We start from the raw sequence: 113481 nt of genomic DNA on the forward strand, positions 1-113481 counted from the left end.
TCTCTCCTCTCCTCTCCTCTCCTCGTGCGTGCTAGCACCATCAACACACTGGGCCACAGAAACCCCAGAATGCTGAATTATCAACAGCCCACTGAGCAGATTTCACACACTGCCTTGAAGAGAGGCCAAATCCATCTAGAGAAATGAGAGGGAGAGAGAGAGAGAGAGAGAGAGAGAGAGGGAGAGAGAGGGAGGGAAAAAGAAAGAGGTTTTAGGACACTATTGTAGCTGATTGCATCATCTCGATTCCGGTTCTTGCGGGTGGGTTTATTGTTTTTGAAATGCTTGGCAGCAGCAGGTTAGTGTGTTGTCCTGAGAGGGTTTGCCCCCGGTTGAGTTGTGTGTATAATTTCAAATTAATTCAGCTCCTCTCACACTGTTCTCCCCTTCGATTCGTTGTAGAATACATTGAGTGGTTGGCGGTGTATTCTTCTGGATCCTGGATGGATCCGCTCAGAGTCAGACACAGGTAGATGACTCTCTGGGTTTCAGGAGTGGATGCAGATCCACATCGTATAAACACACTGATATGAACGTTTTCCACTGGCTGCAGTTTTACTGCTGTGTGTGTGTGGTGTGTGTGGAGGATCAGCAGCCACTGTACCAGTCTCTAATGCAATTGTGACGTTGAAACAACTAACCACAACTGGCACCAGTGATACATACTGTCATGCCCCAAAGATGTGTGTGTGTGTCTGTGTCTGTGTCTGTGATGTGTGTGTGTGTCTGTGTCTGTGTCTGTGTCTGTGTCTGTGGTGTGTGTATGGTGTGTGTGTGTGTGTGCGTGTGTGTGTCTGTGTCTGTGTGTGTGTGTGTGTGTTTAAACCCCCCCCCCTCCTACAGTATAACATTCATTCTCGGTAGGTCACAGCGCACAATGGCATTCTCAAAGCACACAGTACAATACACCACACCACTCTGCATGTCTCTTGTCCCATATCGAGCTTCACATGTGTTAGGGGCAGGGAGGGGGGGTGGTGGGGGGGGGGTGGGGGGGGTGGAACCGCTCCGATTACATGTTAATGCTCATCCAGTGCACAGAGACTGGGTGGAACTGCAGAGGGAAAGAGGGAAAGAGAAAGAAAGAGAGAGAGAGAGAGGGAGAGGGAGAGAGGGGAGCTTTAGCTCCGAGGGGATGCATAATTCATACGAGTCATCCTGCGAGAAATAGAACTCAGCTGGCTGGATTGCACCAGCCTTGCCGGCGCGTTGCATCAGCTGCCTCTCTCTCTCCCTCTCTCTCTCTCTCTCTCTCTCTCTCTCTCCCTCTCTCTCTCTCTCTCTCTCTGCCTCTCATTAACACTCCCCTCCCCAGCTGGGGGGGCTTTGATCTTTTTTTAGCATCCGATAAGAAAGAATTGGTTATGGATGAGATGAGGAGAGGCGGAGAAAAAGAGGAGGAGGAGGAGGAGGAGAGAAGAGGAATGTTAAGGATTTGTGTTTTGTGCTGCGGATGTGTTATGGTAGTGGCGCAGTGAATTTTTTCGGGAGGTATGAGTTTGTGTTTGTGTGTGTGTGTGTGTGTGTGTGTGTGGCTATGGCCTGGTGACTCTTGGGCGGGAAGCGTTGTGTTGTAGCGGGGAGAGGAGCAGCACCTACCGTGCCACTGTGACTGGCTGGCTGTGACTGGCTGGCTGGCGGGCATAGCAGGCTGGCACACTGGCACAGCGCTAGGCTGGCACGCTGAATGACAAAGTCAAAGCGAAAGCCTTTGTTTCACTGCCAGGGCTCTTTTTAAACGTTCCCCCGACTCCCTTCTCCTCTTCTCTCTCTCTCTCTTATGCCCCATCCCTCCCTTCCTCCCTCCCTCCCTCCCTCCCTCTCCCTCTCTCAGATTTTTTTTTTTTTACAGCACTCTGCATGCTCACTAGGCCCCCACCACCACCACCACCACCCCCTACACCCACTCATCCTCATCCCCCCCCCCCCCCCCCCTCCCCATCACACAAAGCAGTAATGCCTGCCTGCCTGCCTGCTTTGCCGGGGAGACACACACTATGGTGCGCTCATGGTGCGTCTGACCTATTTTCTGGTAAAGAAGGGCTGTGCGCCCCGATGGAGGAGGAGGAGGAGGAGGAGGAGGAGAGTGCCGGCTGCTCCGCTGTGCCGTGCACCGTGGGGGAGGCTAGCTTGATTAGCATTTTTGCAAAGTCACTGGCAGATGGCACCAGAGGTTGAGAGGAGATAGTAGCAGACCCCCCCCCCCCCCCCCTCGTAACCCCCATCCATCCCCTACCCCCCCCCCCCCCCCCCCCCTACAACACCCCCTCCCTCCACCTTTTGAGGGCCACAAGGCCAGGATTCAGGTCAGAGGCGTGTCATGTGACTGACTCCTCTTTAAGGGGTGGAGGACACCCCCAGAGAGAGAGAGAGAGGGGGGGGGGGGACGGGCGGGGGATAAAAAGCCTCTGAGCGCTCTGTTCTTCCTCTCTACTCCCAACTGGGGAAAGGGAGGAGGAGGAGGGCCCGTGGGGGGGGGGGGGGGGGGGGGGGGGTTGGGGGTAGTCTGGGGGTATCACACGTTTGATACCATTCCTCATTCCATTACAATGATTACAACGAGCCCGTCAACAGATTCTACCTCCACTGGTTCCCGATCCAAGAGCATTCTGAGGAGTAATAGGGCTTGGGTTTTGGGATAAATGAGTCCGCTCTGTGGCCCCCTTGTGTGTGTGTGTGTGCGTGTGTGTGTGTGTGTGTGTGTGTGTGTGTGTGTGCGTCTGCGTCTGCGTCTGCGTGCGCCTGTATACACTTGCGCATGTGTTAACGTCTGTGTGTGTATGTCTCTGTGAACACACACACACACACACACACACACACACACACACACAGCCAGACAGGAGATAGACTCTTTAGACTCTTCCTCTGGATCCCCCAGAGAGCCTGGGCTGGGTTAACGAGCGAGGCGGAGCTGAGGCTCCTGGGAGATGACGTCACCGTTGGTCTCTCTGTGGCAGACAAGCAGGCAGGCAGAGAGACAGGCAGAGAGACAGAGAGGCAGGCAGGCAGAGAGACAGGCAGGCAGACAGAGAGACAGGCAGAGAGACAGAGAGGCAGAGAGGCAGGCAGGCAGAGAGACAAGCAGGCAGGCAGAGAGACAGAGAGGCAGGCAGGCAGAGAGACAGGCAGAGAGACAGACAGAGAGGCAGACAGAGAGACAGACAGGCAGGCAAGCAGATAGACAGGCAGAGAGGCAGGCAGACAGGAAGGCAGGGAGAGAGGAAGGTGGGCACAACCCTCAGAGCAGAGCTGATCACCTAAGAGCTCACTATTGTTCTGGGACTGACAGTCAGTCAGGCCCGCCCACACACACACACATACACACAGACACACACACACACACACACACACACACACACACAGACAGACAGGCTGGCAGTCATGTTCTTTTAAAGAGCTCCAAATCACTGCCTGAACACCCTCACTCTACATCTCCAACAGTCACATGACCTCTCTTAGGCCTTCATGTCCACTCCTCCGCAGCAGCGAGGGGTACGGCATCAACCCCCTGAACCTCTCCAGTGGTCTATTGTTGGGCGTGGGACCCTTTCAGTCTGGCCCTGTTCTCCCCTGTGTCCTGGACCCTGTGTTTAAGACACGAATGACCCTACCAGCCTAAGACCCCCCCCCCCCCCCCCACCTCCACCCCCCCACCCCTCTTATCAGTCACTTCCCCAGGGCCTGAGGCTTTCTAATCACTGTCCTCCCATCTCTCCACCACTTACACAATCTGCACAAAGAAAGACCCCCCCCCCCCCCCAGTTCTCCCAGCTGAGTTTGGGTGGCTACACACACACACACACACAGGCGCGCATGTACACGCACGCACATACATACACACATGTGCGCGCACATTGACACACACACACACTCACACACACACCACACACACACAGTATCCCTGGGAACACACTGTAGTGTGGCACCATGTCACTGGAAGCGGTTGGCACATGAGTCACGCTGTGATGACGTCACCCCCCAGCCAGGAGACAGACAGACAGACAGACAGACAGACAGACAGACAGACAGACAGACAGACAGGGCTGTCATTAACCTGGAGCCTGTCTGGCACTCAACACCATTCCTGACGAGGCCCACACTGGTCCGACTCGTCTGGCCTGACTTTACCTCAGCTGACTTGATTCACCGCAGTGACAGCCGTGGTTCTCGGTGACACAGGGGAGGGGAGGGGAGGAAATCGTAATCAACCAAGCATTCGGTGCAACCGAGATCGGGTCGGTTCCACGACCCTTTAGTCAGATCCGGAAGGACATTGAAAACCCTTTTTGATCATGTTTAAAAAATCCTCATTGAGAATTGATTATAAAATCTGGAAATGATTGTCTCCCAAGACATACTGAGAGAGAGAGAGAGAGAGAGAGACAGAGAGAGAGAGAGAGAGAGACAGACATAGATGAGTGTGGGAGTAACACACAACAGCACCACACCCACTATGCACGGTAAAGGAAGTGTGCACGTTCAAGCAGCTGTCAGGGGAGCATAACACACACACACACACACACACATTTACAGTGTATACGTCATGTTATATAGGTGGCAGTTGTAGTTATTTTATTTCGACTTCATACATTCTTCGATATTTTCTTGTATATGTTATCCATTTTTCGGACCGCTCCTACGCTGCTGTGTCGAGCCTTTCAGATCAGACCTAGTTGTTCCACTCTCTCTCTCTCTCTCTCTCTCTCTCTCTCTCTCTCTCTCTCTCTCTCTCTCCGGCCGCAATTCGGGAGGAAATGCTCTTAGCCCTGCCGCCATTGTTATTGGATCTCCCCTTAGCTTGTGCCAATAGAGCGGGTCAGATAATTAATCAGTCTGTGATAGGAGGACAGCTTCCCACACACTGGCCCAGTCGGTCGCTAGCTAGCTAGCTAGCTACCATGGCGGGGGCTAGGCTAGGCTGGTGTGATACTAAGCCTTTCAGCACAGATTAAACATGCACGGCGTATTATACAACCCACAACAGCCTTCCCCGTGTTGTACATCTGCAACAGCTTTTGGACTTTAGACTTTTGGAGGGGAGGGGGGGGGGGGGGGGGGGGACAAAATCTGTGAAAAGCTGCCCTGCATTGATATTAAATCAGAGAGGGGGAGGGGGAGAGTGGAGTGGAATGGAGCAGATATACAGTAGAGACGGCCTAGTCACAGTGACCAAGATGTTTGGTTTGGGGTAATGTGTCATGACATTTTTTTTTTGGGGGGTTGCAGCACAAAATGTTCCCTTGATTTATTGGTTTGTCCTCATTCCATCATGATCTTTCAATAGTTCATACATTGATACAGAATCAACCACACACACCCGCTCACGGATTCACATGCGCACACACTCACACGCACACGCACACACACACACATTCTCTCTCGCTTGCTCATCACCTTCCCACAGAGACAGGAAGCTCTTTCTGTGTCATCAGGCAAGATCTCGTTTGACCACAATCTGTGTTTGAGGTGAGAAGATAAGAGGCCAACCCATGAATAGATTAACCGTAAATGGCATGAAACAGCTAGCAGTACAGATTTCTGACACTCCAAGTGACTCTCTCTGCAAACCTCACAACTTAACTGTGTAACCCTACCAAACACACTTGACACTTACTGACATTGACACTTACTGCAAAGTAGACCTATAGTCATGCAAATAATACATTCTGTGCCTTAAAGGGACGGCACGGCACTGCTTTGAAAAACACATTCACACGCGAAAGATACAAAGTTGTCTGTACGTGAGACGTGGAGTTTCATAGAGCTTTGCCAATGCAACCAACCCCCCCCCCCCCTCTCTCTCTCTCTCTCTCTTCCTCTTCCTCCCTCCCTCCCTCCCTCCCTCCCTCCTTTCTTACTCTTGTCTTTTTTCTCTGTATTTCTCTCTCCGCAACAAATGGCAAGAACAAGAACAACAAGCTTCATTTTCGCGTGCCGTAGAGCATCTGACTTCTCCTTGGCTGGTCACGAGTGTTCTGTGGTGAGATGATGTAGCAGCAGCAGCAGCAGCAGCAGCAGCAGAAGCAGCAGCAGCACAAGCACAATGTGAGCTGGGGCTCTAATACGGGTCTGTAACAGTGGGCTGCTCGCTCAGCCTGTATGCGCGCTTACTTCCAGGAATGACACTCAGACACCCAGATCCCAGCACCTGACGATAGACAACCAGGTTACTCTGGTGAACTGAAAACCGGCGTGACCTATGTTATCACGGTGATGTGGCATGAGTTCATGCTGTGTGGTGGTGTGTGTGCGTGTGTGTGTGTGTGTGTGGGGGGGGGGGGGGGGGGGGGTGTACTTCTTGCGGTGGCGCTAGGCACAATGTTGTTTTTTGGGGGTTTTGGTCGTGGTGGAGCTGAAGAAAGAGAGAAAGAGGGAGGTGTAGCAGGAAAACAAGGGGGAGAAGGAGTGTGTGTGTGTGTGTGTGTATGTGAGAGAGAGGAAAAAAGAGAGCACAAGAGAGAGATAATAGCTCTATAGAGAGAGAGACAGGGAGGAGAGAACAAATACTGTACAAGAGAGACAGAAATGGAAAGAGAGAGAGAGAGAGAGAGAAGGGGGAGTGATTGATACAGAGAGAGAGACACACACACAGATAGAAGAACGCCAGAGAGAGAGAGAGAGAGAGAGCATTCTCTCTGCCCACCACCGTGGCCCTCTCTGGCCTTCAGAATCTGGAGGTTTTTTATGGCTGTGGGAAAGGCCAGGAGGTCAGCCCAGATTTCGTCAGAGCAGTTTTTCTAAAACAGATTTCAGCATATCATTTTTTTTTTTTTGTCAACCAGGCTCGTTTACGGCTAACTTCCTCCTACTGCGCTCCTCTGTGGTTTTCTGGGGAAATATACAGTCTCCAACCTTACTTATTGTCTCAGATACTGTACATCTATCTCCCACGTCATCTCAGTGATATCTCTTGTCAAGAGCAGCGGTTGTGTGTGTAGGCTTCACAATCAATGATCAACACCTCAAACCCTAGCTACCTCTGTACGTTATACAAGACACAAGCTACGAGTTCCTTTTAACACAACACAAACAAGGTTGGCGTGAGGGGGTTGGTTTCCAGCATGGTGGGGATCTCCATAGTCAACGACGTATATACAACAATGAGACAACACAGAGGATAACACACTGTACAGCATGTTCGTATGGGGGCCGCCGAGATCATACATATTTCATACATGAGAAAAGACCATTTCTTCCTTCTCAACGCTCAGTGTGGGGGCGTAGCAGTAACGGGATCGGGGAGATCTCTGGACTCTTGGCCACCACTTGAGGATCACACTTCCTTCTTTCGGAAAAGAGAGGGAAAAAGGTGTTAGGTTTCATAAGAGAGAACAAGAAAAACACTGGATTTTTTTGGGGATATCCAGACTGGAAATCTCATTAGCAATAGGGACAACTCGGGAATAACAATGTGGTTGCTGGACTGTAACACGGAGGAGGGGAGAGAAAATCAAAGAGCGGTGCCTTTTCCCCTTCGCTCCATGTGGCGGGCGCTTTCTTGTCATCATGGAGTATCGGTTTTGATGTGAAAAAAAAAGTCCTCGTCGGCCCTTTCATATTACAACACACCGCTCTCTCCTTAGTATTAATACCCAGCAAAGTCATTATCCTTTTCGGAGAATCTAATACTCTCAACTTTCCTTCCTCCTCTCTAAGAAATCGAGGGGCGGGGGCGGGGGCGGGGGTGGGGGTTGGGGGATCATTATTGACATAACTGAAATGAAAGTCGTTTGAAAATAACTTTTTTTTTTTTTTTGGTACAAATGTGGGGGCTTATTGAGGAGGACTTAGATCAAACACCAGACCTCCAGGCTGACTTCCTCTTTGTGCTCCCTTGTCCCCCAGTGTTTGGGGCTGCCCCCCCCCCCCCCGCTTTAGACAAACACCGGCCATGGAATGAGAGAGAGAGGGAGAAAGAGAAGAGAAGAGAAGAGAAAAGGGATGGGAGATGAACTGTGCCTGGCCTTGTTCTGTTTCGTGGAGGGGCTCATGAGAAAATGAGTAAAGCATCTTCTCTATCTGTTCAGCAGATGTTCTCCATCCCCGTAGCCCAACCACTCTCTCTCTCTCTCTCTCTCTCTCGTCCCAACAGCTCAGTGCCCCCCCCCACCCCCCCATACCTCCAACACCTGGCAGGGAGTGAGTGCGAGAGGAACCTGAAGAGTGATTTTTTTTAGGCTGTACTTTTTTGGGGGGGGGTGGGGTGGAGTGGAGTGGTGGTGGTGGGGGGGGGGTGATGCAGACATGGATTAGGGAAGCTAAGCTGCAGAACCATGTTTTTTTTTTTGGGGGGGGGGTGGAAGGCAGTAGCGATGGGGTGTCTGTAAAAAGTGGGTTAACCCTTAAGAGGCCCCCTCAGCTGCAGTCATCCTCCTACACACACTTGCATACAAAACGAACATGCACGCACACACACACCCACACCCACACACACACACAAACACACACACACACCCACAGACACTCTTCAATCTTCCATGATGATACCAATATTTCCTTCCAACAACAATATTTGGGGGGGGGGGGGGGTAATTTTTTATTGAAAATACTTGAATTTTGAGATTGACAATGATCTCCATATTTAGCTTCCCAGTTCCAAGTCATACTCTGCCAGCAGTGGAAAGAGCAGCGCTTGGACTCCTCTCTCAGACTCTGTCACCACATTTCACATGACTCCACCCCCTGTACCACCACACCCCCAAACCCCTCCCCTCCTTCCATTCTCCTGGGGTCGAAGCAGGGAGGGGAGAGTACAGGCTGTCAGCTAAGGCCCCCGTCAGCCAGGCAGTCCACTCTACATCAGTGATGTTGTTTTCCACCATTTCTCTATAGTGTCACCAGCAGTGTATGTAGCCTCCTCTATCCTCCCAATGCCCACGCCACTCCACATCAGAAAGAAGAGTGTGTGTAGGACATACTAGAGCAATGAGGAGGAGGCAGAGGCAGAGGACTAAATACGCACATTGTTCCCCTCTCCTTCCCCGTCTGAGAGAGCTATCTGTTCACTGGCCTTCGTATAGTCACAGAGTGGACGCCGGGACTCAATCTGACTGACAACTCCCCTCTGTGTGACCATATAAAGACATCATCTTCCCCTTAGTGACTCCATTATCGATGGTATGCTTTAACATAACACAGAGACTTCAGGGGGGTGTGGGTGGGGGGTGGGGTGGGGGTGGGGGATTTCGAGAAATGTCAAGTTTGGAGTATCCGTCTCAGAAAGCTATGCCCGAAGGACGCTCTGTTTCACGTGACCGTTGACCACAGTGTGTGAACTACAACACATTAGGATCTCTTGGTCATCGTGAAATGACACGGTCGCTTCCTGCGGTCAACCGCGGTCAACCTCGGCCGACCGCGGTCAACAGGAGACCAGATGGCATTTAATAGGCTGGTTGTAAAGATACTTATTACTCTGTTGTTGGGCTAAAACGCTCTATCTGGGCGGCTGTTAATGTGGGTTATCTGATCTCAATCCGGTTTATTGTGCTAAAGGCTGTTTAAGCCGGCGGTTTGGCATATCGCCCCTATGAAAGCCTTTTAACGCGTTCATGCTTAGGCCAAACTATCTCATTAACCCAACAGGACTTTTTAATGTGATTTGGATGGCTCGGACCTCATCGTCATGTGATTGTTGCGTGTGTGTGTGTGTGTGTGTGTGTGTGTGTATGTATGTGTGTGCGTGTGCGTGCGTGCGTGTGTGTGTGCGCGCGTGTGTGTCGATGAGAGAACGAGAAAGAGAGAGAGAGCGTAAGCGCAGCCGTACATTTTTGGGGATGTTTATTTCTGCAATATCTTCTTTATGTATTACTCAAACTGATGCCAAAATCCATGGCACGCAGATATCAGTCAGGACATTTTATCCCCTAAGTTTGTCCTAATGCATTCCATTCAGCACTCATAAACTCATCCTTGGCTTGGCCATAACCCCATCCATATTTACATACGGTATTTGTGTAGGCATGTGAGAGATTAAACGAGATATGTAGTACCGTACACTCTGCGGTATGTCAGGGAAATTGGAACAGATTGAATGGAGATTCTAGAGCAGAAAGACAAATGTAATACGGTCCCTGGCTGTAACATATATGGCTCTGTCAGAGGAGAATAGGGGGACAACATATAGCAGGCCCTGTGGCATGACTGTGACCTTGTGGTGAGATAATGGCTGTTTAATAATGACTGGAGGTCAGTCAGTCAGTCAGTCAGTCAGCCGGGCAGTATTGATGGAATGGGGGACTTAAGTGTGGGGAGGAGAAGAGAGGGGGGACACTAGACCGAGATTATTCTGGCCTCTTACACAGATGTTCATTGTTAAGATGGATAACCCGACTTCATACGTCTGGATTGTGAATAACCCCTTGTATCTGTTATTTGATTGGATTTTTTTCGAGAGGTAAAGTGCTTCTTTTTTTTTCAAAACATACTGTCGGCACAGAGAGTGACTAAGGGACGCAGGGCGTATTGATGATGATGCTGGAACGCTGTCTCGTCTGCTCAGGTGGGTGGAGCAGCGCTAAGAGAGGCGAATTCATGACAACGAGCAGGCCGAGTGCCATCAGTTGCGTTGAAAAATGTTGGCCTTGAAAGTAGCAATAATATTTCAGATACACTGCCGGCACCGCCGCCGCCAGCTCCCGCGATTGCGCTAAGATTGGTTTTTACGCTGTTAAAATATCGCCCCTTCAACATAAAAGCAAGGCAATCGTTGAGCATAATGCAGAACTGTACGGTGAACGTATTGCTAAGGAAAAGGACACTGTGGCCTACAGTGTAGCGACATCTTTGTGTGGGCCCGTACTGCTGCTCAGCGACGTCTGGTTTCACCAGTTGACCAGGAGTGAGCGGCGATCCGACTGTGCGCTCTTCTGAGCGGATGGCTCTCACGTATCTCTACGTTGGAGCCTGAGTGGACAATTGGACAGTGTCATGTCGGATGTCTGTTATTGAGGTGCGCTGAGTGAGATGAGGGTGACCGAGAGAGATAGAGGTGCACAGCCCTTTTTCAGCCCATTTTCATTTGGAGTGTGGTTAACCTTGAAATTCCTGGAATGTGAAATAGGAATACTTGAAAAAAAATAAAATGCATAATCTCTTGACCTCTTGACTACAATGTGATGGTTCTCCGTGGTCAAGTGTGTCATGGGGTGGTTCCACTCCGCTCTGAGGACAGCTATAGATCTTCATCCATTTTTACTACATTTTTCTCTTATTTTCAGTACTCACAATACAACAATGAAAATAGCCCTTGTTGCTTTTTGTGCCGTCTCTGTAAGAATCCAGTTGATCTTGTTTTGTGAATGGTCTGTCTTGCACATTCTCTCTGAATGTGTTGCAAACACACGCAGGCATGCATGCATGCAAGCGTGCACACACAATCGCAAACACACACGCACAACACACACGCGCACACACACACACACACACACACACACACACACACACACTGTGCACTTGCAGTGAACTTTGAGCCCCACATCTGGAGGAGGGAGATGGGTGGTATTCCCGACGGGGTGCTGGGTTGAAAGTTCACTGGGTTTTGGAGTTCACTCAGTTCAGCCCTGGCTGAGACAGAAAGGGCATCTAGTGTTACTGGGGTCTGTGGGCCAAAAAACAGCCAATTGTTTGAGTTGTAGTGGTTCACCCCCAGGCTTGTGCCCTATCAATCTCCAACTGCCACTCTGCCTTTCATACCCAATACCCAGCAGTTACAAGGGTCACAGGTAGTATTTCAATATTACTGCTTAACAGGCCCGGCGCCAGAGGAAAGTAACTAAGGGGGCACATGAATTTTCTGAGGGGGAACTATAGTGCCCTCCATAAGTATTGGAAAGAAGAAAGCATTTTGTCTTCTTTCAGCTCTATACTCCAACAGTTTGGATTTGAAATCAAACAATTACTATGAGGTTAAAGCTTTTATTGTTTTCTTTTTTCAGATTGGTTTCAGCATTTAGAAATTACAACCCTTTTTATACATAGTCCCCCTATTTCAGGACACCAAAAGTATTGGAAAATTGGCTTGACAGGTGTTTCTGGTTAGTCAGGTGTGTTCCGTCACATAATTTGTGCAGGCATAAGAGAGCTGTTAATGTCTGGTCTTGATTCTAGGCTTTGCATTTGCCTTTGGAGTCTGCTATTGGTGTCTATCAACATGAGGACCGAAAGAGACGTCAATGAAAGTCAGGAAAGTTGAGGCTTCTGAATATCAGAAAAAAATATCAGAAACATAGTCACAATCTTAGACTTACCAAAATCAACAGTTTGTAACATTATTAAAAAAAGAAAGAAAGCACTGGTGAGCTCAGCAATCGTAAACAGGCTGGTAGGCCAAGGAAGACTTCTACAGTGGATGGCCAAAGAATGCTCACCGTAATTGGTATCTACAGAATACCTCATCAGCCGAACTACAGAGGCTTCACTGCAAGGTGCAAACCACCAGTTATCCCCAAAAACTAATGGTCAGGTTACAGTTTGCTAAAAAGTACCTAAAAAGCCTGCAGAGGTCTGGAAAATGATCTTGTGGACAGATAAGACGAATGTTAGCATGTGCCAGAGTGATTGCAAGAGGAAAGTTTGGAGAAAAAAGGATCTGCCCAAGAGTTACAGCATACCACCTCATCTGTGAAACATGATGGAGGGGGTGCTATGATTTTGGCATGTATAGCTGCCACAAGAACTGGCTAACTTGTCTTAATTGATGATGTTACTGCTGACACAGCAGCAGAATGTATTCTGAAGTGTACAGAAACATCTTATCTGCTTGAGTACAAGCAATGTCTCCACATTAATTGGATGGTGCTTCATCATCAGCTGCATCTGGTGGGGTCAATGGATCGCAGACTTCAGGCAGTTGTTGCATGCATTTGATTGCCAACCAAATACTAAACATGAGTACTTTATTTGGACATTATATGATTTTTCCATTACATTTGGAGCCCTGAAATAGGGAGAGTAAGTAAAAGAAAAGAAGACAAAATGCTCCCTCTTTCCAATACTTATTGACAGCACTGTATTTGAGCAAAACAAAAGCTTGGTCATAGCACAGGTTGGATAATTGATCATACAACGACATACAGCATCTTGCCAGTGGAGAGCAGGCTACTGTGCCTCTTTACAAAGAGAGAGAGCATTTCAACAACTTTGCAAATAACGATTCAAACCATTATACTCAAACATATACAACAATATATAGGTTATAGTTAGCTGGCTAGTTCTTTAGGTAGGTAGGTTGGTAGGTTTATTTACTCAAACTATGTTGCTGACAACCTGACAATACCTTCAGCCCAGGCACCTGGCTTTCATTCAGTCAGCGCCTTGCTCACACTCATATCAGAATGCCCGACAAGCAGCTACTTCGGATGAGTGTCTTTCCAGAGTCCAGCTTAAGCCAATCAAATTAGTGTTATTTATGGAGACAGGAGGAGCAACGTGGGGATCTTGAGACAGTTAACTCTTTATGGAGCGGATAAAATTACTTTAAGACGTTTCAAATGTATCAAAAAGATTGGGACACAAAACTGTAGGGGCACAAAATTCAAATTGAAATGCTTGGCCCCCTCAAGCCCCCTCGTGGGCCCACTGCTTAAAGATGGCCAGATAGATCTTCTACTTTATCTTAGTGAGGAGTGAAGCCTATAGTGACCTTAACCTGGAAAAGCCTATAGCACAACAGTGCAGGTTCCTGTGTTGCTGTCACTGCAATTGAATGTGCATGCTTTCTATTAGCTGTCAAATTCTAAACACACTGACACATGCACCATTCCTGTCCATATTTATACTTGCATCATTGGTCGCAAAGAGAGGGTCAGTGGCAACAGTGCCCTTCAAACATCCTCCATATGTTTCGCTAGTTGACCCTAAAAGAAGAAAACACTGATTCACATTTCTAACTGGAGTAAGAGTAGACAAAACATTCATGAAAACAAGATTGACTTAAAGCCACCGCTGAAATAGACAGCCTCTCCTGCAATTGACACTCTGCCAAAGCCAATGACTGAAGTAAATAAGATCGTTTGGTAAAGAATAACGCACTGTGTACAGAGTCTTGTAAGAAAGGCCAGAGGATATATGGAATCACAAAGAGAAACAGTGGTCATCTTATTCCATGCTTGAGGATAATATAATGTCATTATCTCATAAGTGAAGACCTCCTCTACAGGGTAATCTGTTTATCTGCTTAATTAGGTTTGGCCTGTGTGCATTCATGCTATATAACATATATGAAGGATATATAAATCACTGTCATGTGTTTCATAATGCTTTCTTAAATGTTAAGTGAGATCAAGTCAAAGCGTTTGACATTGTTCATGCAAAGAAGGAGAGAGTTCTCTGATTCTCTGTTACGGTAATAACGACTCTTTGACTCTTGAGGGGTGTAGCCTCCACCAAAATCGAGCTTGTACTGATGAAAGGCACATTTTGTCCGATTTAAATGTTCAAGTTGGAGTTTGTGTGGCTGCCATCTTCCAGCGGAGCAGAACAACATGTCCTCACTCCCACATTATGTCAACCCCACAGAGCAGCCCTAATCCCAAATAACTCATTTGGCAGCTCGACATCGGTTCAGTCTTCCACCGTCCATCCTATAGGATTAAAGTCAAAGTGCTTAACCATGTACAGTATTGGAGTAAGTAACTACATAAACAGGACACAAAGAAGAGCTATGCATGCAGGAGCTGGAAGCAGCTTAAGGGGGTTTTAGCATTTAGCATCGTTTAGGGCACTATAATATTCACATTTGCATCCTAACCCCTCCTTTCATCTCTTTTCCACACTATACCTCAGCTCTGGGTTTTCCTTACCTTGTGACTTTTCCTTGACCTTGTTTGAAAACGTCACTAAGTTCAAGGTAAGGATGGGAAGAAAAGTCGCAAGGAAAGAGCAGCGCTGAAATTGATCTGACTATACTTACACTACACTCTGATGTTATGTGAAGCAACATTTTTATAGATTTATTCATGCTCCACACTTACTCATAACAACACAGTGATGTTACAGTGAACATATAATTGGATTAATAAATGTGTCAGAGAACATAACAAAAGCATTTTATCCTGTCAAAATATTTCCTTTTCAGAGCAATGCATTGTGGGGTGTGATTTCCCTGAACGCTTCCGCAAAAGTTACATCCATGTAGCCTTGGTCAAAGGTGGTAAGAATTGACGACTGAAGCTGCTTTTCTTCTTGCCTTTTACAATCCTTATTGAGGCTACCGCTCAGAATCTTCCGGGTCAACTAGCAAGGGTTAGAACATGAAGCAGCTGTGGCCATTTTGTGTCAACCTAAGACCCAGGGTTAAACAATGAGACAGACTTGGCCCAAAGACCTGCACTCTCAACCAATGAACAGACTATTGAGATGAAGGTAATGCCTAGAGGAACAGGGGCTAGTAATATCTGACAGCTGCTGCTAGGCTGTAATTGTTCTTTAATCTGCTCCGTTATGATGCATAGATCTCTCTGGGCTTTAAACAAATAACAGGGCTGCTTCCAGGCTACATACAATCATCCTGGACCACTCCCCCCAGATAAATAAATAATGGAAAATGAATGTACACCAGTGCAGGCTGAAGACTGATCGCTCCTTCTCTGTATTTTCATTTTTTGGATTGAGTGTTTTGGCCCCCATGAAAATAGGCTTTTCCACTGAGCTGTCAGAGACAGGTTCCTACATCTTTGATAACTTACAGGACTAGGTTTTTCAGCCTCCCCCCCCTTGTTTAATTTCCACTTCCTGCTTTATTCTTTGCTGAATCCAAACGCAAGACAGCTGTGCAGGGAGGCGGCAGGGGTGGATGGGGGGATGGAGGAGAAGGTGGGATGATGGGGGGAGGAGAGGGCCGTCATGGGGGACTGAGGGGCCAGTAAGGAGCACGCTTCAACTGTTTTAACAGATTGTGGGAACCGGAGAGACGTATGTAGCGAGCGGAGCAGCACTCACAGTACTAGCACTGGGGAATCAGGGAAGGCTACATGGGTACAGGTCACACAAAAAACACTCCCCAGTTAGAGACCAGGGCCAGTAGTTATCAAGCTTCTCAGAGTAGGAAACAACTCATAAGTGCTTGAATATTCAGAGAGTGACAGTCATTTGGTCATACGTTTATGCATATGGATAAAAGAAAGTTATCAAGATTCTTTAGATAAAAAAGTTATCATAACTCTGTGAGTCCTCAAGAGGTGTCCTAACTCGTTATGAGTAGCCACGCACATTTCAGGATAGAATATAAATATCTGACAACACAGAGCTTCTTTGAAGATACCGGATGGATAGGAGGGATGGCATCATCTTTGTCACTTTCCCATGTTTGGGAAAGTTTTCTGCGCTCTCTGGAGAAATTAAAATAATCCTTGCAGTTTTTGGCAAGAGGGAAACATCAGAAGTGTAATAGCGACAATTTGGGTCTATCACAGGCAACCATTAGCAGTGCAATAACTCCAACATTAATTAATTATGGCACCACACATCATCCGAAAGATTTATTAAATTCCCTACCACTCAACATCAAATTATCCACAAATAATCTGTCTTCATGCATATCAGTGTAATGTTAACCCCCTTAACTGCTATGAAAAATCATGATAGGGTATTGTGGTAGGCTACTATTATATTGTGATTATTAGGCCTTTTTTATTTAACCTTTATTTAGGCAGGGACTCACATTGAGACCAAGGTCTCTTACAGCTCTGCACACACATAATTTACAACCATACAACTATCATACAAAACAACATTATAAAACACAATCAAGAAAAACAACCACATTTTTCTTCAAAGAGGTCCTCAATCGATATTTCTAATTGCCCAAGCGGCACCAGAACAAACAACCATCTGTAACATACTTTGTAGATTTTTCCAGCAGTGAGGTGCACCAAAACTAAAAGCAGAAAAAGCGTTAACCAAGAGTTAACCAACCCTGAGAACGAGTATGCTAACTTATGTTCTTATACTTCATTAACAAGGTTAGGTAAACTGGGAGACATCCAAAGGTTTTTAGAGTAATGGCTGCTATATTCTGGTAGATGATATCACCATAATCAAGCACTGGCATTAAGGTTGATTGCACAATCCACTTTCTTCTGTTCAGGGAAAGGCAAGATCTATTCCTATAAAAGAAGCCCACCTTAAATCTTAGCTTTTTAACAAGCTCCTCCATATGTTTTCTAAACGTCAACTCTTTGTCAAACCAAATGCCTAGGTATTTAGAATCAGGGACACACTCAATGTACACAATGGGGGCACCACCCAATGTAGATATGCCTTAATAATGCGATTTATCACCAATTTCAGTACAACTAATGCTTTCTGTAGGACAATAAATGCAGACTGTCAATCGTGAGGGCAATAGCATACACAACAGTCTCATCGGCATACAAGTGCAGGTTACAATTACTTACAGATAACCCAATAATGTTAATGTAAATACAGTAGTAAAAAGAACCGGACCAAGAATCGATCCTTGTGGGACACCCTTTGTTATGTCCAGAAAACCTGATTTAACACCATCAGGATATACACACTGCATTCTGTCTGTTAATTGTCAAACCAGCTACAGTACATAAAGCCTGATCCAGGCCTATTTCAGACAACCTCTGAATGAGTAGGTAATGGTCGACCGTATCGAATACGAGAGGTCTATAAATAAGGCAGCACAATGTTTTTTTTCGATCACATTATCTAAGACAAGCATAGCAGCTGAGACTGTGCTATGTCCAGTTCTAAAGCCAGATTGGTGGACATATAGAATAGAATGAGAAGATAAAAAGATTCTTAGCTGAGAGTTGACCAGGGACTCTTTGTAAAGGTAAGGTAGCTTGGATATTGGACGATAGTTATCTAGGTCAGAGGGGTTACCGCCTTACCCATGGGCTGCCTTCCAAATCATGGGCATATAGTAGCACCCAAGATAATAGTCAGATACAAATATATGTCAATGACTCCGCAATCAGGGGGGCGGAAAGCTGCAATAGGCCTGGTCAAGCAGATCAGCCCGAATGGATTTCTTTTTTCATTTTAAGCAGGGCATCGAGTCATCACAAGTAGAAAACTGTTGAAATTAAAACAAAGATTCACTAGCAGTTGATTGTTCTCTCATCAAGCCAACTGGAGGCGGGTTTTTCACATTTTATGAGTACGCTTATATTGTTGTATGGAATATGTGGCAAATTTCATGTGCATTTGAAGGAAGATTATCAGTGTTGAGATAGATTAAAAAATACTCTTCATATATTGTGGATGTTTTCTTGACAATGTCCTAATGTTCTGGCATGGCATTCTCAGCCAATAATGCCACAGAAATCAGTAGAGGGTGGAAAGCATAGTACTGTAGACATAAATAACATTCTGAAATGGGATCATGTCTTTAAGGCAGAGAGAACAATTGACTCATTGAGAGTTCAGCAAGTAACACATTTATGCTTGAAATATGAGCCTCCTGTCTGTTCCTCTCTGCTCCGCTCTCTCACTGAGAGCTTCTGAACCACGGCGCTGCCAAGGTCATACCCATGTACAACAAAAAAAGAAAGATCGAGAAGAAAAAAGGAAGAAAAAAAACACCCACTGCCTCACAAGTTTTCTCCGTCTTTTTTTTTGTCTATTCATGTTTTCTATTCATAGCGTGCCTTTATAAAAACAAAGCTCCAGAGATGGGACTCTTGCGGAGAAGTTAAAAGGGTTGTAGTAGTAGGACTCCCCGGGGGGGTGGGGGGGGGGTGAAGCTTCTGCATCGAGTCTGGGATTCTCGTGGCCTCTGTGGAGCTGCGGGGCTGCAGTCGAGAGGCCTGCGGGGTGGCAGATGTACCCGTTACCGTCTCTGCTACCTTGGGAAGGAAGGTCACTGGGTTCAAGGCCCAGGCAGGGTCTGCTGGAGGTTTTTTCGCCAGACAGAACATCTATCTATCTATATCTCTGAGCACAGGGGGGAGCACTCAGCAGGCTCCTCGGCCAGACCAACCCCAACCCCCACCAGGCTGGGGGCCTTCAGGGTCCCATCACACTGATAGATAGCCTTCAGAGGCATCCAGCTCCGCTGGGCCCTGCAGCAGATGTTCTTGGCCTGGCTGTGGCTAGGGACTCTAAACCCCAGAGCCTCTAGACCACTAAGGGCCTTGTAAGCATGGTCCGTATGGTCCTCCTGGTTCCTCTGGTCACTCAGTGGTATTAGCTAGCCAAGTGAGTAGCTGCATGGGCAGGGTCTGCAGAGGAACTTGTTTGTGTAATGTATGGAACATGTGGCGCTATCCTAGCATTTCAGTGTTGTGAGCTGCATTCTGTAACTGAAGTATTTCACAGGGTGTTTGAAAACATGACAGCTATAGCCAATTGATTTCTTAATGTGAAACTATTGCAGGATTCGTAGTAAACCTACAGTACATTCTGCACAGGCACCCAGGATGAGGACAAAAGGAAAGCTGGTGTGAATGTCTAAGAATCAATCTGCAATAACCATGGCTATTGTATTTCTTGACGTTTAGTGGATTAGTTAAGTAGACATGCAGCTCTTGTTTTCAGCAGTGTGTCACATTGGCCCTGCCAGCACGCTGCGCTCTTATTGTGCGACAAATGAGATTCAGCGAGGCTGAGTTCTGATCAGAATTGATTTTGACGTTCCTCGTCTGTCAATTTAGCCCATCGAACTCTCCTCTGCTCATGAGTCGCAACGATTGGGCCAGTCGGGCCGATCGATAGACAGAGCCCTGGGCCACACGCCTCCCACAATCCATACACTAGCACGGGCAGCCATCTCCTCAACACAGCTGCCATCCATGATTGATCCTACTTCATGTGCGGGCAGATGGACAGGGGCGTTGTGGTCTTAGGCTGATCAGTGAACTCGTGATCTCATCCCAACTCATTATTTCAGCAGTTCAGATTCAGCATCAACAGTAATCCAATTCAATATTTCACTCGCATAGGGGATCGAAATACATAGAGAGACGTGTTGTTTTCATCTGCTGTATTTTTGTAAATAAAGAATGGAGAGTGTCTCTCCAAAGGCTAGCAGTAGCACCAGAGGCCCTGCTCTAGTTTAATACCCAACCTGTGTGAGCTGTTCTGTGTGAGTTGCCAAGGCTCCTGCGAGCAGAGAGTGTGTGTGTGTGTGTGTGTGTGTGTGTGTGTGTGTGTGTGTGTGTGTGTGTGTGTGTGTGTATACTGTAGGTGTGTGTTTATGTGTATGTGTGTGTGCGCGTATTTGTGTGTGTGCGTGTGTGTGTGTGTATGTGTGTGTGTCGAGCCGCACAGACGCCAGGCTCCCTCCCAGACTTCCGCCATGCTGGCAGCAGGGACACTGATGACTCTGCAATGTTCCGCGGGCCGCGGGAGAGGAACGGTGACCTACCTGTGTGTGGCCTGGCACCTCTCTCTCGGCCAGGTTCATCCACTGTGCCATAACACACACCATTAAACCTGCGCCGGGCACCACAATCCTGTCCAGCCATGCTAGGAGAAGCAGGGTTGTTTACAAAAACACAAAGGTGCAGGTAAAATAGTTGACTGTAAATACATGGGTTAAGGATGAGGACACGTTGTCTGAAGAACAGACGCAGGCACACAGACAACAGACACACAGACAACAGACACACACACAGAGACACACACACACACTTGTAATAATCCTCTTTTCCTAGTCAAAATCCCATGTTTGTTTACTTGCACCAGAGATGCACCCTCCGGCCACTGAAGGGGTATTGAATTTGTTAAAGGTCCTCGCTGTCAGTAGGAAGGTGAAGTCGAGCATGAATAAATCTTTGCACAGATTCCATACATATGGAATACTTATACATGGCTTTAGCAGGCTTTAGGTCTGGACAGCTCCATGTCCTCCCCCACTCTTCTCTTTCTCTCTCTCTCTCTTTCTGTCTCTCTCCTCTTTTTCTATAGGGTTTTTTTTTTTCTGTATATTCCTCACTCTATCTCTCCCTCTTTCTTTCATATCCTCTTAGTATCTCTCTCTTTCTCTCTCTCTCTCTCTCTCTCTCTTTCCTCCTCTCTACATCCCTCCCTCTCTGCCTGTGGAGGGGAAGGCTGGTTCACAGCGTGTGGGAGTCAGTTATGTCACAGCTCTCTCTGGGAGTTTCCCTGGTGCTCCTGCTGCTGCTATAGCTGTGTGTGTGTGTGTATGTGTGTGTGTGTGTGTGTGTGTGTGTGTGTGTGTGTGTTAGGTAACTGCCTGAGCTCTCTTTCTCTCTTTCTCACACACACACACACACACACACACACACACACACACACACACACACAATCCAAACCTGCCTGACTGCACCAGCCAGCCAGGTTTTATTCCATCAGATTAATCTGACCATGACTGCAGAGATGCAGAGCACCAGAGCAGACACTTCCCCGTATAGGACAAACTCATTTCCACCATTCACATACAGACACACATGGCTCTGACGTGTCCTGGGAAGGCAGGCTTTACCAGCCAGATTCCACAGAGGGTTCATTGAAAGCTAATGTGCCGTGAACTGGGGAACATTGGGCATGTGTACCGCTCTAGACGTTCTGATGTGTCTCGTGCCTTCCATTGTGATCCAAGTAGCCAAGGAGGTCAAAGAGGATCCTTTTATCCTCCTCAGACAAATGACGGGTATCAAAGGGCAACATGAGGGTGACCAGGGCAGTTAGTTGCTGCCATTCAAACAACGTCTATTCCAGACCATGTCTGTTCCATCCGCTGACACCAGTTAGATGTTGCGCAAACGTTGCACAGACAGAACCCACATGGATGAAGGGTGAGGGATTGAAGGACATGTCTGACTGTTTGTCACAGGTACCAATTTCCATTTCCAGTCTGGTTGTCTGTCTCAATCAAGCTGAGTTTACTGGGCCCATAATACTGCACAGCTTCTTGGTCTGCTCGTTGTCATTACCGCTACTCCACCCACCTGAGTGCAGGCGAGATGGCGCTCCGGCACCGTGGTAATTTCACCTGTTACCACTGACACAAATTACCAATAGGCCTGCGTTTGGACCTGCGTCTGGCAGAAAATAGAATCTTAATAGGTTAAGCGGTTAGACAGGAGTGACTGTCTTCAGAATCAATGTCATTTTGATATCGTGTGTAGGCTATTCAAGTACTGTATCATAAGGGAAAGAAGACAAGAAATGTATTTTAAAGAGCTCATACTCATAATGTGTCTCATTAGAAGATCTACTAAACTCATTACATGGGGAGGTTATGAAGGATATCATTATTGTTCGATAAAGAGGCCAATGTTTTCAAAACAGTGGTCATTTGAAATTCACAAGGCCTTGCATTCAGTGTATACAGCTACTTAATTGCCCCACTCATAGCTTTGCTTAGCAGGAACCTCAAAATTATTTCTCACAACCTTCTGGAATCCTAAAAGTAAGCTATTTACACACACACCAGTAAACATACAGCAGCCTTGTTGAGAGAATCAGAGGCTATTGACCGTCTCTGTCCAGACAGTTTGGCTCCTCACCGGTGTGTCTTGCTCACTGTAGCTGTACGTCTGGCCAAGATAGACAACCTAGTGTTCTGGGGGGACTGGGGCGACCAAGGTTTCACCACTGTTCTGGGACTGGGGCGACCAAGGTTTCACCACTGTTCTGGGACTGGTGGACCGAGGCTTCATCACTGTTCTGGGACTGGGGGGACTGAGGCTTCACCACTGTTCTGGAGGGAGGGGGTCGAGGCTTCACCACTGTTCTGGGACTGGGGGGACAGACGTTTCACCACTGTTCTGAGACTGGGGGGACTGAGGCTTCATCACTGTTTTGGGACTTGGGGGACTGAGGCTTCACCACTGTTCTGGGGGGAGGGGGTCGAGGCTTCACCACTGTTCTGGGACTGGGGTGACCAAGGCTCCACCACTGTTCTAGGACAGGGTGGGACCAAAGCTTCACCACTGTTCTAGGACTGGGGGGACAGAGGCTTCACCACTGTTCTGGGACTGGGGGGACAGAGGCTTCACCACTGTTCTGGGACTGGGGGGGGTCGAGGCTTCACCACTGTTCTGGGACTGGGGGGACAGAGGTTTCACCACTGTTCTGAGATTGGGGGGTCGAGGCTTCACCACTGTTCTGGGACTGGGGGGGGTCGAGGCTTCACCACTGTTCTGAGACTGGAGGAACCAAGGCTCCACCACTGTTCTAGGACTGGGGGGTCGAGGCTTCACCACTGTTCTGGGACTGGGGGGACAGAGGCTTCACCACTGTTCTGGGACTGGGGGGACAGAGGCTTCACCACTGTTCTGGGACTGGGGGGTCGAGGCTTCACCACTGTTCTGGGACAGGGTGGGACCAAAGCTTCACCACTGTTCTGGGACTGGGGGGACAGAGGCTTCACCACTGTTCTGGGACTGGGGGAACCAAGGCTTCACCACTGCTCAGAGATTCACTCTTAGGAATCCCTTGACTAGTCTCTTCATAGCAGAGTATCTAATCTATTCAACTTGAAACAGAATGCATCACCATTCATTAGTCTTTCTCTTACAAGGCTTTCCTTTTAAATATCCTATAGGATGGAGATGAAATTATTCTTATCTTCTGGTCAGCAAACATCCCCACCTCCCCCCTCTGTAAGTCAATCGCAATGGTTAGAAAAACCCAGTATCCAAAGAGACAAAGAGACAAGAGTGAGACGTGATTGGATTTATGTGAAGTTTATAACACTAAGATAAAGGGCAGTTTACACATACAATAACAAACAGACATCTGATTTGTATGAGCATAATTATAACCTGTACAAGTTTTCATACATCGTTGGTTGTGTATTCTCAGTGCATAGCATTACACACAGAGCAACTGCTGCACAGCACAATAGGATCTGAACAGGCTGAAATGGAATAAGGCTGTTTTTTTCTTCTTTTTTTTTTTTAAAGACTGAAAATATGAGTTAACATACCGCTGCACAAAATTAAACCCAGGGAGAAAAATAAAAAAACCCAAAACAAGAACTACGGAGAGCGGCAGGAGCCAGTGTCGAGCTCCGCCCACATCTGCAGGTAAAGCCCGTTTGATTTAGTGCACAGTCCCTCCCCTTCCATCTGCATGCATGACATGATGGTCTAGAACAGTATTGAACAAGCACTTCTTTTTTTTTAATCTTTTTTTTTCAACAGTAAACGAGAGGCACTTTGTGGCAACCACAGGCATCATTATAACATATTGCACAAATCAGCTAAAAACTAGTGACATGAAACTTACACACTGGCACCTTTAAGATGATTTTTTATTATTTTTTTTAATTTTATTTTTTATTCATTTTTTTTACTTCTTTAAAGCTGAAACTTAATTTTGATGCTGCCTGTGAACTCCACACAAGTTTTTTAGCCCCTGCCACAGAAAAGGTTCACATAGGTTTCTCCGGGAACAACAGCACGCCCCCCCCCCCCCCACACACTCACTATTTGTACTTTATGTTAAGGTACTGTGGCAGAAATGTTGTCAGAAGTGGGGCTTTAGATGTCTATAGGGACGGCCTGATGCCTTAAAGTCAGCTCCTTAACAGTGATGCCCTTGAATAGATTCATACATTTAAGCTGCTGAACATCCAGAATAGTAAGCATATGATCCAGATAGACTATAGGGCTAAAACGAAAGACTACCTGCAGAGTGTCTTTACCAGAATACATATGAATACTGTCATAAATAGTTTATTCATTTTTTCTGTGTTTTTTTTTTCTGTGTTTTTTTTTTTTTTTTTTTTTTTAATTTTCTTAAAAAAACAAAAAGAGCAACAAAAGAAAAAAAAAAAGAAAAAAAAAGAAAAAAGGGTCAGGACATTTTCAGTCAAAGTAACACATTTGTCTCTATGGGGATGCACAAATACAAGATTAGGGTACACCTAGCTCTTCTACTTCACCTCCACATCTTTCACTGATTGCAAGGCGTTTACTGAGGGGGAACAATGAAAAAATAAAAAATACTGTGGACCACTGACTGAAACCCTGCAAAAACCTGTAACAGTGCAAAAGTCTAGTACAATATGTTGCTCTATTAATAGTAGCTTTAAATAAGTACTTGAACTATCAAGTCAGTGCTTGGGCAGAATGGTAGATTTTCAAAGCAGTAGCAGAGTAAGCATTGTCAACTTCAAGTAAGGCAAAGAATACCTCCCATAGGCCCTGCCTCCACCTCCAAGAACAAAGAAAACAAAAAAAAAGAGATCAAGCTTACTTTTGGCAGGTTCAGTGATGTAATAAAATGTAAACAGAGGAAAAAAAAAAGAAAAAAAGAAAGAAATAATTCTAGATTAAGTGTTCCTGGGTTGGCTAGTGTACATTTGCAATGAAGAAAACAAATAAAAACAAAGGGTCTCCTTGTTGGTACCTAGTGTACCTATTCTTTCTAACCAAGGCGAGACAAGCGCATGGGATGGTGTGTTGCTGAGAAGAGCAGAGTGAAGCCTTAATGTCAACAGTATGATAAGAGGCAGCTTACATCACTACCCTTAAGGAGGACTCCTGCCCAAGAGAGACTGAGAAGAGAGTTTTTGGTTAGGCCCACGGCATCCCATAGGCCAGGTGGTAGAAAATAATTTGGCATGCTTAAAAAGGAAAAATGATACACATTTAAATATTCTCATATATAGGGCTTTTTATATTTCTGAAGCAAGCACAAGACTTTGTGTCAAATCTGTAGCTGCACTATTCTCATTCCCAAACAGAATGAAACCTGTTTTTACAAAAAGGAAAAGCAAAACAACTAAGAACATGGAGAGATGAGAACCCCAGCCAATTAGGGACAGGGACAGCAACCGCAAAAGACTACAGAAATATGCACCTTGCTGTAATTTCAACAGTTCTCTCACACAGAACTAGTGAACGCCACTGAAGCTACTTGCACCATTAAGATAGGCCCAGATTCTTGGCTCCGCTGTTATTATTGTACATTTGAAGTATGTAGTTTGGCAGTTTGTAAGCACCTTTTGTTGGATATACCGGTGATCCAGATTCCACTAGAGTCTAGACCAAGCAGGATAAGGCTGCTAACATGCTGAGGAGCCAAAGATGCCAATGGTCTCAGGAAAATAACCTAAAGTGCTCCAAGGTTCACAGATTATCCTCTCCTGGGGTTGATCAAAACCTGCATCAACGCTCCTAGATGGGTTTCAGAGGCGAAGTGTTACATTCAATACCTCTCTCTGCCTCCCCAGTCTCTGACCAGGCATCGGCTGGAAACCTATGGGCCTTACTGAGAGCTCATAAAGACTGCAGAACCACTACATCTGGTGTGTGTTTGTGTGTGTGTGTGTGTGTGTGTGTGTGTGTGTACACTACAAGAAGAGCAGTTGGTCTAGAATTATATCGAGGGGACTGAGGGGGGAGGAAAACCAACACAGAAACCCGAATGCAAGTTTTGATGCGTGTTATACAGCGTGATAAGGTCCACATCTGGAGCGGGCCTCGCCCCTCTATAAGCACAAGATTGACTGAAGTCACCAATCCAACACATGAACCGTTAACTAAGCCTCTAAAATATTGTCCCACTTGGTGTGTCCGTTCACCTTTAAAACAGGGGGAAGTTCCATCTATCATAAAATGCAAGGCCATTCTTAATGGCTTGCCATAGGACTAAAATCATACCTGCAGAGACCATGAGAATGAAGGATGCCATTTTTGACCTCCCGGCTAAATACAATCGGATCTTGAGTGACATTAGAAATCTCTTTTTAGAAAAAACATTGTATACAATTTATTAAACAAGATGGACATTGATTCAGATAACATGCACACTTATTGTCGTTTAACTATAGTGTTAACATTATTGCAACACTGGCTTCCCTGCTGTTTTGAGTTATATTATTCATCTCAACATCAAAAACATTGACAACATGTGGGATACTGCTTTTCTGCATACCTTGAACAGAAACGGTAGAAGGAATGGACATTGGTTAGATGTCATGTAGCTTAATAATTATAATAATAATTTTGACAGGAGAGTTCTAATCTATCTGATGTGACACAGCCTGCAGAAAGCACAAGAAGCATTCACAGTAGGTAGGATGGCTGGGGGGTGGGAGGGGGGTCGGGGGGCCGGGGTGGATGTCGATGGATTGGGGTGGGGGGAGGGGGGGAGGGGGGAGAAGGTGACAGAAGCACTGGCCTTGGTTTTTATTTCCACAGGAGATGGAGCAGCACATTTAGATCTCCAATGAGCTTCTCCCAGACCGGGTGTACCATCTCCTGGGTGTGTAGCTCCTCTGTAGTCTTTAGACATTACCGCTACTGAACATCTTTCCACTCAACAATGGTGTCAATACTTTCCGGATGAAAGGGGGGGGGTGGGGGGGGGGGCGGGGGGAGGAGGCAAATTAGAAAAGAAAAACAAAATTGGTCAGCATTATTGTTCCTAAAATCGGTGGCATATTTCTGCGACACAAATGTCCTTGCTGCCGTTGGGAGAAAAAAGGTTCTTGCTTCTCAGTTTATATTCAAGTTCTCCTTTTTTTTTTTTTTCCCCCCGTTGTCTTTTTCTGCCCATAAAAATATCTCAGACTTTCGTTATCTGTGTGTGATGCTCCTCATCGAAGGGTTCGTTTTCGGGGTCAGAGTCTGTTGTGTCCGAGTATCGGTAATGGTCCGGTTCGTTGTCACTAGCGTCCGGCGTTACAGATGTGGAAGTGCTGGCCTCAGAGTTGGCGGGCTCCTCCACCGTCTTTGTGAAGTACAGCTTCACCTGACCAAGAGGAAACAAAACAGTCAGTAAGTTATAGTCTTCATAGACAGAACATGTCAATTATCTCCGATATCCAATGACATCGTAAAACAGCCCAAACCTGGTGAACCTTTGAAAAGGTTGACATCAGCGTTATTCAAATGCATGTCAAGAGCTCTCACCAAACAATGAATGACAGTCCCCAGACCCCCCCCCATGTGTGACTGACCTTGAAGTTTGGAGAGAAGAATCTGTTAGCTTTATCCTTGTTAGCTTTGTCCAGGTCTTTCTTGGTTAACGCCAGGATCAGGTAATCCTTGTCGTTGTCTCCTGTGCCTGTGGTCTGGATTCCCTCCTGTTCCTTCAGTAAACTCCCGTTCTCCACCTTGTCAGAATTCTCCTCTGGTCCAGGGATGAAGTAGGTGTTCACCCAGAAATGAAACATCTTGTCCTGGTGGGAACATAAGCAATGTGGAAAATGTAAACCATTAACACCCAAGATGGTGGTTTCAATCACAGACACAAAATGTGTCCTCCGATCCAAAACCTCTCTCATACACCCGTTGTTCAGTTTGAAACCATACAATGTGTCACACAGACCTTGAACAAGCTGCAATACTTAACTTAATATCAATGAACATTATGGCTGTACAGAATTAACAATTTATCAGATTTCTATATCTCAGACCAAGGATAAGTTACAGCTAGAGTGAATGACATGTCGCCACGTAAACAAGCATGTTTCACCAAGGAAACTCGATGAATGCAATTAGCACCCTTTTGTTTTAATCTATGGGAATTCACACCTTAGATCGAGGCCATTATGTTGTTAACTTGTAAAATACCCTATTACTCCCCTGCTCATTGTTTACGCACTAGTTTAAATTGCTTGTCTAGAAATATTTCAAAAACCTCTGACCACCTCAATTGCAAGGCGAAAGACTTGACACGTTTCCACTAAATCGGTGGATAATCAACTAATCGCTTTGACTGACAAGCCTTAACGAACGTAATATTCGTAGTCATTTTTAAAAACGCACGCCCCTTACCTTTTTCATCATCTTGTTCTGCTTGTGGAAGAACTCCACCTTGATGTCCCCGCACACGGGCAGCGGCTGGGGGAACTCAAAGAACATGAACTTCTCCTCCCTCCGCGTGTGGGCCGGGTTGGACGTGTGGATCTTCACCTTGAGCTGGTACACCACAAACTGGGGATCTGGGGACGGACGCAGCACAACCACACTCTTAACACACCGGCTCACTCTCCTCCGGTGGTGTTGGGACAGACAACATCGCAAACAACTGCAACCTGACGTTTTAACATCTACACCGGGTTAACAAGGTGAGGACTGACAAGAAAGAGTGAGAGGAGAGAATACAGAGTACCACTGCCAGGAATATTAATACAGAAAAAAAAAAAGACAGTTAACAGTGTCATGCTAAGGGCCCTACTCTGACGGTCCTGTCATTTGGCTAGTATCAGTCCACTGAGGGGTACGGTGCAGAGCTACAGTGATAATCATACCGAGGTAAGACTACCCTGCGGCATTTCATCATTCACAAAACCTCCAAGGGTAACATGCATACATGGGATGAAAAGCTGATTTTTACCCCAGTGCCAATTCCCTTTTCTGAACCCATGTGGAATCTGCTCACTCTTGGTTTTAACTGAAGTATCCCCTTAAGAGAGAAAAAAGGAGATTAACACAGAACGTCCCGCAACCCTGCTTGGGTTTGGGATGGGGGGGAGGTTATTGTCAGAGCCATGTACAAACATACACACAGCTTACTACCATTCATAAACACATCCTTACCCAGTATGTCAACATGCGGACAGCAACTTCCCTTTGTAAAGCCATTACGAACATTACCAGTTTAATAATCATGTGACAATCCTTTGAGTTCATCTTAATAGTCATAGTAGTAATGCACCAAGTAACAAACATACACTCTTAAATTGATTAAAAAAATGTATATATATATATATCTAGGCTGGATCAATCACAATTATCAGCTCTACACATTATCATCTAAACCACAAGGGGGGACTGGGTGGTGTTCAAACCAGAGCCATTTCAATATGCTGTATGTGTGCCATGTGGACTGACCCCCAGGACGGGGGTTGGGGGGCAGCGCGTGTATATTCAGAATAGGGCCCTCAAAGGGACAGAGGGTAGGAAAGACAGACTGTGCGTATAGAACAGGGAAGAGGTGAGAAGACCAGCCACTGGAGACACCAGACAGTCACAGCGCCAAACAAAGACAGTTCTAGCTCCATATACATTTGTCTTTTGGCAGTCCAGTGAGGGATGAAACCATCTTCTCTGATGGTACGGCCAAGTCAAACGGCCAGTGAGCCAAGCAAATAAATGGCAGTGAAAATATACAGTTTTGACTCGTGTTTGGGCCATCTTTGCAAAACTGTACATTCCACTGTGGTTTATGTCAGCTTGGCATGGAGCAAGAACAAAAACATGCAACATCTATAGACGCAAAGCTGTGCAGAGCAGAGCAGAGCAGAGAGGGCAGGACAGTCAAGTGAAGGTTTAACTGCCAAGTTATTAGGATAGGCCGGCTTCGTGTGCAAGCCATTTACACAAAGCCCAAGGAGGATCAAGGAGAGAAACATGGTTGAGAGACAAAGAAAAGAAAAAAGAAAAAAACGTTCACTGACAAAAGGAGAGCACTTACTACACGTTCCTCCACTGAACATGGGAACAGTCTCAAAGACCATCTTGTGAAACAGCAGCGCCACTGGCCTGTACTCCAGCTGGTTCTTGAGAAGGTAGCTGTAGTAGTAGACATACCGCCTCTGACTGGGGATTGTCACTCCCTGAGGACCACCAGGCAGAATAAGAAACATTATCTCATGTCAAAACAAAACCTTCGCTTTCCGTAGATCAATATTGTTCAGCGTTTAAAAAAAAAAAAAATCAATCACGATAAGCCTTTTGATCCTAAGACATTTTTTGCAAGTCAGTTTGATCAGAGCTGGTGAATCGTTACCTTCTTGTCTCTGGTCCTGACTTCCCCGTAGAAGTCTAAAGCTTCTTGTGCTCTGAGGAACTTGCCCCGGTGTAACAAGTAAGCACAGATCATGACACCCGTACGTCCCTTTCCAGCTTTGCAATGGATCGCCGCCACATGATTGTCGTCCTCGCTTAACCACTGGTCGAGATCTTCACAGAACGGTTTGATGAGCTCTAACTGGGGGGGATTATGATCCTCAAAAGGGTATTGTGCAACTGGAGAGGAAGAGAGGGAAGGCTGCGTCAGTGAGACATTGGTCACCTGCCCGTGCTTCCGCACTGACAGACGTATTCCCGTGATACGTTGTTGTGACGGTGGTCGTGAGACTTACCTCTGCAGTTGAATTTCGCGGTGTCGTAATGTCGCTCGGCGCAACTAGAAAAAGAAAGGAAAAAACGTTAGTGAGGAAGAACGCAAACAGCTTTCATCTGTTCATTTGTATAATCGGCTCGTCGACGTTCAAAACGTGGTGTCCCACACAGATTGACGTTGAAGTCATTTAGCAAACACTTATCCAAAGCTTACAAATAAGTACATTTGTCTAAGTAAAGTGAATCAACTATTCATCAGAGGTAAAACCTTCCATAAGAACAAATGCCGTCGGCAGTCACGGTGCTTTTTTTTCTTTTCTTCCTATTTTCTTTACTTAGGGTGTAATGTAGGGTGTTAGGGGGTGGAGAGATCTGAGGAGGAAGTGGCCAGGTGGACCCTAAATAGATGGGTCTTTAGTCTACAGCGGAAGATGGGTAGTGACATCCTGGCAGCGGTGGGAAGTTCATTCCACCACTGGAGGCGCCAGGACTGAGACGAGCCTTGACTGAGCAGAGCTCAGATCACTACGTCGCTCAGATGCATGCAACTAGGTTTCTAACAGATCATCTAGTCAACAACCCTTTCTAATAGCGACAATTGTGATCTTTAGGGTCTTTGAACCTCACGGTGGGTCAGGCAGCTAATGCCATCTACTAATGCCTTTCTAATGCCTGGATAAGGAAGGTTCAATCTACACATCGAGCTGTAAATACAGCAACCTTGGTAGAACTAGCCCAAGCATATTAGCCTACTCTGGTCAATTCTGCCATCTCACAGTGCTTATCCATTAAGAACATTTGATGACTAAAGGCAAATATTTGGCTTCCATGGTTAGCATTTTCTAAAACATGAGGGCTTTCACTTTTTCATAGTCACAGAAATTTTCTGCATGCATCAGACATAACTTCGCAGTAGAGCAACCACTGCTGACCAAACTGCATAGGCACAAGCAAAATAGTCAAGACACCAAAGCCACTTACAGATTATATATCTTGTAATGATTTTTGTGTTTTGAGTCCAGAAACCTAAGGAGAGAGAAGAGGATAATTACTTTTCCAGAAAACATTTATTGCTTGGTTTTGGTCTATCTGAACCTTTCAACACAAACTAAATTACCCCTAAATCAATACCTAATGTGAGTGTAATGACTGATTGTCATAGGGACAAGCTGCAGGGTTCTCAGACGAGCTCAATAATAAAGCATTAATAACACAAACTCACTCAGGAGAAAGAATTGATCAGATTCACACTTCCAGGGCTTCCAGGGTTCCCTGTACAGAAACAACCACTAGCCTCTAAGAGTCTAGGGCATAGGGCTCCTTTCTGGACAGCACCTACTGCTCTTGTGTTCCCCATTTCATTTGTCAGTAACGCTTAACTTAGTGTACAATGACACTAATAACTCAGTTTTGTATTAGCATGTTCTTACATTGGCTGTCATTTAGAAGTGGCTTTATCAGTATAGTCATGGAGTTGAGCGGTTTTTCGTTTTAACTCATTAAAATAAGGGGGAGTCTCTATTCTGTTTGTTCACTAGCAAAACCCACTTAAAGTTAGTGTAACATGTCATTACAATGTTAACAATTAATTAGTATTATAACACAGGTTTAAGTGCAACTGTAAAAGTTTTCCCTATTGGTCAAACACAAGCAGAGACTGCACCTTTCTGTGGCTGCTGTATAACCTGCCTAAACTGAAGGAAATTGTTAGGACAATACAACATAGGGGTCGGGTGAAGTTCACAGGTGGCCTGCAGGTCAGCCTTTGGTTTCAGTTAACACATGGGGAAAGCCTCTGAAGCTGGCATGACAGCAGCACACCCATCTGACCTAACCACTGTAAGCCCAGGATAACCTGGAACAGTGAGCCAGGACTAAAAGCATTCAAAAAAAGGACATGGTGCTGCAACTAAACTGTGCAAAATAGGGATGGCGGGTGTTTTGTTGTGTGTGGAGATCTTCGCTACTGCTCTCTCACTATTGACATGCGTGTCACTCCTCTGGAGTCAAGAGGCCACTCCACAGTCGTCGTTAACAGGGGCATGCATCTTTGGAAGGGAGGTGGGCCTACTTACCGTACTACGTCGTCTATGTTGTTTCTGTAGACACCCTCAAGTCTTTCTGCAGGAAAGCCCATAGCAATTATATTGGGATAAATATCTGAGTGCAGGAGTCAAGGAAACCGGGAGGTTGTTCTGTTGAGCGATTAGTGACGGCGGGGAGAAATCACACACCTATTTTATACTGCACTTCCTGTTTCGTGTGGGTCACACCTCAACGTGTGCTGCTATTACTGACAGATGTATCTTCGAAAAAGAGATTATAAATCTCAATGGAGACAAACCCGGTATGATAACAGTCAAATAAAACTGAACAAAGTACGACAACATCAAATCATTCACCATTACCAAACACATTATGATGAAGTCAGCCTATAGGCTATGCGAGGTAGGCCCTCTAAAGTAGGCCTATTCCTCAAGCATGTATTATGCATTAAGGGAGAAGACAGCATTATTTAGCAGATGAAACAGAAAACACGAGTCTAACTTTTATATTAGGCTACATCAACATATGAGAAGTCTAACGAACACACACACACACACACACACACACACACACACACACACACACACACACACACACACACACACACACAACAAACATGAATCTTTCACAGTTGAATCACAGCGGATCAATGGAAATGGGAACCTCAAGAGAGTGAAAGCCCTTGCACTCTCCCAATATATGATGGTATGGAGATCCAGGAGGGGCTTGGGTAATATGGAGCAGATGGTGCTCTCTGTACGAGACCCGCGAACGGACATCTAACCTAGCAGGCCACACAAGGGCACTAAATAAATCACATTGTCCCACAGCCAACCCCACCTCCCCATCTCTTCGAAAGAAAAACCATTACATCACCAATTCAATAGTAGGCCTAGTTGTCTGTGTATAAGAAACGACACGCTGCTCTAATTTCACGCGGGAAATGTACACAAACAAAACCATTTAAGTCATACGTACTGACCTAATTCACCAAATGATGCCAGTTTTTCAGAAATACTACGTACGGGAATACCAAACATGAAGCCCCGAGGCCTCTGTTTGCAGTTCATTTTCATAAAACCGAAAAACAAAAAACAGCCAGATTCTCTTTTACCCTGACAAAGTACCTTTACAGCTGAACTCGCATCAAGGCACAATGACATTCAATATCTCAGTCACTGTAATGACAAATTCACTTGTTAGTATTTGGCTAAACATGGGGCTAATCATTGATCTGTATGGATCATTACATTGCTAACCACCTCTGTGTTTACTGCAATTCATTTGCCCAATCCTCCCACAACAGCTAGTATCACTTCATGACAGCACACAGGCCTACAAATACAAAACCTACGGTTTCAAATGGCACTTTCTTTCAGTCTACGTCTAGGCTAATCTTTAAACCTTTGGTCCTAGTGGAACTGTGGAAGCACAAAGCATTACTGCTGATGTGAAATCTCATCATCATTTTCAGGCCAATTTCTAGAACTGGAATCATTACATAACACCAATAGGCTAACGCTGCTGCACTCACTGCATTCACACACTGTCAACATGAAGGGCACATCATACCATGTTTTAGGGAACATGGTAATTCCTCATCTTAGCTGGTGTCTGGCCATTATCATGCAAAGATATTACATCTAGTTTGGAATTTTGCACTGAGGTGCCTTAGTCTAATCAGGCTCAGAGGCTGTATCAGGGAGCCAAAACCCACAGTAGTACAGGGTTTAACCATTGCAAGTGCAAGGTAAGACATCGTCCCTACAACAAGGCCGCCCTCAACGTTAATACTACAATTTACCCTCAAGTTGCTGCTGATGCAATGCCAATTACGTAGCTAGTTGGCTGGCTTTGTGGCTTGCAGCAGCACTGGTTGGAAATATATCTGGTTAGCCAGGTAAAGTTAGCAAACTTTAATTAAACATGACACCGCTCCCACTGAACACATGGGGATTAATGGATTGCAGCTAGCTAGCAACAGTATTCTGTGCGCCAACCTGTCAAGCCAAAGGATGATATAGCTAGCAAGCATTTACCATTTTTGCATGAAAAAAAACATTAGCTTACGGTAGCCTTCATAAATTGCACAACCAAGGGACCCACACTAGAAATAGCTACCTGTGTTTTGATACCATTCTACGTTCTATTTCATTCCAGCAGTTAGACTTCCCCCCCCCCATGACGACCATTGCATTGATTGAACAAAAAAAAGGATACAGGTCAAGTCCAAGTCAAACCCATCTTCCTGGTATCTCCTTTTGTTTCGGCTGACAATTTCCTTTATTATTGCAGCCATATCGGTGACAGGAGTCCTTAAGGTATTGAGCTTAAGAGAGAGTATATTGTTGCCTTTGTACGAAACGCTGCCAATTTGTTTCTCCCTCGCAATCCCGCTGGTGTCACCACTAGCTAATGCTAGCTAGCCGGAGAGCTGTCGTTGACAGCTAGCTAGTAAAGTAGCTAGCTAGAATGGCTGCTGCTGCTGCTGGGTCATAAAGGAGGGCCTTACTCCGTTCCACCACAGGCCCGGCTTCACAGATCCCGCGATTTGACACAAAATCCTCCAGACGAATAGATACAGAATTATCCAGCTCTCGAACCGTTGTATTTCAAGACAGTGCCAAGTCTCTGATTTGACCAAAGCCGCCGTGATTGAGCCAAAAAAGCGGAGAGAAATCTCTCCGACGTTCCTTGCCCAAGAATAGTGACTGACACACTCGATCTCTGCACACACGTAGATAGGGGCTAGCGCATCTAGCTAGCTAGCATTTCGATCCTTCTCATAAAAGCAAAGTCCTCCGACACAACGATCCACATCATCGGGACTCAAAATAGAGAGAAATTGACAGCCTCCACCTTGAAATAAATTACAAATCGGAGTGGGTTAAGAATTTAAAATGACTCCGTCATTCTTCCTTGACACGTCCCTTTCCCTACTGACTCGTTTGGCTACACTCGCGAACTTCCATCATGGCTTCCGTTCCAATTGAAAAAAAGGCTACGGCTACACAAGATATTATGCCGCAGTGTAGAATAGTTCTTCAAACTACAACGGATCGTAAGAACAGTCCGAAGACAATCGAGTAAAACAGCACCCACTCGTTGGACGAAGGAAACGAGGATACCATTAAACGTCCGATTTCCGTGATGTGATTCGAATTTTATTGTGAGAGATTCATCGATGGCGGAAGGACATGAACACTGTACAGGAATCTATTTTATCTATCAGAGTCACGTGTTTCTGTAATTGGGGAAGTTTCCAATATCTCTTTTTGGATACATGAGTGACATGTCTTTGAGATCCACACATGTGTGTCTATGCAACTAACCATGGTACTTTCTATTTATTTCGTATGCAGTATTTTATACAAACATGTTCAATGATCTCATAACATTATTGCCTGTACCATAAAATACTCGGATCCCCTATAATAGTGATTTGCTGGAAGCAAATTGCAGGTGTATTCATTTGCCTCTGGCCTGTGTTATGGGAACCATGAAAGAAACTAGCATCAGCAATGCCAATTTGCGGTTTTACAACATGTCAATGTCATGATACGTGACACATGATCATGCCATAGTTGTTGCACAGTGCATTGGGCAATGTGGAGTGCCTGTACTCTGATTTCTCTCATCTTGTGCGGGAAATGCTAGTGCGACCCTGCGCACAGGACGGGCCAACTAGTTGTGTTAGGGCGCCACCTGCCAGATTTATGTGGAACTGAATTGTAATGAAGCCTGTATGTGGAACTGAAGGCGACTGTGGGAACGAGACGACATGTATAGTGATAGTAGTAGTAGTAGCTAGCATTGTGATTGCCTATGGCCCCTGGTCCGAGCATTGATTACTTTATCTTATGATGACTGATGGATAGATGATCCACTTACTAAAACAAACGTATTTGTTGTAAGTCGCTTTGGATAAAGGCGTCTGCTAAATGCCATACATGTACATGTAATGTAAATGTAGCTAGCTTTACCATTGTCATTGTGTCGGTTGCCCTGGGTGTACTTAAATTAAAAAAAACTCGTGTATATTGAGATGGAGCTGCTTGATCATTTTGCTGCATGTGGATATCTGCCCCCTCATCAAGCATTTTGCTCAATAAGAAATGTTGTAACTGTACAATATATTATTATTATTATTATTATTATTATTATTATTATTATTATTATTATTATTATTATTATTATTATTATTATTATATATTGTAACTGTGTTACAGTTCGTATTCCAAAACGGTAGGGGGCGCTAGCTACGTGTCAAGCACATTGCGGGAAGCCGGGTGCTTCACTGGAGGACAAGCCAGGAAGCAGCATTCTGAAGTGCCGAGGTAAGTCTCACCAGACCTTAGTCGACTAGCTAGCTCGCTAATTGTGACAGTTTAACATGTTTTTTTTGTATCATTCTTATTACAAGTAGAAAGACAAATTCAACACATTTCCCAGCTCGTAGCGAAGGGTTATCACTGCAAAGTAAACACCGGGAATTGAGATCCGCGAAGGTGCATGCTAACTGGAAGGTCAAAGCTACAAAATCAAGCGTTCAGTTTTGTAACACGCTTCAACGTGAAAGTAGGCGACAGTTGTGATCACGAACATTGTTGTCAACATTGTAGAGTCAGTTCACATATTGACTATAGTAATGATTACACTTAATTGAATGACGAGACGGAACGGTATATACATTTAGCTCACGCTTTTATCCAAAGCGACTTACATTGCAGTGAGTGCATACATTTCAGTATATATGGTCCCAGCGGGAATCAAACCCACAACCTAAGCGTTGTTAGCGCCATGCTCTACCAACTGAGCCACAGAGGACCATATGAATATATGTCCTTATATACAGTGGGGGAAATAATTATTTGATCCCCTGCTGATTTTGTTAGTTTGCCCGATTACAAAGAAATGAGCGGTCTATAATTTCTATGGTACTTTTATTTCAACAAATAGAGACAGAATATCAACAAAGAAGTCCAGAAAAAACACATTATATAAAGTTATAAATTCATTTGCATTTGATCGAAGGAAATAAGTATTTGATCCCCAAGCAAAACATGACTTAGTACTTGGTGGAGAAACCCTTGCTGGCAAGCACAGAAGTCAGACGTTTCTTATAGTTGGTCACCAGGTTTGCACACATCTCAGGAGGGATTTTGGTCCACTCCTCTTTACAGATCCTCTCCAAATCCTGAAGGTTTCAAGGCTTTTGCTTGGCAACTCGAAGCTTCAGCTCCCTCCACAGATTTTCTATAGGATTAAGGTCTGGAGACTAGCTAGGCCACTCCATGACCTTAGTGTGCTTCTTCTTGAGCCACTCCTTTGTTGCCTTGGCTGTATGTTTTGGGTCATTGTCATGCTGGAAGACCCATCCACGACCCATCCTCAGTGCTCTGGCTGAGGGAAGGAGGTTCTCGTCCAAGATCTTATGGTACATGGCCCCGTCCATTGGCCCCTCAATGCAGTGAAGTCGTCCTGTACCCTTAGCAGAGAAACAACCCCAAAGCATAATGTTTCCACCTCCGTGTTTGACGGTGGGGATGGTGTTCTTGGGATTGTAGCATTCAGCATTTCTCTCCCTCCAAACACGAATAGTCGAATTTATGCCAAAGAGTTAAATTTTGGTCTCATCTGACCACATCACCTTCTCCCAAGCCTTCTCTGAATCATTTAGGTGTTCATTGGCAAACTTCAGATGGGCCTGTACATGTGCCTTCTTGAGCAGGGGGACCTTGCGGGCACTGCAGGATTTCAATCCGTTACGGTGTAGTGTGTTACCAATGGTTTTCTTGGTGACTGTGGTCCCAGCTGCCTTGAGATCATTACCAAGCTCCTCCCGTGTAGTTCTGGGCTGATCCCTCACCCTTCTCATGATCGTCCTTACCCCACGAGGCAAGATCTTGCATGGAGCTCCAGGCAGAGGGCGATTGATGGTTATTTTGTATTTCTTCCATTTTCTAATAATTGCACCAACAGTTGTCTCCTTCTCACCAAGCTTCTTGCTGATGGTCTTGTAGCCCATTCCAGCCTTGTGCAGGTCTACAACTCTTACCCTGATGTCCTTTGAATGTTCTTTGGTCTTGCCCATGGTGGTGGAGAGGTTGGAATGGAAGAGATTGATTCTATTGACAGGTGTCTTTTATACCCATAACAAGCAGAGATTAGGAGTACTTTTCCTAAAGTGACAGGACTAATCTGTGTGCCTCATGGGCATATAACCGGTCTGTATGAGCCAGAATTCTTGTTGGTTTGTAGGGGATCAAATACTTATTTCCTTCGATCAAATGCAAATGAATTTATAACTTTATATAACGTGTTTTTTCTGCACTTCTTTGTTGATATTCTGTCTCTATTTGTTAAACTAAAAGTACCATAAAAATGATAGACCGCTCATTTCTTTGTAATCGGGCAAACTAACAAAATCAGCAGGGGATCAAATAATTATTTCCCCCACTGTATATATGTATATGAATCACAGATCTTTGTCACGTATCATGTTCAGCTAGCCGATCTCCGTTCATGCCTCACAAACCACTGACAGTGACAGCGTGTTAATGTTGTGGAACAGCCGAGCCATCTAACGTTAGATTCACTGGCATGCAATCGTCTTGGGATCATGTACAACAATGTCACGTTTTCCAGGCTGAATAGGATTTTGGAATCAACCATGAGCTACTGTTTAGTCACTTCAAAAGATGAATCTATTTCCATTTTAAGAGTTGTGGAGTGCCATTTATTTTCAATGAAGTTTTGTCCAGTCATGAATTGGAATTTCAGTTCACTTCTTTAAATGGAATTGGGAGTTTACCCATACTAGCACATTGCTAAGTGGTGTAGGATTCTATTCATCTCATGTACAATAGACGTTTTGAAAATACCATTTTTTTTTTTTTCATTGAACAGACCTCAGAGAAGATGGTGTTGAAGGAGATCCCAGCTGATAGCATTGCTCGGCCCTTGGGCCGTAATGAAGTCATTGGCTTACTTTTCCGGCTGACCATCTTTGGAGCAGTAACCTACTTCACCCTAAAGTGGATGGTTGATGCTATTGATCCCACGAGGAAACAGAAAATGGAAGCACAGAAACAGGTGAAGTGTTATAAGTATATAATACAGTAAAACAAATCTTTCGATATTCCTATGTGATTCGTCGATGGTACGGATGCAGGTGGCAAGTGAGTGACTGTTGGGTTTACTTCAGGCAGAGAAGCTCATGAGGCAGATTGGAGTTCAGAACGTCAAGCTTTCAGAGTATGAGATGAGCATCGCAGCCCACTTAGTGGATCCATTAACCATGCAGGTAATGAACCTTTGTCAATTTAAACCTATAAGGTTTCTCCACTAAATGTTCTTTCATGTTGTATTCACAGCAACATTATCCTGTCAGAATAATAATAAAAAAAAAAGAAAGTGTCTCCCTGGGCCTCACTTGACATGCTGCTCTTTCTGCAGATCACATGGAGTGATGTAGCTGGCCTAGATGAAGTCATCACTGAGCTGAAAGACACAGTCATACTTCCTGTCCAGAAGAGATACTTGTTTGAGGGATCTCGACTGCTTCAGCCCCCAAAAGGTGAGGAGTAAAGCCTCGTTTTCATAGTTACTTGGTTATTTTAAAGAGACAGCTACAGTATACCTCTTAAAGAGAGCAAAGATTCATCTTTGAAGGTTCGGAAGACACCCTTGAGTATATAGTTCTCTTGTCTCGAACTTTGCACTTCACCACAGAGAATGCATGTGTGCTCTTAGACTGCTTCGGGGGAGGTTCATGCTACTTTTTCCTCCATGATTATGATGACAGGTGTACTGTTGTACGGGCCACCTGGCTGCGGGAAGACGTTGATCGCCAAAGCGACTGCCAAGGAAGCTGGCTTCCGTTTCATCAACCTGCAGCCTTCCACCCTCACAGACAAGTGGTACGGAGAGTCCCAGAAACTGGCTGCTGCTGTCTTCTCCCTAGCCATGAAACTCCAGCCTTCAATTATCTTCATAGACGAGATCGGTAATTGCTTGTTTTTGCTCCGTAAGCTGTTAAGCCAGTTGAGCTGGGTACCTCAGCTGTCAAGCCAGTAATGTTGGATGTCATACCACCCGATGATGTCATACCACCCGATGATCTCCTAAGTGAGGTGTCATGTTCTGTGTTCCAGACTCGTTCCTCAGAAGCCGCTCTAGTTCTGACCACGAAGCCACGGCCATGATGAAGGCTCAGTTCATGAGCTTGTGGGACGGGCTGGACACAGACTACAACTGCCAGGTGAGTTTATCGTCCTGGAAACGTATGTCATAACCACTAAACAGTGCCCCCCCCCAAGTGCACTCCTGGGAGAGGCTAGGGGTTGCATTCCGATTCTCTACCCTTCTCCATAGGTGTTCACTAGTACACTTGAATCCCTACCATGGATTCAAAAGGAATGGACTGGTGTAAGAAGTATGGTGTGAATTCCCCAGCCTGAGGGGAAGTGCACACGTCTGAGTGAGGGCTGGAGAATGGGAACACAACCAAGGAGTTTACACCTATCTGGTTGAGGGTGGGGAAAATAGTCAATATTGAAGCTCTCTTTCTTCTCCTCTAGGTCATCATTATGGGTGCCACTAACCGTCCACAGGATCTTGACTCTGCCATTCTGAGGAGAATGCCCACACGGTTTCACATAAACCAGCCTGTGAGTAGATGCATTAGGCAGTATCCACTTAGCATGTTTGGATGAAGCTATAAAGTGTTTGGGTGCGACAGTTTTCCATCATGAGAGGATGGAATATGTTTTGATTATGAATACATTCTTTTTTTGTTATTACAGAATCTCAGGCAGAGGGAAGAGATCTTGAAACTCATCCTGGAGAATGAGAGCGTGAGTTTTATTTAAAAAAAATAAAAATAATAATCATGATTAAGGCCCCCGGCCACACCAAACTATGCTGTGTGTTGATTACGGATTGAGTCAATGGTTTCTCTATGGGAGTCATCTGTTGACGCACAACGGAAATAACAAGGTTCTGCCTGTGTCCGTTTTTTACGGACAAAAAAAGGTTAGGAGTTGAACTTTCCACAGTCCGTTCGTCCGTTTAGCCAATTAGACGCAAGTTTCTCATGTGGTTTGGTAGGTTTCATTGTTCAGTTGCTAGGTTGTTTCAAAAGTCACATCCGAATTCCACGGATCAAATCGGATTGTGATTAGCGATTTCGTACGTATATGTTTTTTTTCTTCTCAGTTTTCTGATAGTTTGGTGTGGCCCGAGCCTAATGGTTGATGCTGTCTTGCTTTACAATATGTGTCTTAACTAATATTCACACGGTTGTCCAGGTGGAGTCCACTGTTGACTTGTGTGGCGTCGCCAAGGAGACTGACGGGTTCTCAGGAAGTGACCTCAGAGAGATGTGTCGGGATGCCGCGCTGCTCTGCGTGCGAGACTTCGTCCACAACAGCCGTGCCGATGACAGGTACCGTCCCCTTAATAAAACACCTCAAAGTGTGTTGCATTATGTGATTAGATAGGTCATGAGTGATTTACATGTACTCTCTACTGTATTATGCTCTTGTAAAAGGGAGTAACATCTTAAGTTACCAGAATAATGCCTCTGCTTCCCCCCCCCACACGCACACACACACACACACACACCCACCCCTCTGCAGTGTGGAAGACTACATCCGGCCCATTCAGCAGCAGGACATGCAGAGGGCCATCCAGAAGATGAGGAAGTCCAAGTCTGCAGCAGGGCCCAGTGTGCTGATGCATGCTGCTCTGGACTAAGTCTCATGAACACCTCAGTTATTTAGTCCCTGGGTTTTGTCTATTTTCTTCAGTTTTTTTTTCTTTTTCTTTCTGTTAAGAGTATTGGGCGAGACCTTGAGGAGCTGTGCATAGGGGTTTTTTGCCGCTCACCATGATATCACTCGGTTAAATCTGAAATAATCATAAACTAGTATTTATGGTGAACATTTGATTTGTATCATAGTGATGTGGAATGCATTAATTAAAAAAAAAAAAATGTTGTACTTTTATTTTCATTTTTCCATTTCAACTGTTCCTACATTGTTGTTTAAATCCGGTATGATGTGATGCATTAGAGTGTTGTGCGTACTTCCTCTTTTAAGGTCTCAACCAGACATGTGGTCACTGCAGAATTTGGGCACAGATATCAACCTCAAGGGTTTGATAGTTCAGTTGCTCTTCCTCACATCCACCCACAGCAAATATCAACTTGCCATCCATCCACTCATCTTCCAAAAATCAAAAGCTGATCCTTTTGGTACAGTATTGCTAGGGCTATGTGCATTCGGTAGAATGTTTTTTTTTTATTTATTTTTTTAAGTATGCTGTATATGTCAACAAATGTACATACAATAGATAAAATAAAACTTGCCTAGTTTTAAAGTTGATATGAACTGTCGGGTGTGATGCAATGAGGGAGGAGCTCATGTTCTCATTTGGTGGTCAGAACTACTTTGTCAGATGCCATGGAGAGGTTTTGAATTTTGGTAATATGTTACATCATGCATGGAAACATTTTTTTTTCTTCTTCTAAATTATAAAGAGCAATTCAGTTTTTCATCAGAAGCGAGTTATTGCTGTCTATGTTATGAACAGAATATAATGCAAGACGTAAAGATGCTTGAAAAGTTTACAGTGATATGGCCTTCCATTTCTTTATAGTTATTCTGTACTAGAATAGCACGGTAATCATGAGCTGCTACCTGACTTGAGGTAATATGTTATGGTATTTATTATTCATGAAGTGTACTTTTGTTTTTTTTAAAACTGAAGATGGTGAAACCTGTGTAACAGGTTGTGTCATGCTTTCGGGTGTAGGTCCTTTTGATGAACTCGTGTTCAGTTCAGGGTTCAGCGACAGTAATCTAACAACTAATCTGCTTGCAAATGCTTCACATGCTGATTCTCATCTCATCTCCTATAGTTTCTGTTGATCCATTATGATAATCAAGATGCTTGATCATGAGTGATTGATTTGTTTTTTATATCGAGATGATGAACTTTTAATATCTCACAAGCAAGAAGCATTTGAACACAGGCAGGAAGGTTCTTCCAGATCGCTCTCCTCAGATGAAAATCTGTTTATTGAAAATGTATAATTGCCAATGAGTGCATAGTTAACTTAATTAGTAAGTTTTATATGGACATTTTGCTTGTCTTTTGGGGGGTGGGTGTTTGTTTGTGTATGTGATTGTCATTTTGTTTGTTTATTATCTAACGGCTGTTTCAATAAAACAAGTCAAAATCCACTTTTTATTTTCTATTGACTTGGATGTGAATGTATGAATAATGGTAATGGTGAACCGTTCCTAATTGACTAATATATTGGAATTGTGTATTTTGACTTTACATTAACATTCAGCTGATGCGCTTTGTTTTACCCTGGATTCTGGTGTCTTCTGAAATAAACTACACCAATACATAATGTGTCATCATTTCATCATTTATTTCCTATACTTTAAATATAATGTTTATTTTTCATTGCAACACATGGGTAGTCAGCCCTTTTCACTCATACTTAATCCATACTTCTCTCTTTCTCACAGCTACCTTGGGGGAAATAAGTATTCAACACACCAAAACAAATTTAATTCAACATATTTCCATTGCAGCTATTCAGAGACATTGGTATTAACTCAATAAAACTACACAGCTAAAGAAATTATAACATTTCAATCCATAAAAAAAGCTATGTGCAATAACGTGGAATAACACAGGAAAAAAGTATTGAACACAGTAAGAAAAAGCACTGAACCAGCTTATGCCACTAATGAGTTCTTGTACCTGTGCTAACTAGAATCAGCTGGGTTAGTGCATGTTGGTGCGTAAGTTTCCACTCTTTGAAAAAGGGTTTCCCACCTCTGAATGCAAGTAAACAAATCATTTGTCATCACGCTTTCCTGCAAACATATCATGATGGGTAGAGGCAAAGAGCTCTCCCAAGACCTTCGCAACAACATTGTTCAGCAGCATAGTGATGGCACTGGTTAACGACGGATTCCTCAACTCCTAAATGTTCCTATCAGCACCATTGGGGCCATTATCAAGTGGAAGGAACATCACTCGACCTTCAACCGGCCACGCACAGGAGCTCCTCGCAAGTTTTCTGACTGGGCAGTCAAAAAGTTAGTCAGAAGAGTAGCAGTAGCTGGAAGCAGCGGGTACAGTTGTCACAAAGAAAACAATAGGCAATGCACTCCACCGCCTGAAGAATGTTGAAGCTTGTTTGAAGTTTGCTACAGAACATTTGGAGAAACCTGTAGATTACTGGGAGAATGTAGTCTGGTCAGACAACACAAAAATGGAACTTTTCGGCAACAATACGATGCACCATGTTTGGAGGAGAATGGCTCTGCATATGATCCTAAAAATACCATACCTACAGTGAAGTTCAGAGGTGGAAGCTGAAGTTCATGGTATGGGGCTGTTTCATTTCACATGGTACTGGTGGAATCAAAATTATCGAAAGGAAGATGAATGGAGCCAAATTCTTGAAAAGAATCTGTTGCCACCCACCAGGATGATGAGGATGAGATGCGGGTGGATCTTCCAGCAGGACAATGATCCAAAACATACTGCAAAGGAGACTCAATTGGTTCAAGAGGAAGAAAATAAAGGTGTTGGACTGGCCTAGTCAATCGCCAGACTTAAATCCAATAGAAATTTGTGGAAGGAACTGAAGATCAAGATTCACCAGCAGACGCCCCGGAATCTTCAAGATTTAAAAACTGTCTGTTGAAGAATAGGCCAAAATCCCACCTGATCACTGTGAGAGATTAGTTTTTTCATACAGGAAGCGTCTTGAAGCTGTCATTGGAAACAAAGGCTTCTCCACAGAGTATTAAATACATTTCAGTTAGCGTGTTGAATACTTCTTTCCTGTGTCATTCCCCTTTATTGCACATCACTTTTTTTTATGAATTGGAGTGTTACAATTTCTTTAGCTGTGTAGTTTTATTGAGTTAATACCAATGGCTGGTCTAAATTTCATGTGAATAGCTGCAATGGAAATATGTTGACTTTGTTGAAAATTGTTGATTGTTGAATACTTATTTCCTCCACTGAATGTACTGTAACATCATTCATTTGGACATGTCTTCACAGCTTAAAAACAGAAGGTACATTAATGTATCTGAAGTTACGTTCTAGGAAATTAGGATAAAGTGAATTTGCATGTATAGAGAGAATAGGGAAATTGACACTCAATTATCGCTATATTTTAGAGGCCTTATTTTCGGCTTAAACTAGTTGATTTACAGTTAAAATGATTTATTCTTTTACAGGCAGTATAAAACTAAGCTCTCGGGCATGTATTCCATTATGCCTACATGTCTACAGTACTTTTTGGATATTTGATATGATAATATAAAATAGGAATGCCTTTTTTAGTTTTTCAGAGCACAGCCGTTTGTTCATTCGTCCTTCTTCAGAGAGCTGTAATACTCTGTGAGCACCTTCCATGCCTTCAAGGCCATGAAACCATCCGGAGGGTTCTCTCCACTGCGAGCCATCTTCCTCATCTTGGTTCCAGAGATGAACTCAAACTCCTGGTGTCTGAAAAAAGATAACAAAACGTTAGCAGCCAGATTAAGAAGATTGTTCCCTATGATTTTCTGACACCGTTGGATGAGAAATGAGCTACAGACCTAAATTGACTTGCCAGCCTTCGAAACTATTTTTGTCATATGGCGGTTGAAAAAGACCACAGACCAACCTGTCTTTATCATAGAAGTCCATAGCGCTTTTGGTCTTGTTGTAGGCAGCCACTCTGAAGGGGATGATCTCTACGGAGGTGAGGCCTGGTGCCATGGTTAGGACCTTGCCCCCGTGGGTGGCCTCATAAAGGTCCTGCTTGGTCTCTGGGTGGGGCATGCCCGCAGGGTCCCGCCCCACGATGTAGAAATTGGCACCGGCAATCATCCGTGCACGGCAGTGCCACTGTACCTGAGGGGTGAAAACACAAACAAACACCTCATTACTGTGAGGTTGATTCCACCGAATACAACAGATGCTCTGGAGATATAGACAGTCTTTACTGCTGAGACAGTCATTAGCGCTTTGAAGGTAATGCATGAAGACTGCTTCACCTTCACAATGAAGTCATTATTAATACAATGAAGTTATTATTAATACTGTACCTCAGTGGGCCCTGCGTACATCATAGGCGAAGGGAAGATGGCCACGATAGTGCTGGCTGGGTCCAGGACCCCCTCCTCCAATACGGCGGCATGCTGCTTCATGCGCCAGTCCAGGGGGACGTCATCGTCCTTAGTCCAGCCCCCCAGAGGGTGGAGCAGCAGAACGGGGTTCCTGTAGCCTCGCTCCAACAGACGCCGCTTTGTGTCCTGCATCAGGAGGGCGTGGCCGTTGTGGACCGGGTTACGCAGCTGGAAGGCAAAGATGGCATCTGGGGAACGCAAAAGAGAGGAGGTCCCTCTTAGTGATGGCTGAATGACTGAATGTTCTTGTCAATCATGTTTTTCAAAATGTGTTGTACATTCATATACACATGATCCGCTTTAGACTATTCTAAACTGGGAAAGTGTACGGGGAATACCAATGGGCGAAACAATGTGATGGGCATGACACATTACTCTTAAAATACAATACAGGATACGGCAGGTGAGAAGAAAACAAGCATTAATATCCACCTGCTTTCATGTCCTTGAACTTCTGCTTCAGTTCTTTTGGAGAGAGACGGTATTGATCCAGACCATCATTCCATTTGATTCGTTCTAGCACCTCTAAATCTCCACCAGCTAGCCAATCGCCACTCTCCATAACCATCTGTGGAACATTTTTTTAAAACAAACAAATGAAATCACCAGTGTTTTATACAGGTACTAGATCTTATTATTACAAATAAAAATGGAAAACACACAAACAAACGTGGTTTTCATTGGTCAATCAAACCTTGATGTAAGGATGCTGAGGACACGTGGTCCCCCACTGTCTGGCACAACGCTCCTCCTTCCGGTGCTCATAAAACTCTGGGTTGCGGAGAATGGCCACTCTGCGACCTTTGAACTCCAGTGCAAATGCAGCACAGCCGTCCAGCTTCTCTTTGTCGTCTTTGGACACAGGCAGGACTATCGGCACGGAGAGGTTGATGGTCATACCTGTTAATCACACATAATTCTGTGTCAATCAAAGAACGCCAATAAAGTGACGCATCGTTCTGTCTCCATCAGGGAATGCCTAGTCGAGGTACTGTTAAATACATTGTCAATACACCAGAGGAGAAAAGGTGGTTACATTAGGACAATCCATTCAATGGACAGGAGATGTGTTAATTCAATTACACTAGTCAAAGGTGTTGACAGAGATCCAGAGAACATACCATCCAGCAGGGTGTCGAAGTGAAGCACCTGCAGAAGCTCCCTCTCTCTCATGAAGCCTTTGAGGGGGCTGGCCCAGCCCTCAGCCAGGACCTGCACCCACTGGAGATCCAGCTGCACCGCAGGAACAAACAATCATGGGTCACACTGGGGGATTTCAACTACAATATCAAAGGTCAAGTTAATGGGACAAGACTGTGTTAGTCCAGCGAGCTAAAGACTAGACTTCAGCTTGGGGAACCAAAGCGAATCTTCAAGGTGCATTATGTGACCCTTTTGTTACCTTGGTGATGCTGACAGTGGGCAGTGTCTTGGCGTCGCTCAGTGCCAGGTCCAGCTTGTTTTCTGACACAAAGAGCTCAGTCACTTCCTCGGTCACGCCAGTGGGCACGATGCTCTGCGAACAAAGAGGTCAATTTAATGTAGAGTTGTGTTTGTGTTAATTTCTTGCCTAGAACTTGTTTATAAATGTTCTGCCATGTGTGTGCCATGCCATGTGTGTTTATGTTATGTATGTTATGTGTGGACCCCAGAAATAGTAGCTGCTGCATGAGCAACAGCTAATTGGGATCCTGTTAAACTAAACTAAATATGTACCTAGTTCACACACAGCCCTAAGGAGTCTAAAAATACCCCTTTCAGTAATTTAGTCCACTGAGAGAGAAACAAAGACAAGGGGATAGGAAGGACACTTTTAATTTTGACGTTACAAGTCCTATTTCTACTCTTTTTTATAGTCTTTTGGAGTGATATGGCAGTAATGGATGACTATTGATATGCTACAACATAGCAGTGACTACAGGGATCTCAGACTCACCTGCTCCTTCAGCAGGTCCACCACCTGTTGAATGCACTCGTTCGCTGAGATCTCTCCCGTCTTCAGCACCAGCTCAGGGGCCTCCGGCTTCTCATAGTCTGAGTCAATCCCTGTAAAGCCTGAAACAAGAGGGAGCAACACCTTCTTAGGATCTGATCAATCATTTATGACCAAGCTAATATTGTCATTCAAAATGGTGTATTAATCATTCTCTGACTCACTCTCTCTTTGTGTTATGACACAGGGCATTTGCAGCCATATGATCTTTATATAGGCCTACTATAGAATTGAGACAGGATCTGAGAGTAATGTTATAGTGCACGAGAACAGTAGAGGGTAGAGTCAGATAAGTAAAATACCTTTAATCTCTCCGGCGCGGGCCTTCTTGTAGAGCCCTTTGACGTCCCGGCTCTCACACACTTCCAGGGGAGCATCCACAAACACCTCGAAGAACGGCAGCCCCGACGCCTCATGGATCTTCCTGGCATTGTTACGGTCCTACACGGCCCAGGTCACAGCCCAGTCACAAAGCATGACCCAGACTGTCTCCTGGGATGCATTCCTATCCAATTCTCCCATGTCAAGACAAATACTCAAGGAGTATTGTTTTTCTCATGGAGTGATATGGCAGTAATTGACTCCAGACTCACCTGCTCTTTTAGCAGCCTTTGTCAAGACATGTACAATATTCAGGGGGGAAAGCTTCTTGGCACTTAAACTATGGACAAAAGATGATCTTAGATGATCTGAAAAGATGAACAAGCTGTAAGGGGCAATCTGGGATTCAAACAACAACAAAGCAGTCACCCTGACAATTATTTTGGTAAACAGCTGAGGGACGGGGCTAGAGAAATGTTGCCATTCTCAAATTCATAGACGGAGATATGGATGCAAGGACTGACCATCCATGAGATTAAAATGTGAGTTTTAACCACATTATATAGTGTTTGTTTACAATAAGAAGCTTATATTTTGGGTTATAATGGGGCATGGCAGTTGAACTAAGCTCATGAGGCAAGTTATATTCTTCAATAATCAATGGCCATATATAATTTATATTATATATTAGTAAAACAAAATGGATATACCAATCCCAGATTGCCCCTTTAAAGGAAACTCACCCCACCCCTAGTATCCGCTAACTGTGTGCCTACTCACCTTAGTGAATGGGGATATGAAGCTGGTGATGCAGACCAATCCTGCGTCTGCAAATAGCTTGGCCACCTCAGCGATACGGCGGATGTTCTCCTCCCTGTCCACGGAGGTGAAGCCCAGGTTCCTGTTCAGTCCTTGACGAATGTTATCACCATCCAGGGAGTAACAAGGAATTCCATGGGACACCAAGTACTCTTCCAAGGTAAAACCGACAGTTGTCTTTCCAGCACCTGACAAACCTACACAGTGACATAACATTCCTGGGTCATTCCATGTTAAATCAACAAGCCATGACACCAACCATCTCAGATTGTTTTGAAATGGTTTATGTAGTTATAAACAGATAAGATAAGTGCTCCTGCATCATGATTTTGGAGAAAATAGTTTCATCCCTGAGAAATAAACTAATTGATTGTAGCCAAATTGGCCATTTTCATTTTTGAGGGATTCATATAATATTCAATAGAATTCAAACACCAAATCCGATTTGGACCAAAGTCATACCTGATAATGGTTAAGACATGAGCAATCCAAAACAATGGTTAAAAGTCACCCATAAACCCCCCAAATCCCTCCTTTAGAAGATTGTATCGGCCACTATATTCTCTATGTCTGACAAGTAATATGAAGTTTTGTTTTTCTTCATACTGTGTAATGTATGTCTGGTGAATCTGGTGACTGGGATGTTGCCTACCATATTCTGTTCACTAGATTGTGCTGTCCCTTCTATTAGGTGAATAAATGTTTGTTTGTTTATTGTTCTCAGTGTTAATTCACAACTTTACCTTCAAACTCGAAAAATAAGTTCCAGACGAAACTTTGTGGGTTTTCAAAGTCTTATTTTGGTAGTGGAAAAGGTTTAAAGATGTTTAAATAGATATATTTGCTGGGTAGTGGATAAAGTTAGAGATGGTTTGGTTGGTTGGTGGGTTGGATGGATAGAATGTTAGATAGATTGATAGATAAATAGGATGAGCAAGGGGTACTTCAGTGGAGTGGGAGGTAGAGAGTTGGTTGGTTGAGTGTTCGAGAGTGGTATAAGCAAGCCCACTAATAAGTATGAGAAATAACAATAGTTGGACTTGCTGAAGCAAGCCCACTAATAATAATAATAATAATAATAATAATAATAAGAAGAAGAAGTATGAGCAATAACAATGTTTAGACATGCTGAAGCAAGCCCACTAATAAGTATAATTAAGTATATAAGTAAGCATAATTACAGTATAATGATTTATACATTATAGTGAAGAGTTAAAGTGAGAACAGTTTATTTATGTCACTCTTCAATACAATTGTTTTGGATTTCAATGTCTTAGTCATTACCAGGTAAAATATTCGATCCAAATCGGATTTGGGGTTTGAATTCTATTGAATAATATATGAATCCTACGAAATGAAAATAGCCAATTCGGGAACAATTCGCTTATTTCTGAGAAACTAAATAAAGAATTATATTTCTACAAAAGAACGTTGCAGGAATATGTATCATATCTGTTTCGAACTACAGAAACAATTTAAAAACAATCTGAGATGGTGGGTGTCGAAATTCTCTTTTGTCAGTTTATTTGACACGTAATGACCCTCCTTTCATACGTGCATCAACCATTTGATTTGATTGAGACTCAGTGGTCCTCTATTGGAGAGAGCCATAGAAATAGAGTTTATAGAACAGACAAAGCCACTCTGACCCATAGAATTGGATTCCATTCTGGTTTTCTATTCTCTGCTCACCTGTCAGCCAGACAGTGCAGCCTCGGAAGCCTCCTGTGGTGCCCACAACCTGGCCTCGTTTGCTCCTGCTCACATGGTGAGCCTGGTAGACCACATTGGTTGCCCTCTGAAGACCCTGAAACCACAGGAGACCGTACAATGACAAACATGTAGACTTTGCAATCACAGTAAAAGGGAGAGAAGTTGCTGCGTTGCCACGTTCATTTCCCCACACTGAGTCAGTTAAGAATTGCTCACCAGTTGATATGCCTCAGCACACTGTGATCGTTTTAATGAGTTTCTAAGTAATGTGCTTGAATACCAGGCAAAACAAAGTCCATCAGGGTTGCCAAGTCTGCGATTTTCACGGCAAATTGGGCTACTTTGAAAACAAGGTTGCGGGTGAAAATGTATCGGTGGCGGGTGGCGGGGTGCGGGTTTTTGGGCTACTACTAATTTGCACCGCGGCCGCCAGGGCATTTCTCTTTTTCACTGTGACCTGCTGCTGCTGACTATGAAGCAGTCTGTTGCTGAGTGAGTGGAGCCGGAGTCGGAGCTAGATCCGGAGCCAGACCCGGAGCCAGAACCGGAGTCAGAACCGATGTGTGTTGGTAGAGAGTGCGCTGGAAGCTCACAAGTAACGTGAGAACAACGAACTAACAGCACTACCTACAAACGTCTCCCTCACGATCGACTCCTTCGTTCTATCCTGACCGCCACCAGTCCCTGAATTCTTTTTAATGAACTAAAAAAAAAAGCATAAGGTTTTGATGACATGATGCTAGGCATAAAGTGGTGGTGAAAAATGTGGTCAGTGGCAAGCCATGTGATCCCTGAAATAGGCTTAGGTGAAATGAGCTGAAGGGTATGTTGAGACTAGTGAGACTAGCTCGTCCCACAGTTGCCTGCACGAACACACCCAGGCTGGATTCCGAACCATGTCAAAGGATCACAACGTACTGATCAAGCAGTCTTCTTAACCATTACCCTAACCTAGAGGTTGGTTGAGTGAGAGCGGCACTACTTCACTGTCTCAGGTCGGCGACGTCACTTGGGATTGGACCATTACTAGAATTACCGGTACTAAAAAAACCGGTATACCTTCTCTCCAAAATACCCCAGTATACGGTAACACCTTTTAGCAGACTTTCAACACGACTCGAACTTGTAGCAAATGTACGGCAAGTAGTTTCTCTTTTTCTCTCTCTCTCTCGCCGTCATTACATACCAAACAATCTGATTTATGCCCTCAGATAAGAGTGTTTGATCATGCCTTGTGATACTTGTGTGCAAGTTTCATTTGGACGATGTTTATTAAACAAACGTTGGTGGGTATAATAATTGCAAAGTACAGGCGGAGACGGTATTGAGAAAAATAAACCGGTATAAGCTTAAATGTTCACCCGGTAATACCTTATATTAACCCTACTGCGCGATGCTGATTAACCTAATTCCTTTGCAATGTGAATATGATGTTAATAATGCCATTTACCTCCTCTCAGATCTGCTCAATAGGATGGATCAGGTTAAAAGTAAACCAACAGACACACTACTGACAATAGAAACACCAAGAGACAATAGTGAAAACAATCCGGGCAGGTTATGGATACTAGGAGGTGGATAAACACGATCCGGGATATAACAAGTTGTCCTAACAGCCAGTGAGCTGTGAGTTCCATGACTCCATCCAGCCTAGCCCTTCCCTGTGGTTCCCCAGACTGTGCAGTCAAGCCAGGTTGGGGTTGGGGTTGGTGGGGGCTCCAGAGGGACAGGGAAAACAAACAGGCCTATTCATCCAGTCCAACAGTGTAGCAATCAGGCAGGCCACTGCTGGCTGGAGCCCCTCACAGGGCTGTGCCTCTCCCTGGGCTGCTCAGAGCCACGTGATATCTGAGCTTCATTCATTTGGACCAGACTCAGTGAGTGACATAGGTAACACAGCGTCTCACTGTTACCGTTCAACCTAACTCGTCAATGAGCCCTTGTTGGGGAAAGAGATGGTTTTCATATTAGAACTGATCCAGCAGGGTTCTACGTGGCTGAGCAATTGGGAAAGCTACAAGATAGTCCACAATCCATGATCTGAACTAGGTGTGCATGTACTGTATATTTCTGGAAAGTTCAATATAATTGTTGTAATAAAGGACCTAATTTAAATCCATAACATAGCTGTCATAATAACAACACATAACTATTTGAAATAAAGTTAAATCAATTAGAATATAACAAATTGAACTAGATAAATACAATAGAAACATCTGTAGATTTTGTAGATATCTTATTCACCAATATACTTATTCACCAAGATACATTAGTGAAGTATGACACGTCTGTGTGCTGTGTGAACAACCAGTTCTGGAGGAAAAGAGAGAAGCAGTCATGGTGCGTTCGGCAGCTGTAGGAATACTGAGATACTAGTTCCCGAGTGGGAAATAACCACTAAAACGACACTCCAAGTCGGGAGTTCTAAGTGGGGAAACTCGGACCAGTACGATGATACCCGAGTTTACGAGTTGTGACGAATACACTGTACCCTTTCACCTTCTTGTCAGAAAACAGACGCTGATTTCTACAGTAAATGGTACAAATGTCAACAGTATTCATATTTCTATACAATTTCATCATATTTAAATTATTAGGAATCACACGTGTATGGAATATGTATGTTTGTGGTTTGTTGACGTTCATTATCAATTGCAAACGAAATCTCAGTGTTTGAACAGTTGTTCCCAGTTCGAAAGCACTTGAATGCGTTCCTGTTCTAACTTCACCCACTGGGAGCTACGAGTTCCAGAGAACCAAACGAACATACCATCAGTCCCCACAAGAAGTGAAAGGTGTTACTTGGGAGTTTGGCAGGAAAAAAATCACTTCCCAAAACGCAGGTGAAAACCTTTCCAACAAAGCAGTAAAGTGGATCGTGTTATTGATCTGTCTAATTTAACTTTTTCCACTCCTCACAGAACATGACATTATTAAAATAGCGTATCAGTCGACATTGCCTGCCGGCGACCCGCTTGAATGGACAGCGATAGTACTGCCGGATAGTTTTTTTTCAGTCAACTTCAAACGACCATGAAATGCTGCCAAAACATGAATCCAATCAAAAGTAGATCTCTGAAGTTCCAACTATTACATACCGTTCTTTGCTTCTTAATCTCAGACATCGCCGTCCCTTCCGAAACTTTTTTCCCCCAATCCTTTTATCCTTATGACAACCTATGTAATCGCCTCCTGTAAAAATGTGTTCAGTGATTTGTATGTAATAAATCCGATGGGATATGTACAACGAAGACTAGGTCAAGACACGTAGCATATCCCAGACCCTGCCTTTTTCGTCCCTCCTACTTTTTCCCCAATCAAGGAATCTACACAGTTTCGAATGCCTACACAGCAAACGTCACGCCACGACATTTTTCTGGGTTGAGCCTTGAATCATTGCAAAACGTTGAAATCTGAGAAGAATCAGCTGAGCCAATGTGCATGAATAATCTTTTACAAATGACAAATGTTAACTATTTGCCACAGAACAATTGAGTCATTCTATGTCTCATCAAATGCAGCATACTGATGGTTTCTGTTTTAGCAGAATTGCAGGATCTAGTGGAAAACAGGCTGAGAGGAATGAATGAAAGCAGCAGAAATCAAATTGTGCAAAAAAAGTTGCATAAACTAAAGCTTATAAGGATTCATCAAACTACGAAACTCAGAAGGCATTTATTTTATCTTACTTAAATAATTCCACAAAAACAAAAAAATAAAATCATATATGAAAATATAGAATAAAATCTAATGGACCATAAGGTAAACCCAAACTTAAAACGTTTTCTTGTTCAAAGTGATTTTTTTCACTTTGAAGTAGTAAAGCATACGTCCACTGTTTGATCACACCTCTAAAAAGATATCTAAACTAATTATGGATGAAATAATTTCAGAAAATTGTGCAAAGAAAATCTGACCCTAAAAATCACCCAAACAAAGAAAACATTGCAACGGGTCCCTTTACCAGACATGAGGTCTTTGATCAAGTAAAGCTAACCACAGCATATAACAGTCATATATCAATCAATATAAAATTGTGAAAAAACACTATAAATATAAAGGTCACCCTCCTAAGGAAGTAGTTGGTTCAACAAAGACCCTGAATTTTCATTAGTGACCCAAGAAAGGAAAAGAAAGCAAACGTCAAATAATAACACTTGTGTGACACCTGAAAAAAGTGAGAGGATATACTGGTAAAACCTGTTATACCGGATATACTGCCTTGAACCATTTCAAAGATACTACACTACACCATCAAAGAAACTTTATCATATCGCTTGTTTGGTAAAAACTATTAGACCCCTCTCTTGTATGAGATACTCCTCTTCTAACTCACAGCTCAGAGTTGTGGTTGGGCCTGGGCATCTCGCATTCCTTATCAAAATTGCAGCCATGCAGCAGGTCTTTGTAAGTCTCTTTGACTGTATCATACAGTGGGGCCAAGTGGTTGATGTCTGGGAAGTTCATAGGCGTCTCGTTGAGGAGGAACTGCAGCCTGAGCCCTTCGCTGCAGTCGTACAGGACAAAGACCATGTTGGCGGCATAAGGCACGATCCGGCTGGTGCGGAAGGTTCGATCGTGTTGGGCGGCAAAGTTGTCAGCGGTCAGGGGCATCTCGTCCCGGAAGAAGCCCATGAGGGACAACAGGGGGAGGAGGGTCTCTGCATGGCCCACCTGAATAGTCACAGGCTCGGATACATGACCAAACCTGAATGCCACAAAAAGGGGACAATATTGCACAAAATATTAGAAGTCATTAAAACAACCAGTGTCACTTATTACTACACTGCCACCGTGATTAAAATGTATTTCTATTTAATTACTCCCAAGACATGTGCTGTGAAATACATGAGGGGAAACAAGGGATAAACTATGTCCCCCATTGCCATGTAGTAGGTTGTCTCAATAACCATGACCATTGTAGTGAGCGCTTTGGAAATAGCTTTTAACATAATACATGGGAGGGGAAGGGGCTTATATAATATACTAGAACCTCAGGCACCCCTTGAGTTGCAAGTCTGCATTTTAGAGATTTTGGACAGTGAAGCATTTTTCTTTTGGCTCTTTACTCCAAAGTTTGGATTTGAAATAAATAAATAAAAATACAAATAAAAAAAGGTGCAATATGTAACTTTTTTTCCCTTGAAAATGTCAATAAATAACCATGTGAAATCATTACTTCTGATGCAGTTTGTGACAGTGGGTGCACTTGCCAGATAAAATATGATATGCATAAAATATGATGCTTCATTTTGTAGCCAATCAATCAAAGTATTGTTGCTCGGTAAATACCACATAAAACACTTGGCACTCTAGGTGGTAAGTGTTCCGGAATTCTTTGGCAGTTAGTGAGTTAAAGTACAGATTGTGGGCTTTTTTTATTGTTTCACCAGAAACAACAACACTTTTTATACAAACTCTGGAGTTGCTATCGCAGTATATTTGGGGTCATTGTCTTGCTGTATGATGAAGCACTGTCCAATGAGTTTGGAGGCATTTGCTTGTTATTGTAAGGCAAGATGTTTCAGTACACTTTAGAATACATTCTGCTGCCGTCAGCAGTTACATCATCAATGAAGACAAGTTAGCCAGCTCTAGTGGCAGCTATACATGCCCAAACCATAACACCCCCTCCACCATATTTCACAGATGAGGTGGTATGCTGTGGACCTTGGGTAGTTGCGTTCTTTTCTCCACACTTTCCTCTTGCCATCACTCTGGTACATGTTAATCTTCATCTCATCTGTCCACAATACCTTTTTCCAGAACTTTGCAGACTTTTTTTAGGTACTTTTTAGCAAACTATAACCTGGCCATTCTCTTTTTGAGGCCAACTAGTTTGCATCTGTAGTTCTGCTGGTGAAATCTTCTGCAGATGGTAGTCTCTGACACACTCACGCCTACCTCCTGGAGAGTGGTCCTGATCTGTCGTACTGTTTTTGTTTCTTAATTATGGTGAGCATTTCGGTCATCCACTGTAGAGTTCTTCCTTGGCTTACCAGGCTTTTATGCGATTTAATGATGTTCCAAACTGATGATTTTGGTAGGCCTAAGGTTTGGCTATGTCTCTGATTGCTTTTTTTCAGACTGTTCAGCCTCATATAGGCTTCCTTGACTTTCATTGCCACCTTTTTGGTCCTCATGTGGACAGACACCAATGAGCAGACTCCAAAGGCAAATGCAAAGCACTGAATCAAGACTAGACATTGACAGCTGATGCCTGTACAAATTATGCGACAGAACACACCTGACTAATCAGAACCCGTCAAGCCAATTGTCCAAATACTTTTGGTGCCCTGAAATAGGGGGTATATAAAATGTAGAAAAAGTGCTGTTGTTTCTAAATGGTGAAACCAATATTTATACAAATACCCTCAAATAAAACCAGACAACCTGAACTTTAAACTCATAAATTGTTTGATTTCAAATCCAAACTTTTCAAGTATAGAGCCAAAAGAAGGAAAAATGCTTCACTGTCCAAATACTTATTCAGGGCACTGTATGTCATCTAAATGGTAATTCAATGTAATCTGTTAAGTATAGACAATAAAAATGTCAGAACCGTTAACTGACTGACTTGCCTGATCTCATGGGCGACCTGGTCCAGGCGATTGAACAGGTCATGGAAGAGCGTGCAACTGGATTTGCGGTTAATGTCGTGGCCATAGCCCCTCTTCCAATACTGTTTCAGGTCATTTTTGTACTCCAAAACCTGAAAAGGCCATACATAAAGTGAGTATCAATAACGTCAACGTGAAATATTCTAATTATATTGGAAAAAGCCTCACATAACCTTTTACAACATTCTATACATACCTGAGCGTCAGTCTCATCAAAGAGATTACACCAGGGGGAGTTGACAGATTTTATCGCAAACTCGTATGAGCAAAGGAAGAACGCAGCCTCCACCAGATCTGATGAGAAAAAGAAAGAGTGAATTAGTTGATGATTCGCTTAGCACAAGCTGAGCCAGCGTCTGAAGTGTAACATCCAAATTCAAAACACATGCAACTGTGTTAATCAAAGTAGCAAAGATTAAGATGAACCTGGAGTGATACGACTGTATGGTACATGTAGATGATCAGCCATCTTCATCTGCACTCTTTTCATCTCTGGACTTGTCGTCTTGAAGAGGTCCACCTCCTTGAGGGCTGTCTTGTTGTTCTCCACATCCTCAACAAACCTTCGGCACTGATCAAAGAATCTCATCAACTCATCATTGATGTCGTGCACATGCCAAGCTTCTGAAATGTGAATAGGAGACAAAGATTTGGACTTGGTGGATGATCACCAGCATGCTGTGATGAAATTAAATTGCCTTAATTGCTTTTACATGTGAACTTACAACATTATCAGCTGTTCCTGGCCCGTTTTAGCCACAAGTGAAATTCTCCCATAGCGCAATATCTCCAAGTTCAGACTCACCTTTGACATTCCAGAGGTTAAAGAGGCCCTCTTGAAAAGCTTCAATGCTGTCCACACATCTGTGTTTGGAACTAGTGATGAACCTCATGCCGTGGCCTCGTAGGTTATGCTCCGATATCAAAGACGGAAACAATGTCGCCAGTCTGACAGCCAGGTGCTTGTGATCATCTCGCCCTTTCGCAACGAGCTTGCCGTCCATGTCGTCCGTGTACCACATCTTCCAGTTGCTTTTAATGTCCTCCAGCCATTTCTCAGTGTTGTGTGCTTCGTTTACAACAAGGTCGTAGAGCCGTTGCATCCTTCTGATATTTTTGGTCGTTGGATATCGTGTGCCGTGCCGAATGATCGCGGTGAGATGGACTGCGGTGCAATCGGAGCATGGTGGTTTTAAAAGGGATTTATTTACTGACAGAATGTCGTCTAAAAGATACGGGTTCACTTCCTCATATCTGCCTTTGGTTCCGAAATAATTGGCAATAGCCGGTATGTTTGAATGAACGGAAGCAACCGAGCAGTACGAATAACGAGTCAAGGCTAGGCTAAATGCCGTGAAGATCAAACTGTGTTTAGATAAAGCAGGTGTCATGTTAGTGGAGGTAGTTGATACTTACAAAAGAAAAGCGCTAACTAAATGGTTGTCATGTCTGTTGATGTTGGGAAGCTCTGCTGCTTTGTTGTTGTTTCATGGCATGTCAACTTTGAACTTTGAGCTTTTTTTTCAGCTGCCCAACTGCAGTGTATCCATGCGTTAATGAACCACGGATGAATCTGCGGTAGAACCTCGGATCCAGTGGGATGACACTGGGATGATTCAACAAATGATTCAGTGCTGATTACCTATACATGTTCCTTCTATCTACTCTATACCTATTCATGTTTCCTTCTATCTAGTACGAGTTTCTACATCTGTGTTTTCTGAGCTCCACTAGTGGAACCCCGCCCACCTACTTCAAAATAAAAGCGCCCATGTTAAAGTTGTTTAAGAGTTTAGAAATACTAAATATGGATAAAGGAACCACAAATGATATGTAACTATCCCTGGGAATAAACATGTAATCCTCTTACTGTATTATTTGTGTTTTTAAGGCTTTGTAATTATTTTAATATCCAAATTACTGTATAGCGGACACATAATGGACTGTACACAAAATATTTTCCAAGGCTAAACAGGATTTTTACTACCACTGTACTCGACAACACTCATTCATAATTCATCGTTTATAATTGTTGTTTCATTCAGGCCTAAACTAAAAACAATTTCTCTCCCTGTCTCTCTCTCTCGCTCTCTCTCACTCTCTCTCTCTCTCTCACAGACAAGCCCATTAATAACTAGACAAATAAGGGTTTGCAGAGTCTTATTTTGGTAGTCAAAGGTTTAAAGATGTTTCGATAGATAGATTTGCTGGGTAGTTGAAAGAAAGTGAGAGCCTTATTATGGTAGCAGATAAAGTTAGAGATGGTTTGGTTGGATGGATGGATGGATGGATGGATAGAATGTTAAATAAATAGATAGATAGATTGGATGAACCTGTGGTACTTCAGTGGAGAGGGTATAGAGTTGGTTGATTGAGTGGTAGAGTTGGTTGGTTAACTGGATGAGTGTTTTTGCACCATGTAATTGCAGTTGTAAAGATCAAAATAACCTTTTCGAAATGGTATATACTTTCTGTTCGGTAACTTGTCCTTATTTCAGCAAAGATAAGAGAAAATATTGTGATCCTATCACTTTCCATTCATCTCTTAACTCGCGCTTTTATTTTGAAGTCGAAAGGCGAAACCGGAAGTCTTAATGGAGCTTACCGGAGCTCAGAGAACACCGAATGCTTCATTGTTGTTTCATGACACGTAAACTTTGAACTTTGATCTTTTCCAGCTGGCCAACTGTAGTGTATCCATGCGTTAGAGAAGAACAGGGGAATCTGGGGTAGAACCTCGGATCCAATAGGATGACACTGGGAGAATGCTGGTCTGGATAAACGAGCACGAATATCATCATCTTAGAATGAACAAATGATTCAGTGCTGTTTAAGCTCTACATGTTCCTTCTATCTAGTACGAGTTCTACACAGTGTTAGGAAATCAAGACCATAATACACCCTCTCTCCGCCAGGGGGCGACTACTAGATGTAAATGGTAGGAGGTTAATTGTCAACAGCGCCATGAGCCAGAGCATGAGGAACGGATTTTTCATGCAGTGAGAACTATACATTTGCATATTTACAGTTAGCTAGCTAACCCTGCCATGCATGAGTAGTAGACGTGAATAAAACTATTTTATATCATTGGGCTGAGCATCAGTGAAGTTGCAGAGTGTATTTTTTGGAAAGCCTATCTTGCAGATTTTCCTGACAGTCGAGGTTGACTACGGCGGGCTTCTCTTCTCGGATGCAACATTCTGTCGAACGTCGGTGACCTAAACCAGCCTGACCACGGCTTCTGGATTTGATGATTTCCAGGTCTCACAGTTGTCTGGGTGCAAACCTGATGCATCCCTGGTCAAGGTGAGGGGGTTCCGTTCATTGCTTTTATGTGGGGCCACTTCTTCTGCTCGGTAACCAGCTTGTCGAGAAAAGGTAGACGTGAAATGTCTTTATTCAGTCAGCTAGCAGAATACCAGGAGCCACTGCTATTATACTAACCTCCCACTCCTAGGTGGAGGTAGTTGGTGGAAGGATACCTCTTAGCAGACATCTTTTTATAGACCTCTTATCTGTATGCTGCTCGCCCCCGCCCCCCTCCTGCCCTGCTTCCAGCCCCCCTACGTGACCCCTAGATGTTGTACCCAAGACCTGCTTCAGAAAGACATTTCAGGAATGCATGGAAAATTGTTATTTATAATTTAAGCAAGTCTATAATTCTTCCTGCTGTGATAAGTGGTTTTCTATTGGTAATGTATATTGAAATGATAAACTGTTGTAGTTTCATGGTGACAGAATGATCATTTATTGATTTACTCATCAAAGGCATAAGGATAGGTTTAATTCAAATCAGCATGCAAGCCGATGCTTCAACATTTGAATTGAAACTTTCAGCTTTTACGTGTCCCCTTTTAGCCACCCAGATGAAGGAGACATCAATGACGGCCCCTTGTGTGGTCCCATCTCTCCTGGCTCTCCTCTAGCTGTTTACTTAAACATGATTGAGCTCTCTGGCTGTTGTGTGTGGAAAATGTGAGCCTCTCGACTCGTGCCCTGTGTGGAATACTCTGTCCTTGGAGAGATTTGTGTCGGTTTGCAATGTTAAAAACAAGTTCAACCATGGCACAGAATCCTAAGAACATGTTTAGCATATGAGTACGTGGCAGGCAAAATCAACTGAAAAATACAAGCATACACCCCACCACCCCATATCTTGAAATATTGCTTTTTATTAATGCAAAGAGCACATATTCTACCAAATGAGACTGTGGAAAGTGTTGCTCTGTCACTTTTGGTTATAATAATAATAATAATAATGATGCATTTATTTTTGTATTGCGCTTTTCTCAGTACTCAAAGCTAGTAACCACAAAGGTTATCATATGGAATGCATAACATAATGGTATATACTATTTCAAAGCACATAGTGAGGTTTGAAAATCACACATGTACCATCTTCATACTAAAAGTGACATGATGCCATATTGTATCAAAGGAGGAAAACATTCGGCTATTGAAATGATCTTACGATCGTAGCTCAGATTCACAGGGAAACCATCTCATTTTGCCTCTGTGGTCCATAATTTGATGTGTCAATTCCACTTCGAGTCATGTGAATCTTGTTAAAAGCCTGCATACCTACACAAAGGCATGAACCCGATCTTGTGTTCTTAAGTTAATTAGACTAGGCATAGCCTAAATATTGCCAGTGTTGGGATGATTTGTTACTTAAAAAAGTAATCTGTTACACAGATGTATATACAGTGCCCTGCGTAAGTGATGGGACAGTGACATTTTGTTTCTTCTTTTGCGTCTACACTTGATTTGAAATCAAACCACTACTATGTGGTTACAGTAGATATTCTCAGCTTTTATTTGATGGTATTTGTGTACATATTGGTTTCACCATTCAGAAATTCAAGACTTTTATGCCCTGAAACTTTTATGTTATGTTTCAGGGTACCCAAAAGTGATGGGACAGATTTATCAAATGTCCAAATCAATGAAGACAAGTTAGCCAGTTCTAGTGGCAGCTATACATGCTCTAACATTAACACCCCCTTCACCATGTTTCACAGATGAGGTGCTATGCTGTAAATCTTGGTCAGATCCTTTTTTCAACAAACTTTCCACTTGCAATCACTCTGGTACATAATAATATTAATATGATCTGTCCACAAGACCTTTTCCAGACCTCTGCAGGCTTTTTGGGTACTTTTTAGCAAACTGTAAGTGACCGTCCTTTTTGAGGATAACTAATGGTTTTCACCTTTCAGTGAAGCCCATGTAGTTCGGCTAGTGACGTATTCTGTGAATAGTAGCCTCTGACATATTCACGCCTTCCTCCTGGATAGAGTTCCTGATCTGTGGGACAGTTGTTTTGTGTTGGTTTTTCTTAGTTATAGTGAGCATTCTTCGGTCATCCACTGTGGAAGTCTTCCTTGGCCTACCAGCCCGTTTGCGATTGCTGACGTCACCAGTGCTTTATTTTCTTTTTAATGATGTTCCAAACCATAGCCTAAGGTTTTGGCTATGTTTCTGTTTCAGATTTTTCAGCCTAATAAAGGCTTCCTTGACTTTTATTGACATCGCTTTGGTCCTTATGTTGACAGACACCAATAACAGACCCCTGAGGCAGGGGTCAAGCCAATTGTCCTATTACTTTTGGTACCCTGAAACAGGAGGACTATGCATACAAAGTATTGTAATTTCTGAATGGCGAATCCAATATGTACACAAATACCATCAAATAACATCTGAGAATCTCTACATTAATCTCACAGTAATTGTTTGATTTCAAATCCAAACTTTTGGAGTGTAGAGCCAAAAGAAGAGACAATGTTTCACTGTCACATTACTTACACATGGCACTGTGTGTGTGTGTGTGTGTGTGTGTGTGTGTGTGTGTGTGTGTGTGTGTGTATATATATACACACACACACACACACTTTGGGCCTGTTAATACCAATCAATCATCGCTTGAATGCCACAGCCTATTTGAGTATTGTTGCTGACCATGTGCATCCCTTCATGGCCACAATTTACCCATCTTCTAATGGCTACTTCCAGCATGATAAAGCACCATGTCACAAAGCAAAAGTCGTCTCAAACTGGTTTCATAAACATGACAATGGATCTGAATCCAATAGAACACCTTTGGGATGTAGTAGAACGGGAGATTCACAGCTTGAAAGTGCACCTGAAAATGTCATCATGGACCAGAATCTCAAAGGAATGTTTCTAACATGTTGTGGAAAGAATTGAAAGAATTGAGGCTGTTATGAGAGCAAAGGGAGGCCCTACCCAGTATTAGTTTAGTGTTCCTAATGAAGTGTGTGTGTGTGTGTGTGTGTGTGTGTGTGTGTGTGTGTGTGTGTGTGTGTGTGTGTGTGTGTGTGTGTGTGTGTGTGTGTCTTTTTAGCTAGTAACAAATCCCAATACTGCCAATATTTTATATACTTTTGTTTTTTTACGCTGTCCATTCAGCACAAAGCCATTGTTTGACCACGTTTGTTTGACTTACATGTGACCTTGTTGATAAGTAATCCTTTTGATGTTATGTAGACATGATTCTGAAAGTAAATGACATGTTACTTTAAAAAGTAACTGTAATACTATTAGAATATTTGAACACAGCAACTTGTTATATTACACTGTTACTCATAAAAGTAATGTATTACTTTTACTTTTGTAACTCGTTACCTCAAACACTAAATATTGGTTAGCAGAGATGAGTTCCCGCTACAATTCCTAGTATAGCAACTCGGAGGAGGGTTTGCCTAGCCTATATTTCAAGGATCTAATTTCTTTGCAATTAAAACATTTAGCCTCTGATCATTTTGCCTCTGCTTAGGCCAAGTCACAGTACCGAGGAGGAGCATGACAGTCTTCAACACACCCCGTTGCTGAGGACATGAATAAACACTCACTGGTGCAGTCACGAGGACAGAAGATGCAACAATAACATCTTAAATTGCCCTCTTAACTTGATCTTTAATTAAATTAGAGTTTCTGCGCTGGCGTCTTTGGTTGTCACAGCATATTTTTTTCCCTTCACTCTCCCTCTCTCTCTCTTGTTAGGATTAATTAGACTTAGGACAGACCCTGGTGCCCTTGAGCTCGACCATGCAGATTGACTTGCTTGTTAGTTTAGAATAAGTAATGCAGTACAGTATATTCTGCCGCTGGGTTGTTATTGGCCCCAAGGAGTGTCCTCTGGAGCTCTTCCACAGGGTCAGCTGCTTCTATACCCCACCTAGTTAACTGAGGGAACTGGCAGGGGACTGTTGTGATTGAACCTCATCTAGTTTTAGAGTGTCAATTAGCCTTTACCGTAAAAATAAAAAAATCCAGCTGAGCAGAGAAGATGTATTTTGTGGCGTCTTGTGCTAATTAGACTGCACACAATGAGGCTGGGTTTCATCAGGATGGAATATTATTACCATGCATTAGTATGCTGTCAGTGCTATTGTTCTTCTGTAATTGTAATGAGGGGAAGTTTAGGGTGTGCACAGATTTTTCCCTCCGGTCAGTTTCAAATTGACTTTGAACTTTCATGAGTGGTGACAGAATGTAATAATGTCAATGTGAATTGTCTCCTAAGGGTCCAGAGAGTCATTGGAACACAAAACTGAATATGTCTGGCAGCCAGATCAATGAGAATGGCTCATTATTGCTTAATTGTGCTGTGACCCAAGTCTGTCATCGATACTTAATCACTTGAAAAGGTTATGCTCAGACAGACCCTGTCCAGCAGCATTAATATAATGCCAAACAGTGATGTCGACAACACCATTTTCTATTATATTGACCTTTGCTGTATTTCAGAAAGGAATAGTATTATTCATTTTTCTGCTGTCATGGTTTGCTCCTTTGTCTGACCTTTTGAGGTTATGTTCAGGATAATTAGGCTAAGTACTGTCCTGTGCTAGATCTGCTTTAGGCTGAGGCTAACATCTTGTCACTATGTTGTGTCAACGAACCAAGACATTTTCACCTGGCCGTTGGATAAAGACCTGCATAACTTACAAGCCATGAGCTTGATGGTCCTGGTTCGGCTCTAATGGTCTGTAAATAGAGGCAGTGTGTTTGGTGGCAGGCGGAGAATGCTAGAGCCTATATTTCTAAACTCTTAGGCTAACCATCATGAGGTCTTGTTAGCACTGTTATTGTAGCACTTTGCTGAGACAAAGAGAGATAGGTCTATGCCTATGAATGATGGCAATTGATCTCTGTTTAGGTTAGACAGACAGACAAACGCTGGAAAACAATACCTTTGTTTTGGTAATGAGGGTTTGATTTGACTGTTGATGTCAAATCAAATACTGGACAATTCCACGGTAACAGAATAATGTTGGGACTCGGTTTTTTTCCACTTTGAAGCGTATGGGAAACAAAAACCCTTGATAGCAAAGTTTAACAAACCATACAACTCACATGCACAAGGACTACTTGTTTCAATTCTAACTGGAAAAACAAAAAACACATTTACTTAAGAACTGTGCAGATTCAAAGTTTGGTAACAGAATGACCATAACATCTCCCTGGGTTTTTATGTAACCCAACATTTCTCCAAAACTCTATTAATTATCTGCCCCAAATTAAGATTAAATTATGTTTGTGGAAGGAGTGGCGTGTTATATGATACCTTGGGTTTGAAAATATCTCTTTTGGTTGTAGATCTACAGGAAGTGAGATGGATTTGCAAACGGTAATAGAATGACTAACTGGGTCCCCCTTTGATGTCGTTTTTGCAGAAGTGTGCAACATGTACGTCATCATTCAATATAAATACAGTATGTGTGGGATTTTCTGGCTTTGCTTTCACTGCTGTACTCAACAACAATGAAGTCTCCGTTCTACAGCGAACGCAAAAGGGTTCCTTAAAGGGTTCTCCCATAGGACATTAATGAGGTTTGATGCTTTTCTAAACTTTTAAAGACTTAGTGGTAGATGCAGAGACGCTTTTCCATATGTTTGTCCAGAAGTCAGAAGCCTTTGCTTATCCCTTTGCTTATAATGGAAGAGGGTTAATTTCCCCAAAAATATAGACTCTTAGCTTTCATTTCACACCCAATTGAATGTGCTCTGATCAATTTCACATTTTGGTCCTTCTTTTACCCGGAACTGCCCTACTCTCCATTGACTGAAACTGACATGATTGCTTAGAATTCATCCAAACAATCTTAATATGCTGCACATTCTTATCTTTACCACAGTCTGTTCACTGTCTTTCAGCCCGGCCATGATGTGTGAGATGGAGAAGGCAGAGTCAGTCAACGTCTTCAACACACATTGCTGCTGTAGGCTGTATGTGTTGAGACTGTTTGTCTAAGACACATGACTGTTGATAACCTAGCCTATTTGTCTTAATCAGCGACCATAGTTACATGTGTTAGTTAGCTTCTGCACATTTCACTCACTGTCTTAAAACTCAAAGACTCAATAAATAGTTGGGCCTTCAGTTCATCCGACCTATAGGCCTATTGATAGGAACTGCTCTGTTGCTGTTGAAACACTGCTTAGCACAAATGGCGGGTGGGGGGGGGAGAATGGAATGAGCAAATTCCTGAAATACAAAGTCAGTGTCTGTTGGTAGTTTACCCTATGAATCATACTAGTAGGAGCTGCCTGTTGGCCCACAACATAAATATGTAAAGTGGATACATATCAGTTGACCTGTGTATGTTGGCACAGTTGAGATATTGTTTCATTTCCCCTCTCTGTGCCTCAGCAAGCCTGAAGCACTAAACCAGAAACCTGTTTAACTAAACCCAGGTTGTAGCCTAATTCCGACAAGTGTTGAAGGAAGTGCAAATGTTCAGTTGCTCGCCCGCAGAAATGCCTGTGTGAATTGCATGGGCAGCTTTCCATACTGTCTGAAAAGTATGCAATGGTCCTTCGCTGTTCAACTGGAAAGGTCACTGCAGAGATAGGTGAAAAAGCTGGCAAAGTTCCCCACTTTTTATCTCCTAGCATACTTCATTCCCAATTCCAATGTCAGTACTATGACCGCGAGAGGCGATGGGTTTGTGGACCTTATGAAGCCATATGATAACTTATATCTCTTCATCTCTGCAAAGGACATTGTGAAGAATGATTTTGTAATTCAGGTAGCCTACATTATCCTGCTCAAATCTTGAATAGTTTTGATCCTGTATTTCTGTCTTGAGTCTGATACAAAGTACAGTACTTTGCATGGGAGGGCTTCATATTCAAGTTCATACTTGTTCGCCATGTTTAATGAAAGAAGCAGGGCTAAGTCTGTTGGAAATCTGCCACTGCGGCGAAATTCAGTTTGAGTTCCAAACAACAACATCCTTCCTAATAATAATATAACCCCACACAATGGACTTGCAGTGTCGAACATTAGCTGTTGTGTTTTTGCATCCACGCAGATTTTGAAGAGGCAGCCACTAAAGACAGAAAGGCAAAAATGAGTGAGTCCACTCCCCTAGAACACCCCTGGCCAGTAACAACATGTTTGTATACAAACCGAGTGTCGGGTAGGACACTCCATTTTAGAAAGCGCTTTTCGGGCCCAAATCAGTGTTTGGAAATGAAAAAAATATTTTAAAGGATCTCATTCCCTGATCGCTACCGATTAAACTCAAGTCATTACAACCATACGGAAGGTTTTAGAACGCTTTAATATTACATATTGCACCTTTAAGCTCACCACTTAATAAGCAAAACCCATAAACAACAACCTTTTGGTCAATGCTACTTCTCAACCCGACAGCGTGGATTTATCAGATCAGTGGGGGAATGAAGTTCTCATAAAGCGATAGGCTCTCTGAGGCCAGCTGGTCACCAGACCTAGACCCTGCGCCCCCACGCCCCCTTTTTAATCCTTTCCTGCCGCCTCTCCCTGGACACGGCTTTAGTAAAGCCTAATCGTGGGGCTGTCTGACAGCAATGATGTGATGCTGCTGCCAAATTTAGAGGAATGGCTCTGGGAGTAAAAGAGGAGGTCAACCACATATGAAGGCATTTGTTATAGTTTTATATAGTGTGAATAATTTCCATGTCACAACTGAAATTACGAATTGTTAGGCCTATTGCTTTATCTTCATGTGAAAGTGACTACTCCAACCAGATTAGTTTCCTTTTCTTCCTGTCATCTTACAATAAGTCGTATGTCTGTGTCCGTTCAAAGAAAAAGCCTAGCCCAAAGTACAATATTACTGTTGGCCAACGCCTATTTTGAAAAACTAACGGAACGTTTGTCTTCACTACTTGATTGTCACAATGAGTAAATAGGCTGGGTTTCTTTAAAAAGCTGAGAGGATGTTTTTTGAATTGCCAAGTGAATTGTGAGAGCTACAAATGGTCGAAGGCCCCTGCCTCAATGCTCTAAATAACGTCTAATGGCTATTAGATTGAGTTGAGTCACCAAGAGCTGCCGTGAAATAGAATGTGCTGCTCCAATGGACACCGCACACACAGTGGAAATTTGGCATAACAGTTGGTGGGGGGGGGGTGACTTATTCACTAAAAGTTATGTCCTCTCTGTGTTCTCTCTCTGTTGACTTTTTCCTCAGCTCTTGAGACCAAAAAGTTGGACCCAGTTAGGTTAAACACACCTGTTAGATTAAGGAGCTGATTATGCAAATGCCTTGGGAACAAAGGATTGTTCAGGTGGATTATGAATTGTTGGAATTCAGTGATGACTGAATAGAGTGTTATTCTTTCAAATGGACAGTGAGAGGGGGGGGGGGATATATGAGTCATATTATTTTGTATCATGGCTAGAAGGTTAGCTAACTGTCAGGTACTTAAAACTTTCAACACAGTTTCTGTATTACACATAATGAGAGTGGGTGTGTATGCAGGCTAGACAAGACAAGTGAAATGCAATACAGGTGAGAGCAGGAAAGTTGGTTATTGTGCTCGGTGCAAGACTCCTATCTCTGTCTCAGTTCCGACACTGATACCTTCCACAGCATTCCACAGAGAAAAGGAGGTCAGAAGATATTTTGAACTTTATTTAATAGGTTCCTTATTGTGGCAAACCACTTCACCAACTTTTGACTGCTTGTAGGCATTGGCCTATTTATAACATGAAAGCTACATCTACTGTGGTTGGTTTGTGAACCATTTTTTTTGGAGGGAATGTAAAATGTCAAACCACCCTTTCCTCTCCTTTCCTTTTCCTGTTGGAGTGCCATATCAGCATTCATCCACAATTCAATCGCAGCAAATGAGAGATTGTTGTTGTTTCCTGTAGAACAGTCAGTGTGCTCACTACGGCAGGAAAATAGGAGTTTAGTGTAAACTCCTCACAGAAAACACATGACTTTGGGCCATAGGCCTAGTTAACATTTAAAAAAAAAAGCTTTCTCTGTGGTTACTGATTATGCAAGGCGTAACCAAGCAACTCGCTAACAGAGCTTAACAGCTTCCCCTTAACCACTTCATGTTTTTTGGAGAGAAGTCATGCTGCCTGTGTGAGCTGGCAGGGGGATGCTTGGGCCGGCTGGGCATGTCAGAGAGTGACTGTTCAGCATTAGTCAGTCAGCGGATGGGCGGGACTGACTCATGGAGTGCTCTGCTTAGCCTCGGAGCCCCAACACAACGAGGGGAAAATTCAGGGGAGTTTTCTGCCTGGTTGGGACTGAGGACAGAGCTTTCTCATTGCAGCTACTGATTGAGAGAAGACAACAGCAGGTGAAGTGTGTGTGTGTGTGTGTGTGTGTGTGTGTGTGTGTGTGTGTGTGTGTGTGTGTGTGTGTGTGTGTAACATGCTTTGAGGAATTCCAAGTCCTTCTTAAAGTCTGACAGGATTTTAGACCTCTTTAAATCTGTTACTTACATAGTACATACTACAGTGTACTACAGTGCTTATCCTGATAGCAGGTTGTATCTTGTGTTCCTAGTTGAGCTTACACTGTCTTCATCGAGTTGTCTGTATGTGAGTTGCTGCGAATCCTGTGTGCCAATACCCATGTTTAGTTGTGTGTTAGTATTTGTCTATGCTTTTGGTTTGAAGAGACCTTGAACCAAACTAAAGTTGATAAATATTTAGGCTTTGAGTACTTTAGAACTACTTGGCTTCCATTGTACATCACATGAAGCAATCATTGGTCATGATATGATTCACACTTGAATGGTGTGTCACTGTCAGGAAACTGTGTGACCTTGTCTAATCAGTTCTTGTCAATAGTGAGTGTGGCTCGCACATTCTACATCACCAAGGAGCAACTAGGGTTATTTATCAACTTACTGACTTGATTGTAAGGTTCCACACAGTGTTCTGAAGGCTAGGAATCTGTCAATAGATGAAATTAGCAAAGACATTTGGACTAACCCTAATGTTGGAACAGACAGACCAAGGACCAACTTACTTCTGTCCTTACTGTTGACCAGAGTGTTCTTGCAGATCTCAATGGGGATGGGCAGGGTGCAGTCAAGCCAGACACTCTTGGCATTTAATGTGCTTTCCCACGGCTAAGCTCATTCATACTGATTTTAAGGCACTTCAGTTGACACCCCCATCTAAGATCTTGAACAGACCACAATTCCTAGGAGAAAATAGGCCCACACCTTACTTTTCTTTATACTGTGATTATCTGTATTAAATTACTTGACAGTTTGTTCCACCCCCTCTTGCCATACTTTACGGCCAACTTGGAAAACTACTCTCACATGTATCACTTGGCTTACGCTACGCTTTTCCTGTTGTGTTAACGATATCCTCCACCACAACACACTTCTCAACTATGATCTCAGTCAACATTACAGACACAATGTCTGGTGTAATGTGATTTGATAATTCAGTGGCAGTTATGTCCATGATCATACTATGACACAATCGTAGGGTTTAGTTTTGCCCATTCAAGATGAACATATGACATAATTGTAACACAGGATGCATTCCGATCGTATCTTTGGAATGAACTTTTTTTCAACGTTTAATCTGCAAAAGAAATCTAAATAAAGTGGCGATTGACTTGACAACATTTCCCTGAATGAATGAATGAATGAATGAATGAATGTGTCGCGAATAACGGGGAAATGTGACATTCCACCAAAGGAGGTAACATCATCACATCACGTGGCGATATTATTCAGCGTTAGGAGGTGGTGTCGACCCGGAGACGTTGTGTTGCGACCTTCTACTAATGTAAACCAGAAGAAACGAAGCGAGAAGAAGACAACCACAACCCACCCCCTCACCCCCCTCTCTTCCTCAAAGAATCATTTGTAAACACGCCTGCCCCACCCCTGAAAACATACCCTCTCGAGTTCTTCGAATGCCTTGCGGGGAAGTTTCTCCTTACCGCTCTTCACAGTAAGTAGCCTGTTGTCGGTTACTTAATGCGAAGAACAACATAGTTCTCGAAACGGGTTTTCTGTATTTGGAGACTAGAAACAAGGTAAACGTGATTTGCATTTATTTATTTTTATTTATTTTTTGGGGGGGCGGGGGGGGGATTCTGCACACCTCCACGTTTTAGATATTTGAAGCGAACTCAGGAATGTCTGTATTATTGGTACAGTGGATATAGAACATACCTTTTTGATACGATAGATTGTTTTGCTGTCTCGGTCGTTCAGGCGTTGTGTTGGCGAAGACTGTTTTGTGGTTGAGCCGTTTCTTCACCTGGAAACTATGTGAGCTGGTATTTGAAGTGATAGTCGTGGCTTTGTCCTCAAAAATAGAAGTCGCATGTTCCCCCTGGAAAAAAGACGGGCGCGTGCCTACGCGTCGGAATTCAGTGGTCGTGTGTGTGTGTGTGTGTGTGTGTGTGTGTGTGTGTGTGTGTGTGTGTGTGTGTGTCTGTCTGTGTGTCTGTCTGTCTGTCTGTGTCTGTGTCTGTCTGTCCTGTGTTTGTGTTATCTCGGAATCTGTTATTGGATGAAGCATTTCAGTGCGTAAAACTTTCTGAAAGTATTTGACTCCAGCTTCTGCCCTCCTTACACTATGGTTGTTTCCTAGGCTGTAAATTTGAAGTTACAAAATAGAATTGATAGACACACTTGAATTGTGTTTTTTGTTGGGTAATGTCTGAATGCTTCATCTATAACCTAATGTTTTTCTTCTCATTTTAGGACAAAGGCATCACTGCATTGCTCAGCTGCGAGTTCAATTCCAGGCGATGGTCGGATGGACTAAAGTCAAGTCCACCGTTCAGTTGAGCGTGGCCTGACCGGACGCTCCAGGTGTTGGCACCCAATGTCCTCTCTACGTGATGAGCGTGACGTGAGAGGGACTGTGGATTTGTTAAACCAAGCCGTTGACAGCTCTGGACTCTCTCGCCCTCGCTTCTCCCTCCTCTTTCAACAACGCGTGGGACTGATATGAAGAAAGTGGCCCAATGGTCAACGGAGGAGGTTCTCCAATGGCTGTCCGATGAGGGAATGCAGGAATACTCCGAGTCCTTTCGACACGTGGACGGACAGGCCCTCCTACGGCTCTCCAAGGCAGACTTCCAGATGGCCCCGCTGTCCCTGGTGACCTCCGACGGGGGAAAGCAACTACTGGACAAGATGGAGACGCTCAGGATAGAGCACCACATCAAGGCACACAAAAATGGACACGCCAACGGCCACGCCATCCTCACCAGCAACAGGGAGGGTAGCGGAGGGAACAAGCCCAAGAGGAATGGTATGGTCAACGGCTTTCACAAGGACAGGGTTCAGATCCAGATTCCCACCCCGGAGCTCACCCGCTCGCCGTTCCCAGAGGAGTGGGGGAAGACGGGCGTGGCCTTAGCCTACGCCATGATCTGCTTTGTCTCCACCACCGTCATGATCTCCGTTGTCCACGAACGCGTGCCTCCCAAGGAGGCCACCCCGCCCCTGCCCGACAAGTTCTTTGACTTTTTCGGCCGAGTGGACTGGGCTTTCTCCATATGTGAAATCAACGGCATGATACTGGTTGCCCTGTGGCTTCTGCAGTGGACGTTGTTGAAATACAGGTACGACGACCGCCCTTACCGTTTCATCCATGTTAGATTAAAGTACTGTGTGTTTTGTAATATGCTTGTGATTATTTAGACCAGGGGCCATTGAGACTGCCTCTGGCCCTTTGTCCGAGCATTGATTACTTTATCTTTATGATGACTGATGGATAGATGATTCACTTACTTAAACAAATGTATTAGTTGTAAGTCGCTTTGGATAAAGGCGTCTGCTAAATGCCATAAATGTAAATGTTATTTTAACTGTAATCACCCCAGCCAGTCTCCACTGTGATAGAGTCTGTCCTGAACTTTCGGAACCTCTCGTCCTCAGGTCCATCGTTGGTCGGCGGTTCTTTTTCATCGTGGGCACGCTCTACCTGTACAGGTGTATCACCATGTACATCACCACTCTCCCTGTGCCAGGCATGCACTTTAAGTGCTCTCCCAAGGTATGTAGCTACCACCTTCCTGGGCTCAGTAATACACTTTTGTCATTTTTTAGATAACGACATCACTTTCTAAGTGATATAACTGTCTGTCGTCATGATTCGTCCGTCTGGGAACCCTCTCTTCAAGTGTCCAGTGTTGAAAGTGCTAGCTTAAAAAAACCTGAGACTTGCTGTTTTTAGGATCCAGGGTGTATGTCAATGATGAACTATTGACCCCCTCTGGTCCAAATTTTCCGTTGCAGGCAGGATGTCAAGCTACTAGAATCATCGTTATATAACTCACATAGTAGGAAAATCAACTGGAGATGTTTATTATTACTCTACTATATAACTTACAGTAACCACAACTGTGTACAACGTCCCGTTCAGAGGTTAACTGTAATCCTTCTGGAATGGTCTCAACATGTGAACATTTACTATAATATATGACTGTGCCAGACTTCTCATAGTACAGCCGTTGAATCGTTACCAAATTGTTATCTACTTCTAGTTGTATGCCTATTTTGCTGTTGTCATGGAGAAGTTGTGAGGCGTGTGTGTTGTAACATGCAATGGTGTGGGCGGGTGTGGGGGTGTGCAAGCATGTATATGTTACCCTTGAGAGTTCCCACTGTAACGTCAGTGTATGACTCATAGTGGTGGTTTTAGGAGTGAGTCTCTAGGCCGACTAGCACAGGCCAGGCCAGGATATCCTCTCCATTTATTATCAGTTAGAATGGGCCTCATGCCTATTCTGACCTGCCCAGGTTTCCAGTTGAATATGAACCGAATTCGTGACATCAATGATAGTGTTCCAACTGAAGGAAACATGTGCCTGTTGGCTATTGTTATACCAGAAGCCTTGCTCCAAGTGGGCCGGGTCACTGATAATCATCTCTTAATCGTTGTGGCAGTTTAACAGGATTCTTTCAGTTCAAGCTCCTAATAACATTTTTAATTGAACCTCTTTTCACCACAATAGAAACACGTTGATGTATTTTAGATACTTTGAGGGCAGGTTTTCTAGACCTACATAAAAAACTTTAGCCCATGGCTTTGCTTAATTTGTGTCCTGGAAACTGTTTTTTAGTCTGTTTAAAGTTACTTTTGTCAACATGAGGTTCACACGTTTGTTGTTTTTATTTGTCGTTGCAGCTGTTTGGGGACTGGGAGTCCCAGATGCGGCGAGTGATGAAGATGATCGCAGGAGGAGGACTGACCATCACTGGCTCCCACCACATGTGTGGAGACTACCTCTACAGTGGCCACACTGTCATGCTGACTCTCACCTATCTCTTCATCAAAGAGTGTAAGTAGCTATGGTACTACAGTACATACACGCCCCTCTGATCTGTGTAAGAGCAACAGTGACACCTGGTGGTAAATTGATGCACGCTTACTGGAATGAGGTTAACTCGGTTAGCAGAACAGAGGAGTCTAGGTTATCTACATTGTTTGCTTGCCCAACTCAATACTGAATCTCAAAAATCTTTCATTGATTCCTCTCTCCTTGCCTCCTTTTCAAATTAGAAGAGGAGAAATCCTTTTTGTTTTGGAGAAAAACATATTTGACTGGTCTTGTACAATAACATCACCTTTCTTTTTTGTCTTTCAGATTCTCCTAAAAGGTTCTGGTGGTACCATTGGATCTGCTGGGCTCTCTGTGCTGTTGGGCTGTTCTGTATTCTTCTAGCTCATGACCACTACTCTATAGACGTAGTAGTTGCTTACTTCATCACTACGCGACTCTTCTGGTGGTACCATACCATGGCCAACCAGCAAGTAAGTTTTTACTGGACCACACTTTGTTTCATAGGCTCTATACGAGAGTACTGAATGTGAAACATTGCTGTAATGACCATTTAATCAACTAGTAATGAAACTATGGAATTAGGTTACTTCTATTTTAAACATGCACTATATGCTTATAAAACTAGTTCAGCAAAGTGTGGATCTGAAGTCAGTGAATGGTCTTATTTATCAGTGCTCTGTCTGTTTCCCAGGTGCTCAAAGAATCGTCCCAGAGCAACTTCTTCTCCAGAGTGTGGTGGTACTGCTTCTTCCAGTACCTGGAACAGAATGTCCAAGGCATCGTCCCTCGGAACTACCAGATGCCTGTGTCATGGCGACCGGCCCTGTGGAGCCAGGTCAAGTACAGCAGGATAGACACAGAGTGCCCGTGACAGACTGACATGACTGACAGACAGACAGACAGACAGACAGACAGACTGGGAGACATGGACACCCTCCCTGGAGGGAGTGGGACTCTTTAATGACACTCGCCGAAGTGCCATATCTAACCCCAAGAAGATGCCCGTTCTGTCCAACAACTCATGCTGTTCCGTCTCCCTTTAGCGTTCCCACTGAAACGTAAACCTCCAACTGTCTGTCCAACTGGCCCGCACTGTGACCATCATTTCATCCTCGGCATTTCATTTGGGAAGCAGTCAGAGTTGGTCCTGCAAAGGTTACTTCCACAGTATTAATGGCTTTCATCTGCAGGCCCAGAACAATTTCAGCTAGCCACGGAAAATGGTTAGTCAATATTGGTCAATGCCATTATAAGTTATAGATAGTTTGTTGCAAATTGCCAAGTTTTAAATACTCCGTTACTGACGTTGAATGAAATAATCATGTTTATCACAGTGTTCGGGCTGTTGCAAGTATTGGCCCTATCATGCACAAATGTTACAGCAGGTTTGGTTCAAAAACATGGTGTAGCAATGAAAAATGTCCACTTAGAAACAGTTTTTTCTTAACGACTTACATTTTTGTAACTGTGTCCACGTTAACTTGGCCATGTTGTAAAACATTTTCTAAATGTATAACAGGTTTATTTTTAAAAAAAATAAATAATGCTTTCGATTTCTCCCGTTTGGAAACGAAGAAAGCAAGGATATGGGTATCTAGCATCAATGTTCCTCAGTGCCTTTCTTGTTATGATTGTACAGTGTACTAGTGTTCTCAGTGGTGTGTTTATGTGGATTTGAATGACAATGTCAATGTGGTACATCAGTATTTAGACTTGAACAGAGACAGTGAGGTTGCTTGAATGACCTAATGCTGATCACCTATGTAGCACACTTATGACTCCATAAACATTTCTCTAAGTGTCTGAATGTAAGAATCATGTCATGTTGCAAAGTGTCTTTCCAAGGCAATTGTGTGCAAAACAATGTCCTCAATCATTTCTTACTTAATAATGTTTGTATGATTTATTTATTACCTTGATTATTTCTTCCCAATATGGGGGACTATGGCTCCCCTGGTCATGTTATTCCTTGCCTATGCCAAATAGCTGCATTCTGTGGGTTGTTCCTGGTCCCATTCTGTAGGACAGTGGGATGAACCAGAGAGGTTGGAGAGCATTAACACTCAATGGGTCCCATTTTGCTTGAGCTTGAGTTGTGCCAAAAATACCCAACAACTCAGAATACTACAGCATGATTTTTTATTTGACCTTGTGTTGTTTATAAGAAAACAATGATTATTCAACCCTAGTTTAAATATACAGTGTTAAAATGTATTCCACACCAACAAAATGGGGCCCAGTAAGGTTTTGGAAGGGGTCCTGAAGAGTCTGTTGGACTGTGATCCAATCATATATCAGCACTGTCCTGTTAACCACCCAATGACAACGCTGCTTGTGTTGTAGCTAACCATGGGAGATATGAATCCAGTAGGAAATAAATAATATTCAGCTCATCTTCCTAATGTGTCCATCCATTTTTAAGTTTGTGATCATTATCGTCTCGTCCCCCTACAGTTTTTTTCGTAGGTGCAAAAGATCCAGACTGAATCTATCAATGATAGGTGAAACACTATATTAATTGATTGTCTGAATTAATTGATTTAATAGGTGATTAAAAACACATTCAGCGTATAAGATGTTCTTTTATCCTGATAAATGACAGTATGCATCCTTGCAAGATATGACCTTGAAGTGAATCTGACCTTTGGAGTTAAAGACACTTCCAAGTGATATCTAAAAGTTACATAACAAGGCCACCCTTGGTCAAGGCTGAGATGTATGGTTGTGGTGTTTTCAGTCAAGGCTGTAAAACAATACCCTGTCACCCTACAGTACCTTTGCTCAGGAACATCAGTATAACAGCCTCAGTCTGTCAGAATCAGTCCCATTTGGGGGGGTTTTCTGCTGGAGTTACTTATTTGTGTCACTGGCAAGAATATGTAAGTATGACATGTTGATCATGTTGCTTTAGTGCAGTGAAATGATTGCGTTCTTTGTTTGACATCCATTACTGTATGCTTTCTGGGGCTACAACGTTATTCTGCAGTAAACTGCTGTCCCATACTATGCTGTTGAATGTTATTATCTTTCATTTCAAAATCGCACAACTATGTTGTGGCATTATTCAGCTGGCTAATGTTAATTGTTCATGTTATTAACGTAGCAAGCTTGCATTTCTAGCAAGCAGCAAAACGGAATCAGGAAGCAACATGAGATAATGTTATCACAAAGTCTTATGTTGTTCAAGGACCAACAGTGTCTAATTTGTCAATGAAGCATATCGCCTAGACTGGCATGCCTTCAAGGGACAGATGAATGGATTGTGTTTGTAAAGCAGCTCTCACGTGCTCACAGAGCGTTTTAACCCGTGTTGTTTGCGGGCAGATTTGAGCCATGGCTCGGAAGACACTGTGCTGTGGTCTGAACAGTCTGTCGGTGACCCTCATCGTCCTGTTTGCAGCCATGACCACCGTATCTGTGAGTCTCATGGCAGTCATGGCCACCCACTGGAACTTTCCACCAGGTAAGAGTTTATCTCTGCCTTTCCTCCTGCTCATGAGTTTGTTGTGCTGTGGCTTTTTCACTTTAGTGAAAGAGAGAACTCACCATGAAGTTTGTGAATACATTCAATAAATGCTTTGAATGAAAGTTGTATCATTTGTAAACCTTAGTATCACAATTTCGTTGGACCTTTAATCCCCTTTGAATTGACATAATCATGGGTGTTGTTTTTGAATCCAGAGGAGCCAGACCCTCCTGTCACTCCCACTACAGGACCCCAGGAGAACCCGTACCTCATTGGGGTGGGCAGAGCTGACTGCACTGGACCCCCTGGAGATGTACCCATGGTTAGTGATAATGCCTGGCCCCTCGAGGGTGGGCAAAGCTAGGATCACTCAGGCCCAGGGCCGGGCCTACCCCTCGGGGACCTAAGAATTGTGAAATCGATATTTCATATATTTCACAATACCATTTACTGTAAGAATCTCATGATGTCTTAGCCAGAAATACAATCACTCTTTTCAAGACTCTGTGGGTTGTGGCTGTGATGGATGGAACAGTGATAGGGATCTTTAATAGCTTTTTATGATCAGCTGACAAGATGGTATCTGAGATATAGAGGCATTATGGTTTCAATCTGTCTTTATGATGGAATAAACCAGGGGAAGTTAATTTCTAATTGCATATCTATCATCATCATATTTTCAATATCTCTATTCCCAATGGCATATATCTCTATTGTAGATGGGCTATGCCAACTTGGGCCAGACTGCGGGAGGGATCCACACCCGTCTGTACAGTAGGGCCTTCATTGTGGATGATGGGAGCAAGAGGGTGGTGTTTGTGACTGCTGACATTGGTATGGTCTCACAGAGGCTGCGGCTGGAGGTGAGGTCAACGTCAACCACTACATCACGCACAGGTTTAGACAGGACCTGTAGCAGTGATAACCAACAAAGACACTCTACCAAAGTTTGTGTTTCTCTTAAGTCAATACAAATGAAGATGACAGAAATTAAATGAAGAAAAAAGCTGAACGAAACTAAGAATTTAGGCAAAAAGTAGCCTGTTTTTGTCTCTCATACAATTGAATGTGTTATTTTGCATACAGGTTATACAGGAACTCCAGGGGAAATATGGCATCCTGTATAGACAGGACAATGTGGTTTTGAGTGGCACCCACACACACTCAGGTCTGGCTGGCTATTTCCAGTACACTCTCTTCATGATCACCAGTAAAGGCTATATCAAGCCTTCCATCCAAGCCATCGTCAATGGAATTGTCAAGGTGCCTGCCTTTCCATCCCTTTCTCCTTATTCTGCAATGACTATATCTCACTGTACATTGAGTCAATGATACTGGTTATACAGTACAAGGTTACAGTAGCATGACATTTACGTACTGTATATGGTATTAAGAAAATGGACGAAGCGCTGGTAAAGACATGTGTTTGTGTTTTACTTGCAAAAATGAACGATTTTCAATGTTTCCACCCAAGAGTATTGATATTGCACACAAGAACATAAAGCCAGGAAGAATTTACATCAACAAAGGAGAGCTTGAGGACAGCAACCTGAACCGAAGTCCTCATTCCTACCTCAACAACCCCGCAGAGGAGAGGAACAGGTAGGCCAGGACCATCTGTTATCTAATGCCAGATTCATTTTGGATTTTGGCCACAGTCAGTGCCACACAAAATGTTTTCAAACTTCTCCAAAAACATGCGAGCATAGGCTGTAGAACAGATTTGTTTGTATGGATGAACCCATCAGGTATTGATTATTATTGCCAACATAACTGTCTCTGTCATTCCACCTTTCCCAGATATACGTCCAACACAGACAAGCAGGTTGTGCTCCTAAAGTTTACAAATCTGGAGGGGAGTGGGATCGGGATGCTCAGGTAAATATGTTACCTCTCAAGTGCAGTGCACAAACCAAACCTGCGACCAGATGGATCACAGCGAGGATGAGGAAGAGCTTGAATATCATTTCTGTCCTCATTAGGCCATCAGGCTAATGACATTCACATGACTGACCTTGTGCTATACTGAAAAACATGTACTGTTTGTAGCCCTGAACAGACCCGTTCACATGTGGCCCTCTCCTTTGCAGTTGGTTCGCTGTCCATGCTGTCAGTATGAACTACACCAATCGCATGGTCAACAGCGACAACGTGGGATATGCCTCTTATCTGATGGAGCAGGAGAAGAACATTGGCTCCCTACCTGGAGAGGTAAGCTCTTTTTATCCTTGTCAAAAACACCCTTTTCATATTTCATATTTCCCAAAAATATATGGTGTGTAGCTGTTGGGCATTCCCTCTTTGCAAATATAATTGAATGTAAAATGTTCTCTAAGAGGGACTCAAGGTTCTTTCAATGGAGCACTTGTGGAGTGATAATAGGATTATCAACAGAGCCAATCTAAATCTTTTTTTCTGCCCTGTTTCACTGAGTTTGTAATCAACTCAGAGAGCTTATATAATTAAATTGTTAAATGCACTTCTATCCTAATTCATGCTGTGTCAAGACTGAGTTCTGGGTTATCTAATGAGTCTGGGAGTTTTAATTATCTTTGGCAAGATAAGGAAGAAATCAAACTTCTCCACTCAAATGACTTTTACATTAAGATGTGAACTTTCAGTGTGCTGATAAAAGGATCTTAAAAACCTTAAAATACATGAAGAACTTGAAGATGAAAAAAACAACAAGTATATGCTATGTCTTCCCTTATTCAGTCACCATATTTCTCAGTAACACTGTCTCCTCTTCCAGGGGCCATTCGTGGCTGCCTTTGCCTCCAGTAACCTTGGTGACGTAACTGCCAACACCAGAGGACCCTTCTGTTTGAACACAGGAGAACCCTGCGACTATGTCAACAGCTCTTGTCCCATAGGAGGGGTGGGTACAGTATGACCTAGCAAACAACTCAACTCAACACAACGCAACACAACACAACACAACACAACACAACACAATGCAATGTAACGTGACGCAACATGACACAACACACAAAAGAAATGCGGTAATCCATTGAACAGTGTTGGTCTCTAAACCATTGGCTTTAAACAACCAAACAAATAATTGAACTTGAGCAGTAGATGATACTAAACCGCCACAACAACTGTACTGTTTTAGGCAGATTGCTGTTATTCATCACATACCTTTTTCTTCTATAGCGATCACCTAGTTTAACTTGTGTGAAGATCTTTTGCATTGTTTTTTTCACAGACAAAAATGTGTGCTGCGGTGGGTCCGGCAGACGACATGTTCGAAAGCACTAGAATCATCGGGGAGAACATTTACAAAAAGGCAAAGGTAAGACAGCCTTTTCCTACGAGCAATTTATCACCTTTAAAACCCACAATACCCCTTTGCCCCACTTAGAATACTGATGAATCACGTATGATTGATATTGTTTGTTTCATCCAAACATTACTATGAGGTTAAAGTAGAGATGATCAGCTTTTATTTGATGGTATTTGTTTACATATTGGTTTCAGCGTTCAGAAATGACAACACTTTTGTATGCATAGTCCCTCTATTTCAGGGTACCCAAAAGAAATGGGACAGAGTTATCAAATGTCCAAATTAAGCACTCATGTTTAGTATTTAGGGGACAATCCTTTGCGCGCAATAACTGCCGACCCATTGACCCCACCAGACGCTGGGTAACTTCTCTGGTGATGCTCTGCCAGGCCTGTCCTGCAGCCATCTTCAGTTGTTGTTTGTTTTGAGGTCTTTTTTTCTTAAAATCTTATCATCAGGAAATGAAATGCATATTCAATTGGATTGAAATCTGAAGATTTAGTATTTTATTTGGAGTGTAGAACCAAAAGAAGAAAAAAATGCTTCACTGTTCCATTACTTACGAACTACTGAGTATAAATCTAGCTTTCTTGACTGCCCTCTACAGGACCTGTATGGTAAGGCACAGCAGGAGGTGCGAGGTGTCCTCCATGCAGCCCATCAGTGGGTGAACATGACTGATGTGACGGTCCAGCTCAACTCCACACACACAGTGAGCAATTCAAGTGTTTAGTGTTGTCAAAAGCCGAAAAAGACAGGAAATTCAATTCTAAATCTGACCTATGCACTGAAAGGGTTTTCCAGCACACTCAGTTTTGACTCCTGCTACAATAGATTTGTTGGGCTACTGTACTTCAAACAACATGCTACACTCAGCACTGGACATATAGGTTTGCAATTGGTTGATATAGGTTATGCACTCTAATGGTAACATAACCATTTGTATTGCAAAGTAAAGATGTTTTTCTAGAGCAATACCAACTCATGGGTCACAGTGGCAAGTTCCAACATACAATTGCAAATGCAAGCCCAATACATTGCTTCATTCTAAGTGGTACACTTTGGATGGATATTGCAAAAATAGTTACAGTGTGTTGCAAGCAGCGTGGCCTTTGATTGAACTTTCTGCTTCAGTCGCTATGCTGAGTCACTGCGGGATGTTCCTGGCATTGACTATTTACACTGTCTTGCCTACCTAAAGAGTATTTAGAGGAACATAACTTGGTATCCCTGAAATACACATTTGACCCGGTTCATTTTGACAGACATTTAAAGATGGTGTATTTTGTATCATGAATTGTGCAGTTGTGATTCTGACCAAGTTTGTCCCATAACAGGCTAGAACCTGTAAGCCGGCTCTGGGCCACAGCTTTGCTGCCGGGACTGTAGATGGAGGAGGAGACCTCAACTTCACACAAGGCGAGCCACACCACCACTGTCAGGCCTGCTATGTTCACTGTACAGTAGTTGGTAGTACTTCCTGATGAAGGCCACTTAGACGATATGTGTCGCAACAATCTTTGGTTGTCTCACTCTGTTATTTTAAATAAATTAGCCCATGAAGAAATACATTCCATTTAAAACAAACTGGTGAGTGCCTCTGTGTTTTTGTGACATTTCCAAAGTGTTTTGTTTATGACTGTGAATCTGGGAAACCAAAGAGCACCTTACCAAACAAACACTGATTGAAATCTGAAAACACACAGATACATTTAATTTTTTTAATACAGTAGTTGTATTTTAATAGATCTATTTTTCATAACCAAACTGACGTGAGTGTACAGTATATGACATAACTATGCATGTGTGTCCAGGGGCTACTGTGGGGGACCCGTTTTGGGACGGTATCAGAGATACTCTGTTAGGGCCTCCATCCAATGAGACTCAGGACTGCCATCGACCCAAACCCATTCTCTTCAGCACCGGAGAGGTAAGCAGAACTTTCTGTGTATCAATGTTCTGTAGAGATCATGGCTTCTCCACCCATGGTCCCTGGACTGACACAAGCCCTAGAATGTTGCTGACGGGTCCTGTAGATTGATTGCCTACTCTGTTTTAGGGTTAGAGTTCATCAAGTGTTTACTCCCTCTTTCAATGAATTACAACCTACTAAGGCCTTCATTACGCCTTTAGAAACCCTTTATAAGGCCTGTATAGGTGCCTCACAAATCAATTACAAGTAAAATCATACTACGTTAAAGGCTTCATAGCAGGTCCTTACATGTCTGTGCTCGTCCAACGAGCACAGGAGGCCGGTCCCTGAGACATAAAAGGTAGAGAAACACTTCTGTGGATGATGTCACAACTACACCTGTGAGATGTATCTGTAACTGTCCCATCATGCACTGTGTGTAGATGAACTGGCCCCTCCCCTGGCACCCAGCGATCGTGGACGTCCAGATGATCACCATCGGATCCGTGGCCATCCTCGCTCTCCCTGGAGAAGTGACGTGAGTTTCCACTGCCGTGTGTATACGTGTGGCCAGCACAGATGCTGTCATGGAAACTGTAATTACAGTGGAATGAGTATTCAGTTTGAGTTGAGAAGGAACAGACTGTGGTCAGCGGTCACACGTTTAGACGCACGTTGAGGGAACAATGCAAATAGGTTTTTTTGGAGAGAACACAAAACAGTCAAGCCTCTGTTTGCCAGTGTTTTGTTTAGTTAACGTGGCATCTTTGTTAATCTGTTTCCAGAACCATGTCAGGGAGAAGGATACGAGAGGCGGTCAAGCAGGTGAGAATCACACTCACAAACACAAATGAACACACATCCATGCACACAGGCACGCACATGCACATTTAACTACTATTCTACAAAGGCAAGCCTGTGTCGTTAAAACATGTTGGATGGATCTCTTTTGAGGCAGTGAATCGATTATTTTAAATGTTATTTCAGGACTGTGCTAAAGGTGATCATGATCAGTATGTCTGTCATACTGTATGTAGCAGTTGCAATCAGACCATTTCTGTGGTCAGAAAGCCAATGCTGCCTGTGTATGTGTTTGATGTTCAGGAACTGGAGGCCAAGGGATCGTTCAGCAACACAGAGGTGGTCATCGCTGGCCTGTGTAACATCTACACTCATTATATCACCACCTATGAGGAGTACCAGGTATGATAGAAGTAGAACAGACACCAATATCTAGATTCAGGTTCTTCAGTATGTTCTGATTCCATTAAAATGGGGGAATGGGTAATAATGGGTAAATAAAGAATAAATGAGGAAATATCAGAAAAAGCGATGTCACTGATCAAAGCGTTGTGTTGTACAGATCCAGCGTTACGAGGCAGCGTCCACCATCTACGGGCCTCACACCCTCTCTGCGTATATCCAGAAGTTCAGAGGTCTGGCCAGGGCCATCGCAGAGGTAAGGACCCACATAACCCTGTTCCAAAACACTGATTCCTTTGTGAGTGTCTTATTGGAGCGGTTCATGAATGGAGTTCAACTTCAAAGGGAAAGTTCATTCAAAATACAAAATGTTTGCTCCTCACCTGAGCTGTTTTTGATTGACATAACCTGTCTGCATTTGTATTTTAAGGGAGCTATCCCTCTAAACTTCTACTATTCTCACAGGGCAGAGAGCAGGCACTGCCCAGTGGTCCTAAACCCCCTTTCTTTAACGAGACTCAGCTCTTCAACCTGCTACCCCAAAATCCTGTGGATAAAAAGCCAGGCAACACCACCTTCGGCCAGGTTATAGAGCAAGTCAACCCGGAGTACAGAGTGGTAAGTCATTGTGAATATCATGTGTCTGTTGTCAAAATCAGAACCAGCTGAAGTCTCGATTCAATCTCTTTTGTTAGCTGTTAGCTGTCATTCCTCTTGTTTCACTGCATATAAGTGTTGTTTAAGAACTGGAATCATGTATTTTCTATAGGGGGATGTTGAACTTTAATCATGTATTTTCTATAGGGGGATGTTGAACTGTAATCATTTATTTTCTATAGGGGGAAGTTGCGTCGGTCACGTTTGTGGCAGGGAATCCAAGAAATTCTGACATGGTGAGACAACAACTTTGGACAGACTAGTCAATGTCCATGCTTCCTCAGATACCATGGCTGTCTTCAGCACACCATTGATACCTTGAATATTGTCATTTCAGAGGGACAAGACATTTATCACCGTGGAGAAGTATCACAACAAGACAACGACCTGGGATGTTGTTCACACAGATGCATCTTGGGAGACAAGGTACTTCTTTCTCTTGATTTAACCTTCATTAAATGCATTTATTAGGTCATATTTATTTCATCAGATGCCATCTATTTCATTGGGACATGAACTGTCTGCATAGTACAGTTTATTTTTAATGACCACTGTAAACCTTTAAGCAGTTCCTGGAACTCTTGGTTTGATTATTTTATCTGACAAGCATAGATTGCTTATTTGGCATAATTCACTCCAGGCCCTTATCTTTCAAGGACCTCTCATTGATAAAACTATTGCTGAGTCATCGTCTTGCAGCTCATAATAACCCTACGGCAAATACACACAGGCTCAAAATACACAGGAAGAGAAGCCAGGGAACAAGCATCTGGAGGTTATAGAAAACCACAAGGAAGCAAACAGTATTTAGTGGTGGTCAATTGTCGATACACCAAGAGTTTGATTCGCCGACTTTGGCAGCTGTTTGTAGACCAAGAGTTTGATTAGCAGACTTTGGCAGCTGTTTGTCAGATTTAGGGGGAGGAGGTATTTTAGGGGGGGCACTAAGGGGCAAGGCAGGAGCTTTTCTCATCCAATCAAGGTAGGTTGAAACACCCATTCTATGGGGTCAGTGCATCCTTGGTTCCCTCTCTTTGGTGTTGTTGTGATCATCATGACTATGTCCCAACGTGACTGATGATCTAGAGCAAAAGACCAGAGCCCCTTTGGGTAAACAACCAATGTCTCTCTCTGTGACACTCACAAGGTCACAGTCCCTTTGATCAGATCAGTCAACATGAGACGAGATCAGGAGGGGGGGGGGGGGGGGGGTTAGGTGACAGTGACATCCTTTCTCCTCTCATCTCCTCTCATCTCCTCTCATCTCCTACCCGGCCCTCCCCTCCCCTCTCGAACAGGTTTTACTGGTTAAAAGACGGAGCCCTGAGCAATGCCACCGTTGAGTGGCACATCCCCAAGTCAACCCAATCCGGCACCTACAGGATTCGCCATTTTGGACACTACAAAGAGCGCAGGGGCATTATAAATACTGTCATCAAAGCCTATGAGGGGATCTCAGATGACTTCAGAGTCTCCCGGTCTTACTACTACTTCTGAGTGACTACAATGAATGACTCCAATGAATCATATTGTACTTACAACATATTGTTGTAAGTCGCTTTGGATAAAAGCGTCAGCTAAATGTCAAAAATGTAAACGTGAATGCCCTAGATGTGATGATGTATGTATGTGCTCTGTTTGTGTACAGAGAAGCATAATGAGTAATGTGTTCCTTTTTGTATATGTTTTGAATACAGGGCAGCTGTAGAGTCCCATATAATCTCATATTGTATTTCTGTTCCCTTCCACGAATGAGCCTTTGTTTATTTGTGGTCGGACTACTCAACTATTGTTAGTATGTAATTATGTACAGTCCCACATTCTAAAATTAAATCATACATATGTATTGTATTTACATCTTTTTTGTGTACAAATGATATATTGTTTATGATAATAAAGGTGTAATTAACAAGGAAAAATGCAAATGGTTTATTTATTGAGGACAATTACGGTACAAGGCACATTTAAATCACCCAAGCAGTTCCACATACAGTTCCCATTTTTTTCTTCACATTTCAGATTTTAACTAATTTCACCCCATGATTTTCGAACAGGTTTTCAGATCAATTATTGAAGTACAGAGAATTTGAAATATCCCAAAACAATATAACTATACAAATAGTGTTGGATTCCTGGTATAAAAAATAAGTTCTAAGTGCTATACACACTTTAATACTGTCACTGCTTAGGCATTTTCATATTTCATATCAGTCATGTTGTGGCCTGACCAGTGTCTCACAATCTTCTGCTCACATTCAGAGGCCAAGCTTTTGAGTAAGCCTGGACGGCAGGAAATAAACAAATTTGCTAACTACAACGACACCACTGCGTCCAAGATGATATTCAACAGCTTACACTCCTGAGACATTTTTCAAATGTAAAACCATACAAACACAATTTCATGACTAAAACAGAGAAGTCCGCACAGATGTCTATAGATGGTGAAACCTTCAAATCTTCAAATAGGCAGTTCAGCTTCACAGCTTGTGAATGGTTTACATTTTTGGCATATCAAGACATAGTAAAAAGAGCGGGAAACAAATACTATGTTTGTATTTGTAAATACTGAGACACAAGTAGCACAAAAGAAACCCCTTCACGTACATCTCATCTCCAAAGGTGACTGAAGAACTCCTGTGTCTTCAGTCCAACAATGTACAACTATACAAACAACAAAAGCTTAGTTAGCTCATACATTGTGGCACATTTATGTAGACAATAAAGTAAAATAGCAGGCACAAATGATATCCCTGATGCTTGTACAGTCTTATTATATCAATGAAATGTGAGGCAATGTTAGGCCAGTTCGAGACAATGGGATGGACTTGTATAAGACACTACAACATCTGTATTTCTAGGTCAATATAGTTTTCAGAGAGGTTTGAAAGCTGAATATCATATCAGTCCAGATGTTTTGGCAGTTTCATCATTCAGTGTTTGACCTCAAAGGGTCCCATACTATGAACCAAAACAACAGGGTCATAAAAATTATGAAAACTAACATTTTCAAAACTAGATGGAAGGCGGGTAGAGAAGTTATTGCGTTAAGTAAACATCTTGTGCAGAATGCCCAGAAATAAGTTTAAATAACGAGCTAAAAATACATACTGAACAAATCAAAACGATCTCTGATTGGCTCCTAAAGTTTTCTACGACCAAAACAATCAATACAATTAAACTAAATCTACAGTGGATACATAGTCTACGTAGTCTGAGAACTGATACCAATAAGGTTTGCTGGTGACTGAGGAACGGTATGCTTCTGGTTAGGACCGTACATCTCTGGTTCGGGACCGTTGAGGCCTTAGAACACTCCGTAGCCGTCTCCGCGAGTTGCCACGGCGAAGGTGGGATAGCCTTCGTATGTAGCGTAGGCGGCGAGGTCCTGACCCAGGGATACAGCCTGTTTGAGGGAGGCCACTGAAGCTGAGGTGTTGGCTATTGCGTAACCTGTAGATCACAAGAGGGAACCAGGATTGGCCACAGCATTTCATGAATCCTCTACTTACTCCCGTATATTGAATTCGTCAAACCTCCCTTCTATTGTAAATGATGTTCGTTTTAAACACACATTTGACTTATTTGCAATAATTTGCAATAGTAATATTGATATTAGATTGGGTTAGTCAATCTAACTTAAACCAGTAACTTACTGCCAACCACTGCAATACCTCCACTCAAGTCCTTATCAACCCACTATGGAGAGAGTAGGTTGGAGGCTGACTGGTTAGTCTTACTGTATGGATCTTCACATACCTGGGAAGGCAGCAGCTGCAGCTACAGCGGCTGCTTCAGCGCTCTCTGCCTGCAGGCCCAAGGTCTGCAGAGCATGCTCCGCAGCATGGACCTTAGCCTCGTCCACTGCTGCACACAACTTGGCAGGGGTGAACGGGTGCCTGGAAGAAAGGAAAGACAGTTCCAAGATGGTTATCCAAAGCGGCCATTTTGATAAAAAAAAAAAAAAGAGCCAGTGTTAGATAGAAAAATGAAAGTGGTAGCCCATTTGTAGAGTTAGATTTCTGGTTGTTATCTTACACATTGGGGTATTGGGTGGCTAGAGCCGGAATGGTGACTTTGTAGAGGAACAGTTGCCTTTGATCTGGTCCGATGGCAGAGTGAAGCTGGTAAACTGGCTGCCCCCAGTTGTTCTTCTGACAGACGTCCTCCAAAATCTGGAAGGTTTTTAGAGATCACAATTGTTTGTACTAGCGCTATTGAACTAGATACAACTGGCTTCTTTAAAGTAAACAGTGGTGTGTGTGTGTGTGTGTGTGTGTGTGTGTGTGTGTGTGTGTGTGTGTGTGTACCTGTGGTGCGTGTTTGATCTCAGGCGGTTTCATTGACACAGTGTTCATAGGCGTGAGCTCCATTCCTGGTAGAAGGTCAAATAGTTTGTCGTCGAGGCGTTTGTCTTGTTTTAGCTGATAGGTGGCACAGCCTCGGCCTACACCTGCGTAGGCAAGGTAGCCCCGCCCACCCAGCCCACGCACTCCCGCTGCCCCTACAGGTACATTCATGTAAATTTCTAGGAATGCAAGAAGGCATTAAATCAAATCAAATCACCAGAAATCAGCTGGGAAGCAAATCAAGACTTTGTAAAACAGTGATCATGTGGTCGTCCAAGCCGGCACAGTACAGTGATTCTCATTGTCATCAAATGATAGCCTTTGGCTGTGGCGTAATTTTGATTGGTTTGGAATCTAATTTGATCATTTAATTCCAGGGAGGTGCAATTGTCTTCGCAAGTTCAACTTGATTGACCCTATCATATTAGACTGTAATATGCGGGCATGGAGAGCAGATTTTGAATGTGAGACTTATTTTTCTCACTCTATTATACATATTGCATATTATGCCTGTTATATACATTACAGCAAGACTGAACACTGAACAGTAATTCATACACAGTAAAGGCATGAGAATAGGTAATTTAAATCTTTTAAAATAATGAATGAACATGCTATGATTCAGACGATTCAGTTTTTAACACAGTTATTCACATTTTTAAAAAGGGCTCAAGGGTGAATTAGTTTCTTGTGAATTCTACTAAAGTGCAGTTGTTTTATAGCAATACTCATTATTATCTTCATTATTATCATTATTATGATCATTATTATAATGTTAATTAGGGTCTGGTAATGGATTTCAATCATCTCAAGTGATCATATGTAGGTACTGTCAATCATATAAAAGTACTCAAATACACAGTGGCTGACAAATCGTCACATCTATCTGATTCTCCCACTCAATTGAGTCATTGTCAAGGGAGAGGAGGAGAGAGTACCCACCTCTGACTGAAGGTGTTCGGACCAGGCCGCGCCCGCCCACGTGCGCCTTGGCAGTGGGGAAGCGGAATTGGTTAGGAATAGCTGTGTAGGCCTGGGGGGCATAGAAGACTGGCGCGCCCAGGTAGGCGGCGGAGGGGTCGTACACCTGACCCAGAGTGTAGGCGTACTCCCCCTGGAGCAGCGGCCCGCCCCGGCCACCTGTACCCCGGGTGTAGCGCACGTAGCTGTCCTTATCCACAGGCTTGGCCAGGGTCACTTCTATGGGGGAGCCGTCCACCACCTAACAGAAGAGACCCCGTTTAGGAACCATTCACCCACTCACCCAACCATTTAGGCAGATGGCTAAGCTGAGTTTGCACCAATCCAAAATACACTAATCATGAGTCGCCTGTATGGTTGTTTGACCCTTGAGAACGCCCATTTAGGAAAAGCGTTAGCTGACCTTCCCATTCAGTGCGTTCATGGTGCTTATTGCATCCTCTCTCTGGGTAAAGTGGACAAACGCGTAGTCTCTGATCTTCTTCACTCTCTCCACAGCGCCTGCAGACCATGAACACACATTTAATTATTAATCCTCACTATGGCAGGTTAGACATACGTTGCCGATATACCTGTGTAATAATGCTTTAATAACTGTATTAACATGCTCTTACCTAGTTGCTTTGTAATTGCATAGTAATGTAGATGAGTGGATTGTGCTTTTATATATGAAGAGTCACCCTACAGCACATACAGCGGATTCAGAAAGGGGCCTTTCTCAACAAAAAGTTGACTGAACGTACCTGGTTTGATACCGTTGAACTCTTTCTCGATGGTCTCCTCCGTGGTGGCCAACATCAGGTTCCTCACGTAGAGGATTTTCACTGTTGCCATGGTGTCCTCGTCCACTTCCACCTCAGGCTCTGCCCAGTCCACAGCGATAGCATGTCCCCACAGCTGGATCCTCCCTGGGGACAGAGACCAGGAAGTAAAACACAGGAAGTTCAACACCTGAGATTCTCCACATTCATCTGGACTAATGTCCATGACACTTTGATTATCGTAGGCAGAACAGTGTGTTTGATATAAGCATTTCCATCAGTGGTTCCGTCCGCTAGGTTTGTGGGCTGGTGAAGATATAGTACCTGGGAGTAGCTTCCTCCTAGCCATCGCTGCAGCGCGGTGACTATCATACTCTACGAAGGCAAAGCCCCTGTTCTTGGTCTTATCCGCTGCGCTGGGGTAGACGATGACCTCCACCACTCCGTCCGTCACCTTCCTCATCTCCGTCAGAATCTCCTCCCTCTTCTTCGTCTTCGGGATGCCTCCCACGAACAGACGGCAGTTGTCCACACTGGCACACACTCCCAGAAGCCTTCCATTCCTGTAGAACGGAGCCGAACACATTGGATTGAATAGGGTTTTTGTTTCAGTGTCAACAATGCATGTGAAGTGAGGTACTGTAGCAGTGTTGTGTGGAAGGAGGGTACTGTTTGTCCTTTATTGAGTTTCTATGACTTATGTGTACATTTGTGTTCACTCACCACAACTCCATGCCTTTTCTTGTATTGATTTCAAAGTGTATACAACCACTGTGAGATTGATCATTAAAGGTTATCACCCACCTAATTTCATAGTTGTTGAGCTGTTTCATGGCAGTCTTGGCATCTTGTTTTGTGGTAAAGGTAACAAACGCATATCCTCGATTATTGCCGTTAAAGTCCATCATCATCCGAACCTCGTAGATCTTCCCAAACTACGGAGAGAGAGATGGGAAAGGTATAAGAGAGCAGGGACATACAAAATATTGTATTTTGGGAAACATTGGAATTGAAGAATTCTTGGAACCAAAATGAATCTTCAAAACATTGGCATCTCTAGTTTGCACCCACAAAAGAGGGTTGAGATTGGTTTTAATCAATTATCGGGAAACTCAACCCTGTTTCAGTGCGTATTAGGGATGCTACTACTTCCAATTGAGAAATGCAGGGTCTTACCTTTTCACAGAGGGGCACCAGTTCATCCTCGAAGAGGTCCCTGGGCAGCTTCCCCACAAAGATCTCACTACCTCTCTCTGGGGGTTGGCCTTCCCAGCCCGGAGGGGGGCCACCGTACCTCCGCTGCCCATTCTCCTACAGACACAAGCAGGGTAGAGGTGGTAGCTGTACTAGTTTGTTGTACGTCACAGTGCACTCTTAGTTAATACCAACTGGCTTTGTAAGAATACCGTTTTCCACCTGTTTACAACTGCAACATGGACAGTTTCTAAGCTGCATCATACCTGGAGTTGCAGCCATTATGAAATGAGAGATAATGAGATGAGCTGTGATATACCGTGTAGCCAAATTGTACCTCGATGATTGTTAGTAAGATTGGACATTTACTGCAACATAAGTAAGTACAGCAATCCAGGTCAGAAGAGAACGTCTACAGTATTGCACACATTGTCCAGTGAAAAGCCCCTCAAAATGTCTACATGCTGGAAAACCATTTAATGATGATGAGTTGATGGACTCGTTTGCAGCCATATCAGACAAATCCAGTTGTTAGTCTCTCCTACCACAGGGTGGTGCCCCATTGTCAGTTACCATGACTGAGACCAGTAGCAAGGGCAAAACATCTTCGCTAATAATGAGACATACTGAGATTTGGAAACTTATACAAGTCTGATTTTTACATCAAGCTCCACACATCTCACCCACCTCTCCAAATCACCATTATTATTATTAGATTATCACTATCAATCATAATGTCTACATTACACATAAAGTCAGCAGGAATGACTGATAGGGAGATTTCATAACCTCATCCATCTGACCTCATCTATGACCATGTACAGGGTGAAAGCACTGTGCTGTATTGAGCTGGCGTCTGGTGCCTACCTGCAGTAATTGATATCCGGTGCGCTGGATGAGCGAACGCAGAGCAGCCTCTTTCTGCATACCCGTCAGTCCATCCCCGGATTTTTGATTGGATTCCATTGTGAATGATTGTCAGCAATAAATCAGGGAAATTAGGGGTGCTCACTGAAATTATAAATCACAGTTCACAATAAATCAGTTACAACGAAACACAGCACCCCAGACCTGACTCAGCAGGACCAAGTCTAGGCCAAATCAATGTGACACTGACACTTTAAAAGTCTCAAATGTTGCCCTTGCAAAGTGAGACACACATTGAACTTCCTCTATTTCTCTCCTTGCCTGTCTGTAAAGGCCTACGTTTAACATTACAAGCTCATCATGAATAATTATGTTTGATCACTCTAGATCATCATTTTTTTTTCCATTGAGATCTCGTCAGGCATAGCCCTAATTAGGTCAGGTGACGAGAGCCCCAAACATCTATCCCGTTCTTTTACCTTATTGGCTGCTGCCTTGTTTTGATGTCATAACGAGAGAATCGGATTTCATGCAGGTCCAGGTCAAGGACTTGTCTGTAATTATTAACAGAACTGAACCAAAACACGACTGAGCCCCTTTTGTTTCAACCTCTTTCTCCCACCAACTACCCCCTTTTACCCTCCATAACACACCAACATAACATAGAGGTAGTCCTTAATATACCACCAAAACCGCCGAGGTAATCCTTCTCTTGTCATTTAATTGACTCACACTCTGTATTCAAATCCTCCCATTTTAAATAGGCAATGCCCAAAGACACCTAAGAGTAGCACACTATATTCTACTTAATACGGTAGGCTACTTCAAGATACTACACCTGACTATTAAGAGGCTGATTCAATCAGTGGGAGAGAATCATCTCTGCATCTTCCCAGCATTTCCATCTTGATTAAGGAGTTCCTTTGTCTTTGTTTCCTTTCACACATCAGGATCAAAGACAGTGGCCTATACTGATGACAGTACGACACTGCTCTCGATCAGAGGGAAGGAGGGAGAGGGGTCAAAGGGTAGCCTTTGATATAGTGTCCACGGCAACTCGTCTTCAAACACACTCAAGTGCCAATCATGAAAATGATGATATCATGCATCGCGCATTGTCTTCACCTTGTGTTTTTTCTAAACATAGTCAAACCAATCACGGTAAGAAATGTAGTTTGGCCAACGCAAACAAGACGCCCCCAGATGCCCCTCATCACTCCACGTGTCTGCTGAAGCTTTTTTTTTGTAAATTCCAGGTTGCCAGGTAAAATAAGAAGTAAGGGAGCTGACCTCTCATGTGGTGCAACATCATTCAAGACAGTCCTAGGCCATAGGCCAAGGTGGCATGGTTTTTCTCTCATTTGATTTAATTCAGAATCATATACGTAATGAAAATCATATGATGCTACCCATCTCATAACAATATGGGGACCCAGGTGTTTTTGCATCTGTGAATTCAATCTGAACTAACTATAGAGACAGTATCCAGACCCTTGTCCAAAAAGATGAGTTATCACTGCGCCATTCACTAGCAGACCATTAGTCCAGGCAGGCAGCCATTGGCAACATCTCCTCTTCTCTCTCTCTCTCTCTCTTTTGTTCTCTGACCAAGAAAAACTGTTACTGTCATAGATGAAGTATTGAGTTACCACTTCAGGCGCCTAGGCGAAACACCTACAGGAAAGCAGTAATATGCTCTACAGGTCTGTCTTCAAGCTTAACAATTCATTTATATGAAGTTTGACATTTTATAGGCCATAGAGCATATTACTGATATCTGGGAGCTCGGAGAGAAGATGTGGATACAGGTATAGGCCCTGACTGCACATATTACTAGAGAGCTTCATTAGTTGACTCTCTCTCTCTCTCTCTCTCTCTCTCTCTCTCTCTCTCTCTGTCTCTGTGTCATGCACTCTTCAGGACAGCCTAGTTACTGTTTGCATAAACAAGATAACTAGACAAGGTTCCTATCTGGCGGTGATCAGTACATGCTTTTTGGAGCTGTGTTGACTGAGGCTAAATACACAGTACAACAGGCTGAAGGCCACTGACTTGGCCCGTGTTGCTGGGAAAACCATCCCCCTAAAGATTTGTCTTGAAAACCATACAAAAAAGTAATTTTCATCGTAGCGCATTTTGTGGTTCTGAAGCACAGCTTCTATGAATTATGTTGAATTTCAAATTTGGAAATGTTATTTTAAGGACTTTCTTTCCGTAAGACTTCAAAGTAGAAATGTAGTAATGACAAATGTTTCATATGTTCTTTGGAACATTCCAACCTTACAGTAGTAGTATGTGGTAGGTAGGTAGAGGCTCTATTCAAAATAAATATGTTTTTACTGAACCTGGCTACTGTTGGATCAATTTGACTTTCATCAGTAATATATTATAGAATATTTGAGACTTTCAGCACCCTACAGTACTTTGAACATTAAGCCCATTCCAGAATCAGATATGGCAAAGTCACCTAGCTTAGGAAAATGACGGACCAAATAAAAAATGCATGCAAACTGCAGAGCTAATTTGTTTATTTAAAAAAAAAAAAACCTTTCAGATAAGCCTCTTCCCCATCAGCAATGTCCCACACAACATGTGACAACTCCACCATCAACACAATTAAGAGAAAATGACAGCCACCTAACATATCCCCCTCCCTCTCCTACCTTACCCTGACTGTGTCCTCACACCCACACAAGTCAGCCAACACAACATTTGCCCACAGGTGATCAGTTTAACCACATGAAAAAATTGTGCTGGAAGAGAAGGGAAATATAACTAGGTTTTTTAACAGCAGACACACACACATACAAGAAGGAAGAATTGGAGAGCTAAGCTTACCTGAGCAATTTCAGAGATCACCACCCGGAAGACTCAGTCCTTCATTCTGGTTCAATTCGGCAACGTGTCACCGGGGTGATTCTGTAATCACATCATATCAAACTCCAAAGGTTCACTGTCCTGGAGCTGCTTTACGAGCCCTGTGGGTTAATCTTTAACCCGCTCTATCTCTCTGTCTCTCTCCCTGCGACGAGCCCTTTGACCAGGAACAACAAGACCATGGTGATCACTGCCAGCTACAACACCTAACAGACCTTAGCTCACAGCTCCATTCAACACTCACGTCTCAATTATTTGTATCTTCTTTCATTTTGTTTTTGAACATTTGATGTAGTTGATATGTCTATGTGTAGTTGACTATCATGTGTTTTTCAGCATCAGGGAACAGCAACAAAATGTGTATGGATGGGATAATTGGGGAAGTACTCTGTTGAATAAAGCCATTTGTGTTGTTATCTTCCATTAAAGATAATAATACCACATCATCATCATTCAGTGAGGACCACATTAGCGTCCATTTCTCCCTGTGCTAGCTGGACCTGGTAAACATGCTACTGCTGATGCACTGTTGTCGAGCCCCAGTGTTTGCTGTCTCATCTTGTTTGTTTGAGTTAGATAGCACCCAGAATACACAGGCTGCAGTCTCAGGCAGAGTCCCCCTGGCTCTAACTGACCAGCTGGCGGTCTATGCATCTATTGGCATTAACACCACAACATCACAACTGGGCTAATTTTTTGTTTGTTTCTTTTCTTTCTGTTTCTTTTTTCTTTCTTTTGACACTTTATATGAAAAAGGAGAAAAATTCAGGTCATATCATGTCAAATGACCAGGTTTTGGTATACTTGCACTTATTCAATATGCAATTGTTGAAATTGTCGTAAGTGCATAATGTTGGAAACTTGGGGTAAAAGAGGTAAGAGATCATATTATGTCAAATAACCAGGTTTGGTATACTCATACAGTACAATGTGCAACAACAATCCTCATACAATGTACAACTGTTGAGACTATCATTAGTCTGCATGGCGTGGAAAACTATTTGGTTCGAATAATTGCAACAGAATCATTTCTAAGGCCTTTGATCAGTGCTAATGGGCCTTTTCAATAATTTAATAGCTTTTCCTATTCTTCACTTTCAGAAATGTTTCCATTATTATTATTTATTTATTTATTTTTACAAGTAATTGGTTTGTGTCTCGCTATGTACTTCACCCATTCCATTTACAGAGTGAAAAACATGCCAAACATTTCACCAGAAGAAAGCAGTCGTCTGTTATAGCCTGTTGGCATAGTATCTAGCGCCCCTGTGTGGTTTAACAGACAACCCCAACCTAAGGAGTGAGGGTAGGGTCGGTTCATGCATCACCTCAATCATCGAGACTCATTCCAAAAAATGAGAACTGTACAGTCCTACTATTTCTCGACATCTTACATCACGTAATCTCAATTACGTAATAAACCCTTGTGAGAAACACTGCCTTACGTGCTGATGCCATCTGGCCTTGAGAGTGTCGGATGTTTTCCACTTCATGCTAATGAGCATTTGTCTCTGTGGGGTAGCGTTGCATTGTTATTCTGGTTGACCTCCTCTGGCAGTGGCTGCCATGTTCACTCAAATAGAAAAACCACGGGGGCATTCCTGACCAGGCGACATTTATCAAGCCAGCTGTGTAGTTACACACTCCCTAACATCAACAGAGGCTGTGTATATCTCAGTGTTTCCTCCACACAAGAAAACATCAACATTGAGAATCTCTGAGTGTTGTATCATGATTCTGACTGCAGAAAAGTCGTTCATCATTTGGATACAGCAGATATCAAGGTTGTCGGATGGGGAGGAGGTCAACAGGACGTCAGCTGACACTTTCCTGTTTATTAAAACACGGTTCGACAGATTGTTGGGCCCCTTGGGTTTTCACCATCTTGAACACCGTATGTCTCCTATGAAGCAAATCCGGGCATCACTCACCGCTCTAACAAACACGGAATATAGAAAACAAATGACTACTAGGATCTTTCCCCTGCATAACTACACAGATAAGAACCAGGACTTGCCTCAAGTCTTGCCTTACAGATCATCCTTAGGTGTGACTCTCTTGTGGTGATACCCAATGCTTATCTCGACACTAAAGCTACATTATTACCTGATTGAGGGCATGAGGCACACAGGTTAGACTTATCAACCTCTGAGCAAAAACTCTGAGGAGGATATCACTGACTCTGGGACTTCCACCCCCGACCCACTCCCTCACCCCACCACACCCTGTCACACACACACACACACACACACACACACACACACACACACACACACACACACACACACACACACAATGCACTGACAGTGTAATTTATAATTATTTAAAATTATTCTAATTTATAGTGTACATGCCCCATACCCATTTCACAGCCTCTAGCCTCATTGCCACAGCCTACAAAATGTATTGTTTTATTGTTCTATTTTGTAAATGTGTACATTTGTTATTGCTATCTTGTTAATATTTTGCTATTTTGTAAATTTCTTGTCAATATTTGCTATTGTTTTTTATGTCCCGTGCACCAACCTCACCAAGTCAATTTCCTGCATGTGCAAATATACTTGGCCAAATAAAAGAATTCTTTTTTATTTATCTCTTATTTTACCTGGAATATTGACTGACTACATATTCTCTTTCGCAGCAACAACCTGGGGAAGAGTTGCAAGGCAAAGGAGAGGGGATGAATGAGCCAATTGAAAGCAGGGGATGATTAGGTGGCCATGATAGTATGAGGGCCAGATTGGGAATTTAGCCAGGATCCTTGGCATTAACACACTCTTGCAATAAGTGCCATGGGCTCTTTAACGACTCAGGAACCAGGACCTTGGTTTAATGCCTTATCCGAAGGACAGCAACCTTTGCAAGGCAGTGCCCCATTCAATGTCCTGGGGCCCAGGGTCCCATGACCACAGTGCCACCTACTGGTCATTCAACACCACTTCCAGCAGCCTATTTTGGTACCCCGCAAGGATGGACCCAGTCATGCCCTGCTTAGCTTCCCAGAGAAGCCAGCAGAGGGGTGCAGGTTGATGTGGCTGCTCATGACTTCATTGAGTCAAGGACAGGCTTAACTCTGTATTTTCTAATTCTCTCCCATCTCATTATTCAAAGCATTGCTGTGTCTCTTTGAAGTGGATTTTGTAATCATCAAACAGTGTATTAAGGACCAGTCTAATCCAGATTGTGGGTCATAAATAAAACATGAAGAAAAATAAGTCTTAAAGTATGAGGATTAAGATTCAGAATGTTGCGTTATTGTTGATATTGTTGCATTCATGAGGCCATCCATGTGTGTATGGTGGTTGTTTTGAAGGAGATATTAAAGCCCTGGCTGGTCGGGTGCTCTGTGTGATAGGAGAAATGACACAAATAGGGAGGAATGTTTTTCACCCTGGACAAATGGAGCAATCTAGAACATTCCCTCTCCCCCATGTTTAGGTGGAGCCAGCTTGTTTTATGAGGAGTTTAAAACACAGGCCATGCGGTGTGGATGAATGACTTGGGGTCAAAAAGGAGACAGATGAGACTGAATAATAAGTCAAGATGAACAACATGTGTTATGGTGTTTGGTAGAGAATCTTTATTGGAACTTGTTGTTTTACTACTTAATTTCAGCTTTTCGTAAAATACAATATTTGAAATTATATCTCATAGGGACTTGTAACAATTTTGACAACTACTTTTGCATCTACACCAAAACATTGTGTGATTAATCATATTCAAAATAACTCATAATGTCATGCTTGGTACAGTGCTCTCAGCATTGGTAATCTTTCAAGGCATCGCAGGCACGACTTAAAGTATCAAAAACCAATCAGTCACCCACTCTGCTCAGTAATAGAGGGATGCTGAGGAAGCGTTCTATACAGATCTCCCTCCGCAGTGGTCTAGTTCTGCTCCTTGAGGCAACCTGAATATTAATGTGAGAGGTGAGAGGGAGGTTGTTTTTCTCTCTCTCTCTCTCTCTCTCTCTCTCTCTCTCTCTCTCTCTCTCTCTCTCTCTCTCTCTCTCTCATATATAAGCTCCATTTTGGATTTGTCATGCAATGAATTTGCCAAAGGAAACTATGCCCCTTTTCCAGCGAGTCAACGAAAGAGGAGGATAATTAAACGGTTTTGAAGCCCAAGGCAGAATCTCACGGCCATACAGTAGTACTGAGGATGGTTACTAATTGCACTAGAAGTGTGTTTTTTAGGTCCGTGGGTTCAAGTTGCTTGTAGGACTCTGAACCCTTGAGCAAGTCATTCCATCCCAATCCACATAGTACAAGAGCATTAGTAGTAGTAGGTCAGAGGTGAGAGTATGCACAGTGCACCAGACGCTGTGTCATTTGAGTAAATAAATTATACATGACAATAATGCCTGCTCTCTACTTATGCCTTATAATGGGAGTATAATGGCGGTAGGCAAGCCATGTTCTTGGGAATGTGTCTACTAACTGTACTGCTATTAACAGACTGCTACTGGTAGTGGAGTTCCACACAGCACTTTGTCCATATTTTTGGACTGAGAACCTGTCTATGGAGTTCAAACTCCAACGAACAAAAACCAGTCGCAAAGAAAAACTAATCTGCCAGGTCAAAATGAAGAAATCAAGGGGTCATGATGAGTTTGCATTTTATGATAAGAACGTAACAGCAGATGTCTCCACAACAAACGTCACATACAGGGTTCATCTCTGTTGATGCATCTCTCAGACAGAAGTCAATAGTAGCCTACTGTGAATAGGAATAATCCATTCATCTGTTGATGCATCTCTCAGACAGAAGTCAATAGTAGCCTACTGTGAATAGGAATAATCCATTCATCTGTTGGCTCCTAATGGCAGCGGAGTAGCCGCAGTATGGTTGAATGGGCGGAATAGATGACATGGGAGGCAGCCCATCCTTTCAACAGAGCGTGAGTAGAGGATATTATAGGATGGAGGCTAGAGAGGGGTTAGGGTTAGTGTGGAGAACATAATGTGGAAGGCAGACAGGGCTGTGCCATAAGAGCACCATTAGAGCACCTCGAGAATAGAATAGAATAGAATAATATAGTTTATTGTCCACAAGGGACATTAAATCATACACTATTCTATCAAAAACAATGAACACAATTATGCTAAGCTAGTGGTGATAAAGCATGCGATTCTGCTTACTAAAACTGCTGACATATAAACAAGTGTAACAAATGTAATGAACCAAATGTAACACGAATATCAGTAAAGTCTGTAAATGATTAGTAAACATGTTGCCAGAGGAAATACAGTATTTCCAAATTCAGAGGATGTTCCATTTCTTCCTTTTATGAGCGATCCCCCCCCCCCATTTTTCTCTCCTTCTGCTTTCTGCTCGTAGAGAACAAAACACTGGGCAGCTTATCCTCTCTGACAGTTTCTTATTGTAGTGTCTAAAAGAATATGATACAAGTGCTCTGACCTTATCAGATCTCTTCATACATGCAGACAGGGAGCGGGGGAGACAAAGAGAAAGAGAGAGAAAGAACACAGGGAAGAGGAAGAGGAAGAGCAAGGGGTAGATACTTGAGTATGTGTATGAGAGAGGGAGAGAGATAGTGAAAGAGAGAGGTAGGGAGGGAGTCAGTGAAAGGGAGAGGGAGAAAGAGAAAGAGAGAGGGGGAGGGCAAGAAAGAAAGAGAGAGAGAGAGAGAGAGAGAGAGAGAGAGAGAGAGAGAGAGAGAGAAAGAGCAAGGAGCAACGTGACGGCGAGAGAAAAATGAAAGAACGAAAGAGCGAACGAACCAAAGAACCAAAGAAAGAAAGAAAGAAAAAATAGACAGAAGGCAGGGAGAGGGTTTAATTTTTCTACAACAACCCGTCAGTTAGATGTAGGTTGCTGACAGTTTCAGGCACGGTTTGTTGTCTTAACCATTAGCCTTGGAGATGTGCCTTCGCCATCTGGAGTGTTGCCGATTAGTCCCTGCTCAGCGCTGACAGAGAAGAATGCCTCTCATTACCTACACAGGGTCAAGCTCCCCTCACAGTTACCTTGTACTTAAAATGATTAAAAAAACTCTGATAATTAGGTGTGTACGCCAGCCAAGTTTAGTTTAAAAGACATTAGAACTGTATTTCTGTAATCTGGACAGTGTCTGTGCAGGAGCTCTGATTCTCCAGGCTTCTCTGGCTTGACAAAGCCTGTGAGAATACTGTTGCATCCATTCAGGCATGAATAACATCAAGTTCTTCTGAGAGCTGTGCAATATGTGAGCAGTGATGAAAAGGCATCTGTTTTATCCCCTGGTAATTATAGCAGAGAAAATCTCTCACAGCCGGGAGAACAAAGTGATAGAACAGCCCTAAAAATAAACACCTTGCAAAAACCCCAGACGCGTTGAATTTACTCAAATGTGTCAAGTGTACTTTGTGTGTGTGTACTGTACTTTGTGTGTGTGTACTTTGTGTGTGTGTGTGTGTGTGTGTGTGTGTCTGTCTATTGCTTCCGTCCATATTATCTGTGTACATTATGCATATTTTTCCTGCTGTATTGTGTGTGTGTGTGTGTGTGTGTGTGTGTGTGTGTGTGTGTGTGTGTGTGTGTGTGTGTGCGCACGCAGGTCTAATTACTCCTTCCTGTAATTCTATGTATCAATGGCGTCTTGCAATATTTTCTTTGCAGTGTATACATTGCTAATTTTAAACCATTGACCTCTACTACACCCATAACATGGACACCAAACCCTTCTGTCCACCAGTAGGGTGGGGCCACTGAGTCCTCTCTCTCCTCCTCCTCCTCCTCCTCTTCCTCCTCCCAGATCCCTTCTGCCGGGCAGGCCGATGAGGTAAACAATATTGATTTTGAAACATCCTGTCTTCACTTAGAGCCCCTCTCTGGTTTCAATGAGAGAATCAGAACGTATGCATTACAGGAAGGGAGGTGACTAATGTCTGCCCTGCCTCCTCTGAAAGTTGATAGCCCCAGTGGAAATAGGGCCATGGATGGACCAGATCTATCCTGAAGTGATAACGGTTAATGCTCCCGGCAGCTTGTGAATCGAAGCAGGTTTCCCCCGTTGTGGAAAGGATTGGGGAAAAATGCTGAATGTCTGTCTGTCAGTCGGTCGGTCTGTCTGTCTGTCTGTCTGTCTGTCTGTCTGTCTGTCTGTCTGTCTGTCTGTCTGTCTGTCTGTCTGTATAGCCAGCTACAGTATCTTACTGATTACTTTCAGATGACAGAAAAGGTCCATAGTTATACATTATACATTCGTTTTGCAAATATTAACTTTTGGTATTGCTAAATTGCGACTGGACATTCCCCTCCATATCCTTGTACACCATGATGAGAATCCAGAGCAAACAGTTTGAAAGCAGTGATGGATCAAGGCACCATAAACACACAGACAGGTTGCCAAAAATAATCAATGGTATATGTGTATATGGGGAGAGTGAGTGAGAGATGGAGTGAGAGAAAGAGAGAGAGAGAAAAAGTGAGAGCAAGAGAGAGAAAGAGAGAGAGAGAGAGAGAGAAAGAGAGAGAGAGAGAGAGTGTGTGTGTGTAATAAATGTGTGTTTCACATAAGTGAGTGAGTGAATGTGTTTGTGCGTGCGCGTGTGCGAGAGAGAGCGAGAGAGAGCGAGAGAGAGAGCATTGACTCAAGGAGTTCATTGATGAGCAGTCAGGTATGGGTGGTAAGGTCAGCCAAAGAGAATTTCGCATAAAAGATCAAAACCTCATCTTCAGGAAAAATACATTATCCTGCTCCATTGTTTTCAAGTGCTGGATCAAGTTACATGAAACTACGTCACCCACCGGCTCATATGGTAATTGATGCTATTTCAGGCAGATAGGGTTGAGTGAGAGTGAATGGTTTAAGAAATACTGTCCTGTGTTTAGTTGGTGTTGTTCCGTGTTGGGTGACAGCATCTTTTGCCCGCGGTGTGTTGGTGCGCAAAGTGACCCACGTCTCTCCAGAGAGAGAAGGGCAGCTCTAATTGGTTTCTCAATGAAATACAACCATTAGTCCAGGACCGCGGGAGGGACGGAGGAAAAACAGCACTCAGCATCCCCGTCGCTGCTACTCACAACATTATAAATTCAGTCATCCTGTCTACTGTGAAGATTTAGCACTTCTGTTGGGATCCGACCCAATTTGAGCTCCATTTCTAGAATTTGTTGAGTTCACATTGCGGATCACATTGGACGGTTCCCATCTTTCATTCCCGCCAGAAGAAAGTTTGCGCAGGTTCAACATGACTGATTTAGAAGAAGACTTCGCCAAGATCCTACTGATAAAGGAGGAGAGGATTAAGGACATGGAGAGACGTCTTGCCGAGAAAGAAGAGGAGATCCACGAATTGAAAAGAAAACTGCACAAATGTCAGTCCGTTTTGCCCAGCGCTCAAATAATTGGACCTCGGACCAGGCGCGCCCAAGGCATCTCGGCGGAACCTCAAGCCTACCGAACCTTCCAGGAGTTGAACAGTGAAGCGTTTAGGAAGCACGCCAAGTCTGACAGGTAGGCTACAGTAGCTTATTATTAATTAACCTACTCCCCCACCATGACTTATGTACAGTATCTATGAAAAAATGAATGTCAAAACACAGTTGTATGTAGTTCTAAAACCATTTTGGTTTTTTTGCGCAAATAGCCTACTTGGATGAAAGACATATGCATGGGTAGTCTACCATGTGGTCATAAATCGATTGGCTCTTTCATCTGCAACTTTTAGATGGACGAAGACGGCAGGTTATAATTTATTGCGTCCATCTTCAAACTCTCGGGGGCATTACTCAAAGGAAGTGGGGAAGCTATTATCGGCTTAATAGCAAGATGATTGCTGAGTCCAATGCATAGTTTGTGGATTTATGATGCTCCATTAAAATCGTATCTGTGCTCTTCTCAGATTTTACTTTATATGTCTCGCAAGTGCTGTACTGGTGGCTATAGTGCAGTTTCTGCAGGCGTGAAAGCCTAACTGAGTGGCCCCAGTCTCCTATTTAGGGATATTCAGTTAAAAAATGTGTTTTGTCATCCGAGTAGACAGTCACCATGGTGATAAATTACCTTGAGAGCTGTGAGGGGACACTGTTTTGATGAGTAACTTATTAATTAGAAATATTCAGCCAACTCTGTTCAGCAACAACACGAGTGTCCTATATAATTGCTTCACTGACGCATGAATAAACTCTCAACTCATGTTTAGTTGCTGATATGACAATATGACTTAGAACCCCCAACCCCCCCCCCCCCCCCAACATCCTAAAGCTGTCTTATTTTCATTGCACCACTGCACATGTGTGTTGATGCACGGTTATTCTATTGGTATATCACTATCAGGAAAGTGTGAGGAAAGTGTGCTGGTAGTGCACTGGTGCACTTACTGTACATGATAATAGTACAGTGCTCAGACAACAGGACCTCAGGCTTAATTTGTATTAATTCATAAAAAAGCAGAACACCAAATCCCTTTGGCTCTGAATACATTAACTAGCGTGCATTGATGCTGAGGCAACTCTGACCGAAAGTGCACATAAGGTGCCTTTTTTAAATTAGAATGTATTTATATATATATATATATATATATATAATTATTATATATTTTTAAAATTATTTAAAATTATTATTCTTTATTTTTTACTGTATTCACAGCAGGCATTAATTGATCTCAGCGCAGAGAAGGCACAAGTCCCCATTTGTATTCCTTAGTGCCACTTGAGTTGGAGATATGGTGATGTGGTTCACAACATCTATCAGTGTCGATTGGCACCTTCTCTGAATCACTGGTGTTAGTGTTAGTCAGATTAATTCATTAAATTCAATTAAAATTCCATTAGCTTTATTGGCACAATAAGACATTATCTCACATTGCCAAAGCAAACATAAAACTGATATGAAATAAGTAATGACTGAACATAATGTCCCCCTAGCCTTCTATGAAGCTGCTAACAGCTTCTGAATTGGCAAGTCTGAATTGGAATATGGGAAGCCGTTTGTGGCGATGATAAATAGAGTTTCGGGACAGTTTGTCTCCACACAGACATAACACATTCTGAGTTCCGAATCGACCCCTTAGCCCCTATCCCCATAGGCACTCCTGTAGATTTGAAAGGATCAGACAGGTTTACGCAATAGGGTAATCCTATCATCTTTCATTTTGTTAGACTAGGAATAGTTTTCCGGCCATAATGGCTCACACCTGTCCAATCGTTTCATATTTACAAGTGCCCATGATTAGGGGCTAGGAGTTGATTTGATAAAAAAAAAGAGTGACCAATGGCTTTGAGGTATCTCCTCAATATATGCAGTACTAGCAGAAATCACAAGGTGGCGGCAAAATACTTTTTCATTAATGGGAGAATCTACAGGTTCAGGAAACGGTGACACAAGCACTTTATTTACATGTTTTACAAAACGTTTTACTTTATGAGTGCTTGATTATGGATGTATTCATTTTAATGTTCAGAGGGGAGGATTGTACTGTATCGTAGACTGTGTTTACTGTTCATGCCATTCTCATTTCTAACACTAATAATAATAGTAAGAAAGCCCTAAACACTAAAACACTGTCTAATAGCAATAATCTAGTAGCTGAATGGATGTCTGCACACATCATTTGTCAACAAAACCCACTTCACACAGACAGGACTATTTTAAGACAGGACTATACATGCACATAGCCTACTGTACGTGATGAGAGAGACAACATGATTGTGCAGACCATGTCTCTTCTCGATGTTTCTAATTAACACCTCCCTATAGCCTCATCAACAAGCTCATTGAAAAGCACTCCAGAATGGAAAGTGTGTTATCTTGCTCCACCAGACAAAAGGCCCTTGGGGTTAAGCAGTGGCCCGCACTCCCACGTAGAACAGATAGAGCGCTCTGTCTCTGAATTTGCATCACTCCTCCTCAGCCACGGTACTCTCTCTCACACACTTTGATGTGCGCTGAGGCTCATGTCTTATAAATCCTTTCGGAGCTTCACTCAAATACACACTCTAATCTGTCTCCCGTAATTGGGACTGCTGTGCCCATCACATACGTGTTGAATCAAACACAAATGATGGTAATGCAGCAGGGCTCGTCTTAAATTGACAACCAACAAGATCCACACGCCGTAAATAGTGTTGTTAAGAGAAAAAACAGTGTATCCCAAATGTAGGTTATATTACATTATCGAAAACATTTGTTTGTTTTCTATTACTGCTGTCTGGCTTTGTAGTATGTGATGTTGTTAAATGATCCATACTCCATGGGTTTGTGGACTATGCCAGTCACATGATATGACCACAGGAGGGCGCTGTAGGTCCTTCTCAGGGCTAACTTGTCCTTATGTGGCATCACTATTAACAATGGTACCAGTGAAATTCAAGGGTTAAGATACAGAGGAGCAGCATAGAAGCTAAGTGGTACTACGGTTACATGTAGGATATGATTTATTTCCAACATAAACCACAAAGGAACTGCATGCTGTTTTCTAATAAGATTATTTTTTAATTTGTATGAGAAGAACATGTTGAGCCATAATTCCTGTCTGCTATTTTGGTACCACATTTTGCATGAGCTGCTGTTCTCATGTGAAATAAGCATTAAACTGTCATGTTTTATTGTGTCAGGTATGTCTCTTAGTAATTCTCACTCCCTCAATTGATTTGGATCATCCTCATGGCATTTGTCACAGGTACTGTATTGACACATTATTTGCTCAGCAATGAAATGTTTCAGCATCCTCTGATGGGCAATACAGTCATTTTTTATGTAACATTTATTTTACCAGGTTATACCGATTAAGATTTCAAATCTGTTCAAACAAGAGAGATTGTATAAAACCAATATTCTGTTCTATTCTACTCTATACTGAACTATGTCTCAATCCATTATTTTGGTGAGAACAAAACACACAGTCCACCGTGACTGAAAGATCACATTACTAGGTTAAGCCAAGCTGGTATAGATACACATGCATTACTATGACTGTAATGACGGTGGCTCGAGTTATGGTAACATGGAACATGTTGATGTCATATGACATAATGTAGGTGTGTTAGTGTTACCTGTTATCGTATTGGCTGATCACAATCTGGAGGGGACCCCCCAACTTGTTATGCTGGTGCTGGAAGCTTTGTGCTTCGGCATCCTACGAGCTCTGACGATTTCCCTTTGGACACTGACGTATGTGAGTAATAAAATGAAGGCTGTGTGAAACTTCATTTGCCTACTGCCAGTGCGAGGATGATAGGGAGCTCATTGTTTCGGCACATTGGGCAGCTGCCTTATATTTAACTCACCCTAGAGCTTCTAAGCACGCTCACAAATCGTGCTGTCCAAAACCTGGGCGAACTGTTTAATTTGTGTAGTGGTAGTAGCCGGAGAGGTTGCCTCCCATATCGGAACATCATCCGGATCATTCGCAAAGTTTGTTGCGCTTGGGTGAGCTTTTTCTGGAAACTATGGGCACTTTACGCGATCTCCAATACGCGCTACAGGAGAGGAGAAAATTGAGGAGTTGCGACAGCGAGACGCACTTATCGATGAGCTGGAGTTGGAATTAGACCAGAAGGACGAACTGATTCAAAAGCTTCAAAATGAACTGGACAAATACCGATCCGTTATCAAACCGGCGACGCAACAAGTCCATAAGCAAAGCGTACTACAGGAACAGCACAGAACGAAGAGACAGGCGATATCAGCTGAGCCCACCGTCTTTGACATTCATGATCTCAGTCATGTCACTCTACCCTTCTACCCCAAGAGCCCACAGTAGGTGCCATATATCCACTTAGCCCTAATTTGTGACTAGACGTCAACAACATCCACATATAAAAGTGGTATGTCTAGTCACAAGTTGGGGCTAATGCTCACTGTGTGTTCACTGTCTTTTTTTTGTCATTGTGTCTTTTTTGCCTTTAACAAACCAATGATGCATGCAAAGGTCTACACATTGTTCTAAGAGTCAGCTGGTACTGTACAAAGGATGAGGTCCAATGACATCAACATTCCAAGCAAACACAATCATAAGCTCATACGATTAATGGATGTTAGTGTTCAAAAAGTGTCAAGTTTGTTTCAACTTAGTGGTGGATGTCATGCATTATGAAGTGTGTGAATGTGCTTGCATTTATGCAGAGTTGAGTTTTTATTTTGTGTTATATTCTCAAAATTTGGCAGCATAGTGCCAACCACCACCGTTGCATAATAGTGGTTAGTTGTGCCATAGTATCTGGCCACACTGAAAGTCGTACACAGCTTTCAAGGCATTCAACACAAGTTAACTAAATAGGAACCTTCATATAGGTACTTGACCATTATGATAGATGTCCCATCTGTGTCCTGCACATGACTACAGCATGTTTGTAATCAATCTTTGACATCAGGCAGCTAACTTCAATTTCACCTGTTGCTCAAGTGCAGTTTTTGTCTGACAAGCCATGTGATATGCTGGCTTCTGAAGACACAAGATCATATACATCTATTACACAAGTCTTGTGACATCCCTCCATCATCTTCATCCATGAGGCTGAAACTAAATGAATAATTTATAGCCATTGATTCTTGAAGAATATAACTTATACATGTCTCATGAGCTTAGTTCAACTGTCATACCCCATCAGAACCCAAAATATGAGCTTGTTTTACTCCAGTATTTGTAAACTGTCATTTTCAACCAACACATTGGTCATTTTCAAGCTTCAAAACATAGTTAATTTTTTTATTTTTTTTATCTCATGGATGATCAGTCCTCACATCCAAAACTCACTTTGTTGTTGTTTGAATCCCAGATTTCCCCTTTAACGTCTATCATTATTTGATTCTATTTGAGTATGAACACACAACCTTTGTTGAGTGTGTGTGTGAGAGAGAGAGAGAGAGAGAGAGAGAGAGAGAGAGAGAGAGAGAGAGAGAGACAGAGAGAGAGAGAGAGAGAGAGAGAGAGACAGAGAGAGAGAGAGACAGAGAGAGAGAGAGAGAGAGAGAGAGAGAGAGAGAGAGAGAGAGACAGAGAGAGAGAGAGAGAGAGAGAGAGAGACAGAGAGAGAGAGAGACAGAGAGAGAGAGAGAGAGAGAGAGAGAGAGAGAGAGAGAGAGAGAATGGTTGCCTCAAATCAAATGTTTGGCCTTGGCTCACTATGGCTCCTTTCTTCTCAGCCTCCTATTTTTACACAACATTTTGTCCAGCATATGAGCAGCAATATAACCATGGTTGTTATAAACTGCCCACACAGACACCACATATGTGTATTGATTTGACATTATTATTTCATTTACAACTCTTGCCTACCTTGGCAACTCTATATTTGAAACTGTGTAGGTTGTAAATAATCACAGTTATTCTCTGGGTGCTATTTTGGCCTCGAAGCGTCATGCCTAGAGCATTGACTATCCATAAGAAACTTAACTTGTTTATACTGTATTCAATCAGCAAAGTCTAAAATATCAAATGTTTCTAAAAGAAAAACTCGTGTCTGAGATTCATTTTTAGAAAGAAAACAATTATACAATTATACAATCATACAATGATATGACCTCTTGAACACTGAATTAATTGTTGTTGTGGTCAGGTTTTGCTCGTTCCCCTCAACTCAAATGTAATTTATTGATTTGTTAAAAATGTTTAAATAATGTTCCATTGAGGAGTGACACTTAGAAACACTTTTCTAACTCTACCTCTAACACAAATACTTGTCATTAGACCAAGCTAATGCCTTTGGTCATTATGCCTGGTCTACAGTAGCGCTTGGAGATGACAGAAGCACTATGAAGCACTGTCCAGTCGTCTTAACATGTATTCTTGTTCCAAGTGTGCTCCTTAATGAAAACTAATGGCCGTCAATGTTATCAGGGGCAAGAAAATGAGTCTTGCATGCTTTGTCTGAGAGTCCTATAAAGTCCTCAGGAATGCTCTCTATCCGTCCGGCTCCCGCCTAAAGGAGCATACTTTCTCCTTGTAAGGGAACCACTCTGTGCTTATCCCTCAGCTCTGACAGGACAACGTTTTTCTGAAGCACAGGAAATGAAATGTGAACAAGACAAGAAACACAACCCCACAAGAGGGGGGAATTGAAGTTGACTCCCAGTTAAAAAATGATTGCTGTTACACACGCTACCTAGGTCTGCGTGCAATGTCTATCTCTAAGTCTGTCTCATGTAATTCAATAGACTCCAACAAAGCCCTCTCTCCCATCTGGCCAAATATCACATCACTATTTCCCCTGAAAAGCCTGCCAGGATTCCCATATTAATACCGGGTATCAAAGGCCCTGATTAATTGTGAGCTGCCTGATGAGCTGTGGCATTTTGGTCCTCTCTATTCCCAGTCCCCCCCCCCCCCTTCAAAGGGACAGCCTTGGCATGCCACCAAGGGGGTCTGTCTCCTGACTCCAGCCACACCACCTGGAGTTCAGCCCTCCAAAAATAACTAATGCATTTCCTTCCAACCTTTTGTAGTTTGTTCTAAGAAGGTGGATGGATGAGTCACTGACATTGAATTTACTGGGTATTTTTCTTTTGGGAACTAAGAAATGGATAGCTCCATAATTCACAATTGCTATCTAATTATGTGTTTATTGACAGAAATTGCAACAGTGGATGGTAAGGATGGTTTAGTCAGCGAGAGAGATTTCAATGATATGAGGCTTGGTATTTATTAGATTGTCATTTTGAGGAGTTAGGCTTTTCTTTGTGTTCTGTCTTAGAGACTGGA

General features: G+C 43.2%; 8 protein-coding genes across 10 annotated transcripts in view; 4 read left to right on the forward strand and 4 right to left on the reverse strand.

Annotated features, from left to right (window-relative positions):
- Positions 1 to 23601: 23601 nt before the first annotated feature.
- ptenb (phosphatase and tensin homolog B) lies at positions 23602 to 36192 on the reverse strand. 2 transcript variants are annotated; one of them, XM_083687358.1, is made up of 10 exons: positions 35232 to 36192; positions 33041 to 33125; positions 31947 to 31991; positions 30986 to 31029; positions 30631 to 30869; positions 30316 to 30457; positions 29236 to 29304; positions 28674 to 28840; positions 27854 to 28075; positions 23602 to 27645 (listed from the first exon to the last, which is right to left on the reverse strand). In XM_083687358.1, the coding sequence occupies exons 1-10, from the start codon at positions 35308 to 35310 to the stop codon at positions 27460 to 27462; spliced, it is 1278 nt and encodes a 425-aa protein (XP_083543484.1). In that variant the 5' UTR covers positions 35311 to 36192; the 3' UTR covers positions 23602 to 27459. The 2 variants fall into 2 exon arrangements, with proteins under 2 accessions (XP_083543484.1, XP_083543485.1); XM_083687359.1 differs by lacking the exon at positions 29236 to 29304.
- A 1129-nt stretch (positions 36193 to 37321) lies between these two features.
- atad1b (ATPase family AAA domain containing 1b) lies at positions 37322 to 44436 on the forward strand. The gene is made up of 10 exons (XM_083687361.1): positions 37322 to 37348; positions 39921 to 40106; positions 40219 to 40317; positions 40470 to 40590; positions 40819 to 41019; positions 41168 to 41274; positions 41594 to 41683; positions 41819 to 41869; positions 42323 to 42459; positions 42653 to 44436. The coding sequence occupies exons 2-10, from the start codon at positions 39933 to 39935 to the stop codon at positions 42768 to 42770; spliced, it is 1098 nt and encodes a 365-aa protein (XP_083543487.1). The 5' UTR covers positions 37322 to 37348; positions 39921 to 39932; the 3' UTR covers positions 42771 to 44436.
- Positions 44437 to 44438: 2 nt separating this feature from the next.
- On the reverse strand, positions 44439 to 55334 carry papss2b (3'-phosphoadenosine 5'-phosphosulfate synthase 2b). Its single transcript, XM_083687356.1, has 12 exons — positions 55175 to 55334; positions 52056 to 52170; positions 50325 to 50560; positions 49526 to 49664; positions 49167 to 49285; positions 48633 to 48746; positions 48352 to 48463; positions 47925 to 48130; positions 47663 to 47798; positions 47150 to 47418; positions 46726 to 46955; positions 44439 to 46565 (listed from the first exon to the last, which is right to left on the reverse strand). The coding sequence occupies exons 1-12, from the start codon at positions 55199 to 55201 to the stop codon at positions 46424 to 46426; spliced, it is 1845 nt and encodes a 614-aa protein (XP_083543482.1). The 5' UTR covers positions 55202 to 55334; the 3' UTR covers positions 44439 to 46423.
- A 401-nt stretch (positions 55335 to 55735) lies between these two features.
- On the reverse strand, positions 55736 to 60558 carry minpp1b (multiple inositol-polyphosphate phosphatase 1b). The gene is made up of 5 exons (XM_083686974.1): positions 59502 to 60558; positions 59123 to 59320; positions 58893 to 58990; positions 58658 to 58788; positions 55736 to 56784 (listed from the first exon to the last, which is right to left on the reverse strand). Exons 1-5 carry the CDS (start codon positions 60085 to 60087, stop codon positions 56409 to 56411), a joined length of 1389 nt encoding a protein of 462 aa, XP_083543100.1. The 5' UTR covers positions 60088 to 60558; the 3' UTR covers positions 55736 to 56408.
- Positions 60559 to 61709: 1151 nt separating this feature from the next.
- On the forward strand, positions 61710 to 78678 carry sgms1b (sphingomyelin synthase 1b). Of its 2 annotated transcripts, none has more exons than XM_083687498.1 (6): positions 61710 to 62002; positions 73694 to 74562; positions 74879 to 74996; positions 76131 to 76284; positions 76591 to 76757; positions 76979 to 78678. In XM_083687498.1, the coding sequence occupies exons 2-6, from the start codon at positions 73943 to 73945 to the stop codon at positions 77156 to 77158; spliced, it is 1239 nt and encodes a 412-aa protein (XP_083543624.1). In that variant the 5' UTR covers positions 61710 to 62002; positions 73694 to 73942; the 3' UTR covers positions 77159 to 78678. The 2 variants fall into 2 exon arrangements, with proteins under 2 accessions (XP_083543624.1, XP_083543625.1); XM_083687499.1 differs by lacking the exon at positions 61710 to 62002 and adding an exon at positions 72974 to 73017.
- Positions 78679 to 79620: 942 nt separating this feature from the next.
- asah2 (N-acylsphingosine amidohydrolase 2) lies at positions 79621 to 88413 on the forward strand (the record flags this gene model as incomplete). The annotated part of the gene is made up of 20 exons (XM_083687493.1): positions 79621 to 79750; positions 79969 to 80075; positions 80473 to 80616; positions 80840 to 81016; positions 81228 to 81355; positions 81554 to 81631; positions 81844 to 81964; positions 82506 to 82631; positions 82962 to 83048; positions 83647 to 83751; positions 84377 to 84458; positions 84854 to 84969; positions 85395 to 85489; positions 85737 to 85776; positions 86056 to 86154; positions 86315 to 86472; positions 86589 to 86772; positions 86994 to 87047; positions 87149 to 87237; positions 88110 to 88413. The coding sequence occupies 20 exons, from the start codon at positions 79621 to 79623 to the stop codon at positions 88306 to 88308; spliced, it is 2319 nt and encodes a 772-aa protein (XP_083543619.1). The 3' UTR covers positions 88309 to 88413.
- A 1593-nt stretch (positions 88414 to 90006) lies between these two features.
- a1cf (apobec1 complementation factor) lies at positions 90007 to 97835 on the reverse strand. Its single transcript, XM_083687497.1, has 12 exons — positions 97799 to 97835; positions 94961 to 95104; positions 94076 to 94210; positions 93704 to 93834; positions 93224 to 93462; positions 92882 to 93046; positions 92542 to 92639; positions 92100 to 92379; positions 91119 to 91336; positions 90847 to 90983; positions 90568 to 90707; positions 90007 to 90261 (listed from the first exon to the last, which is right to left on the reverse strand). The coding sequence occupies exons 2-12, from the start codon at positions 95057 to 95059 to the stop codon at positions 90116 to 90118; spliced, it is 1788 nt and encodes a 595-aa protein (XP_083543623.1). The 5' UTR covers positions 95060 to 95104; positions 97799 to 97835; the 3' UTR covers positions 90007 to 90115.
- Positions 97836 to 106029: 8194 nt separating this feature from the next.
- Positions 106030 to 113481, forward strand: part of prkg1 (protein kinase cGMP-dependent 1) — a gene marked incomplete at its 5' end in the record, with an annotated part of 91787 nt that continues 84335 nt past the window's right edge. The window contains one exon of the mRNA XM_083687496.1: positions 106030 to 106295. Coding sequence (XP_083543622.1) covers positions 106030 to 106295 — 266 coding nt within the window. The remainder of the gene's footprint in view (positions 106296 to 113481) is intronic.

The sequence above is a fragment of the Argentina silus genome (assembly GCF_951799395.1).
Source record: "Argentina silus genome assembly, chromosome: 16".
Classification (NCBI taxonomy): Eukaryota; Metazoa; Chordata; class Actinopteri; order Argentiniformes; family Argentinidae; genus Argentina; species Argentina silus.

Excerpts from the sequence above, each read along its gene's own strand:
- atad1b (XM_083687361.1), top strand. The coding sequence starts at position 39,933 with ATGGTGTTGAAGGAGATCCCAGCTGATAGCATTGCTCGGCCCTTGGGC. Across the intron at positions 40,318-40,469 it reads TGGATCCATTAACCATGCAG|ATCACATGGAGTGATGTAGC; the intron begins GTAATGAACCTT and ends CTCTTTCTGCAG. Across the intron at positions 41,684-41,818 it reads GGTTTCACATAAACCAGCCT|AATCTCAGGCAGAGGGAAGA; the intron begins GTGAGTAGATGC and ends TTGTTATTACAG.
- ptenb (XM_083687358.1), bottom strand. The coding sequence starts at position 35,310 with ATGGCTGCAATAATAAAGGAAATTGTCAGCCGAAACAAAAGGAGATAC. Across the intron at positions 33,126-35,231 it reads GTTTGACTTGGACTTGACCT|ATATTTATCCCAATATAATT; the intron begins GTATCCTTTTTT and ends TCCTGCACTCAG. Across the intron at positions 28,841-29,235 it reads AAAAGGGAATTGGCACTGGG|ATCCCCAGTTTGTGGTGTAC; the intron begins GTAAAAATCAGC and ends GTCCGTCCCCAG.
- a1cf (XM_083687497.1), bottom strand. The coding sequence starts at position 95,059 with ATGGAATCCAATCAAAAATCCGGGGATGGACTGACGGGTATGCAGAAA. Across the intron at positions 93,835-94,075 it reads TGGTGCCCCTCTGTGAAAAG|TTTGGGAAGATCTACGAGGT; the intron begins GTAAGACCCTGC and ends CTCTCTCCGTAG. Across the intron at positions 92,380-92,541 it reads TGAACGCACTGAATGGGAAG|GTGGTGGACGGCTCCCCCAT; the intron begins GTCAGCTAACGC and ends CTCTTCTGTTAG.
- sgms1b (XM_083687498.1), top strand. The coding sequence starts at position 73,943 with ATGAAGAAAGTGGCCCAATGGTCAACGGAGGAGGTTCTCCAATGGCTG. Across the intron at positions 74,563-74,878 it reads TGGACGTTGTTGAAATACAG|GTCCATCGTTGGTCGGCGGT; the intron begins GTACGACGACCG and ends TCTCGTCCTCAG. Across the intron at positions 76,758-76,978 it reads ATACCATGGCCAACCAGCAA|GTGCTCAAAGAATCGTCCCA; the intron begins GTAAGTTTTTAC and ends TCTGTTTCCCAG.
- papss2b (XM_083687356.1), bottom strand. The coding sequence starts at position 55,201 with ATGTCTGAGATTAAGAAGCAAAGAACG. Across the intron at positions 49,286-49,525 it reads CCGCGCCGGAGAGATTAAAG|GCTTTACAGGGATTGACTCA; the intron begins GTATTTTACTTA and ends CTCTTGTTTCAG. Across the intron at positions 46,566-46,725 it reads GACTTCTATGATAAAGACAG|ACACCAGGAGTTTGAGTTCA; the intron begins GTTGGTCTGTGG and ends ATCTTTTTTCAG.
- minpp1b (XM_083686974.1), bottom strand. The coding sequence starts at position 60,087 with ATGACACCTGCTTTATCTAAACACAGTTTGATCTTCACGGCATTTAGC. Across the intron at positions 59,321-59,501 it reads TAACCTCTGGAATGTCAAAG|AAGCTTGGCATGTGCACGAC; the intron begins GTGAGTCTGAAC and ends TTCACATTTCAG. Across the intron at positions 56,785-58,657 it reads CAGGTCGCCCATGAGATCAG|GTTTGGTCATGTATCCGAGC; the intron begins GCAAGTCAGTCA and ends TGTGGCATTCAG.